The sequence below is a fragment of the Serinus canaria genome, chromosome 5 (assembly GCF_022539315.1).
Source record: "Serinus canaria isolate serCan28SL12 chromosome 5, serCan2020, whole genome shotgun sequence".
NCBI classification, from domain to species: domain Eukaryota; kingdom Metazoa; phylum Chordata; class Aves; order Passeriformes; family Fringillidae; genus Serinus; species Serinus canaria.
Window position 1 is genome coordinate 12,098,153 of NC_066319.1, and position 121,896 is coordinate 12,220,048.

The following is a 121,896-nucleotide window of genomic DNA, read 5'->3' on the forward strand; positions in this document are numbered from 1 at the left end:
ACAAGCAATGAAATAACCAAGAGGCTACCTTTCTGTATGCATCACACACGAGGATCATTTCCTGCAGGAGCCTGCCATCTGGAGTGGTCTTTGGCACGATCTCCCAAAAGACAAGCAGCAGCTTTTTGATGGTATGGTCTTGGAGAGGCAGCACAAAACGTATGATGGTCATCAGGAGCCCAGGCAGCTTCTCACCATTCAGAATCATAATGATCACCTTCTTCAAGGCCTCTGTCTTCAACTTGACATCTCCTTTTTCTAGAGAAGGAAATGAAGTGAGGAAGGCTGACATGTCACAATTACTTTAACAGGAATATTGATCCTCAGTGTCAGATGAGACAAACTCCTCTGAAGGAGTGAAATACAGCACATCAATAAAATCTATGCCTTTACTTCTATTAAAGGATAAACAGAAAGCAATAGATATTTAAAAATAAGGATGGAATTCATGGAATAATCAGAAGATCTATATATTGGAATTGAAAAAGTTCAAATCCCAAGGCTGTTTAAATGCTTTAATTTGTACTAGGATACTACAATGTGCTCTGGTGTCACACATATATCAGATGCCAACACTGCTGCTTTGGCCAGCACATTCCACAGTGCATTGAACAAGTGACAACAAAATTTGTTGCTTGTTCCAAAAAAATCTGCTCAGATCTGCCTTAGCCCAAGCAGGTATTACTTAAAACACTCAAAAAAAAAAAAAATTCAGATTTTCACAGACTGCGGAGTACACTGAAGCACATAAAATAATATGAAGTTTCTCAAAACACATCAAACAGAGGAACACACATCATCCAGAACCCAACAGAAAATAAACATGAAACTGACTTGGTTTAGCTTACAAAATGTAAACGATACTCTAGGAAAGGCACAATGAGAGAATAATTCAGGTAAGATGGAGTATTCTTCAGTCACTGCCAATACTTGCCTAGGTCATTTTTTAAGCTGATTTCAGAAGGTGGCTCTGAGTCAATGGGAACATTGATTAATGTGTAACACACATTCTCTGCCGCAGTCATGGCTCTTGGTTACAGCAATTCTCTCAAGGGAAGAATTATTTTCACACAAATGTCAGACAACCTAAAACCAGGCAAACAAAACCATCCCAAAGTTAAAAGATTTTATTAACAAACACAAAAGCATTATTATAACTGACTTAATGGCTTGGAGGGATTGCTGGGTTTCTTGAGAAGCTGCATGAAAAAGCTTTCTTGCTTTGCTGTTACCCTAAAATATTCCTGTGAGCACCATAAAGATGAAGAGCATGGCATTTTTCAGAGACAACAAAAAAAACCCCAAAATTTTTCCAATATTTTGGCACAGTCAGGGATAACAGAAGTGTACAGGACACCTGACTGAAGCCAAATGGATGCAGCAGCTTCTCCCTCCTGCAGTCATTCCCTGATCCCAGCTGTATATCCCCACTATCTTCCCTGCACTCCTGTGCCCCTCCAGGTGAATGACCCAAGCTGCAGAATCAGCTGAAAAACTTCACAGAAAAAAAGAAAAAAAAGAAAATATAAAGTTCTGCACTCAAATAACAAGTTGAATAAGTCTATGCAGGAGGCTTTGAAGATGAGCATGAGATCCAAGAGAGCAGAAACCAAGGATAGGAGAGAAGACAATGTGACTGAGAGAGAAGCATTTTACCTGCCAGGGATCATCAGATCAGCTCAACTCTACTGTCTCCACTAGACACTAATGAGGAAACCAAGTATTTTTATGGTGAAAAAGGACAAGAAGGCTAGAGATCTATCAAAGCTGCTGCATGCCTGGCAGCCCAGGTAATGAAATCTGCTATTAGGCTCAATTCTCATTCTCATGTTTGGTTTTTTTTTGTATAATAGATATCTAGGATCAAATCAACCCTTTTGTTGTATCAATCCTCATTCTCATGTTTATTCTTTATATAATAGACATCTAGGATCAAATCAACCTTTTATTCTATTTCTTAAGTAATGAAAAATGCTCAAGCTTGAGCTTGCTTGGCTAATGTTGTGATACCACACTGACAAGCACAGCAAAGAAAACTGTTACTGTTTATTACATGAGCAATTTCGTACTTTCTACAGAAATTGTGTCAAAAATAAATCAGCTTTTATTGATACTAACTGTCTGGAAGTCTGAGACTCCCTTTTCTCATCAAATGGGCACCCAGAGAACCTCACCCTGAACAGGGAGCAGGGAAGTTGTGCTGGGCTGGGCTGCTGTCTCTTTCTCCACACAAGGAAACAACTCACATTATCAGCACCACGACAACAACCCCAAAAAATACTTGCAATAAAAATTTTTAAGGAAACACTCCTCTTTCCATTATGAATTCTGTATTTTAAGGCTTAGATCCCTTGACTTTGTTGCTTACAAGTATCTACATAAACCACTCATTCATGAAATGACTGGATGTAGCACTTAGTGCCATGCTCCAGTTCACAAAGGTGGTGATCAGTCAAAGGTTGGATTTGATGATCTCAGAGGGCTTTCCCAACTGTTTTCCTGCCTCAGCAGCAGCTTTTTTGCTTACATTTCCTATGCTGTTACCCAGAATTCCTGCCTCAAAGCCCTGCAGCCAGCACCTTCACCTACAAGAACAGCTCACACAGACCATAAAGGAAATTCTTGTGAAAGCAGGGCAGGTATCTTTACACGTACAGAGACCTCAGCTGCAGAAATCTCCGAAATCACAGTCAAACATATCTCTGAAGTGTGATGAATGAATGTACTTATGGCTCTGAAAAGCAGCAATGAAAAACAGCTCCCCTAAAACACAGAGCTGGGAGATCTGGCAGGGAGAACCACCACCCAGTTTTCCTCCTTGCAAAGCACAAAGATTTGAAACCAGAGACATTGAGAGCCCACACGGACAGAGACATGGTGCTGCTTTAACTCTCCAGCAGTAATATCTGTCCCCTGTGGTGAGTCACTGAAGGGCTGGGGTCGGAAGGGACTTGAAAGATGAATTCATTCCAAGCTCCTGCCCACTACCAGACTAGCTTGCTCAGAGCCCCATCCACCCTGGCCTCGAACACGTCCATGGATGGAGCACCACAACCAGACCCCACAGGAATCGTAAGTTACGGAGTTTACAGAGCCCAGGAAGACAAAAAGCCACGCCTGCTCGCCACCTCCATCCCCGGGGAGCCTGAGGAACGGGGGCACCTAATGAACCAACAACCTTGAGAATGCACCGCTTTACTGATGCACAGCTACAACACAGAGTGTTCAAAATGTTTGCCAAAAAAACCCCGACAGATTTCCAGCCAGCTGAGGGCTATTTCTCCCATCATGTCCTACTTCCACTCCAAACCCGGGCATTTTAAGCTACGAGGCAAAACTTCCTCAATGTCCGCGTCCGCCTGCCGTTCCCCTGAGCGAACCCCGAGCCCCGCAGCTCTCTCGGCGCCACAAACCCTCCCACAGCCGCCCGCGCCCCGGGGCCCTGCCGGGGCCACCGGCAAGATGCCGGCAGGGCCCTAAGGCCTCGGGCCTTGCGGCGCCCAGCGGAGAAGCGGAGCCCGCCTCCCCCCCCCGGCCCCGCGAGGCGCCGCGGGCCGGCCGTGCGGCTCCGTACTGGGCGGTGGGGTCGGGCCGGTCCCGGTGCGGAGCTGAGCCCGCGGCGCTGCCGCTCCGGCGATGGCTGACGTGGAGCCGCGCCCGCCCCGGCCACATCGCGCGTACGGCGGCCGCGGCGGGACACGCCTCCCGCCAGCGCGAAATGGGCGGCGCCGCCGCGCGGGAAAAGGCGGTGCCAGGAGGGGCTGCGCATGTGACGTCACGGCCCCGCGCGGGGGAACCCGGGACTCTCGGGATGCAGGAAAACAGCAGAAAACAGCGGCGGAAACTAAGATTAAACCCTCCTCCTCCCCGGATGATTAGATAGATTAGATAGATAGATAGATAGATAGATAGATAGATAGATAGATAGATAGATAGATAGATAGATAGATAGATAGATAGATAGATAGCAATTAGATAAATAACAACAACAATAAAACAAAAAGACAGTGAAAGAGGGGTAGGAAATGGCAAAGGGAAAAATAAATAAGAAAACAAATGGGTGAGGAAAAAGGTAATGGGGGAATTAGTAAGGAACTGGAAAATAGATTATGGGAAATGAATAAAGAAGAGGGTGCATAAATAAATAAGGGAAAAGCAAAGAGGGAAAATGGGAGAGAGAGAAAAACAATGGGAGGAGAAACAAAGGGAGAGAAAAAAACCAATGGGAGGTGGAAAAACAATGTGGGGGAATCAAGGGGAAGGAAAAAACAATGGGAAAAATAAATGAAGGGGAAATCATAAATAATGGTGAAAAATTAATTAGGGAGGAAAATGAAAATGAGTAAGAGGGGCAAAAATGTGTAAAGGGGGAAATAAATAAGGTAGGAAATAAATAGAAAAATAGAAAAACGAAAATAAAATTTAGGAAAAATAAAAGCAGCTTTTTCTAGTGCTTAAAAACCAAATACGCAGCCCTGGCACTACAGCACTACTGTTTTGCTATTTTCATGACTGAACTATTTCTGTGGATTGAAGAGAGTATTTAAAGCCTGTTGAAGACAGCACCATCATTTATTAATTTTTGTTTAACCAATGAATATTAATAAGTTATTAATCTGCAAGTTCCAGGTCTTTTTTTTTTTTTTTTTTTTTAATACTACACTGAGCAGGCTATCAGGTCCTATGTGGACCCACCCCAGAAGGTTGTTCTTGGTAATTTTCAATGCAATCATTGGGGAGAATAATTATCTTAGAATGATCCAACATAGAAAAGACTGAACACATTCTTGCTTAAAATACAGCATCCCACCCAGGAAGCACCAATTCATTGGGTTTCCCTGGCACATGACCCTGAGGAAGTCACTGATAGTCCCAAATTTTGTGGTGTTCAGCTTAAATCCAAAGAGCACCAGGTGCAGACCAAGCTGAAGGGACAAAGCCCTGCAGAACCTCTTGGTTCAGCAGCAATGCAGAGACTCCATAGCTCAGCTCAGGAGACCTCTAATGGGAACTTGGAGTGGTTTTTTGTTCCTCCAACTCAGCCATCAGTGGGCTAAAAGCCCTGTTCTGCCCCAAGGCTGCCTGATGGCTCTAAAATACACTGACGTTGTAAAAGAGCTGGGGTTGAGTAAATGCCCCCAGAAAACCTGACCACTATTGGTTGTCAGCTTCATGCTTCTTCAGCCTCACAACCACACATGCCTTCTCAGCTGGGACAGACTGACACAGGAAATTGCTGTTCCCTGTTTGCTCCATGACTATTTTATGGTTTCATAGGCATTTTAAGATTCTCTCAATTCTACAGAGCGAGCAAGCACTCTAACAAGTGCTCAAACACAGAATGGCACCTTGATATGAGACTGCTATTTGTGAATAGCTGTTTTTTCAGACTAAAAAAAAACCAAACACAGCAGAGTCCGAGAAAGTAATTTATTTCCACTTGTCCTTATGAGTTAAAGACAGTATCTTTTCTTTATAAAACAGTATCATGTACTATTTAGAAAATGATTACACCTTTCTTGTCCAAGTTACACCCAGATATGTCCTCCTGTCTTTTAAGGATAGGTGGGTTGGTTGGTTCCTTTCTTTACGAGCAATCCTCAGAACGTAGCATCAGAAAACATATATAGGTGAGGATAAAGTTACCAGCAAATGGATGAATGTTCCTGCATAATTATACATTAACAGAGGAACTCATCCACCAACTAGTGCTCCATTGGCTCATCTGCCTTCTCCACGGTTTCTTCAACAGGTGGAACCGGCTTAGAGAGAGGGAAAAGAAATATTTTAGGAAGGAAGAAGACAACACATGACAAGACAAATCAGCTTTATCCCCACTGGAGGACCATGAGGGGTAAATGCAGATTGTGTCAGCCAACAGCTCACAAATTACTGTTATCCAAATTAAGCACAGTTGGTAATTAGGAGACTAGAGGTGTCTCATGCTAAGGGCATGAGAAACATAAGCAACCACTTCTGCTGTAAAAGAGTGAAAACTCATACTTGATCAGAGATGAGGAAAGAAGATGATATTGGAATAGCCTGGCATAAATTGATTTAATAAGCATCTGAGTTAAGATTATACAGTGTTCATATATCAACTACGTATTTTAAAAATCACCTTCCTAAATCTCTGCTAGAGTAGGAGACTCAAATTTATGCTAAACATAGTAGATCATATCTAATTATTGTCTTTCAACTAAGCCTATTTATTCATATCTGAACCACTCACCTTTCTCTGTGGTCTCTCCTCAAGACCTTCTAGGAATGGTGCTACATCATCATCATCATAGATGGTAAACTCCATGTCTTTGCCCACAATTCCAATTGAAACATTCTGTCAAGCACAGGGTTGGAAGCAGTGAGAAGCAATTAACTTTGGCTTTACAGCTTTCACTTATAAAAGCTATCATATTTCAAAATCTTCTAAGTAAAGCCATTCAAAGGTTTCAATTTCTTTCATTTTGTTTCTTTAACAACACACACAATTTTTTAAAGCTACCTATTTTAATTTCATTTTGATTTTCAGTACTTCAAGACTTCCAAAAAACATGGCAAGCTAAGAATAAAAAAACATGGAAAATGGTAGATAATTGGATATCCTTAGAATTTTCTTCTTCAACGGGTCCTCAATTCATTGTCAAAAGTTTGTGCAGCTTTATGATGCTGGATGCTCTATAAACTGTTGGTGCATTACCTTCACTCACTGCCCAGGTGAATTACTGAGTGTGCTTACAATGCAAAGCTGGGATTCTACAGCTGCAGGTAATGCATATTAAACACTGATTAAAGCTTAAGATAGAGTGAAGCCACCAGGAAAAAAATGTCTTATTTAGTGAAAGCATCGTTTTTGTGAAGAAACTTAAATGTGAGATGAACACAGAAGAGTAGATAAACTGGTGACATGAAGATATTATCTACCAGTATTCAGCTTCAAAGCTTCAGTGCCAGCCATACTGCACAAGAATTTTGTCACAGTTACTTGCAAGTAACAATGGCAAAGGAAACCTAGTCCTTACCTTGGTGGTCAGATCCTGTTCAGCAGGAAGAGTCTCTCTCAGTGCTCGCAGTCCATGTTTAACTAGCTCATTTAGATTACCTTAAAATGGAATAAAAAAGACATTGACAAACTATATGGTATTACCGCTACACACTCATTCCCCTTCTTCTAAATCTATTTGACAACTCCAAAATCAGCTTGGGTCAACTTGACTCCCAGACCTCCTCTCCTTTCTGAGCACAGCTGGTTATAAAAGCTTTCCTTGAGAAACCAACCTTCCCCTAGATTTGAGGTCAAGTGCATCCATTTTTGACCCTTGCCTTGATTCAAGTTTTTTTCCCCCAAGCAGGTATTCGATGGTTCCTCATCATCAACCCATACAAAAATAAATTCACCACTTTAAATGCAGCACCTAAATACTTGCCCTCACATACCAACCCTGCTCTGCTATGGAAACACTTTCCCTGGGTTAAAAAGAGCAGAGGCTTTTCATGTTTTTCACAGCTTTTCTGAGCACAGCTTTTCTTTCCATTAGATGCAATAAACATCCACATGAAAATGTCAACCATATTCTCTGAAATTTTGTCTTCGTGCAGATTTACAATTATGCCAAACTTGGCTCACAAAATTTACCTTCACCTCACTAAATACAAAAGGATGGAGTGGCAGCAGGAGATAAACTGCAGAAGTGATGGACACCAGTGGGTAGAGAGAGTTCCATTACTCACAGTCAGTGAACTCAGTCATGTGCCTCTCCAAGTAAGTTCGTGCTGACTGTGAACGAGCACCAATGGACATTGCTTTGCAGTCAAAATAGTTTGCAGAGGGACAAGTCTGGAAGATGTGAGGACCCATATCCTACAAAGAGAGAAGAAAACCCCCACAGAATGTTAAACAAATATATAAATTCACACCAACTCTGCTGCTGGAGCATGACATTTTCTAAAAGAGTTTTGCTTCATGGTACATCACACCTACATGTGTGCACAGAAACATATTTTATATTGCTGATCATATCACCGGTCTTTTATGCAAATCCTTCAAAACTGTTGTTTAAAAAAACCCAACAACTTAAAAAAAACCCCAAAAACTCTTTTTTTCCATTTCACTCATCTGCAGCTTCTAAATGGACAGGATGGCTGGCACAAAAAAATGTTTCTTCCTCTGTTCTACAAATTGCACTGTGCTTATGTATTGCATACTTAGGAGTACTGCACTCCCTACTTCATGGCTTGCAGCAGGTATTTTACACACATTCTGTCTTATCTACAAAAAAAGTAAAAACTTGCTGTAGACTAGACCACACCATCCAAAATTTCAGGCAATATCATAATTTCCTCCAACCATCATCATGTCAACAATCTTAAGGACAGAGATTCTCTGTCTGCTGCATTAAGTAAAATGTTGTTGCTAAAGAAGTGAGAGAGAGGCCAGCGGTGATTTCCACATCCATTTTCTTACTGGAAGTTTTTAAAATAATAGCTTGTAAGCATCCAAAATCAATTGCAAAATATTTATATAAACAAATCTCATCTTTGCACCTTAAAATACTCAGTAAGTGTAGGTAGGATTAGCTATTAATTAACACTTCTGAACTATGTTGTAGGGTAAGATACAGAAAAGAATTTCCTTATTCAGAGAATTTTGATGAGTTTGCCTCTTCCATCTTTCCCTCTCAACATCTATTTGTTGCATGAAGTTCCCTAAGCACATTTTCCTACAGATCAGTAGCAGCCAAAGCAGCTTACTCACATCATAGCCTGCGATGAGCAGTCCTACTCCATAGGGCCTCCTGCCGTAGCGCTGGGTTGGAATCTGGGTTTCTTAAGAAAGCTAAGGAAACAATCTCAAAATTATATGATAATTACCCAAGAGTTTTCCTAAACCAAGCAGAAATGGACCAAAACACATCCTTATGGGGTGTTCTCTGAAAGTATACACAAGCAGTGTGAACAAAGAAGAGCTGTCCAAAAACCTTTTTCAACTTTTAAGCTGTGATAGATGAGTCATTTTATGAAGTGTATAAAAAAAGGATACTGCTTCCAATTAGTGACACTAGGCGAGAAACTGGAAGAGGTCTATCGAACACAAATCTAGAATCCAAACACTCTTGGCGCATGAAATTGCTAGGAAGCAAAAACAGAAAAATAAAATTTAAAAATTCAAATCAGTGCATAGCTCAAAGACACAATGAGGTTTTTTTCTCAAGGCTTGTCTGTTAAGGTAAGCATTTTTGTTTCAGCTCTGCTCATTGAGAAAAAGGGTCAAAGGCTTTCCATGATTTCATTTCCACATGACCTATCATTGTTATTGAGAAAGTTGACCACAGGTTTGATAAAGCATAAGCTGGGCATTTCAGCCATAAAAATGCAGAGAAAGTAGAAGTTCACACAGGCAACACATGGATCCTTTGGAGAAATAGCAAGGTTAAATGGTAACATTGTTTTGTGACACTGCAGCAATTAAAACTTGTTTCAGAAATCCTTCCCACCACTTCTGAACAAAACTGCTAAAAGCAAGCCCCCCTGAAGCCCATACAAACAGCACTGTATGTCTTTAATAACTTTCTCAAATGTGCGTACACAGAAGGAGCTGCCAGAGGAAAATAAATGATGGAGTTTCTCAGACTGCTTGGAAACCCTATCACACTGAGGAAACCAGACAGGACTGTTTTACTTGTAACAAAACCAAAGAGCAAAATTTTAGGCCAAACAAATGAGATTTCTGCCAACTAGTTAAAAACTTGCCAGAATTTCATGCTGAGGTCTTTGGCATAATACAACATTAAGATGCAACTCAAGACTAATCCTTAGCAAAGCAGAAAATGTCATTTGCAATAGTCTGAATGAACTTTCCCTCATTATTGCAGCACTGTGTATGTCAACAAGCAGGATACTCACCACAAGAGTCTTGCATCGGCAGTAAGTCCAGCAATGGAGATACCAATATGGTTGTCAACATACAGGATTTTTTTCTGATGAGCTGCCAGCTCAGACTGTGCTCTCTATGCATAAAAGGAGAAAGCTATGTAGCAAACTGAACAGTCTGCCAAGCACTGTGGAGAAATCTGCTAACATTTACAGCAAGAACTGAATATGTTCATGAAACAATAAAAAAAGAGTAAATTTATAAACTTGCAACAGGACAAGAAAAACCTAATTCCACTTCAGTTCTCTCAGAAAAAAAGAAAGAATAGACACTTACTCAAGTTTTGGGAAAAGAAAGGAATAGATTTACTGCTTAATAACAAATGAAAAGAAAACAAAAATAGAGGAACACATCTGTTAAAGGAAAAAATCTATCCATTTCCTTCACCAGTTTGTGAAGATCTGCTTTGCATAGGTACTGGAAGTATTTCATTCTCCAGCAAAGGGAATCTGCAATTGCATTTACATTTCATGTCTAAGTACAGACTGCACAAAACTAATTTCCCAGACCAAAACTTTTCTATGAACATTACTGTCCCCACTGAGACCAGAATTCAGAAGTTACCTTGAGAGCCACCAGGACAGCGTGTGTTTTTGACTTCAGCCCCACAGTAGCTGAGCCTTGCTTCACCGCTTCCATGGCATATTCAATCTGATGAATTCGGCCCTGCAAAACCAAGTCAAAGGTCATCAATCACTCTCTAGTTAATCCTCTCAATCAGTTTCCAATGGGTTTGCATTCTCAGACCTCTGATTCTCCACCCCAGTGGGGACACTCACTGCACAACAGGTTAAATCAGCATGTGATTCAAAGACAGACAGAACTTCCAGCTGAAGTTGGACACTTTAAATCGGCTTTGCTGCAGAAATGAGTCTTATGCAATTGTTGTGTCTCACCAGCCATTCCCCAATAACTTCTGAACAAGTTATTGGCCAACTGCAGCCAAGCCTGAAACAGGAGGAGAGGTCTCCAAGAAAATTAAGTCCTTACAAGCTCTGCAGAGGTGGCCATGTAACAGAAGCACTGAGGGTTTTCCCAAATTCAGCACTCCAGCCCATCTCAGACAGCCAACATGGGCAGTCCTATCCTGCAAGCATGGACACCGTGGAGCTGCATCCCATCAGTTGGGAGGGAGTGAAACACAGCAGCTGTTATGGTGAATGTGCAAGGGATGATCTACAGGACACCACCTTTCCATAGGTTGTTGGGGATTTTTGGCATAAGGTTTTTCTTTAAGTCTGCTAGAGAGACCCTAATGTCAAATTTCATCCCCTGTTGTAACTGGAATTTCAATCACATAGGATATATCCTGCCCAAGAGCAGCACTGAATTGCAGTAACCTGTCCAACATGAATTTGTCAGCTGTCATGAACAAAATGCAAGACTGTAAAAATGTGAAACTGCTTCAAGTTTTTAAATCTCCTACTTCCTTTTCTTTACTATTTGAAAACATCTAACATATTTGAAAACATTTCCTAATAAAGTATGATTTGATCCTGCAATAACAGTGCCATAAGCTATTATGGCATCACATCACTGCCTCACCTGGAAGAACAGATGGAATAGCAATTGCAGCACAGTAGCAATTTTAAATGTCTTTTTTTCAGAAAAACCCCCCCAACACTGTTAATATTTTCAAAGCAATTAAAGAAAAACATAGAAATTTGTGCTCTTGATATTTTGCAGTACCTGCTAAAAGTCTTAAGAGAATGTTATAGTTTTAAAAGTAACTTTTAAAGTAACAGGTAAGACAAAAAAAATTAAGGTTGGTGATACAGAACCTGCCAGAGAAACACAACCATTAAGAAGGATTAAAACAGCTCAAAGGCACCTACACCTAACATGGTACTGACTGAAAAAAAGGGAGATATTTAAGGTTGTCTTCATGGAGAATGGAAAGGATAGAACACTCTCTGTTGCACTGCATCTCACATGCAATAATATTACATGATGAAGAATTTCAGTAGCAATACAAACCCACAAACTAATGATACATTAGCTTTATACTAATACAATTTGCTACTTGCATTTTAAATAAATCTGTAGTTTTGCTGTATATATAAATGAGTCTTCTTCCAAGGCTCTGTTTTTCTGTAAGTATCCTGTCTTAAAATATCCATAGTGAGAGAAGAGGCAATATTAAATACCTCATCTGGCTTTTAGCATCAATATTAAATACCTGACACTGGCTTTTAACATTCCAGACAAGCTGTGAAAGTTTCAGAACACACAGTGTATGTTTTCAGAAACAATACACGGTGTGAAACTGATTCAGAGGTAGTAAAATTTCAAATTCAAATGCAAATCTCACTTGAACCTCCCAATTATAAACTAAATAGTTTCTTTCCCATATTATCTAGTGGACAGATGAGAGAAAGACCCAGCCTAACTTTGGGGAGACTGAAACTGTTTCATGCTTTATGTACCTTACCTACCAACTTATTATAACTCTGTGAATGGATCATAGAGTTGTGGAATGGTTTGGGTTGGAAGGGACCTTTACCAGATCATCCTGTCCAACCACCCAAAGATGACAGCATCTCTTTTGTAGCTCACAGGTACATTTAGAAAGCAACTGCCTTAAGCACCTGGAGGAGACAAGGCCCAGGTAAGCAGCACTCAGGTTCATACACCAGCAGACAGGGATGTGCTGAGTGAGGGCTTTCTGGACACCTACAGCCTACAAAGGGAGAGGGGAGCAGCCTGCAGGAAGCTTCAGGCATCTGAGCACAACCTTTGTGACTGTAATACCACTGCTGTGAGGTGGAGAAACCCAAAAAGCAAGTTAAAACCCCAGTGAGCAAGTGTATAAAGGTTTTACCTGCGGGCTCCAAACTGTGACATCATTGTCATACTGGTTGCGAAACTGGAATGAACAAAATAAAACTCATTAGTATCCCTAATAAGCTAATAGAACGCTCCTGGAGGAAACCCTGCTTCTTTCCACAGAATCCCATCACCACGGAATCAATAAGGTTGGAAATGTTTCTGATATATCAAGTCCAATCTGTGACTGAACACCACCCTGTTAACTAGACCATGGCACTGAGTGCCACATCCAGCCTCCCTGAACACCTCCAGGGATGGTGACTCCACCACCTCCCTGGGCAGCCCATTCCAATGACCACCCTTTCTGTGAACAAGTTCTTACTTTGTTAAATTCCTTTTGTCAAACTGTTAGGTGGAAGGGACCTCTGGAAATCATCCAGTCCAACCCCCCTGCAAAGGCAGGGTCGCGGGAGCAGTGACACAGGAACACATTCAGGCCTCCCTGGGCAGCCTTTCCAGCGCTCTGACAAGCTCAGTGTAAAAAAGTTTTTCCTTATGTTGAGGTGGAACTTCTTTTGTTTCAGTTTATGACCATTGCTCCTCATCCTGGGCACTACTGAAAAGGGTCTGGCACCATGCTCTTAGCTCCCCTCTGAGATATCTGTATGCATTAATGAATCCCCTCTCAGCCTTCTCTCCCAGACTGAACAGGCCCAGCTCCTCACAACAGAGATGCTCCAGACCCCTACAGAGATATCTACGTGGATTCTCACAGGGCCTCGGAACTCTTTGTCCCAGCCCCGAAGCAGGGCCCGCTCCCATTCGTTTTCAGCCCGGCAGCGAGGCCCAGTCCCGCCCGCGGCCCCGCGTGGCCCGGGAACTGCTTACTCACGGGCCCGCTCCCCGCCGCCCGCTCTCCCGGCTGCCCCGTGCGGGCTGGGCAGGCCGGGCAGGCGGCGGGGGTGCCGTGTCCCGGGCCGTGTGCCCTGTCCCGCCCCGGCGCCCCTCACCATCGTCCTGCTTCCCGGCGGCGGCGGCGGCTCCGGGCGGCTCGGGGCAGGGAACGCTCCGGGATGGGAGCGGGCAGGCAGCGCCAGTCGCGCCCCGAGTCATCGATGGGCCGCGCCTGCGCTCTGCCTCGGAGGGCGAGGCGGCTCCTGAAACGCCGATTTAAATCACCTAATTTGTTTTGTTATTTTTAGGCTTTCTGATGAATAAAGAAGTTCATTTGGTTCGGAAACGACTTCCTTTCCTCCCCGTTTCTGCGTGGGAACAGGATGTATAAAGGTTTTATTAGGCGAGCTGAGCCCTTTCGGGAGTCCCGGCGCTGGCAGTAAATATTGCCGCAGCCTCTCCCCGAGCGGCGCTCCCCAATAACTTCCTCCGGCCGTGAGGGACTCCCTGCCCACAGCTCCGTCCCTCCGCCCGAGGAACAGAACCGCACGCAGACATTTCCTCTCATTTTGGCAAAACCGCGGTAGTTTTGATAGAGGGCTAAACCACGCCAAGGCTCCCCATTGTTCTGTGTTTGTACAGCGAGGAACGGCAGCGGCCGGGATTTTAGCGATAAAAAAGCAGGATTGTAAAACTTCGTGGAGAATATTGGTAATAGCTGCGTAAATGAAGAACTTTTGGAAGCTGTACGAACCGTTGCAGGTTTATTAAGTAACAACTGAAGTATTTTCCCGAGTAATCCTTCCCCCTTTATTAGATGGATAGGACAAGATATAGCCAAACCCGAATTCCCCAGATGTCCAGCTATTAAAAATTGATTCCAAAAGGAAGGGGTTGGGGTCCGGCGGCAGCAGGAAGGGGGCAGGGCTCGGAGTTCCTGCGGCCGCAGGGCTGCCGGCAGCACAAGCGCTCGGTATTCCCAGGGCAGCAGGGCCAGAGGATGCCGGAGGCAGGAATAATCTCTAGAACGGGGAAATGCTTACCGTGGGAGGAAGTCATTCACTTCCTTCTGGATGCTCCTTCTTGCCCTTTAGGCTCAGGACGAGACCTCTAGAGGCAGGGCTAGAGCCAGAGGGTTGGAGGTGTATTTGTGATTTCACCTCAATGTACTGGTGCTAAAGAGCACCCGGCCTATCCCTCATTTGAACCAAGGGTGTATCTGTGGATTCAGAAGATGAGAAAGGCAAAATCAAATAGCTCTTTTTTCAGATAACAAAGGCATCACACCAGAAAGGAAGTGTTTTGCATATATTAGGAATTTAATTGCAGAGTGAAAATCAGAAGCAGCAATCAATATAGTACATCGAGACATCACAATGTAAAAGAGTACAGGACTGAAAAGTAAAGCTAAAACTATCCTCACATTTAAATGAATGATTTTTAAAAAAATCTAAGTTAGGAGAAAATTATTGGTTTCTCTGGGTCTGGATTGAAGGCACTTGAGACAGTTGTTCATGTTGGGACTCAGGTGTTTATTATTTCTTACCAGTAAAACAGTCTCACTGCTGTGAGTTCAGCAGCTTTTCATTTGCAACAATGGCCAACAATTTCTTGTTACAAGGTCTTTTAAGACTAAATTATCCACTTAAGAACTGACACCTGGATTATTTTCCCTTTTAACCCAAAAACTGACCCCAAAGAGCTGCAATGCAGACTTTTCTGCCCAGTTACTAGATGCCACCCAAACCCATGGAGAAGAAGGAAGAAGCAGCATGAAGAAGAAACCCCGGATGACACCCTGTGCCATCCATCTTGCTTCCATCCACAACATACTAAAAATCCCAAAACCTAAATTTCTCACCAAGTGATGCACCTACACTACTCTCTATAATCTATTTCACACTTTTGTGCATTCTTGTCTATCTTGAAGTCTAGGAAAGTTTCTCCATGAATGAGGGTCAAAGTCAGTGCTCCCCTGGGGGTCAGGATACCCCAGAGCAAACAGACAAATATTCCTGATGCCCTGAGCTTCCACAGAAAATAACATTTTGTCCCTTTTAGTTTCACAGTTGGCAACCTGGTAACCAGGATGACTTCAGAGCAATGAATACACAATTGATAGCTGTATGAAAACAAGTTCAGTGCCCAGTAGTGTCCAAATTAAATGTAAGGAATTATTAGGAAGGAGAACAAAACATAAAGCATTGCTATGCCATTGTATAAATCCATGCTGCATCTGACACCGTTGAACATTGGTCATGACTCTTGTTTCCCACCTTGAAATGATGTGGCATTTGGAAAAGTAGAAAGAAGCATTCAAATTATGGAATAGCTTCAAATAAAGGATGACAGTAAGGAGTAGAAGTCCTCAGTGTAAATAGCAGGAAAGGCTTTGAACTTTAGCCAAGACACAGCTGGCACAGAGATGCTGAATAGATTCAATGCTTCTCTCTGTCCTGCAGTGCTGGTATGGGGTGTCATTAAAAGCAGCAGGTTCAAGCCAAAGGAGTGCTTGTGGGTCTTGTCATACCTGTGCTGTGGAAACCTCTGCATCTGAACACACCACGGGCTTTTGGCCATGTATTGAGAGATTCGCATTGGAGATATTGGACAGATTCACAGACTAAACAACTGTCCAAGCCGCCAATGCTGCTGCTGCAATGTTTGAGCTAAGTGCAGCAGTGAAAGCATAGCTAACCTAAAACATGCATATACAGTCTCAAGAGAAACTAATGAGCCTGTTTTATTCTATGCTGTGTTTCCAGCAGAGTTATAAACAGCATCTGACATCTGAGCGATGACAGGCATTGCTCTGCAGAGATTAATGTACAGCAACTGAAAGGCAAGGCCATTATGCCTCTGCTTCTGCTGATTCACGAGAGGAAACAACATTCCTGCAAGTCCCTTTTTGGGATACCACTCACCATCAGCCCACATTAACCCCTGTGTGCTATGCTCCTGTAGTGAGATGGAGTATTTTGGCAAAAGATTGGCTCCTCTGAGGTCAGTGGTGACACTCTGGGAGCACTCCCAGGGGCTGCACGTTGTGCTGCTTAGGCACAGCAGACTGCCGAAGGAGGAGGAAGAAAACTGCTGTGCCAGAGTAAGAGACAGACTGAATGAAGGCAGTGCCTCCATCCCCTTGGAGAAGGGGAATGATAGATCCCAGAGAGATCACAGAGCCACTCCTGTCAGATGGACAAGTGGTTGCCCACAAATAGCAGTGCTGTCATAATGAGCATTTTGACTAAGTTATTTTGAGAACTGTCTTACTGCCTTGACAATGTGAACAATCCATATTTGGATTTAATACAGATAAGAGATTTGCTTCATTAATAGATATATGGTGACAAGACTGCTTAATTAATTAAAAGCCTTGGTGTATGACATACGTAGTATATGATGACATTTTCATCAAGTAGGTTAAGGCTAAAAATAAAAATTTGACAGCAGCTATAAATGTGCATACTTGTCTTTAGAATAACTTAAAGACAATCTTAGAAGTTCTTACAAAGAAAAAATCTATCATTTTATATTAATACTGTAAATAGGAAAAAATAACCTCTCTATATAAATTATACCAGATTTCTTTCCTATTCTTTTGCTGGCACATTAGTTGAGATGCAGACATTTCAGGCTCTATGACAAACTTGCCTTCATGTTGCCAAAGGCTTTTTTTACCATTTTTAAACTACTGACCAATTTAAATCACTGGGATATTTTGTCACAAGATGTGTTAACTACACACATTTTAAAGTCCACTCCTTGCTTTTTATAATCCCTAGCTTTTGTGGACTGACGTCAGTTGACCTTTTCAGGACAGGTCTACAGGGCAACTAACCTTGCTTGATCATCAAAGCTGGCTAGGAAAGACCAGGCAATGCTGAAAGCAGGCTTAAATAATCCCTGTGGAAAGAGAGCTGCAGGAAAGAGTCTGGCTCTTTCTGTGCAGTTCTGGAACAAACAAGGACACAAGGTTCAACACAGCAGAGCTGTTGTAGTATATCCTGGTCACTGAAATAATTTTTATTTCTAGATTTTTTGTTTAAATAGACCAAAAATATATTTAAAGATAAATTTAGGTGGACATTACTGCTGGATATTTCTTGGACCTAAATTTATTTCTTCACTCTGAGTGAGGAAGAGTTTCTGTATAATATGCTTTTATTGTACAAGAAAAATGTATTTTGAGCTGTAAATTGCTTGCTAGCCTAAGATTTAAACAGCATACATAGAATTGTCTGAGTCAACAAAATACAGCTGAAGAATTATTATCATAATTTATGGAGCATTTTGAAAGATATTGTTGCAGTTATCAGAAAGTCTGCTAAGCTTTTCATTTCAATGAAAAAGAATGGCAGTTACTAAGTTTCTGTGGATAAGAGATTCATTTCAGCGGGCATATAGCTGCATAAGCTCTTTCAAATATATTAACTGCTCTCTTGATTCATATTGTTGGAACTATTTTTAAGTATACCTGAATCAAAACCAAAGCATCATCAAACCTTCAGCAGTGGATATTTAACATTTTGAGCCAGAATGGTGAACAGATTCTCTAATAAACACTATCTCGGGTTCAAAATTTCTCCCTATGAAAGAATCATCACAGATAGGAAATAACAGCGTGGCACAGAAATGAAGCCATGAGACCACTAATGGATCCCATTTCCTTACCACCAACATTGTTGTCATATTAAATTAATGAGCAGACAAAGTATTACCTTCTTACTTATGCATTTATATGCCATAAATATTTTACAGTGAGTGCTTATATGTAGATCACACAATAAAATGTTCACAATATTTTTGCTGCATCTACTGGTGCCAAAAATTTCTGCTTGAAAAATGGAAAGACATTTACATACAGAAACAAATTTTCTGGTGGATATTAAACTGGAAAAAAAAAAGAAAATAAAAAGGAGAGAGAGAAAAGGCCCTAGGAATGACGTGCTATCCATGGCAAAGCATTAAGGATTTATGTGACCCTTCTCTTTACAGGCATTTTCAAGTTCTGCAGGAGAGATAAACATTGTAATAGTTACTGTTTAGGCAATGGTTCTGGTATTTGTAGACCACATCTTTTTAAAAGTGACTCAGCCTATTCTTACTGTGAATTGAGTTTTTGATTAGGAAAGACATCAATAGGGAATTAATATGCAGGAAAAATAGATGTTTGAGTAGGCTTAAGCCTTAAAAATCCTGCTGTCATCAGCCAGGTTTTTTTTTTTTTTTTTTTGCATTTTGCCAAGCTCCTAATTTTGCTACATGGATTTTAACAGCTTTGCTGTCATGCATATCCCAGTTTTCATAGAACAAATTTTGTTTGGCACTGTCATCCTTATTGCATATATTCCTAAACTAACAACAATGCAAGCAGAAATTTAAGCCTGTCCTGACAAATGTGAGAGAACTTCTGGCACTGCTGTGTCCATTGTCTGCAATAATTTGGACAGATCACGGAGCTCAGACACTGTATAACACGTGCTTAAATTATGAAAAAATTCCATTGATGTAAGGATAATTCTAAATCCAGAGTATTTGGCACAACCCTTGGCTTCTCTGCCTGGTCCCTGGAAGGATTCTGTGATGGGCCAAAAAGGCTCTAAATTAATTCCAGACCACCTTGATGTAACCCTGCCTTGAATGTAGTGAGTATCTAAAAAGCTCTGCATTTGTTATTAACATATCAGCACAGAGTCACACATCTGCATGTCTGGTTTTAATTTTAAGAAGTATGTATCAAATAAATTTGTGACTACAGATGTCTCATTCACAACAGATTCCACGGCATGAAAATATTTTTAAGCTGTGTTTATCACATCATTAAGCGAATGGGAATAATGATTATTCAGACAAAAGTTGTTACCAAATGAAAGGTTTCATATTTGGAGCACAGAAATTAAAAAAAAAAAAAAAAAAGAATAGACTGTGAAATCAGAATATTCCTGCATTTATATAGACCCTTTCAACTGTTTTATAATACTCAATAAGCACAGGAAGATATTTTCCAGGTTGAAAATTGAATACATGCCTTAAGATTAAGATTTTGAAGGGACCAGTGATAGAGGCTATTAATTTTTTGTTATGGAGTTCAAAATGCATTACATCAATACAATTACCAAAAAGCCCTGGACACCTTCTTGCCTCACAGTGAGCAGTGAATATGAATGGAATTGTATTTCTCTCTGTATTGCAGAAAATCACATTGGTGAAAGTTACAAAATAATTTTCTCTCAAACAGAATGCTCCTTTTATCAAATTCTGTATTCTCACTATTACCTTTGCACAATACTCAGCATGTTATTTAGATTAGTTTCAGACAAAAATACTCTTCCTACCACTAAAGCTAAACATTAAGTTAATTTGTGTAGGATCTTATCCAAAAAATCACTTATACAATGTAATTTGAAGTATTCCCTGGTGCTGCTTCCCTATCAATAATAACCAAGCCTCACTCGCGTATGTAGCTTGCCCTTTCATATTGTAACTTTCTTCTAAAGTGACATCAGTATCTGTTGCTAATGCAAATGAGACTTATTAATAATTTCTTCAGAATATATTCAACCTGGATTTTAAAATCCAGTTTCTGTGTTACAACCTTTAGATCACTTCCAGTAGGTTTTTTGACTGACTTACTTCAGTATAGCCACAGTTTTACTTAGATCTTGAACATGTAGTTGGTACTGCCAAATTTAAAACAAATTAGGAAAGCATATAAAATATATTGTATTTCTGTTTTTATTTAAAGCTGACAGTTACATGATTAAATCTCCAAATTCCATATCATAACATCTGCCTGGTGAGTTTAAAAGATTAATCTAGTATCACCCTCCAGCAACACATTTGTGAATGGTCGTCTGGGTTTTGGCCTAATTCTGATTAGCCACAAAGAAGGAAAGAAATTGAAAAATAGGTCAGGAATTGACACTATAACAACTTCATTATGCACATTTGTGTTTTTACCAAGTTTTTAGTAACAGCATTGTGCAAGTGTAGTATACCAGTAAAACAACAGCAGTGCTTCATTCTTGGGAGGGGTTTACCTCTCCTTTAGCAGACTTTTGAGCATTGGTTAGAAGTTGACCAACTTTCGCTGGTTTCTAGCCAGGGATGAACTCGCTATACACTCACTTCTGCAAAGTGAAGTGAATCTGAATTTCAGAGAAGGTTTCTCAGCTCATGAAAAGCCATTTCTTAACCTGCACTGCTGCATTTTAAGATCTTTTCTTGAAATAGTTGATTACTTTTTAAACATATATCTATCTTTGCATGTGTTCTTCCATGCTTTTTCTTTCTTAATGAATAGTCTTCTAAGATTAGGCTGGATTATGAAGGATCTGTGATGAGCATTCACAAGTACTTCAAAGTTCAAGTGACATTTCTCCACTCCATATTGTTGAGAAGCAGAAGAAACAACTACAATACTCAAAACCTACTTGAAAACTAGCAGATAAAGGAGAAAAATAAATTAACAAACCTTTCAAGATAGAATTACTGTTGTAGCAACAAAACCAAGGAGGGTACTGGTCTGGAAGTGCAGTGCTAAAAGAGCAGTCAAGTAGATGGAGCTGTTAGAGGAATCCAGCACCATCCAGGAAATAGAGCAGAATTCCTGACAAGGAAAAGGAAAAGAAAGTAGTCTTTTCTGTGTGTCACATGGAAAATTAAGCTCATTTGGCCAAATACATTTGGCTTTTACTTGCTCTTCTATTAATTATGGTATTTCTCTGAAGAGAAAAAAAAATCATTCTGGGAAGTTAAAAAATGAAAAGGGAAATGAATGCATCTGTGTCCTTTAACAATTGATTACAAAAGAGTCTGGAAGCCACTCTGGAGTAAAAAGACTGGCATTTCCTACTCACATCCATGGGAAAAGTGGTCTTGGTTAACCACATTCCTTGTAGAAAAGTCTCAAAAACATTGGCATGGACTTCCTGCATGTGATATGGATGCTTGACTGACCTAATCTGTTTCCCAGCTCATTCAAGAACCCGGGCAGATTGCTAGCAAATGTGTCTGATACCTGATATATTTACTTCTGGAGAGGACAGCATGCCTCCTTCCCATCTCAAGTCTCTCAGGCACAACTTCTAGCCAAGGAAGTCAGAGTCTGCTACAAAGACCTGGGAGAATGGGTAGTTAGATGAACATTCAAATAACAAAGTTCCTCAGACTCATCCATGAAAAAGTCTATACTTTAAAAAAAGACAAAACTTGACTAAACAACCAGTAGAGGAGTAAGTAATTTCCTATCACTTCTGCTTACTTCTGGTATGATATTCAGCTCACCCCACTTTGTAATGCTCCTTTGGAAAGGATGCTCAGGAATCTCTTTTTTCATAATGGCTTTATTCTTCCTGGAAACACAGAAGCCAAGAAAATTGTCTAAGCTATAATCGAGCAGTGAAAGCCCAGACTGCTGTCCCTGCTGTGTCAAGTGAGGCTTGCAGGATTGTTCTAGATGATATATGACCCTCAATAATTGGAGTGTCAAACTTCTGGCAAAAATCTTTAGGCAGTAATCTGATAAAGGTCACCAGATGGTCAAAGATCGTGTGGATATAGTTTGAGAAGCACACAAGGTAGTTCCAAATGTGGAACTGAAATGAGGCTGAAGAGTCCAGTGTTTTATGGAGCACAAGTAACTCCTGAGTTTTTAGAGAAGTAGCCTTGGAAAGTACTTCTGATGTTCTGAGGGGAGCTGAAGATATTGATCACAGGGAGATCTTTTCCTTAAACTATATGATAACAGGCAATAGCCTGTTTTAGGGCTCTCTGGAAAACAAAGAATGTGCTGTTGCAGGTCTGAAAAGCTTCTCCAGTTGTCACAATGGTCATGGAGCTGACACGCTTCTAAGGTCTCATTCAGAAATCAGAGTCCCAGGTATGGGGTTTTGTCTTTGGAATGCTGCTCTTTCCCAATCTGATTGAAACAATGCTCAGAAGCAATTCTCTAGTTGTGTTGGTGGGATAATAAGGTGTTTTGATATTTGGTCCTGAAGAGCCCAAAAACCTAATTAACAAATGCTCCTGACACTAGTGCTAATGATCTCAGTGGGTATAAAGAGAAAGTTGCCAAAGAGTATTGGCTATCAATGTAAAGGGAATGATCATCTGAGTTTAGGAAACAATTGCCAAGATCAATGCACCTCTCAAGAGCCCAGAGCAGAACCCAAAAAATGTAGACTAAAAATTCCAGCAGTAGCCAAAACCCTCTTAGCTGTAAGGAAACAGAAAAAGTTTCCAGGTTGGCAGCCAGCATTCCACAATGTATGAAATGGGCAATCATTTTGATTTAGGGGACATTTCAACTCAATTAGTAGAAATAGGTTTGTGCTTACTGTCCCGTTGTCATCATGCAGGGGGCTGATACTTGTGCCCTCCCCTGCTGACATCAGTAAGATCATCTGGCCTGAAGCACTGGTACAGATAAGGCCCTCAGGGTGAACAGAAACAGATCAGCTGATAAAGAGTGTGGAACCCTTGCTTTATTCAAAGAGTCTTTAGCTTACTCCTAGTCATCAAGAAAGCTTTCTAAGAAGTGAGTCCTTCAAGTCCTATAGCCTGAGCTCTTAGAGTCCTGTAGCCTGTCCTATGGAAAAATGAGGTGAAAAGCCGGGAGAAAAAAGTTGGGGAAGGAAGAAAAACAGATGGCAGGTTTCTTATTGGAAGAAAGAGATTTTGACTCTTTTGACTTTTGCATTCCATAGCTAAAAATTTTACATTTGCATTTGTGAATGATTCTTGCTGATTAAGCAATTAAAAATTCATGGGAAGTACCCCATTCTACTGGTTAAGGTTTACATAAGTTCAACTTCTGCAGGTCATTTTGTCACTTGATACCACATAACAATCAATTATATACTCATTTCACTTACATCTCAGGTCAATATATTCCTGTATCTACTATAAAAACAAAGGCTTTTAGCTAGACCTCTCAGAAGTATGTTTCTAGATAATTATTGTCCAAAGCCTGAGGATAAGATATATATATATATATTAAAGCAGTACTCCTGCCTATCCTCTCTAAGGCCTGTTTACTCAGCTAGGCAGTAAAGAATCAGGCCTCTCAACTGAAAAGCTGAAAATTACCTAGTTATTTCATTTACATGTCAGATTATTATATTTTACAGCAATTTAAGGTTTTTCTGTTCAGAAATATGCTAATTTCACCATTAGATTTGGTACAGACCTGTTTGTGGAGGAGACCTGACTCAGGAGGGTAACTGGATAGGACACATCTCAGGGTTTCAATTAACACCACAACTGTCTCATATACCTTTTAACAACTAAACTATTGAGTCTGGAAAAATACCCTTCTTCTTCTAATATATCAGAAAGCACTGAAAATTTAACTAAACTTTTCCTTAAAACTAGAATGCTGTTTTCCTTTTTCCCTCCAATCCTTTCAGAACTCACATAAAAAAATACATCAATCAAGGGAAGGGGACATGGCAATAAATAAAAGCAAAATTTAATTTATGTGCAGCTGATGTATTCCTCACTTTCAGCATTAAAGAAAGTAAATATGCCAAGTATGTAATATTTTAATGATCAGGACTACTTAAACAACTTCACAGTAAGAAATCAAGGCAAAAACTCAAGATCATAAAATCTTGTTTACACCCGAACATTAACAGTACCACCTGACATGTAATGATCATTTTTTAATACAAAAGCGCCTCAGAATTAACAGCGGCAATTTGAATATATGATGTAAAGAACTTCAGCTAAAGTGTGTCTCCTGCTTTGGTATCTGGGTAACCTACTGGTACATAGATATTTTGTAATTTTCAGACATCAAATAATAAAAGTAGTGTGTAGTATTTAAAATCCCAAAGATTGCATACATCTAATATTTTAAATCCCAAACATTGCATACATCCCCTACATTTAGGGAACTGCTACTTTGCAATAAACCCTACAGTAGTTAAGTACTAAATACCAAAGTGGCCAGGAATCACAAACTTTCAAACAGTTACCAAGCACACACTGGTACTGGGCAGTAATTATTATGAATTTTAGAATCTTTGTAATTAGCAGCAGTCACAGAGGAACAGATTACAAACCAGCAACTTTTACAAATCAGTAAGTAAACAATAATAAAGGGTAATACAGGTTCATGTTCACTTCATTTACTAATTGTATTGTTTGTTCACTATGCTTGACTCAAGCAATATATTGGCAAAATACAGTATTAATGTTTAATAAACATTCTAATTGTAGTAAATACAACATTTTTAATGTAGCAGTAAAAAACTACTCCAATAAACAGCACTGCAGTTTGTTGTAGGTCAGTGCTAGTGAATACTGTAGCAGTGAAATTTGCTATGCAATGTCTGTTGCTCTAGAAAAATATTTGAATGTTGACTAAATAAAAACATCTGTAACTCATTTTATGGTCAGTGTTACGCTAGTAGTTATAAGAAAATAAGCTATATGTGTTTCATATGACTTGCAATCGATATAGTATTTTTTTCCAAATGTAAACAAAATTCCATCATGTTTGAAGCAGACAGATTTTCAGGTTACAAAAAACCCTTGAGATAGTTTTTTCCATGCTTTCATAAAATCTTACATAGTCACAGAATCATTTAGATTGGAAAGGACCTCTAAGACCTTGTAATCCAGCCTTTGACTTATCACCTCTGTGTCCACCAGACCATGGCACTGAGTGCCACGTCCAGTTGTTCCTTGAACACCTCCAGGGATGGTGACTCCACCATCTTCCTGGACAGCTCAAATTTAGGTCCAGCCTGAACCTCTCCTAGCACAGTTTAAGACTGTGTCCTCTCATCTTGTCACTGGTTGCCTGGGAGAAGAGGCTGACCCCCACCTGGCCACAACCTCCCTTCAGGGAGTTGTAGAGAGCGATTAGATGTCACATAATTTAACAATCACAACAGGAAACATAATGGAATGGCATAAATGATATTGCAAGTGCATGACAAATAGGAACTGAGTTAATGATGTAAACTGAAACACAGTTCTTGGCTCATACAGTGTTTGAGTTTCTTATGTTAAGCATCAGTCATTGCTAGCTTGTTACTACTAATTGAGCATAAGTGAAAAGATATCATAATGTCAACTTCTGGGTTTCCCTAATCAACTCTGGTAAAAACCTATTGCTGTGTCCAGTTTGTTTCCTTTCAAGGTCCTTTCCTCAAAGGTTGTTGTAAATTCAAATGCAAAAAACCCCAAAGCAATGGAAGAACCCTTCTAAACGTGTTGCTTCTGCTGTTGCAGGTCAATTGTTATCCTTTCATTGCAAGGTCCAGCAGGTGCACATGGCTGATTGTTTCTACACCTTGACTTTGTATACCAGCATGCTGGGCTCCTTTTGGCTATAAATAAGCACATAAAATTTAATCAACAGAAGTTAATAACTTGCATTATCTAGATTTTGAATTGTAAAATTTCCACAGCATACCCTTATTTTTACTTATGTAGTCAGTTCAGACATTCTGTTAACAATTTTCTAAAAGTTCCTACTTATTAAAAATATCAACTAACAAAAATACACATTTTGGAAATATTTAAACACGTTTCCACATCTAACTCTTCCTCCTTCCATGATGTTACAGTAAAGGAACATCTTCCTGATGTTCCTTTACTGTAACACCATACATTAGGATGATAAGCACTAGTTTTGAGTACAAAACCAGCTGAGTTAAATGATCCAGTCACTTATGTGTTACTTGATCTTGTGACACTGCTTTACCTCCGTTTGTTTGCCTTTGACAACTAAATACATTTGGATTATTTATAAATGTTGAGGGTTGTATCATTGTGCTTTACAGAGGTGACAAAAGCAGCAACCCCATCAGAACTACAAAAACATTTCACTTCACTCGGTGTGCAGCTTCTTATGTGGTTAGTTCTGAGCTGTATTAATGGGTACTGCTTTCAATAAACTGTGGTTCACAGAACTGGAAGGACCCACAAGGATTAAAGTCCAGCTGCTGGCCCTGCACAGAACACGCCAGGAGTCCCACCCTGTGCCTGAGAGCATTGTCCAAACCCTTCTTGAGCTCTGTCAGGCTGGTGCTGTGAGCACTGCCCTGGGGAACTGTTCCAGTGCCCAAACACCCTCTAGGTGAGGAACCTTTTCCAGATATCCCCTGACACAACTTCATGAATGGATGGCCAACAGGACTTTCAGCTAAGATGCTAAGAGCAGGCTGATAAATTACTGCAATTTTACACAGTATTGTGTACAAATGCTAAGCAATCCTCTTGTATTATATGAGGAACAAAAGTGACTTTTAGCTACAAAAGTAGACTTAAATAGGAAAAATTATTGAGCCAAGTTGTTTGAAACTGGAACGCTCTCACTGCCTGTGATGGCTTCCTGAACAACACAGAAGGCTCAGGTTATGTGTGATCAGCAACTTGCCCTTAACAAGTAATAAAAATAAAATTAACAAAGAAATGCAGGTGCTTAGGTTTTAGAGGATAGACATAAACCACATAAATTTATCATTTTTAAACCAGACAGTTCCTGTCTCCTACCATAATTTATTCCTGTCTGCTTTTTTACTCAGATGAATTCCTTCTGTGATTAGAATGACAAAATACTTCCACATTAATGAGCTAATTAGCTTAATTGCATAATTTTGCTGTATTTTTAATCTCATGTGGAATCTCTAGCAGATATAATTACTAAGTCACAATTACAGGATTCTGTTATATTTTTTCCTTCTTTGGAACATGTTTTTGTTCTGGAGATTTGCTTGCATAGACTGTCTTTGTTGCTTTGAATGCTAAAAAATAAAATTAATCCCCAAACAATAGAGAAGACCAGAAGACTTAAAAGTCCAGATTTTTTTATTCAAGAGGTAGGATACTGTACATATTTCCACTGTTTGTCAGACATCTGCAGCCTAATACTTCAAGTTGAAGGTTCCAGTTTTATTGAACTATGAACAAAACAATTAGTGACTCTGTTTATGCTGTTTTCTTCAAGGTCCAAGCTTGTTCAGTACTTACCATAAGAAAGCATTAAAGTCTGATGATTTTCTAAATACATTAAGGTCTATAAGATTTTCATGTACAAAACTGAATGGAATAATACAGCCAAGCAAAACAGTTGAGATTATCTTCAAGCATGTGCTGAAACAGGCCAAATCCTGAAGAGGTATAATTCAACAAATTTCTTTACTGGGTTATTTTATGCCTGCTGACAGTATAATGCAATTTTAGCAATTTAACAGAATTTAAAAGAATGTTAATTAACAAGGACCTGTCTTCCTGATTTAAGGTCAATAAAATGGGTATCTGAAAGACCTGGAAATGAGAGAAACTCACTGAAAGACTCAGCTCATTTTTTTCTCCCCCCTCCCTCCCAATAAATGACCTGATTCAGACTGATTTTGATCTTTCTCAGAATATATTTATGCATCTGATGCTCATGCATTAAGTCAGACTTCTCTGGAAAATCAAACCAGCTCCCTAGTTAGATTTAATCTTTAACTCTATTAATAAGCAGAGTCCATAAAATGCCTCTATTTCAATTCAAGGCAGAAATTTCAATTAGCAAGTTAAGGACTGAATTGACATTGAAATATTAGAATGTATTTTTAAGTTTAATGCTATTTCATTCAAAGTGCAGATTTCATAATAAAACACGATTCAGCATAAAATCAACTTTTTATAGAAATGCTACATATGAAGAAAGTCACCTTCTGTTTTATTATTAACCTCCAATTTCACTTATAATATAGGGTGACAAATTGTACTTGAATAATTGGGTGAAAAAGTGAAATCTGGTAATGTTTGGTGAATTCCTACATTTTTATTATTAACCCCCCCAAACTATACCACTATTCTCTAAATAAGCTTATGTAAATAATTAGTACCATATACAATTACACAGTTCTCAAGTATCTTAAAGCCAGAACTTTGACAACTATTTGTTGAATGTGATAGCCCATTATCTTTATTTTTGCTAGGATGTGAACATTCAAATTCATGCTGCCTTGGAAAAAACAATTGCCAAAGACATACAAGTTTATTTAAATGTGTACTCTCTGAACAACTTCTCAATTTTTTTTTCATTTATTCTTTATATATAGCATAAAAATGTTGTTTTTAAAAGTTATGCAATCTCATGAAAATTTTCCATAAATTCAATATGAAGTGTTAGACAATTAATTTTATTTGAAAGGACATGTAGATTATACATGACCTAACTGCTGAAATCACATCAGCATCAACAGATTCTGTTTGTAAACATTAAAAATAATTTTTGATGTTTTCACCCTGAAAGTGAGAGCCTGGCTATGATTGAAACATTTTTCAGCTCTAAGGGTGCACATCATTAAGTTCTTATCTGGGGTTGCACATGTTGGTTCATTTCCAAAGAGTCCCAGTTTGTTCAGATGAGGAGAAGGATCCCTTAGATTTAAAAAAATAAAATAGTGGAAGCATCTGGATTTAGTACCAAAATACAACACGCTGTTGCTTCTTCTCATAAAAATAAAAATATGGACATAGGAAAGATTTTTCTCCTTGTAGTTTCTAAAGAGAGTTCTTGTTTAATTAACTTGACACAATATTTCTGCTATTCACCACTAGTTTTTCAAAGATCATCTCATGGATATTTTCCTTCACTAGAAATGGAAATCTCATCTAACAATGGCCTTCCACAGCAACCCCATCTTTCCAGTGCATTGCCCATGCTTTTTAAACTGACATGCACAACAACCATTAAATACACCTTATCATACAAGGAACAATTTACTTTTTATTACTCTTTTCCAGTCTTCTTTCCCTTGGGCCTGTTTTTTGAGAAATGCAACCAGAAGATGTAATTTTTAGTAACTCGGTCTTAGCTGCCACATGATGAAGATCACAGTGTTGTAACTTTGAAAGTGAGTGCTTTGCTTGGTGTGGAATGCAACTGAATCTTTCTTTGCCACCCTTAGACAGAATAGACTAACAACAACTAATTGCAAGAATACTGACACCATGCTTAGTGAGTACACTTGCACAAGAAGCCTCTTTCACCAATATATTTTGAATTCCTCCAATAACTGCATTTTGCCATCTCCTTCAAGAGCTTGTTCCCATTATGTCTGGTGGCCTACAAACCACCACAGCTCTCTCTCAGTCTTCAGCACTGGAGATGAACAAACACCTTACAGCTGATACAGGCTGCATTTAAGAGAGAGCATGCAGCACATGGAAAACCAGGAGGTGATCCAGACAGCTCCAGTTGCTGGCTGCAGCACATGTTTCTACAGAATAACCACAGTGACTGCCACCACATGAACTTAGAAAGATAAGGCACAATGCTGGTGTTTCTCCCAGCATTGAACTTTGGTCAAAACGTTTGACTTCCCTAAGTGAGCCACACTTGCATGGGTTTTCTGGAGGCAAAATGTTTCTTTAGTTTGTTGTTTGCTTGGGTTTGTTTTGTTTTGTTTTGTTTTGGTTTTTTGGGTTTTTTTTTTTTTTTTGCTAACTGCTAATGTTGTAATGCCATTTCTCTGTTTATTCAAGCATTGATGCACAGCTGATAAAAACGTTGAGGCAGACACAATTACTGCCTATGTAATCCTGACTGTCATTAAATTAATTGAAAAATTAATTTCTCAAAACCTAGTATTCAAAGAAAGCCAATTCAAAACATGGTATTTGGCCATCAAATTCCTAATGGATATGAACGAAAAAAAAAGCAGCAAAAGCAGTAACTTAATTCAGAACTTGCTCACAAAGTAAGTCCTCTCTTCCCACCTTTTCTTTCCTATGCTCTGCATCTCACCAGTAGTCAGGTAGTACAATACTATTCCCTGAACATCAATTTACTGATTCTTTGATGATACACAGGGCACTTTACACAAATGATTCCAGATTAGGATGAGAAAGCCAAAAAGGAGGCTCTAGAAAGCACTGTTGTGTCTCATAATTTCCTGAAGTATTACTCTGTGAAAGTTTCCAAATTAGGTACCAAATTGATAATTTCTTTTCCCATGAATAAAAGGGCAAGGACAACAGTCAGGGCAGGTTTACATGCAATAACAATCAGATCTGATTGTTATTAATTTGATGCTGAACAGTATGAAGTGCTTGAAGAGAAACTTTTAAAGAGGACTTTCTAGAATTTACCTAATATTTCTGTGCTGATTCAAAGGAAAGCACAAAAACATTTTATGAAGAGCTGGGCAACTATGTTGAAAGTTAGTAAACAGATGGAAAAGTTGTCCACACAGTGAGAAACTGATAGGAATGGCAGCACTACATTAGAAAGGAATAATAAAATTTCTGTATTTCATGTGTCTGAAGAATAGGAGAAAAAGGTGCTTTGAGGAGAAAACAAAATCTCTGTGCATACCAAGATTATCGGGCATTGGCAAAAAAGAAATAAAATTGGGCAGTAAAAACAGAAGGTAATGATTAAAACTAAGAAATATTAAAATGGATGTGGTAAGATTTAGACAGGTTCTGGATGTGTGGGTCAAAACCAATAGGCTGAATAGGATGCCAGGATTACAGACTTAAGTGAAAAGAGTCATTGTTATGTTGTCAGCTCTTTCTAGTTATTCTACACTAGAACAGAGAACAGACAATGCAAAAATAAGTTAGTATTTTATATATAGACAAATTTTCATTTAGAAATTACAAAATAGAAAATTAAGATATTTGTCTGTATATGGAGGTCATACTATCACTAGTCACTGTTACACAGGTGCAGGTATTCTATCATATGGTGCTTTAAGTATCAACCAGTTCCAGGACAGGCAGGAGGTTCAACAGGAACAAGGGCTGGGTCCTGCTCTTCTACCACAAGAATCCCCTGCAGTTCCAGGCCTCTCCATCCTTCCTGCAGGGCTCTGTGTGAGGCTCCAACTCCCTACTGTGCCAGGGGCTCTTGCTGCAGCTGGTGCTGCCATCCAAGGCCTGGAGCACATCCCTGCCATTCCTGGGCAGCCTCAAGCAGGGCCCCCTTCACTGAGCACCATTGCTGTCTCCGGGCCCGCACTGTGCTCCAGCTCCCAAGATCACAGGGACATCAAAGAAAAAGGAGCCCCTTGGCATGTTGAGCAAAAAATGTTGAGCAGCACTCATGAGCAAAGCCTCTTCTCCTGCCTAAAGGCAACTTACTGATAAGGCAGTGCCAGCCTTCTCAGAGAAGGGAAGGACATGAGAGCAAATGCCAACAAGGATTTAAAGCTGTGCCAAGGAACACTTGGGTTGGACATTAGGAAGGACTTTTTCCCAAAGAGGGGCAAAATACATTGGAATGGGCTGCATGAAGCAGTCGTGTTCTTCCCTTTGCGGGAGGAGTTCAAGGAAAGAGAGGGCGTGGCACTCAGGGCTCTGCTGGAGCTGCCATGCTGGGCATTCCATGATTGCTCAGGGCTCTCCCAAGCCAATTGATTCTGCTATTCTGTGACATCACAGCCTCTGGGGCCAGCATGGTGGCTGGGAGCTGTCCCCAGCCTGTCACTGTGCCCAGAGCGCGAGCAGAAGTTGCTGCGGAGAGACGGCCAGAGCATGTGCTGAGGTGGCAGCTCAACCTGCAGCAGCACCATGGCTGGCCACGGCTCCCAGTGGCTTCTGAGAGCCTACGTGCTACTACTGATTCTGGCCCATCTGTCCTGAGGGGGACATGGGCACCTTGGGCCAGCTTCCCGAGGTCATGGAGCCAGAGACTGTGGGCCCTGAGATGTCCCCCTGGTGGGTCATGGCAGCAGTTTCTTTGTTAGATTTAGTCCTGGAGCTGCTGCTGATGGACGTTGTGCTCAGGTGCTGCCTTGGCAGAAGCCTCTGGAGTTGCTGCGTAGAGGTGAGGGAGGAGGGTCAGGCCGGTGGGATGGGGGCAGGGGTGAGGAGGAAACAAGGCCTTGGGTCAAGCTGAGGTCAGGCAAGGTATGAGAGCCTCATGGAGGAGAGAAGCTGGTCAGATCCCAAGGGTCCTGGACCTCTTGGGAGCACTCGGCCCAAGGCCCCAAGGCAGAGGGGGATTTCAGGCCCTGGGTGAGGAATCAGGGCCAGGGGCTGAGCCCCAGGGACACCAGGCTGAGCTGGCCAGGGCCCGTATTCCTGCAGCCTCAGCTCGGGAAAGCCCAGCCAGGCCAGAGTGTCTGCAAGGGTGTCCCAAGGCATCCCAAGAGGGCTCAGCCCCACGCTCTCCCCATTCTGTGTCTTGCAGGAGAAGCGCCAGAGCCGCTCGGTCTCCGCAGGGCCGTGCTGCAGGCGGGGACGCGGCTGCTGCCAGGAGCTGCTGCAGCTGCTGAGGCACAACCGTGCCCTGATGTGGCTGTGCCTGTGCCACCGCTCTCTGCAGAGGCCCAGGCAGAAGAGAGCAGCAAAAGGGAGCTTTTGGAAGAGGAGGAGACTGCACTTCTCCCCTCAGCTCTGAGGCGCCCAGCTCCAACTCGTCTCCGCTGGCACAGCAATGGAAGGGGATGTGTGAGCAGTGCTCAACTCGGGCACTGTGACATCCCCCACCATAAGTTTTAGTGAAAATTCTGTTTGTTAGCCATCGCTTAGTCATAGGTTCCCAGCAATGTTTTCATTTAGAAGATCAAGTTTTTTTAGAGTTCTGGTTGTAAGACATTGACCCTTTTTTAGGTATAAGGTAGTCCCCATGTAGATTTCTCACCCCCTAGCTTTCAATTGTTAGAATAGTCTACTTGAATAAATTTCAGCTTTTCTACACCTCTCTGTGTTATTGGCTTGATATTCTATGCTTTATGAATATAAAGGTCCTTCACTGGATGAAGGAGTATGTTGCTGTTTTCTGAGAAATGCTAATATTGATGGATTACCATTCCTACATATCTAACAGGACAAAGACTAAAAATCAGCTTTAATTTAAAAAACTACTCCTTCAAGTTTTACACATCAATTTTATTATTGCCAATGTTCTGAAGTGATACCAAGCCCGTACAGAAAACAAGGAGGGACATAATTAGCAGTTGACATCACCTGCCAAACTACATTTCAAATTCAGTTTAAGGTCTCTTGGTGCAAGTTTGAGTGTGTAAATGGGGACATTCACACAGAGGCACTACCAGTTGGTAGCCTTGGCCTTTCCAGGGAGTTTCATTTTTATTTTTTTCTTTCACCAAATTAAGGAAAAAACAAACATTTCTCTTTTTAGGCAGAGAAAAGATATGGTCAGTTTTTAAGATTCTTCCTGCACAATAACCTATTGGGGAAAATGTAAGCTTTTAGCAGAATGCAACTGTGCTGTTGCAGTTGTTCTCCCACTGTGATGAATTAGAGGCAGGTCTGTAAGACTCCTGTAGTTCATCCTATGTGAGGGTCATTGACCACTTATCACTGTAGGGATCACTAGGAATAATGACACTGGAAGATGTGGAGGTAGCTGGTTAAATAAATACTTGCAATTTCCTTAGCCAGAAAAAACCCAAACTAAACCTTCAAAACAATGCTATAAAAATAGTTATCCCCTGAATTAGGAGAATTTAAATTAACTGTTTTATGACTGCTTTTGGTTTATATTCTTATGTTAAATATTATCATTTCTATCTGAAATATTCATCATTATGCTTTTCTGGAGTTACAAAGGAATATACACCCATCTTCCCAAAATCTGATTTTAAGTGTTTGCAAGTTTAATCACTTAGGAAGCAAAAGGAACTTCACATGTCTCAGGATCAACAGAAACTAACAAACACAACTCGACAACATATATTAAATTGTCAATAAAGTCAGTAAGTATTTTCCACTGTAGAGGTGGAACCACCAGTTTATGAATTTTGCTAGTATAGATTTAATGAAGAAAAAGTAAGTCTCTACTGCCAAATCAGTTATGAGTTGTTCTATTCTACTGCCAGTATGCTGTGGGTATAAACACCATATTTTCATAGTCTCATCCACGAAGAATTCCACTTTAAAATTAGGTCTGGTTTTGAGTTTGACCAAACAAATGAAAATTCTCTATTAAAACACAGTGATGGCAGCAGGGTCAGTCTTTGCAATGAAAATTCAAGATTTAACAGTATTTTCCTGATCAGATCTCCAGGGCTGAGTATACATGGTTATTGTGGTGGCTTGGCCCTTGCTGGCAGCCAAACTTCACCCAGACATTGGCTCATTCCCTCTGCTCAGGAGGAAAAGGAGAAAATAAGAAAAGCAGGAACAAGAAAGCTGCCTCAGCATAAAGACAGGGAGGCCATTGATCTAACAGACTTAACTTGGAAAATCTTATTTATCACCATTTAAAAATAATATTTAATTATATTAGTATTTATTGTTATTAGATAGTCAGAGACGGCCAACCTGACTCAAGTCACTGAGCCACCCATCTTGTTTTGGCACTTAAACTGGAGGATGATGAAAAAAATTACATTCCCCTGACATAAATGTCATCAATTTTAATAAAACAATATGTTTTTCTGTATTTGTTTAAGAAATAGCTAATAAGAAAGTTATTTCCTTATTCTAAAAATTATTATGTTACAAGGAGCAATTTAGTTAATGCTATTCTAATTTACAACAGACATTAAAGTACTCAAACCAAGTTTTCTTTATACTGAAATTCTTTATTAGATTGGAAACTCCTCAAGACAGGGTCCTGTAATGTGGTAGGAAGAGTGTTGTTAGGCAACAGAGACATTAAAGACCAACTATATTCCCATTACATTTTGGAATGTATACATTTCTTCAGCACACATATCACTGAAATTAAAGCTAATTAATTAATGATAAATGATTTGAAAAAAGAGGGGAAGGTGGTAAAATATACTGTTATTACCAATATACTGACTGAGAGAATGTGCTTACAGCCTCACAGTGCTGACTTCATAGGCAGGTGAAATTTACTGTAGATAACTGTAATGTAAACACAGAAAAAACCCTAATCTTACCTATAAAATTATCTAGTGGATGTAGATGTTAACAATCAGAACACAGAGCCTGGGATCTATATACTTAACACTGTGAAAACAGTGTTCAATGTTCAACAGAACCACTTTCAACAATGCTTAGTTTATCTGCTGTATCACTTCCCCAGCAAAGCATAACAAATGAGAGACAGGAATTACAAGGGAAGAAACCATTATTTGGACTGTGCTTCTGTCTTGAATACTGGGTATAACTCCTGGTCTTCTCTGCTCCAAAAGCATACAGTGGTGCTCAAAAAAACCCCAAAACAAACAAAAAAACCAATAACATGAAAAGAATCTGAAAAAATATGCCCGAACTCTTCAGCTTAGAAAATAAATGCAAGACTGAGGAAAGATATAAAATCATGAATTGAAGAGACAAAGTGAGAAGAGAGCAACTGTTCATTGTTTCTATCAAAATGAGAAGAATATCAATTAAGACAGGTAGGAAACTTTAAAAAACAACCATATTTCACATTTGTGCAGTCAAGTTGCATTGAGTAGAGACCTTTTCTAGTACTACTCTGCAGACGCTAAAAACCTATGTGGACTTCAAAAAAGAAAAAAGAAGACTGGCCAAATTTGTGGATTAAAAACCTACTAAGAACTATCAAGAATAAGACACCACTTCTGATTCAGAAAATGCTGAAGCCACAGATGGTTGCATCCATGGTATTTAGGGATCATGTGAGGTCCTGTCTCTGTAGTCTTCCTTAAGCACTTCCAGTCTCCACTGCTGCAACTATACCCAAAGGTGTTTAAATGAAGATTACACCAGTGAATTATTTCGGGAATGAATTTATTTATAGCTGAATTCAAGGGAATAAAAAAAAAATATGCATAAAAGCAAGGTATTTCTCAGCCTTAAAAGCATTTACAAGTATACTTGATTGTGTGGTCTAATTGATATCACTAACGTATGAATACAAGAAAATGTAAGAATATAATCCCAAAGGAACTACACATTTTCCTTTTTCAAAAACTTTTTAGAACCAATATGATAGCACAGAATCTTTGTTAAGTGTACTGAGTCAGGAGAGAATTTTTTTCTTTTTTTTTTTGGAAAAAAGAGTGAAGAGGTATTTCTAACAGAGGTAGATGTGCTATAGTTTTAAAATTCCACTAGATTGATCTGCCTTTTAAAAAATAAATCATTACGTATTTCCCTCCCACGTACAGGAGTTACTCTATTTGCCATTGCATACTGCATTTTCTGTCAGGCATCACACTTGGTGATTTCTGTTCATGGCCAACTTTCAGGCCTCTGTCCTGTAAGGGCAGCACTTCCTGCCACCCCACAGCTTCCACAAACCAGCTGCTACACGGGGGCTGCTCAAAAGGAGGGAATTACAAGCAATGGCACCAAATAATTTTCAAGAGTTCCTTATTTCAATTAAAAAAAGCAAAAATTGCAACTACTGACTTAGCCGAACTGATTTCTGAACCAGCTTAAGTAGAGCAGTACAATATTATGTGGAAATATGGCTCAAAGGACCTTTGTTCTAAGTAACAAGGTAAACATGCACAATTATAATAAATTTAGAAGTGCTCAGCAGTTACTTTTCCAGAAAGAAACAAACAGAATAAATGAGCAAAGGCAATACTAAAAATCCCATTAACTGCCTGTTTTCCCTTACAGCAGTCTAAACACTTCCAATGATCCCTTCCAAAATTATTATTTTGATCCATTCCAAAGGTATTAGCTGTGCAAATAAACCTGGTCGTGCAATGAGGTCTAGTCTGTAACTTAGTTAACGGGGGCGGGAAAAAGAAGTAGATAATTACTCCAATTCATACTTACATCTCGGGTGCTTAAAAAAAAAAAAAAAAAAAAAGGTAATAAAAAGGAAAAAGTGATACTCCTCAGAGGGAAAACACTTCGATACTCAGCGTGTGCTTTATAGCCCGTACGAACAACTTTTCCGCGGCACCTCGAACTAGATGACAAGATCAAGCACAAAGTCGCGCCAGTTCAGCGTTCCTGCCCCTCCATCGCTTCCTCATCGTCCCTCGCTGCGGCTGCGGCGCTGGGCGGGGGCCGGCCCGAGCCCCGCACGGGGGGCGGCTGGGTACAGACATACAGATTTATATTTTAAAAAAGATCGCGGGAAGTGCGACTCCCGGGGCCCGGGGAAGGAGGGTAGGCGGGCGGGGAGGCGGGCGGCAGGGAGGGGAGGCAAGGGTGAGGGGGGCTGTTCCCCGCCTCACTCCCACCCCCGCTGGCTCCGCCGCGGCCGCTGCCGCCGCTGGGCGCTGGGAGGCGGCAGCGAGTGCCCGCCGCCGGAGCCGTTTGAGGAACGCGAGCGGGCGAGCCAGACTTTTACCTTTTCTCTCTTTTTCCCGTCCTCACCCACCATGCCGCGGACGCCGCTGCCCGCGGGGGACGAGCGGCGGCTCAGCCCGGCTCCCTTCTCTTGAGGGGATGCGGGAGGCGCGGCCGGGACGCAGCTAGCGCGACCCGCGCCTCTCCGCCGTCCTCCCCCTGCCGCGTCCCCGACCACCATGAGGGAAGAGCGAGAAGCTGCGGCGGCGGCCGCCTCCCCCCCGGGGCCGGCCGAGCCCCGCAGCACTGCCCGCAGCCGGACGGCGGCGGGGCGGCCGCCCCCGCGGCGCTGCCCGGCAGCGCGGAGAGCCTGCGGAACGGATACGTGAAGAGCTGCGCGACCCCGCTGCGGCAGGACCCCCCGAAGAGCTTCCTCTCCTTGCTGCTCTTTCCTACCGCCTCCTCCTCCCGGGCTCGGCTCGCCCTGGGCGTCCTGGCTGCCGCTGCCCTCTCGCTTCTGGCCTTTCCCGGCCGGGGCAGCGCCCGGGAGCAGCAGGACGGGAGCAGCTGGCGGAGCCCGCGGCCGCTGCACGCCTTGCTGTGCCTGACCCGCTTCCTCAGCCCCCTCTTCAGCATCGCCTGTGCCTTCTTCTTCCTCACCTGCTACCTGGTCGGCGGCCGGCGCGGGGAGCACGGCGGCGGCACGACCCGCTGGTGGCTGCTGGCGCTGCCCCTGTGCTGCTACTCGGGAGACTTCGTGGCGCTGCAGTGGCTGCTGCCCGCGGAGGAGCACGAAGAGGAGCCGCAGATGTTCCTAGGAAGGCTCCTGACGGTGCTGGTCTCGGTGGCAGCGCTGACCCTGCCGCAGAGCTCCCTGAAGTTGCGCCGGAGCCTCCTCGTCTTGGTGTTCTGCAGCCTGGTGTGGCTGGTGTCGCTCAGCAGCCTCCAGGCGCTGCCCCCAGCGCTCGGCCCGCTGCTGGCCGGCACGGTCGGGGTGGCAGGCTGCCTCCTGGCACTCTGGGGCGGGGAGCACGGCATCTTCTCGGCGCAGAGCCGAGGAGCGCACCACCAGCATCACCGCCACCCACGGCTCCCCAGCGTGGAGGAAAAAGTGCCTGTGATAAGACCCAGGAGGAGATCTAGCTGCGTGTCCCTAGGGGAAACTTCGGTCAGCTACTACGGCAGCTGCAAAATGTTTAGGAGACCCTCGTTGCCTTGCATTTCCAGAGAGCAGGTAGGTTTCTCCGAAACTTGAAGGAGAAACTTTCGGAGGAATGAGCGCCACTCCATAGCTTTTCCTGACTGCTGTGTGTGTCTGTGCTGGATGTCTGCTCACTAACAAACTCCTGCTAGAGGAATGGAGGAGAATGTTAGTCCCTTAGCGGGTTTCTCAGCTCGGTTCTGCAGAATCGATATAACCCTTTATTTCTGCGTGGGTGCTAAATCATAATAATGTATTTGCTGTAGGACAGAAGGCTCGCTCGCATTTTTATGCAATCTCAATTATTAAACAGCCGTCCCTATTGATTAGAGCAAAACCTCAAGCCAGTCAGCTTCAGCTTTCAGTTACCGTGTTATTTTGGTTTTTTTTTTTTCCGAAGCCCCCCACCGTCTGGCAGTCTTTCCGAGAGAAAGAAACCGCAGCTTTCTAAGCTGCCCGGCACTTCTGGTTCTTCCCGCTTTCTATCGACAAAACCATTACCAAGTGCAAAAGAAATATCAGGTTTTGAGGGATATTATTTATCGAGTGTTGGCGTTGTTTGAGTGGCAGCTGTCCTTCTGCCCTGCAGATTACTGTCGTTTGTTCCCCTCTCTCCCTCTCTCTCTCCCCTGCTCCTCGCTCCACCTAAGTTAACGTTAGTTTTGGGTTGATGGGTTTTAAGAAACTTCTTTTTACTGAAGAGAGAGCTGTTCAGTAGGGGCTGGAGGGATGCCCGAAACGCTCAGTTTTCTTGAATGGAACTCTGTTGGTTTCTACCTCCCGGAAAACTTTTCAATGAGTCTTGTTTTTTGTAGCGTAAACCCCCGTGCGTGTGGGGGAGTTTGTTTTTATTTGGGCACTTGCACGTCAACTGCAGGAACATCGAGTTGTGTTGGAACTGGCCCGAGGCTGCTGCAAGTGGATTATCAGCCCGTTGTAGGAGGGAGAATGAGGGGAGTGCATTTAATAAACGCGCAAGTGAGCAGTTTCTGCGAAGTGATTGTTGCTGCAGAATCCCCCGTCTGTTACTGTCGTGGCTGAAGCTCATCGGTGCCAAATAAAATTTTCTAGTTTTTCCTTGACATTTGCTCTATAATGCAGGTCTTGTGATTGACTGTGAATTAGGTCTGATGAAATACGAAGTGAATCTGAAACGGTGGAGTAGTTTTCGAGCATTTCCCCCCCTGAGTTTGCCCAACAGAATTAATACAGTAATTGTTTACAGTCATTAATGCAGTAATTGTTTCTGCATAAAAGGTTAAAATGCAAGTATGCTGTGACAGTCTTCAGAAATAACTCATTCAGTACGTTGCAGATTATCTAATGCATACAATGAAAGAAACATTAAAATATTTTACTAGCAGTTAAGATATGTAGGGACTATCATATAATAATTTACTTTCTCTGTTCCCTTCTGGATAGTAAATGCTCTCTTTTGCTGTCACATTCGTCTATAGTGCAGAAATCTCAGAAAATGTGATTTCATTAACCTTTCTAGATGATAGAAGGTATTTGTTCATATGCAAGTTACTAAAAGCTTCCTTTGACGTTCAGCTCACTTTTTAAAGGCATGTGCATATTTCAAGTTAGGGCATTCATTATTCTTCAAGTAACATCATAAATGTCAGCTATAACTAAATACATAGAATTTATTGGCAATGCTTAAATCATACGTGTTCATAATAAAATGTAACTTTTTGGTAGACTTCCAGAATTTGATATCTTTGTTATCACTAGATGTGAACAACAAAGAGATATGAAGTTCTTCATTTTCCTAATGATCTATTATGCTTCACAATAAATATTTGTGTTTTGTTAAGCACAGTTTAAATGAGAACCACAGATACATGTTCTCTGCTGTATTTTATATGCAATTTTACAAGGATAACACAGGTTAAATCCTCTGATCTCCTGTCTGACTTGGAGAGAGATCAGACGTTGCAGAGCTGATAAAACATCAATTGTTTGTGCAGGGGTAGGGAGAAGTAAACCCATAATGTGTGACTTTATATGAATAAACAGTACAAGGTTTTTATATTGCTTCCTTGAAACCAAAGGAATGTGTACACTTTATGCTTTTCAGAGAGCATCTATTGCGTGGCTTTTCTTTAAGGGCTGATTACACATTTTGCAGGTCTTTATAAAGCAGTACTGTGGGGTTTTTTTCCAATATTAGTATTTCAAGGAGTTGAATGAACATTGTTAGGAAGATGCTGCTAGTCCACCATGACAGAAATACTTTAATGAATGAGAGATAAGTTATTATTGTGATTCTATTAGATGTATTTTGTGTCACAAGCCTCTTATATGTAGAAGAAGTTATGTCAAGTATAGAATAGCAGGTCAGTAGGGTACTCCAAGGATCATCTGGTCATACCTTTCTTGGCAAAATCACTGTCTAGACAAGTTGGCCCAGCACCCTGTCCTGCTAAATCTTAAACTTGTCTAATGTTGGGGAATCCATTACTTCTCTGGGGAGATTAGTCCAGTGGCTGATTTTTTTTATTTCTTTCTATTTTTTTTTATAATAAGAACAATCTCATTTTGTGTAGATTTTAGTTATTATTTGATAAAACTAGAGAATGTTAGTATTGACCTTAAATTTTCAGTAACATGTTGATTTGAAGTTATATTTGCTCTTTATCTACCAAAGTATACAAGAAGATAATGATATTTATTTGATTGGGTTTTTTTCTTTTTTTTTTTTTTTAAGCCAACAGTTCCAAGGGGTCTGTGTGCATGGAGGGGTGGGAGCAGGATGGAATACTAACACACAGGGAATGTACAACCAGCAGCACATGCACACAGAAATTGGATGGAATTTTTTTTCTGGGGTACAGGTGGAAAGAAGCCTTGTAAGCATGATCCTGTAAAAGCTTGCAAATTTGAGTAATCCTCATGACAAATACTTAGGTATTGCTTTCTGGACTTCAATAGGTGCAGTAACTATAAAGCTGGAAAGTTGATAAAATTAGATTATTCTTGCTATTTATATGAATATCTATATCTACTTTAGCAATCAAAGTGTCTCAATTCGTGCTGTGTGTGTCTCTTCTGCAGTGTATATGTCTAGCAATATATTTTGAGGTGGGAGGAAAGAAACTTGAACAGATTATGTCTTTATGTTTTTGTGTAAGTATACTTAAATGCCAATATCAAAATATATAAATACACGTTGTAGAAAACAATATGACTCAAATTACAGCAAAAAATTTTGCAAAGGCAATGCCTTTTCTGAATTCTACTACATTAACACTTCTGCCAATAGAAATTGATATGATTTTAGCAGTAAACAGGCTGTTTATATTGTTACTTCAATATTCATCCTGGACCCAGAGAAGAATTGCAGTAAGACTGCAGTATTGATTGGTATTTCAAACTTTGTGTAGGTCATATTTTGACTGCATGTATTAATTGGGTGGTAATCTGTTAGCTCCACCTATTGCTACTGATATCAAAGGGTTTATCTTTATTGACTGTTGCACATTTAGCACTTAATTTTTTTTTTTTTTTTTTTTTTTTTTTTTTTTGTCTGAAAGCCAAATCAGGGAATCTAAAAGGTGCTTGTCAATATTGCAGATCTTGTAAACACTATGTCCTGAAAAATATGGTAGTAAGATTTTTTTTTCTTTAACTTGGTAGTGGACATGTATATGAGAGCAAACACCTATGTGTAGGAAATCTTAAATAGGAACTTCTCAGAATCCAGAAAAAATATTCATATTTTTCCTTGAGTAAAGAATAGGCCTTCCTATTCAAATACACATGATACATGTCCAAAACAGTCTGCAAACAGAGCTGAAACACACTTTTTCTGGTTATCTGACTGGGTTCAAGCACATAGGAAAGCTGGGATATTTAATGAACAAATACTGCTTTCATGTTGCACTCTGTTAATTACAGGAAGAATTGTCTTGTGGTTAGGGTTGGATTGACCACCACCTCTCCCCAGTTTCTGTTCCAAGCTATCTCATACCTTTGATGTATTACCTTAGGAACATCAGGACTTGATTTCAGGAGTCTGAAATATTTGTGTAGCTTGAAATTAATGCAGTTCCTTATTTGCTCATGAAATTTACATCTGCGTCTGTTACCTATTTGTGAAACAAATTACACCTTGTCCTTAAGTTTTCAGGGCATAAACTTCCTAGTGCAGAAGCTGTCTGTTAATGTGTATTTTATAATCTGATACTGAAACAGATTTTTAGTATCTGCTACACTCAGATGCTGTTTGCAACCCAGAAACAGGTGAACCTTTACCTGTTGAGTGCAGCCAGTAACAAAATACAATTCTCCTTGCTGCGTGTTTGACAAACCAGCTCTTTGCTGTTTGTAGTTTCTCCCTCATGATTCCAATGACTGTTACCACAGCTGTACCTGCATGGCCAGATGTATTTCTGTTGTTCACCAAATCTTCCTGTTCCTGGGGTTTATCTCACAGGGAAAAAATCAAGGTAGCAGTGTGTGTTGAGCTGTGGATGGAATCAATTCCAATGGGATGCAGCTGAATGTGAGGAATATGCAAAGAGAATGCTTGCATGGTGAAAGTAACAGACTTGGAAAACTGTTTCTGCAACCATATTTTGAATGGGTAGGATTCTGTTGTTTCTGTCTGGTTCTCTCTGACGTTGGCAAATTATATTGAGCTAGATGAAATGTGAAATGAGAAGTAAAAGTTGGTCAAAGTTCTCTCTGTCTCTCTCTCTGTCTCTCTCTCTTGTCTTCTCTCTGTCTTCTATCTCTCGTTTCTCTGTATCTATCTCTGTCTATCTCTCTGTCCTCTTCATGGTCGTCTATCTCTCTCTGTCTCTCTCTCTGTGCTTCTATATGTCTCTCTCTCTGTCTCTTCTCTTCTCTCATCTCTGTCTATCTCTCTGTCTATCTCTCTGTTCTCTCTCTATCTGTCTCTCTCTCTGTCTCTCTCTATGTCTCTCTCTCTGTCTCTCTCTCTGTCTCTCTATCTGTTCTCTCCTGGTCTCTCTTCTCTGTCTATCTCTCTGTCTCTCTCTCTGTCTCTCTCTCTGTCTCTCTCTCTGTCTCTCTCTCTGTCTCCTCTCGGTCTCTATCTCGTCTCTCTCATCTCGCTATCTCTCTGTCTATCTCTACTGTCTCTCTCTGTCTCTCTCTCTGTCTCTATCTCTCGTCTCTCTCTCTCTGTCTCTACTCAGTGTCTCATATCTCTGTCTCTCTCTCTGTCTCTCTCTCTGTCTCTCTCTCTGTCTCTTCTCTCTGGTCTCTCTCTCTGTCTCGTCTCTATGTCTCCTCTATGTCTCTCTCTCTGTCTCTCTCTCTGTCTCTCTCTCTCGTATCTCTCTCTCTGTCTCTCTCTCTGTCTCTCTCCCTGTCTCCTCTCTGTCTCTTCTCTCTCTGTCTTATATTGTCTCTCTCTCCGTCTCTCTCTCTGTCTCTCTCTCTGTCTCTCTCTCTGTCTCTCTCTCTGTCTCTCTCTCTGTCTCTCTTTCTCCCTCTTCTTTTTCTCTCTCTCTGTCTCTCTTTCTCCCTCTCTCTTTTTCTCTCTCTCTTTCTCTCTTGTAGTAATATACCACAAAGAAAGGCTGATTGAATCATGGTTTGACAGTAGAGAGGTCAGAGTTTAAGATGTTATCCCCTGGCACAATTTCACCTGGGACCACTGAGAATGACAAAGAAGGGTTTTAGGAAGACTGAGTGTACTTAAGAGTTCTGTTGGCTAAGTTTAGCTTAAGCTGGCTTTTAGATATCCAAGACTTGGTGGCAGTTTATACTCTGCATAAGTAAAAGCAGGCAAGAGTGTCTCTGAGCTGTCTGTGTAGCAAAGGAGTTTGTTGCTTCAGGTGTGTTTTCCTGGAAAGAAAATATAAGTGGAGAAAGGAAGGAGATCAAAGACCCCTGCTGTGGAAATGCTGCAGAAATTTGTTGGAAGGTGAGGGAAGCATGTTACAGAGCACCAGTAGGAAAGAAATAAAAGAAGCTGTGAGAGACAGTTCCAACAACTGTATGATTGACTATGTTGAAGAAAAATAGCAGAATAAATTGCATAAACTACTAATATTCAGCTTGGACCGGGAAGATGTTTTAAATTTAGGAAAGAAACTTGTCGAGATGAGAAACAAAAGGTGCTCAGAAGAGTCTCTGGAATGAAAAAGAGGGGCAGCTTCCATGCTGGGCTTTGTGAACAGTGTATTCTGGGAGGTTAAATATGAAAGGGAAGAGAATGGCAAGAAATTTGGTATATTTTCCTGAGAAAAACTCTTATTTTGACACTGTATGTCTGTGCGTGTATATGCCTGACAGTACTATTCTAATAATTGAACTTGAGCAGTGGAACTGATTGTAGTATATTGGCCTTACAGGATCAAATCCCAGCAGATTTTATGAAAAGAACATGAATGGGAAGGGAAGAAACTCTATGGAATGGGCAGGGCAAGTCTGCAGTGTGAGCTGAGCTCTCAGAATCCCCGTGACAGTCTCATGTCACGAGTGAGCACCAGAATGATGCAGGTGGGGTGGGGAGTCTGTCACAGCCTGGGCCCTATGTGACATTTGGTTGGAAACTTATATTTCTAAAAAAAGCTTTTTTATTCCTGTTTTGCTTTTCTGATACTTTAAAATGAAGACTTGATGCAGTCTTACCACCCTCAAAAGAAATCACTGAACAAAGGCAAATACCACTATTAGATTATACCAGTTGCTGAAGATGGGAAAGGGTAAATCTTGTGCTTTTGTGCAAAGATTGGAGATCACAGGCAGGGAAAATGAGGGGATGTACTGTTCTATTGTTGATGCAAAAAGTTCTGGAGGAAAACAGATGCAAAACTTGTGTCTGCCAAATGAGAAAAGAGAGGACAGACCACAGAAGGCTACAGACATAGAATATTTTGCTGGAATCTCACTGATTTTCCAGGATAAAAACTATGTGGAGAGCAAGCTGAAAGAATAGTTGAAGATGAGAGTAAAAGAGAGTGAAAGGAAATGTTGAATTTCAGCATGTCCTTTCCAGTGGCTGAAAACAATGCTTTACAAGATGCAATGACACTACAGAATAAATTTTAATGGTGAAAAAAAAAAAAAGGGGACTTTCCTGCAACTCAATAGCAGAAATGAAAATTTAAGGTTACAGCTAGAGCTTGGATTGGTCAGGGCAAACTGTGCAATGTCTGAGTGATTGTTGCTGAAGCAGAAAAAGGATCAATAACTTTAAGAAGCTAGTGGCAGTAAAATTGTGCTAGAGCCTTCAAAGCAGACAGGAGCCATGGATGTTAATAAATGAGAGTTCCCAGGGTAACAAGCAAACTGGCAGATGATGATATTTGGGGAAGGGAAGTGTTACCGATATTTGTGAAAGAAATAGGTCAGGGAACTCTGTGCTTAAGGAAGAGCAGAGAAGTGAATGGCCTTATTGATGAGTGTGGCAAAACAAACTGTTCTAGGACCTGGAAGGGCCATAACAAGGCATGACTGCTGAAACAAAATGTCAGCTTCCAGAGCAGTTTTGTATTTGAAAATGGTTCATTCAGCTGGAGAAGGACATCATCGATATCAATACAGGCAGCTGGTGAGGAGTAAGTTTTGATGTGTTGGGCCATCCTCACTTTTTCACACAGAGCTTTTGTATGTAGCACATTCCTTTGAAACAACTGCAAATTTATTGGGAGAGGGCCAGACCAGGGCACAGATAACCAAGCAGTTCTTTATATCCCCCTATTTGTTTGATAGTTCAATATTTATGAAAAGCAGTGCTGTTATGCAGAACATTCGTGACCACCAGTGTTCACTCCAGTTTGTACAGGGGTGTGTGAAAAAACCTGGCATATTTCCAGTTCAATGTCTGATCAAATGGTAATGTTGACAAGTTTTGTTACCTAGTATGGAGTTGCCACCTTAATGTCCCTTTATGTAAACCCAAATCCCTTCACTAAGTTATTAGTGCTGCATACTCTAAGGCATGTATGCAGCAAATGTTCCATTTGTTGTTCATTTGATAAATAAAAGTTTGTTTTACGGACTATGAAAATGATATTTTCCCTCTATAATTTACTATTTTTAAGGTTTTCAAGATACTGTAGAAAAGGTACCATATAAGGCTGTATTTGAGTGCTTTGGATTTGGTTTTGAGAGGTCTTCCCTTTTTTATGAGGAAAATCTCAGGCTTTTTGGTGTGAATTATCATGACAGGTGAGTTGGTTTAGCTGTATCCATGCTGCTGATGGTCACAGAAGTAGGAATGGGGTTTAATTTGGGGTGAGTTCACTCATTATGCCCAAAGCAGCCAGTGCTGCTCCCCCACCCCAGAGGAACTGTACCTCTGAGGAGTGGTGATACAGCAAGCCTGTGTCACACCTGCCTGTTAATATCTACTGTCAGGATGCTTTTGTCACCAAAGCTCAGAATATAGAATGAACTTTTCTAAAAGTGGGTAAAAGCTAGAGTTACCAGAGGGAAATTTCATCATTTTTATTGAAATAAAAGCTTCATTATGACTCCCTGCATAGGCACCATGGTATTAGTGTGTCTCTTTAACCTTCATTACTGGTCATGCTTCATTTGTTTTTGATTAATTAATGCCCTTTTACAAGATAGGAGCTAAATTAAAGGGTAAAAAAGACATTCTTTTACTAGCCTTAATGTCTGCATGACTTTTTTTCTACTGTGACTTAAAACTAAAGGCCTGTGTTTCCATTTAGGGTCTTTTTATTTTTCATAGAGTCAGTTGATATTGCATGTTCAATCACAACATATTTATTTTTTTCCTCCTAAGTATTATTGTGTGATACCTATTTGCCACTTCAAGAATATAATTTCTTTCTTTCTGCCTAGTAGATTCTTTTAAAAGAATTCTAAGTTTCTGAGTATTCTACAGTTACTAATTTAAGAAATACAGGGTTTTTAAAGGAGATTTTTCTAGTACCTTCTGGCTGTCCAGAAGAGTTTCCATCCTTTCACAGAGGTTGTTGATACACCTCCTGTTTTTCAAAATGTGATGACTGCTCAACAGTGGCTCTCAGATCCCTCATTATCTCCTGTGTGAGGGCTGTGGGGTGGCCAAGGAACCTCACACCCTGTGCTTTACAGGCAGGGATGGCCTCTCAGCTGGGCTTGTACCTCTCAACTGAGCTGACTTTTTGTGAGCTTTCTCCGAGGCAGGGCAAGATCTCTGTGTTCATAGGATGTAGTTAGTAGTTAAAAAAACTCAGTGTCATGGGTGGTTTAATGATGCTGACTTGGGAAAAAAAAAAAGAGTGTTTTGAGAGAGCTCTTAAGTGATTATTATGTTGATTACTGTTCACAGTGGCCTTCATTTCATTTGATTTGCCACCTAGACAGTGTCATGTATAAATTCACTCACAGGCTCTTGCATAGCTGCTCTTGCAATTCCGTAGTTTCCTACAAATTCTCCCTCCCTCATTACATAGTATGAAATTAAATCTCAGTTTATTTAAGCTGCGTTTCTGCAGATACAAGCAGATGTGTGAGTAGAAAGGGAGGGAAGTTTGTGTTGAAACCTGAAGGTGTGATTAGCAGGCTGAAAAAGTTTAGATCCTGCTGTGCCTGTGAAACACCATCTGCTCTGGCAGCAAGTGCCCTGAAGGAATTGGCTGAGGCTGGAAGGAGCAAAGGCACGCTAGCACAGCTTTCCTCTTGGCCAGTCGGATCTGCAAGAAGCAGACTTTATTTTGCTCAGGGAAAGATGAATATTGGTCCAGGTTTTACTGTTTCCACTGAGATTGTCCGTACAAAAGGGCAGTGAGACACAGATGTAAAGAAATCATTAATGATGATTATTCCTAACATGTTAGTATAGAATAGAGCAGTACATTTCATGTCTTAACTAAAAAACACAAACAGGATTGTCTTGTCCACCCTGCATGCATCCTCCTTCTGTCCTTGTTTCAGCTAACTGCATTTTTGGGGCAGCAGAGTATTCTTTTGGGAATCAGTTTTGGAAAATGCTCACAAAGCAGATTTCAAACAAACCTTGCAGTGAGAGAATTTCCATAGATTATTCACACAGATGTTTAGTCATCTTCTAGGTTTTTTTTTTCTTTTTGTTTAAATAGTAAAAAATCTGTGGAATGCTACTTAGGATCTTTCTAACGATTAAAGAACTGTAATTTGTCTGTCTGAAGTCAAAATGAGTTATTACCATGATGTAAATGACAGCATTTTGCTGTTATGGCAAAGCACAGTTGAAAGTATTTTGATTATAAGCATCTCTTAGCTTATTTTTAGGCAGTTATAGAAAGCATTAATTAGAATTTTATCAGCATTTATTGCTGGTTTTTATTCAGCACAGCATGCCCTCATAATACAGAAAGTCTAATTTTTCCTTCTATTTGGAGTGCTTGAACAAGTTGGATTGAGAAGGAAGAGTTTGGAACAGCTTTTATGTTAATGACCAGTCCTTCTTTTTGTCATTGCTGTTACTTCATTTATTTTTCATAACTGGCAGCCTGTTCATTATATGCCAGAGAATTTCAAAGAAGTTTGAAAATAATAAGCTTGCAAGTGATCTTCTATGATGTCAAGATGAAAATAAGAAAATGGGAGTAGATGAGCAGAGGCAGATGCAATGCTGGCTATTGCTTTAAGTGTGGCCTGTGTTTTCAAATCCTCTGAGGCAATGACTGCCGGAGACATCTGCAGAATGGTCTGATGAAAAGAAGCAGTACTTTATCCTATGTGTGATGGATAAGAATTTTTTATGAAGAGCAAAAATAAAAATTAGATAAGACACCCTAAGCTTCAAACAGTCTTATTAAAACTGAGTACAACTCAGTGCTTATGTGTAAAATTTACATAACTCATTATTGGGCATAACATTTCAGGACAAATCAAGTTAGAAACTGATATTACACCTGTAAACATGAAATTGATATATTTTTTTGGGAAGGTGTCTCACAACATTAGAAAATATTTAAACTGTGTTTCATCTAATAGATGCCATTTCAGGTATCTGCAAAAGTCAGTACAGCTTCAATAATGGACCTCTAAAGGTACATTTAGTCCTATGTAATTTGTCTTTTATGAGAGTAGTTGCTGTTAAAATCTCCTTTCTAAAGATTTGTAAGTCTTCCATGCTTGCCTTAACACTTGTTCTCGTAGGAAGCTCCCTAGAGTCAGCAGAGCACTTAAGCTTTCAAGTGGAAAAGAACATGTGTTTTGCAGTGTTTAAGGATTGAGATTATAGTCCTTACTTGTTTAAAAATTCACAGAGCTTAATGTAATTTATAACTTTAACAAGTGTTAACAGTCTTGAACACACTCCTAGAGCTATGTTTCTTTCACCTGTCTGGTGATGGATAGGTTTGGTGTGCCTTTAGAAGCCACATTTTTATTCTTAATTATTTGGGCCTCGAAAGTACAAGGAAATAATTTTCCAGGAGATTAACGTTCAAAAGTAAATTCCTTATTTGCTTGTCTTTTTTGGAGATATCATTTTTCTTTCTTTGTCCTTGTTTTTACCTTTTCTTCATTTACGATAATTTGAACACCTCTTCCTACCAGTGTGTTCTTTCTTTGTTGTAAGATCAGTACCATAATTTGGTCCAAAATTACAAGTGTCTGTTTCAGCAGAGATATTAAAATGTTCTGACACAAAACACTTTACTGTTTAGAAACCTAGCAATCAAATTAGTGTTTAAAAATTATAGAACATTTTGTAAGTTATAACTTATAACACAGAAGAATTAAATATTTATTTGTAGTTACAGCATTAAAATGTTTCTAGAATCTGTTACTTGTAACTGGCCATTGTGGAAAAGTTGTACACAATTCAGCTACATTGAAGATGCTGCATACATTTATTTTTTACAGTCATGCATACCTTCTCTTTTACCTTGATACTGTATTTTATTGTGAAGTTCTTTGTTCATTTTGCTTTTTTAGTTCTGCAGGTTAGATGCAGGGCACTCCCCCATCTGCTTCCTTCTCTGTAAGTGCACCTGCAAATTTATTTGTCACATCTGAGCTCTTAGGATGTGGGCTTTGGTGGCTCAGAGCTTATTTTTTGCTGCCCAAAGAGTATCTGCATGTCTTCAGTAGTTTCAAAACTCAAAACAACCCCCTGTTTGTTTATTTCCTGGATGATGGGGACAAAGGATTTCTAGGTTGGTTTGGGGTTTGGTGTTTTTGGGTGATTTTTTTTTTTTAACAAGATGTCTCTTTAGACATCTTGTTTATGTTTTGCCTTGCTCTCTCCTATTGTAAGCAAGTGAGGAGGGAGAAATAGGAGTAGTATTGGCTCAAGGGTTGCAATTGTAGCAAGAGGAGCTGGCTGACTAATGATAGATAGTATGGAATGAGCTGTGCCTCAAAAAATAAATGCTGAACATCTTCCTCCCTTCACTACACCGTTAAACATGGAGATAAAGACTCAGAGGATTTGTATTTGTCATTGTACTTTCCTGCAGTGTTTGAGAGCTACAGGAAAGCTTTGCCTGATCTGTACAGTACTGACAATGAATTTGGTTGGGTTGTTTCATTCTGATTACAGCTTGGGCTGTAACAGGATCAGCAGGGGCATAGGAATACTTTTTGTTCTGATACCTTGAGCTTTATTTACCTCCCTTAGGTTTGCACATTTTAGTGGATTTTCACAGAACTTTTCTTTCTTTTAAAAGAAATTTTGAACTTTATCTCCAATATCTGAGTAATACATTGATTCAGCATATCTGTTAGATTCCCAGCTGTGTTCCAGGTCTGTCTTGTTCTTCCCATCAGCTGTGATTCACTCTCTGAGATGTTCTGCAGTGGTACCCCTGCAGATTTCAGTAAGATGGGTAAGCCAAGAAAAAAGCAGATTTAAAGAGGACAGCTAGTTCCCTGCCTTGCTCTTGTCATGAGCGTCATTTGGGATGTCACCTAGCTTGGTGACTTGAAAATACACCTAGCTGTATTTTCTTTCTTGTGTCCCAGAGTGTAGCAGGAGACAGAGCTGGAGAAAACAACACTGTGATGGTGGATTCCATAGTCAGTGGATTGTTATGAGGCAGACAACAATTCTGAGGATTATAAAAGTGCTAAGCCAGTGGTATTTGGATAGATTTCCAACCCTTGCAGAGGCTTTTGTTCATATTGGTATATAAATATCTTTTAGTGCCCTCTGACAGAACTTCTATGTGGGTCTTCTTCCACCTGGTTCTAATCCACTCACCTAAAAACTCATTTTATCAAAGATATCCTTGGCAACCATTTTATGTTTTAGTTTTGGAGAAATTGTCTGAACCTTGAATCCCATAAGCCAGAGCCATCATGTGGCTCATCACTTTCCTCAGGGCTCCCTAATCCACTGCTGAATACAGTCAGGGTGGGGATCTTCAGTATCCTGCTAGCCTGTGCTGGTTTGCTTCCCTCCCCTATAGGGACATTAGGGTTCCTCAACATGCATTGTGCCATCCCTGGTTTTCTGCTCCTCATCCCTGAAACTGCTTGATCTCATTCTGGAATTTCCATAATCACATACCAGACTTCTTCCTTTGTTTTGTTTCTTGAGCTTTCCATTCAGTTGAGGAAAATTATCTATGGGTGAAGAAAACATTTACTTCTGTTTTTCTTCTGCCTTCCTGCAAACTCTATGGGTACTGTAGCACACAGGAATAACATAAGAGGAATGCAGGTGAATGGGGAGAAGCTAAGAAGTAATGCAGAGAAAAATCTATATTAATAGAGTAGAAAAGCCTACTGATGGAAACATCTGTATTTTGAGAAATACACCACTGAGATGCTAGCAAATAGTTGATTGCTGACTAAGCTAGAGCATTGATCCTGTTGTGTTATCTTTCTGGTTTCTTCTTTCTTTACAGAAGTACTGGTGACCATGCAAAACTGCTCTCAAGAGCTTTATTTCAGCCTGCTCCTTTCTCTGTACCCCTGGGCTTTTCAGCATAAAACTTGTTATTTTATGCTTTGGGATATTGTTACAGTATGATGCTAGATTTGAGCAGGAAGGCTTCCCAAGAAAAAGGAGAAACACGGTGTATTAGAAAGAATGAGAGTGCCAGTTAGTGGAAAATCAGGATGTTTTCTTGCAGAGCAGTTCTGGCATGATGCAGACTGGCCCCTGAGTGAGTAAGCTTTGGGGAAAGGAATTCTGAAAAGTCCCTGCCACTGCCTCCTGCCTGCACCTTCACATTTTCAGTACCCAGTTCTCTTTGGTGGTCAGGAAGCTGCTGTGACAGGTTGTTCTGGCTGGCTGTCATCCATTTCAGAATGCTTGAGGGGGTTTCCCATTTGAAAGTGCACTCAGGAGATCACTCTGTGAAGGGGGGGGAGCCTTTTTCACCTTAAATTTCATGAGCGTTTTTCCATGGTGAAGAATTGCCCAGAATTTTTTAACAACAGCAACAACAAATAATTACTTTTATCTCACCTTTCTGCTTTCTTTGTGGCCCACAGCTATTCCCATAGTACAGAAAAACAGTCATGTTTTACACCGGATAAGCACTGATGTCAGCACAGAAAAGCTCTGTGCTGAAAATAGTTTGTTTCATGTTTATTCATGTCCTGAAATGACCAAATTCAAATTCACATATAAGAAGTAAACTGTAAAATAATCTATTTTTTTGTGTGTTCAATATATTGCCAGAAAAGCCAGCATTTGTTGTTTTTTATATTTTTTTTTTCTCCAGGATCTGCAGTTTCCCTGCACACTGATGAGATCTGTCCTCTCTACATTTTTTTAGATCAAAATGTGATTTTTGTTTTATTCCTTGGTGTCTGTCTGTTTTTTGATACATTTTAAAAATATGTTTGCTACTTACGAATGAGCCTACGGCTACTTAGAAACGAGTCTTTTTGAATTGAATGAGAAGCAGTTTGATAGATAATCTTGATATTTATATTTAATTTAAGTATAGGATAAAATCAGGAAGATTAAAACTTGTAAAGTTAAGATCAGAAATACATGTAACTCATTGTTTTATGAAAAGTCTGCGGGCGACTAATATTTTTAAATTTAATTTGTGGCTGAAACTTTCACTAGTGCAAATAGAAAAATTACAAATTAAAAGATGCTGTAAAAAAATAATTTAAATTGATTTTTTTTCTCATCTTTTCCTTCCCAATTAAAAGTAGAAAAGGCAGCTGCTGCCAAGTTGTGAGACAAGGCAAAAGCCCGTGCAAAGCCTGGCTGTAAAAAGTGAGTTTGAGCAGGGCTAAGTGGGGAGCTGTAACTGAAGGGTTAAGCGGAGCGTTTCTCTGGCTGCTGAGTGAAACAGGATGCAGTGACTACATTGTCAGACTGCTGGTGTGAGTGCAAACAGATGAGGAAATGCTGGATCAGGCACTTCAGCAACTTGGGCTGTTCCCTAGGAAACCGCTTGCGTCATACTTGCCAGCAATTAGCTTACAGTTCTTTTATTTTTGATAGTGTTGCAAGCTGAACTCGCCTGTTACAAAGGGAAAGACTGGCTCCATCTCAAGCCCTCTGCTTGTGACTGCGAGAGAATTTGTGAAGCGCTGCTTAGGAAAAAAATTCAATTTATTTAAACTTTCCGTGCTGCTTCTGTGAAGAGAGTTGTAGCTGTGCTTGGTTCTCAAAAATGTACAATCATATTTTTGTGATCTGTACGAAAATAAATTTCCCTAGTTGCCAAAATTAAATTCACCAACGTTTTGGATATCTCCACCTATTCCAGCAATTAATCTGAAGTTTTTTTGTGTGTGCTACATATTAAAACATAGTTTTCAAAATTAATGTTACCTGAGGCTTAACCTCTAAAGCAAGGGATTTTTTTTTTCTAAATCCTTTTTTTCTTTGTTGATTAAAATTCAGTTATTTCCAGTAGTTACCTAGCCACTAATATAAACCAGTTAGTGTTGAAAGCAGTGTGTGTTTTATCTCAGAAAATGATCATATCTTCTGTATTTCACTTAAAAACTGTAAACAAATTTACACTAACTGGCTTAATATTGATGTATATTGTTAGTATGGGTATTGTCTCGTGGCTAGCTATGGCTGGATTTTTTAGGGAAAAATCACACAGTGACCAACAGATTAAACCCCTAATGTTTGGGATTTTTATTTTTTCAATGGATTTGTTACATAGGCAAACACACAAATAAATTTAAGGTTTAACAAACTAGAATTACAGTACATAGCTGAAGGCCAGAGTTGTTAAAACATCAGTGTTAATACAGAATGCACATGTTCCTCAGTTTGTGCAATGCTTAAAAAGTCAATATAATTTAAGTGCTTGAATACTTGGGTTTTCAAATATTTTAATTCTTATTAAAAGCATAAAGGGAAAAAGACAACCAAACAAATCACCCAACCTTCCTAATTTCAAACCCTACTTTCCCCTCCTCTTCCCCCCAAAACCCTTGGATACAAGGCTTAGAAAGACTGAGTACCCTCATTTCTGCACACTGATGATAAATTGCCTTGGCTGTAGGAGTTTGGCAGCCCATATTCTTAGGGGCATTTTCTGGACTGCAGGCCAGTGTCATTTATGGTTAGCTGGTCACTGGGGTTGCATTCCAAATGGTGATCACTGTCTGTGTGGCCTGGGACCTTGGTGCAGGCTTCTCTCCACTTGTATTTTACTTAAACTGAAAAAAAAAAAAAAAAAGAAAAAAAAAAAAAATTAGTGTGGAGGTGGCTAAAACACCAGGGGTTTATTGGCCATTAAAAAGGAAGAGCACCAGGTTTTGCTGGTATTTCAGAGTCATTTGGCTGCCTTGCTCAGCCTCTCTGTGACATTGCATGTGGCCATGGCTTGGTGAGGGCTGTATTTGGTGTGGGTTTGTGTTGGCTCAGCTGCAAGACATGAAATTTTACTGTTGAAGTCAGTGGGTAATGGGATTAAATCTGGGTGATCAGTAAAGAGCTAGTCTAGATGTTAACAAAGCAAGATGTGGAAATCACAATTTTGAGTTTTGTCCTTCATTTTTGTTGCCACTTTGATTCTGGACAGTAAAATCCAGGCTGTGGTGTCATCAGGTCCGTGTTGGGATTGATTATGTCCTGTAATTCTGCCAATTTTTTAGGGCAATTCCTGCAAGTTATGCAGTACGTGAGGCATACTGGATAGTTTGTTTTATCCTTGCTTAGTATTTTAGTCCTGTAAGCCTTGTCAGTTTTCTTTCGATGAAGGAAATGGGAGTTACATGATCACATACTTATGTTTCTGCGTAACTTTTATTTAATTCTCTGTATTTGATCTTCATTCTGGCACTTTGTTAGCTATTTTCCAAGTGCTTTTATGAGCTGACAATACTCAGTTGTTGTTTTGTGGATTCTCAGCCAGATTGTTTGGTATACATGCATGTTTCAAAAGACAAGTCTGTAATAACAGATGGAGCTGGATGCTACTTGGCTGTTGCATCTTTCAGGCATTACAGTAAGGGACTGCATGTTTTTCAGCAAAATCAGTGATGTTTTGTCCAATTCCTGGGGAAACATTTGGTTTGTATCTGTCAGTGTCATGACAAGTCATCTTGTCTCATAATGTTTATTCTATAACAGAACCAGTCAAATAGGTGGGTGCTATGAAAGAAAAGGGATTGAGGTCTCTATCATCTCCTTCTGATTGAGATTTTTACAAGTCAGCAAAATGTTTTTGCAGCCCTTATGAACTGTTTTGTAGAAAATTCCACTGAAAACATGAAGGAAGTGACTGACAATCTTTTTTTTTTTTTTTTTTTTAAGTGTGTGAAGCTGAAATGACCAGCTGTCAGACTACCTTGCATGGAAAGTTTTGTGCATCAGGAATGTTTGCATGCTTTTCTGAGCAGCACAAGGGGGTGTTTTCTTTTTTTTGTATCCTTATCATATTCCTAAATGACAATTAGAATCCCTTAAATGGGCAGCTTTTTAGAAATTATTATTATTATTCCCATTGTCTAATTGGAATAACTTTCTTCCACATCTTCTTATTTTCAAACTATCTTTGCTGGGAATGTTTTTTTTTTTATTTCCATGTAACCATTTAGATCAACAGAGGAAATGATGTAGATATATTTCTGTTCTCCAGCCCCTTTCTCTTGATAATAAAATCTTCCTCTTTCTTATGAATAGGAAGTTTCTCTCCATCTCCACCCTAAAACATCACAGCTTCAGCCTGTGGTAAACCTGTCATTGGGCTTCTTTGTTTGTTTTGGATTTTCAGAGGATGAAAGCTGGGGAGAATAACAGAGAGGCATGCCATAGCCATCTCTAAATTTTCCTGGCATGTCACAAGTTTTCCTTTACTATTTTGTGATTTTCATAGTTTATTTATTTGCTGTGTCCAAGTAACTAACTTGTTCCCAGTTTCTTTAGTGTTAGGCTTCGTCCCAAAATGTTTGGTGTCCACACAGAATTTGAGTCCTTACAAATCAATAGATTGTAACAGTTTGCTAAAATCCTGTGGAGCAGAGAGCTCCTTTCACCTTCTCATTGCTGTAGATTACACTTACAGATGATTTTCCTCAGTCTTCATATTCCACTACATTTTCCCTCTGGGATAATAATTTTATAAGCATTTGTGACTTAAAGTGTTATCCTCTGTACATTGTACCTATTTAGAGGGAATGTTTTTGTTAAGATGCACACTGGAGGCTAAGACTTCAATGACTTTTAAAATCAAGTGATTTAATGCTATCAGTTACTTTTCAGTACCTCCTTCCTTTCTTCCCACCCTCCTTTATTTATTTACTTTTTAGAAATTGGAATGCTGACCTCTTGTATTTGTCTCTGCTATATTCTATTTTTCCCCTCAGTCTTCCTCATTGTTCCTTCACATACTGGTGGGTTTTTTCTTTAGGTGGTTTTTTTTTTACCTCTTTTTTTTCCTCGTAATACCAGCAGCAGAACCAAGTAAAATGCGTGGTGCAGCAGCAGGTTTTGTTGGCTGGGAGGTACAATTGCAGTGCAAATCTTGATTAAAAGTATGAGTTCTGAGGTCAGAGCATAATTTTTTGATGCTAAGAACTATGTCCGATTTAAATTAGTTTTTATATAGTCACAAAAACTGATTTTTTTTTTTTTCATATTGACCTTTGGACATAAAGTTTCTAATCTGAACACCTCTACTTAAATATTCCAGTCCCCTGAATGCTTTCTGGCACTAACACTGAGAGGAGTGGTCCTCCCCAGCCCTGTCTGCTCATTCCTGCCTTGGCACCATCCCCCATTGTGCTGACACAAGCATTCATGAGACTACACAGTGAACTAAATTGGGGAACTAATCCGTGTTAAAAGTAATCAGTTCTTTTTTGTAGCTCCTTGCCACGTGTCTGTGTAAAGGCTTTTGCTGCAGAAGGGGGGAGTCACCCAGGGGTGGGAATGAGCAGCAGAGGGAGGGCAGGGCTGCAGCTTTATTGTGGCCCTGCCAAGTTGTGCTGATTTAAGAGAACTAATGGCAGTGCTGTGTAAAGAATGGATGTGTTTAGTACTTCCCAATAAATCAGTCAAAAGAGCATCCTCTCATGCCCAAAAGCCTCTATATATTTTTTTCCATGTCCTGAGTGAGCCATATATTCTGCATTGTCTTTTTGATGTAAAGGAACAGAACGCTTTGGCATTGGGTGGTTGAAATATGGCAAACAGGTAGTTAAAATTAAGCAGTTGCAGGCAAATGTGGTGCTATGCTTGCAACATATAATGTTTTACACAAAGTTTTCACAAAGGCTTTGAATGGAAAGGTGCAATTTAGATATCTAAGTGAGACTTGTACATAAATGGAGCAGAGGGTTTGTTTGAAGAACAATTTGAGATCGTGTGGTCACAGACAGAATCATACTGCATTGATATGTCTGTATTGAATGAACTGGGAAAGGGCACATGTGAATTAGGCTCTTCCACACACCAGAATATTTGGCACTCTTTGAAAACAGTGCTTTAATACTGCTCTGTTTATGTGAAAATTCTTCATAATTCTTGGAGCAAAATCAAACAAAAACTTGATGAAACTGTAACAACACTTCTGTGAGTCACCTTCTGAGTCTTGGACTCTCATCAATTCATCATGCTTCCATCTACAGGACTGAATGTGTAATGTAATAGTAAAGAAAAGCTATTACCTGGGAGTGCAGAAGTGGAAATCCTCTCATACTGAGTCAGCAAGTGTCTGTCCCTCTGATGCTTCTATGTGATGATTTTTCTGAATTTTGTGGGTACCTTAAGTTCCAGATAAGTAAGTTGCTACAGTCAGGAAGCTTCTATCCAGCTCATTGTAGTAATCCTGCTTGGCTCTTAATTTAAGTATTGCCAAAAATTCGCATATGTGACAATAAGGAATAGGAAAATATGATGAAAATTTCAGTTTCTCATTAATATTTCAAGCCCAGGCTGCATTTCATGGGATGAATAGGTCCTATGACTTTGTGCCTCTGAGTTCCTTTTCCATCCACTTTGCAATTTTCTATAATGTGGAACTGAGCAATCCAATTGTGCATTGCTTACTGCTTTTATAATAACTCCTAGTCTGTGGTATGTTAATTTTGTAGAGTTATCTGCTTATCTATTGTGTCTGTCACCCCTTCAGCAGAATCACCAGTGTAAGATGCATTCAGTCACCAGGACAATTTTTTTTTGCAGAAGGGATTGGGAGTGGAGATAGAAGCAGGAGCACCGTGTGTCTCATTTCAGCTTTTGAACAAATTCAGCTGCTGAGGAATAGACAGAAATGGCTTTAGGTATCTGTTTCTTTTGTGAGCTTTTTGTGTTTTCTTCTACTGTCTCAAGGTCTGTGATCAAAGAGAGAATTGTGTGAAAACAACTGTGGCCCTACTGTTTGGAATTGTCAGCTCTATTCCTTTATGAAATCTGAAATGTTAAATCTTGCATTGTGCAACTAATGATGCTTTCCTATCACAAGGACAGTTACTTATCACCTAATTATTATTATTATCTTTTAAAATCATGTGCAGGAAGATAAGGAGGAAATTTGCTCGTGATTAAATAGACATTTTTTTAAACCAAAACATTAACAAAAATGTTGATTACATACATTACATTACATTACCTTGAAGAAAAGGACCAAACTCAAACCTGGGAGAACTGAGAGGGAAGTGAGAAGTAAGCTGGAGAGAAAGCTTTAATCACATAAAGAGGAAACTTTAGAAGCCTGAAGTTTGTAAGTAAAGCCTAATGTCAAGCTGAATTCACTCGATCACTTTTGATTTTCCATATCAATTATTCCTAGCCAGAAGATGGAGTTAGAACACTTTAATTTTATAATGTCCAATAAGCAGTTTTTAGGGCTTTATCTATTTGGTAGCGATTGTACATGGTAATGTGTTCTAGCCAATGTGGTGTGAAGTATGAAGGATGTGCAGGGTTCCTCTGTCACCAGAATCCCCAGAATATCAGAGAATTATGGAATGGAATGGAATGGAATGGAATGGAATGGAATGGAATGGAATGGAATGGAATGGAATGGAATGGAATGGAATGGAATGGAATGGAATGGAATGGAAGATGATCTCCTTCTACTGCCCCTGCCATGGGCAGGGACACCTTCCACTAGACCAGGGTACTCAGAGCCCCATCCAACCTGGCCTTGAACACTGCCAGGGATGTGCTGTGTAAGGTCTTCAGTAAGTATGGCTTGTTGGCAGAAATACACTGAGGAGCTGAAATAGAAGAAAGACTTTTCAACTGAAAACATGATTAGAAAGATTTTGCAAGAAATAGTTGAGAATTATTCATTGACTGGGGCAGTTTGGCCAGCACTCTGAAGAGTGTGGCCCTTAGCAGTCAGTCACTATAATGACTGTAAAGAGCTATAAATGACCCTATAATATCTCAAGAGAAGGGGCACAGTGACTCCTCTTTGTATGGCCCTAAACCAGCTGTATGTAATGCTGCTAATGGTACAGCATACTGTGAAATCTGCTCAGGAAATTGGGCATGGGGGCATATTTTGTGCTGAATTCCATTCTGCCATTAATCTTTCTGATAAATTAAATATTTGGAAAAGTTGCCCACAAGACTTTAAATATTTTGCCAGATCTCCTTGTTGTGGCTGACAAACTGTCAAAAGTTGAATGCTCTGTGAATTTAGCCAATGTTTCCTGTAAATGCTCAGTGCCATCAGGGATAAAGCCCCAGGCCAGACCAGGCAATTCTAATCTGATTTCCCTGCTTTATTTTTTAAACCTCACTGTCTGGCAGCCTCCAGTCAAAAATCTGTCTTTCTTATATATCACAGGCTTGGTTCTCAATGCAAATGTCCTGTGTGCAGATTTTAATTAATTAATTAGCTTGGTTACAGCCCTGTGTGAGCTGAGGAACAGGAAAGGTCACGTTTTCATCTATTGGTCAGAAACATGCACCAAACAGAAGTGACTTCAGAATCTCTAAAGTGTTTGCTTTGGTATTTAATATATATCTTGATTCATGATAACCTTACAGATTTTTGTTGCTTTGTTAAAATGCTAAAAAAACTTATCATAGATTTGTATTTTTTAGGTTTCATTATGTAAAAGAGAGTATAGTATTAGTCTCTTTTCTTGGAACACTTGTAAAGGATTCTTTTATTGACAAAATAAGACAGTACTTTCAGAAGACAATATTTTATCAGAAAATTTAAACTAAGTATTCAAAATATTTCAAATTTTCAATATGAAAATTAGGAATATTGATGTGATAATTAATGCCATTCATTCTACAGCTTCTTGTAAGTTCTTTGTGTAGCTTTATTGGTTCTATTTGTCTGAAGAATTGCTGCATTCTGCTGTGCTGGTTACTTGGTAATGATTGTTAGAACATTTACTTTGAATTAAAAAAAAACTCCTTATGCCTCAAAATTTAAAAATTTTATAAAAGGAAAAAAAAAAAATTAGAATGTCCAGCATTCACAGAAGATACCTGCCTTCCCTACCCCATTTTCAGATTTGTTTATTTAATTACTGAACCATTTTGATGATTAAATACCATAAAGTTCTCTGTATATTCACACTGAGGTCTTGTTAACTTCAAAAGATCTACACAAGCTTATATTATTAAAATTGCCAATGTCAAAAATATAACCCAAAATTATTGAAATCAAATACCAGCTTTTGCATTTTGACATTTAAACCATACTGCTTTGTATTCTCACTAGTTTGATAACTGATGTGAACTGTACAGAATATCTTTGTTTAAGCAGTTGTAATAATTTTTAATAACCATTTATACACACTGGGAAGCTGCATTTTCTAGTTTGCCAAGTAGTAGCTCATTTTCTGTGGCCTGAGGCAATTAATTAAAATAGTTTCAGTGTGAAAATGGGAGTCAACATTGTTTAAACAGGGTAATGTGACTCAGTCTTATGGTGTTAGTAAGTTTGAAGTTTCTACATCAGTGTTTCCAAGTACCAATATAGATTTTTTTCATTGAAGAGAAATTAATTGAGCTGGTTGATTCAGCATTTCTTTTATAAGTAGCTTTTTCTAGTCTAACCAGCTTGTTTTTGCGAACTCTCAAGTTGAGTTTCCTCTGAACATCTTTCGTGATTGGAGCTTTAGTTCTGAACTTGCACTGATTCTTGAAATCATAGCCCTTTCAAGAATCTAAAGCATAAATATATCCCTAAGGTTTATGATACAGGACAAAAAGTCTTGAAAAAATAATTTCCTGTTTCCTATTTTATTTTCCTGTTAAATTCTAATGCAAGACATTGTCCTGTCAGGTCACAACCCCCTCTGCAGTACTACAGGCTGGGGAAAGAGGGGCTGGAAAAGTGTCAGAAAAGCACCTGGAAGTGCTGGTTGACAGCAGCTGGACATGAGCCAGCAGTGCCCAGGTGGCCAAGAAGGCCAAGGGCAACCTGGCTTGTATCAACAACAGTGTGGCCAGCAGGAGCAGGGCAGGGATTGTCCCCTGCACTGGGCACTGGTGAGGCCGCACCTTGAGTGCTGTGCCTGGTTCTGGACCTCTCTGTTCAGGAAGGACATTGAGGGGCTGGAGTGAGTCCAGAGAACAGAGCTGGGGAAGGGTCTGGAGCACAAGTCCTGTGAGGAGCAGCTGAGGGAGCTGGGGGCATTCAGCCTGGAGAAAAGGAGGATCAGGGGAGGCCTGATCACTCTCTACATCTGCCTAAGAGGAGGTGGTAACCAGGTGGGGGTCCACCTCTTCTTCCAGGCAGCCAGCAATGAGAGGAGATGGCCTCAGGCTGCCCCAGGAGAGGTCTACATTGGATATTAGGAAAAAAATTGTCATGGAGAGGGTTGTAAAGCATTGGAACAGGAGAGCAGTGTAGTCATCATCCCTGGAAGTGTTCAAAAAGCATGTGGTTAGGGTACTTGGACATGGTTTAATGGTGAATGTGGTAGTGCTAAACCTAGCTGGACTTGATGATCCTTGAGTTCTTTCCCAATCTTAAAAATTCTATGGTTCTATAAATGTATCTGAACTTGGTAAAGAATTTTTGTTCCCTTACTACAGATGTCTGTTTTCCAGGTTGTCTCCGAAGTGGCTGTTCTGACCTTCTTTTTGGACATACTTCTCTAGGGTAATTTATTTGGGATATAACCCTCTATTTAATGAAGACATTATTGTAAATATAGACAAGTTTATATATCAACAGTGTGCATGCATTGTAGTTTAATTCAAATACCTTTCTGTCATGCAATCACTCCTAAAATCATAGAATGGTTTGGGTTGGAAGGGACCTTAATGTTCTAGTTTCACCACCCCCCTGCCATGGGCAGGGACACCTTCCACTGGACCAGGTTCTTCAGGGCCCCATCCAGTGTGGCCTTGAACACTTCCATCTTTTCTGTTCCACTGCTTCATCACCTCCTAGTAAAGAATTTCTTCTAAATATCTAATCTAAACCTGCTCTCTCTCAGTTTGAAGCCATTTTTCCCTGTCCTGTCACTGCAGTGCCTGATGGAGTCCCTCCCTGGTTTTCCTGTAGGCCCCTTGCAGATACTGGAAGGTTGCTATGAAGTCTCCATGCAGCCTCTCCATGCAACAAGAGCTGTTGTTCAGCTCTTCTCCAGGCTGAACAACCTCAGCCTTGTCAGCCTGAAGTATTCATCCTTGGTACCTCTGAAATCCTTATTTCAGTGAAATTTGACAGAGGATAAACATCCAGCTCCAAGCTGTCAGGTAATCCAGTCATAAGAGAGAAAATTTCTAAGGATTTTATCATTTGTGCTCCTTACAGAGGCACTTACCCTTTTACTGAAAAAGTGTATTTATTGTCCTAATACTCCTTGTTGAGAAGTTTATTCAAATTTTGGGAAGATGCTCTTCTATGTAGTGAGACATGACAGTGTATTTCCTGAGATGTTATAAGGACTTCATTTGTTGCTCCTCAGTCTTTACCAGTTATGGAAATGAGCTGTCTAGCAATGACAGCACCAATATAAATGAAATACTGACTTATTTATTGGCTGGGGTTTTGGTTTTGGTTTTTTTTTTTTTTGTTTTTTGGTGCTCTGTGCATTTGTTGCAGAGTCTACAACTTCTTTTCCAGTGTAGGAATGGCAATGGCTATTCTTTGGAGGACGAGCTTGAACAAGTTTTGATCTGGCATGAGCCCTGATTCACTGCTGCTGCTGGGATGGAAAAGAAAGTTGTCTCACTGGTATTTTATTTTGTGTTGTATCTATCCAGAAATAAAAGATCAGTCTATTCTTGTGGAGCCCTGAGTAGTAAAATGGACAGCAGATAAAAGGATGAAGCAAAGCTTGCATTTCAAGCAAAATATGAGTTTTCATAGAATTTCTTTTCACTAAATGACCAGAAAGCTTGAAGATTTATTAATATTGCTTACCACTCGTTTTCTTCAGTCTTTTCTGATGCTCAGAATTACTTTTGCCCCACTCTAAGAAATGGAACTTATGTTGGTGAAGAATGTTTCTCATTGTATCTCCAAGTTCACATTTTGCTTGCAGATGAGATGGGTTTTATGTTTATAGTTTATTACATTGCTCATAGGCATGTGTCATATGGTTAGGCAGTGAGGTGATGTTTTTGTTTGTTTTAAAATTAATTAGCTAAAATTGCAAAGGAGAGGGTCAAGAAGGGAAAAGATACTTACTTAAAACTTGGCCACTTCCCAGACCAGTTATTAGAACAACAAAATAATTCCCCCAGTAAGTCTTACCTCTTTGTGGGTCACAAAGCTGTCATTGTGGGAGCATAATTCTGACTAGAATTCTGTGTAGTGTGTGCTTAGTGCACAGGCACAGTTGGTTTTTGGTAACAACTGGACATTTGTTTCTTGCTCTATCCTTCCTATCCCAAGTCTTATTGAAAAGATGATTCAGGTGGCTTCTGAAAGTCTTGATTTGGGAGGTTTGCCAGCAGTGGGACCTGGGAGAAGAGAGTCTCCTGCTGCTGCTGTCCATGGAAACAGAGTTGAACTGTGCTCTAGCCCTTCAAAATTCTCAATTTGAACAGCAAGTTGTTCCCTTCAGCACCTTGATTGGTTCCAGATACAGCAGCAGAAAAGTAATGCTTTGTTTTCCAAGGATGGTAGAAGATTGGCAACTCAGTTTTCAGCTGTCATGATGAGAGCTGTGATGGGAAGTAAATTCAGAATTCTGGAGAAGTTGACTTAGAGCCCAGGTACAGGCATATAAATCAGAAATCAAGCTGAGGCGATTTCAGAACTCTATCTCAATCAATAACTAAGACATTGCTGAGTTTAGCAGAGCCATTTTTTTTCCTTCAGATAACTCTGCTTCATTTCCAGATAAACTACTTAGACCTTTGGGTGGTGTTGAAATGTTTGTTTGGGATCATATAGCTATTCTTGGCCCAAATTACCTCTGGGCTTTATCCAGAGACAATATTCTTTAGGGGCACATTGGAATCACCCCTAAATTGGAATCAGAGCTTTCTCCCACTCCTGATAGAAGACCAAAAATACTGAGATGAATAAAATCAGTCATTATCTGCTTCAGATTAAGTTGATTTTACTTGCTACTTTTGCTTGTTTTGGTTTTAGAGAATTAGTAAAATTCTTTGCATGTCAGGAACTAGGTATTTAAAAAGAGAGGTTTACCCCTGTTTACTGCCTTTTCTGTAGTTTTTCCACTTTGCACATGCATGGTGGGGATTTTTGGTCAAGTGAAGGGGGCTTACTCCTGATTTTGATCACTTCCATTTGGTATAACATATATTCCAGTTAGCCTTCCTAAATTTATGGTAATGCTTATATTAGGCAGACTTTTCTCTTTCTGTGCAGTTTTTGTTTGTGGTTTTTTGGTTGTTTTTTATTTTGTTTTTTGATTGGAGATGTGTGCAGCAAAAAACTGATAAATGCACACACCACCTCTCAGGTCTGAGTAAATAATTACAGTTCAGGGGTTGAGAGGGACTGTTGAATGTGGGGTTTCATGTTGGATATCTGTCAAAAGAATACGAAAATAAGCATTCTGGGTTTTGTAATATTGACTCAAATTATTCTGTGTTCTTCTCTGCAGTGTCCTTTTTTTGGCCACTTGAGCTTTAGCTTCTTCCTTCATGTTTTCTCAGAGCCAGCAGGAGGAATGTGAGCACACAGGATACAGACTCCCTCTGTTATGATGTCTAACATTACAGTCCATTCCTATTAGGGCCAGCTCTGATGAGAAAACTGCTTCATTTCCATAGACTGGAGCTGGGAGTGCTTACTAGAAGTATAATACTTGTATTTAGCACTTTAAATGCCATTTTTAAAACCTTGTGCAATTTTTTTTTCTCATTCAATAGATTTCTAGAAGTGATTAGAAACTTTATAGAATGGAAGGTATCAGGCTATTTAGAATTTAGGCTTTACTTGTATATTACACTGGACTAATAAGGAAGCCTGTGCATTGAGTTTTCACACACATTTTTTCAAAATTAAAATTCTGTCATTGTAAATTCAGGTTATTTGGGAAGTTGTCTCAAACAACTTGGCATCTGTGTAGTTTTATGTGGTTTATTCTTCAGGGTCTTATTTAAAATACAATACCTCTAAGTTCCTAAATACTAGACTTCCTAAACAGTTGACTACTTAGAAAATAGTGATGGGATGATTATTTCTATTGGTGCGGGTTGTTTTGTGGCATCTTTTGTTTTCTCACTGTGGGAACAACAGGGCTTTGTCCCTGTAAACAGTTACTCAATAAAATTGTTACTGGATTTGAATTTTCATTTACAGATTATACAGAAGTGAAAGAAGCTCAAAGCTTATATTCCAAACTGACAAAACTGACAATTACTTTTTTTTTTTTTCTGGGCAGGGTGAACATTTTTCCATTGCATATATAAAAAATAAATCTATTGCTCTAGGTATTCACCAAAAGGTACTTAAGCAGATAAAATATCTCTGAAAGCCCAGTGAATTTTTCAAGAAGCCCTTTTGCAGTTTACATTTATAAATTTGTGTCTCTTTTCCCAAGGCTCTGGTGAGCCCTGCATACTTCATTCTTTTTCAATTGTAAACATAGTTTCGGTACTACCACTTTTGCACCAAACGCGGTTCCTAAGCGACTGCTGACGTCAGTTGGTGCAGCACAAGAAGGTTTGTGTGTTTATCTGCTGTGGGCAGACTCTTAGAAAAGACGAAAGTATGTAACTAGATTAGACCAAAGAGATTACTGCTTTAAATAAGCATACGTTCTGTTTGCAATGCCTTGCTCTTTTTTTTTTTTTTTTTTAATATATTTTATTTTGATTAGCAGTTGTATCTTCTGTTGCATATGCCACAGTATCTCGTTTGCAGGGGATGATAAGGAGGGGGTATATATTCTCTTTTCCCTTGCTTTAAAGGGGCAGCTGCTTTGCTTCTTTTCTGCAGAACAGCTAGAATGAGAATTTGAAAGAAGCGTGTGTCATGGCGTGAGGCTTTCACATACCTGATCTCAAGGTTGGAAATAGAACTGTTAAAAACAAAAGCAGGCTTACAATTTCCAGTTTAAGTGAAAGATATTTACTTAGAGATTTTTGGCCAGAGTCTATGCATTTGGAAAAACTGGAATGATACTCTTGGAATATTTTACTGCATGCCTTTGTGTCAAATAGAGTTGGAGTGGAGCTGGCTAAAATACCTTTGCAAATTTTTTTTTGTGCTTGAATATACTTGCAGCACACCCACAATGAATAGAAATTACCTGTAGCAAAACCTCTTTGTATGAAAATCTTTTCATTAAAGTAGTGGGACTGCAGTCGTGGTAGGCCAAAAAGTGAAGCTTTTGTAGTAGCAGTACTGAATGGCATAATAGGGCAGGGAGAAAAACAGCAGGCATAGAATCTCCTCTTCAGGTTGAAGAATGGAAGCAGCAGCTTTCAGAACAAAATAAAAGCCAAGAGCAAGTGCTCCAAATAAACTTAAATCAGATTAAAACAAAAAAAAGTGCCTGTGGGACATAAGAGGATATTAGGAAGCATAAAGGTGAAAAGGTCAAGCTAAAAAAGGTCCAGTTCCAATGTGGCTGTGGTGGTGGTCTTGCCAATCTTGAAGTCCCCACCCACCTTTTATGAATCCTGTGCTGTTATATTGTGCTATCCACTCTTGCCTTGAGGACCTGCATGGCTGGAGACAGCACAGCTTCTCAGGGCATTCTGCTTCACCTTGTCTCCCTGCTTGTGTGCCCTCACAGTAAGATATTTTTTCCTTGCCTCTGGACTGAACTCCTTGTTTCAGCATTGCCTCACATCTTCACACTCTGCACCACAGAGTACAGCCTGGCTTTGTTGCTGTGATGGCCTCCTGTTAGACACTAGCAGGACTTTTACCCCCAAAGCTAAAAATCCATTGCTTCTCCAGCCTGGATGAATCCAGCTCCCCCAGCCTCTCCTCACAGGGTAGCTTCTCCACTCCCTTTAACCACATTCTTACTACAAGATATTTTTTCAGCTTCATAGCAGTGGCAGACTTAGAAAATGACATTTAATCCAGTAAACTGCTCTTAAACAAATGGTGAAGTTACTTTTAAGTTTTAGTAGTATTAAAACATAAAAATAGCTCAGATTAAGAGTTCATTTATTTTACTATTCTGTCTCTAATCTCTGATCTTTGTCTAAGGTCAAGTTCAACATCTGTTCATAAGAGTTAAATATCTTCTACCTCCTTGGCTTGAATATGTCATATTAAAGACTTTTGGGGCCAAAGGGTGTGTTAGAACTTTTTCTGTCTGTCCAATGCATCTGCCTGCTACTGCAATGTCTCTAGAAGCAGCACACCAAGGGAAAAATCAATAAAAACTAGAATCACAAGTTGCTGCTTATCATCTTCCCGTCCATTGCAAGGGCTAATGTGCAATTAGGTGCATTAAAGGTCATGGGGGAAAAGAAAATAGCTGTAATCAGAAGCCAATGGAGGGATAAAAATATGATCACATATGATACTCTTCTTTCTTTTCTCCCATACCACCTTCCCACACTCTCCCAACTTCCACCTGTTTTCACCTTGGGGGACTTTCTGATGTGGTTTAGTTCTTTAGTTGTGAGTGCTGTTCAGTCTCCTTTACAATCTATGGACCTTTCCTCCTTTGTCCTGTTTTCCCTTGAACACGTCTGAACTCCTTGCATCCTTTGATAAAGCAGGTTGCTTCCTACTTATTGGGGGAGAACTGTCTCTTTCTGCTTTGGACTGGCTTGTTCCTAGCCCATGCTGAGGGCGCCTGGTTTTTGTGCTGTAAAAAAGTACTCTATTGTGTTTAACTTTCTGCTGATCAGTTCCTGGGGCAGAATTTGCAACAATCATGAGTTCACTGTAGCCATGTGCATGGCGTCTTCCAATGATAATAAATGATTGATTTTAAAATTATTTTAAGGTGCTTCAGAAACCCTCTTGGCACAGCAAACTTCATGAGATTTTTATATTCTGAATATATTGCACCAATACACAGGTTTTCTGTTTTCTGAAGGTTGGATTAGGATTAGGATTTTTTTGTTGCAGGCTGATGCAAATCAAAATTCTGCCCAATGATAGCAGATGTTCCTGTCAAAAAACTCTGGAAACAAAAGAAAAGCAAAAAAATCCACCCACTGTGCTAAGATACATTGGTTCTTTTTGCAGGGGAATGTTGTTGATTTGGTCTTGTGAGATCACCTGGATTTACCTCAACTGTCTTTACATAATTCCAGAGAAATGGGTGCACCTTGGACATACAGTTTGGGTTTTTGCAAGTATTTGTTCTGCTACAGTTCACAGAGAAGAAGCTTTTAAAGATTTTGTGAAGAAATGTATTATTCCAAAAGTTATTCTTTCATTGTCACTGAGTTCAAAAAGCAGATCCCAAAACACGGGTCTAGAGACAGAAAAGGAAACTGTTTCCTCCTTCATTTTTTATGACTTGTGATCTTATAACAGTCCAATTTCAAAATGCTGCTCTGGGATACTGTACAAAATTAATTTAAATTCTATAATAATTTTTTAAAATGAAGCTCTTTAATTTGTTAAAGAGTTCAGGCAGTTACTGTAACCTGTTCTTGAATTAAGGGTATAAAATAGTAAAATAAAATTTTTAAGAACCCTTGTGACTTAACCATAATTATTTTATATTGAGACAAAGCAACAGGCTTTTATTATATTTCTTAATTACAGTACAACCTATAACAACCACTCTGGTCTCAGGTTTCTTAGTTACCATCCTGTATGTTGTGTTAGTTTGTGAAACTGTAACTGGGCTTTGATCCATAACCTCTGTAGATTTATAATAGACAAACTGAGAATTATTTGTCCCTAGATTTGCAGGAATACACATGCTGACTCTTTATAACTTTTTGATGACTTATTTGCTGGATTTTTTAAATAAGGAAATATAAAAATTTGTGAAGATGTGTATATTAGAATGAGATGCTGGAACTTAAATAATCTCCCACTAATAATTGGCTATCAGTGAGATTTTATTTTTGTTGATACAAAGATTAGGAAAATATATATTTGATCTTTGATCCTCTAAATGTCTTCTTCCTAAATTTCATATGACTTTTGCTTTTATTCCAGATATAAAGTTGGGCAGCTTTTGTCTTCAGAAACACCTTGAAAGGTTAGGAGACTTCAACAGATGGGTTTGGTTAGCATGTGTTAGGCCATTAACAGAAAAGCTGGCTAATAGCATGCATTTATAAAGGTACTAATCAAATATATTTGTAAATAAGTGCTGAAGATGATTTTTGTCTCTGTAGCCCAGAATAAACACTTCTGTGAGGAATAGTTAACATATGGCTGCCAAAAATAGGGAAAGGTTTGTACCTAAGCTAGGTATGACTGAAAGAATTAGTTTCAGCTCAGTAGGTTAATGCATAGTGCAGTTTTTGGGGGCAATCTGGACATGTAGGCTTTATTTTGTGATTTCCTTTTGCTGTGTTCTTTTTTGGATCCAGCTGTTTTACGTGGTGTTTCTAGAGTGGATTGGCAGCTTATTTTTTGAAATATTTGTTATTCTCTCTCTGCTCTTGGTAGCTTTGCCTTTGTTCATCTTGGCCAAAAATTATTGGTTTTCTTATGTGGTGTGCATCATTTGTTCCTGAATGGGAACTTGGGATCACATCCTACTTGGTTGTCATCCTACTTTGGGTAACAACAGTTGCAAAGGGAATTCCATCCCTGGTGTAAAAGCTTAACTGCTCATTAACATTTGGAGTTCTAACCCTGAGAGAAATGAGGCTTGAAATGGAACTTATCACAAGGGAAATAAAATTGGCAACTGCTCCAAGGTGAGATGGGGATACAGGATAATGTTTATTCTTTCATAGAAAACATCTGCTGTTGACACACTGTGACTCTGTGACCCCTTGAGGCTCCTTTCAAGCAGAATTATCCTGGAAGACTGTACCTGTTGGTGTGAAGTTTTGTGTAGACACAGCTAACTAGTGCAGGTACTGCTGAGGGCATGTTTGCAGTAGCACATAATTCTTCTCAGGCTGTGAATCCTGGGAAAGGAGCTGAGCAAATATTTAAGTATTGAGTCAATGTTGAACTCCAGCCACTCAGTGGCTACTGAGCTAGTGCTGCCTGAACTTTTGAGTTTATAGTTCTCTAGTTTTCTAGCATGCTCCTTGCTAGCTTTATGAATGAACTGGAAACATCTCAGCACCTTTGATGACTGCTCATAACTCTCCTGTCATTGTAGAAATAGGCCACATTTCATTACATTTCCCATCTTTATGTTCATGGGATTAAACTTGCAAAAAGCCAGACCCTTATTGCTATAACCAGGAACCTGGAACAGTCTGTTACCTCATGGTGTTAGTGTAAACTTATCAGCACGTATTAAATCTGTGTTTCAGAAGGTGGTGGGAGCAGAATTAATGTTTAGTGTTCTGAAAGAGGCATTTAAGATGCCTTTAACATTTTCTCATTCTGTAGCACAGCAGTCAGAACAACTTTGTGTTAAAGTCACATTGTGCCTTTAAATATCATTGGAACCTGAATGCTGCTGATAACACAGCACAAACTTCTAGTTGCTCTGGTGTTTACTTCAGCATCTTGATTAAATCATGTGAATTTTGGAGGAAAATGTTAATATGCTTTAACTCTGTGTTGCAATGCCCTCTCACTGCAGTATTAGTTGCCTTCAATGTCAGTGACTGAATTCTTCAAAAATTAAATGTCTTGGGGATACTTTTAATTTAGTTCTCTTATCCCTATCCTGGTGTGAAAATTTTGTTGATTTTGGATTCTTAACGTTGCTGAAGGAAGTCATGATAGAATGAGATTTGAAGAATATTTTTCTGAGCAGCATAAATCTGTGCCTTCCTTTAAATGTTCCATATAGAACTGTCAGAAATTTGCACCTCTTAAACTGGAGAAAGAAGTGAGGCCATATGATTCTTGTCCTTCACTACAGATTATGTAATCTAGAATGAATAAACTGCACACATGCAGCTTTTCACAGAAACCACCCCTGTGGCCCCCTGTTACCAAAACCTTGGCACACAAACAAAGGTCCTGGCTAGATGTCATTCTCCTCCATCAGAGGAGGATACTGACCTCTCTTCTGGGGCTTGGATTTTTTGATGCTTGTTAACATCTTCATTATTATAAGGGTTGAGGCAGCTGTTTGATGGACTGGACCACTAAGAGATTGTTACTAAACATTCTGTAATACAAAAATATACTTCTAAGGTCTGTAACAATTCCTCATTGCATCAGTAGTACACTAGATTTATGTTATAGGAGTTAAGAAGTTGGATAGTCTCTTACACCAGGCTTTATTTAGAAAGTTAGAAATTAAGAGTGATATTATGGGTAGAAATAACACACTAGCATAGTTTGAGTCTGAACAAAATAAAGAACACTGTGGCCATTTTTTACAAGTTGGCTTTCATGTTGAATTAGGAATAGTGAAAATCTCACAAATCTGAAGAATCCAGATAATTAGAAATTGTTGGAGGTTGAATGAGTTGGAGATAATATCAATATTAGTTTTAATTGAAGATTTTTCTCCCCTCCGAGGTCTTGTATTTTATGGTACCTTAAAAATTCTAAAACTACATAAATTAGGCATATCTTTACATAGATTGTGCAGATTTTGCATGAAGGTGGGGTGCTGGGATGAAATGTTTAGATAACATCAAGGATTGTTTATTGGAGCAGCCAACTGGAAAAGGAAACACAAGTGTTAACTTCTTCCTGAGGAAGATATTTAGGCTCTCCTTCAAAATAGCAATCAGAGAACATTTCTATAACAGTGATGGCAATGTCACTGATCATTCAGAATTCATGTTGGAGCAGTGGAAGGCAAAATATCTGCTACACCTGGGCTCAGAAAAACTTTTAAAATAAAAGGGGAAAGTAAATAAAGTAGAATCCCTGCAGGCAAGATCGAGACTGTTCCAAGACATCACACTAGAAACTTGAGGCAAATGCATGCCATTTATCAGAACAAGATGCAAAGATAAAAAGAAAAATGCCATGATTAAAGAGGATGCTAAAAAAGGCTCCTAGGAAAAGTAAGTATTCTTAAAATAATTGTATTTAAAAGAGAATAAATGTAATAATTCAAAGCAGATAAAAATAATCTATCTGCTTGTAGAAAATATACTAAAAAATTAATAGTATTTGTACAAATTCATTAGGAGCTTGAAGCCTCCTAGAATGCCTATAGAACTAGCAGGCTCTCAGAAACAGAAGGAACCATCCATACAAGATGAGGCCACAGCAGGTAAAGAAAATATTGTTTTTGAGGAAATTAATTGTTGGAGAATCTGGAGAAGGTTTACAAGCAATGTTTCAGAGGCTTTAAGTCAAATTTAAGTGTTGCAAAATACATTTGTTAGCAGGAGAGCAGCAAACTCTCAGGACCAGATAATGCACGCCCAAGGTTCTCAAGACACTTGAGGAAAAACCACCCAAACTGATGAATGCCATGTTCAGCTTTTTACTTAAATTTGATTAGGTCCCTGCTGACTGCGAGTTGGCCAATGCAAGTCATTTAATGAAAGTTTCCAAGAAAGCTCTAAAGAATTGTTGGCCAATAATTGCGACTTTCATAGCAGCAAATTGGTAGAAATCATAACAAATGTGAAATGACTCATTTCAGAGAAAGATGTTTTGGGGAGGAATCAACACTGCTTCTTTGTGAGTCTTACATCAAACCAGCTTGAGAGAATTTTTGGGAGGAACTGCAAGTTTGTAGATGGTAAAGATCTACTACAGTCTGCTTGGATTTCTAAAAGATTGTGCTCCCTCCACTTGTCACCTGAATTACCACTTATCAGGAATTTGAGGAGCTGGAAGAATGTGGTTTGATTGGAATGCCAAAGACAGGAGCAGCTGGTGTGTGACAGCAAGCATTACAGTATACACAGTAGGTCCACAAGTTGCTTTTACTTTATGTGTTTTTTAGTATGAATGCATGGAGTCCCTCTTGAGCAACTCAAAATACAAGCATGTAAAGCTCATTTTTACATAATGCCATGGATCAGGAAAATGTGAAGCCTGGCCTGAACATAGATGTATTTGAGTTAATGTTTGTATGGTTTCTTTTTTAGCTCTCCACATAGGAGATCACATTTGTTAGGTTAGATAAAGGATTCTGAAGGGAAGTCAAGCTTCTGTTAAGCCTGTCTAGCCAAAATTGATTAGTAAATTGATTTCTAAATTATAATCTAATTTGTCTTTGCCTCCCTTTTCCCAACTGAAAGCTACTAAATTGGCACATAGACTAAACTTACCTTTTTATTTCTTACTTTTTCCTTCATTGTGGTTTGAATATTGTCTCAAAGTCCTCTGTTGCAGGACAAGACTGGAAGTTGAATAGAAATGGCCTTTATGGCAAGGAAGTGTGGGGTGTTATCTTTCTGAAGTTCTGCTCTCTGAGTAGCTGTATTTTTAAAAATGTTTTTTTTTTTTTTGCACATGCTCCTTTTTCTTTCATCTTTATAACAGAGCACTTGGGGACTTAATCACAATGTGTATGATCTGATCTGAAGTGGACTTGGCCTGGAGTTTCTTCTCTGAGCTTGGGCTGTGCCCCAGAACTGAACAGGAGAACAGTTTCCTCTGTGCTTTGTCTCTCCCTTGCCTTGTCTTGCCTGATTTGATTGCAGTAGGGATAAGAATGGGATGTGGGTGTGGAGAAGAAAATAAGTCCAATGTTTTGGCAAGCAGAGGGGAAGAACTTGGGACTGAAGGAGAGGAGGCTCAAATGGTGGTTTGAGCTTGAATGAGGGTGGGATAATTTTATGTCTGGAGTAATGAGATTGACATGCTAGACAAGGAGGTTTTGGTGAGTAAACATAGCTGGAGATTGCTGAAGAATGAAACTGGAATAAGGAGGGATGGGGTGGGTCTGGATTAATGCTGAATGGATGAGGCTGTAAATCTTGTATTTGAGAGAACATGCTGAAGTTTGGGCCTCTTGAGGAACATCAGGAACCTGGATGGCACCATCTCCTTCTGCAGCAAGAGCTCCTGAGGAAGGCTCTTGGTGCTATCTAATAGTCACCAGAAAAAGAAACCCTAACCTGACTTTTGCTATTCCCTGCTCCAAGGGCTTGGATCTGTTGGCTTGTCACTCCGTCAGTGTGCTGACAAATGCTGGTATTTGGGAGTTTTGGTCTGCCTTGAGAGCAACTAGGAAGTAGCAACTAGAAAGTTAAAATGGGCTGTGTTTCTGAAAGATATAAAAAATTAAATAATAAAAGTGCCTATGATTTTGCCACTTCTAAATATATAATTCCACACACCTCTTCTGTCCCCCTTTTCCCTCCAAATCCTGACATTTGAACATCACAGTGAGCAATGAGGGATTTGTTTTGTTTTGTTTCCTCAATGTAGTTCCCAGTTCTGTGACCACAAGTAAGTGTAAAGAATTGAGTTGGAGATTAGAAAAAAAAAAAACAAACAAACAAAACCCAGTGATGTACTTAGGCTTGAGACAGTTAAACATTACACTGGAGAACTGAATTTTATTCTGACTTTGTCGCCAAAATTTCTTTGTGTGTGTGAGATCCTTGGCATTTCACTAAAATCTTGTTGTTCCCAAGTGGTTCCTGACTGCCTGTGTGTGTTTCAGTTTTGTTATTTGTTAGCTTTGTGTTTTGTGAGTGTGGATCTGTTTTGCAGTAACAGGAACCATCAGCTGTGACTGAAGTCCATCAACCCTACTTTGAGTGGCTGAAGTCTAAGTTGTGGTGAAAGAAACTGAACATTCAGTTAGGCATCCAAATTAAGCAAGATAATTTAATTTTTTTTAATCTGAGGTACTGATCAGTAAAGTACTGCAATATTTTGCAAGCATTTTGCTACAAATTTCTTACATTTCTTAAAAATTTTGTAAGAATGAGTGTGAATATTCAGGTGTTATCATGGGAGGCGCTACACCAAAAGCAGAGGAAGTGAAAAGAAAAATGTTTGAGCAGTTTTCAACTGTAGTCAGCAATTTTGGGGCTGTACCCTGAACCATAAAGCAGCAGAGCACTCTGTTCTTTCTGTGGGCCTGCTCTGTTGTTTTTCAAGTGTGACAGCTCACACTTGCTATAATCCTTGCTGGCAGACAAAATTTCTACCTCATTTGCCCATCTGCAAGTCCCTTTGTGTTTTGACAGGGGGAGTGTTGGTTTCTTTTCCTGTTCAGACACAGACATTAGCATGATGTTTCCCAAACATAACCATTGCATCAAACTGGAGGCTACCTTGTGTGGCTGAGAGCCCCAGAGATGCCTTGTCTGGGTGGAATTTTGACAAACGCTTTCCGGTTGCTGGAGTGAGTGATGACGAAGGGCTCGAACACATCACCCAAAAGGAATGTGACAGCTCATCAATTGTTCTGCTGCAACAGAACCAGTTCTGCCAGTCATGAATCAAAATCTTTGTTAATAGCACAGCAGCACGTGGCAGGGGTACTGTGGTTCTAAAATGCTAACTGTAATGTTTTTAGTGTCTAGAGCAATGTGAGTGCTGCTTATATACTATACAACTTCATTAAATATGAAGTTGTATAGTATATAGTATATAGTATATTGCATAAAATACATATATATAGTATATGTATTTTATGCAATCTAGATTATACTGTATACTGTATATTTTTATATATTTCAATTCAAATATTGGAGTTTTAAGTGCAGTAAAGCATGTGATGCATTTGAGTGAGAAACCTGCTTTTATGGTTTGCAGCTCTGCCTGAAATGTTACCAAACTATAACAGCCCTCAAATCTCTTCCATTGCAAAGGATTATCATAAAACCTTTCCTTTTCTAGCTATCATTTTTCTTTTTTCCTGGTACAACCCAGATGTGTTCAGTGAAAATAGTCAGTGTTGGTAATTAGAGACATGCAATAAATTCTATAGTTGATGAGACTTTAAGAGCTATGCCCTATTTTGTTTCAGAGTTGAAAATATGGTGACAGAGGGTCATTTTGTGGTTGTAAGAACTGAGTGACAAAGAATCTTTGCCTTATACAGCATTGTTATGCTGCTAACCAGTCTATGTCAATTGTCTTTCTGAATTTGTCTTTAAAGTATTTATCATAATGCTTTCATCTGTCTTGGAGAAGATGTTGCTTTAAACATCATCATAAAAAACACATTAGAAAATTAATCTGCATCACAGCTTGGAAGGTTTACAGTAAGGAACATATGAGATCACACTGAAAGTGTGGAATAGAAAGAAATACTAAATTGTTTCCTTACTCCAAAATGGTCTAAGTTAACCTTTTATCCCATGATCGTGTAGCTGTGTGGGTGGGTGTGTTGCCATGGCTTGGCTGGTTTATGGTACATCAGCTGTTCTGCAGTAATTGCCCGTGGATTTGCTTTCATTTCCAGTGCAGTTAGACATTCCCTGTGTATTCTCTCTGAGGGGTGATAACTTGAAGTATTTTGGTTTTAAAAAGACTAAGATGCTTCTGCTGGAGCATTTGTAAAGCAGCAGCTCCAGCTACTCTAATTGTCTAATGGTTGTGTCTGAGGGGCCCTAATGCTTAGGAAAATGTCCCAGAGAGCTGGGGCAGAGTCACCTCCATGTGAAACTGCAGCAATCTTGAGTCAGGCTCTGTTACTCTGCTTCTACCATTGGAGAAACCTAGTAACTCCCATTTCCTAGAGTTAAGGGGGATGTATATTGAGGGTTTGGGATTCATCCTGTTGCTTCAAAAGTTTATTTTAATTTTAGAGCTTTTATTACTTTATTCATGACTTCTGAGTGTTTGCTTCGCATTTTCTTTACAATACTTCAAAAAAATTTGGACTACTGCTTGCACAGCATATATAAGAAAGTTAAATGGGTTGATTGAATTTATTACAACATTAATGTGAGGAAACTCAGCTTTTCTCTTTGTTTTGATTAAAGGTTGAGTTAACAGTTTCTATCCAGTAGTCTCACAGTGTCACAGGTGACTGACAGTTTTACAGAGATGATAAAAGTCTCTTGAGATATGTATATTTTTTAAGATTTCATCATTTGACATATATTCTGAAGATTTAGGTTTAAACCAATGAAGTCCAATGAATATCTAGTTGAAAAGCTGTCTCTTCTTCTGTGGCAGGCAATTTCTGTCATTTACTCCACCGTCCTCTTAAATTTTTTAAACTGTGAGAAACCATCTCACAGCTTTTCCTGCCTACATCAGTGCAAACTCTGCACTTCAGAGTGGAAGTTTGTGTCTGCTCACTATGTATGATGCTGATTTCTCAGCAGTTTGACTTCTTTTCCTTTCCTACCAGCGTTCAACATTTGTGTGTTAATAATATCAGAAAAGTCAAATTTGCATCTTTTGCCCCCAGTAATTGTTTTGTGTACAGACTGAGGATGGAGTGATGAACCAGTTCTGAGAGGGCAGCTCATGAATATAAATAGTCCCATTTTACAAGTATTTTGCCAAGGTCAGTGGGAGAGAGGAGGGGGGTCATAAGTAGCTCCTTAGTCACAATCACATCTGGAGCTGAAACAGACTCTTTCTTTGTCTGTAGAAATTTGGCAATGTCTTAGGGTTGCCAGAGTTTAGATGCTAAAATCTTGGACTGTGTCAGAGAACTAAAGTGTGCATATGTAGATTAATTGTGCATGGAAAGTACAATTTATCTGCATAATAAGCACTTCTTCTGGATGCCTTGATTCTTGTGTGCTTGGAAAAACAGTAGTTACTTCACAAATGCAGGAAAAGCCATACTATAAAGGCTTTTCATAAGGCTATAGATTTGGCCACTAGAACACAACTTCTTAATTATACAGGACATCTGGCAATCCTATGAGGTTCAATCTGCATTTTCCCTTCATCACAGAAGAAATATTAATGCAGCAGCAAAGGCATTCTTTGGATACAGTGATTATTGTTCAAGATAGCAATACTGGCACTAGGTTTTGACCTCTAAACTTGTTTCTGCTTGGCAGAGGCTTTTGCTATTGTCCAAGTGCAGACTGGTGTCTTCTCAAATGAAAAATATTTTTGTTTTCTCTTATCTGTCAATCTGTCCACTTAAGTAGGCTTTGCTATCCTAACATTATAAAATGCAACTCACAAGTTGTCTCTGAGTGGAAAAAAAAAAAAAGCCTGTCTGAAAGTTCCAGAAAGGATGGTGCTTATGTGATTCTTTTTGCACTTTCTCAGTTTAATCCTGAATTTTAAGGAAGATATTTTGGGAATTTAAGCTCTTCAGGGGAAGGCAGAACAGGTTGTCTTAAAAAAAAAATAAAATTAGCAAATCAAGATGACCATAAGTTTATATTAATTCCACAAAAACCACTACAGTCAAGGGGCATAGTGGATGTGTCTTGGTTTGGAAAGACAGGTGCCTGCTAAAGAAGGCAGGAGCCTCCCCTGAAATGGAGAATGCAAACCCTCCCCACCCCTCCGAATTGCTATGAATTTTAAATTAAAGGGCTCTCAGGCAAAAAATATGGGAACAGGAAATAACAGCTCTTTAATAGGGAAGGAAAAAAAATTAAAAGGATAAAATAAAACAATGCAATATACTAGAACAACACTGACAGAGTCAGAACTCAACCTGACACCCTGTTGGTCAGGGTGTTGGTAGCAGTCCAGTGGAAAAGTGGCTGCAGCCCTCCTGGAGTGTCAGGTGTGGTTCTGTTGGAGCAGAGGTCCTGTAGAGAAAGGGTGTATCCTTCCTCTGCAGATCCATGGAAGTAGAGGCAGCTGCTGTTCCTCTGGAGAATCCAGTGGGAAGCCGTGCTGGTGTGTCAGAATCTCCAGATTATATCTGGGTAGGAATGCTTGGCTCCTCCCTCTGGGTGGAGCATCTCCCAATGGGAAGTTATAGTTCTTATCAGTCATGCAGTGACATTCAATAGTCTGTTATCAGCAGATGTCCCCTGCCAGGGAGGAGTGATTATCATCACTCAGGGAGAGAGATAAGGGGAAATTGCCCACTTGACACAAGACAACTGCCATACAGATGGTAATAGAAAATGCATCTTGCCTTGTAATCTGGAACAGGGTGGTACTCCATAGAAAGTATTTTCCAGACAAAATAGTCTCCTTTTAAATTTTTTTTTTTTCTCTATGCAATGTGCCAGCCTGATGGAGTGCATAAACTTTTTCTGTAATTACTGACCAATCCTGTAGTTTCACTGAGCACATATTTTGTGTTTGACAGTCATTGTACATAAACAGCCTGCGGTGATGCCATAAAGAGGAATCACTGAACACATGCTTGAGAAATGAGATCATCAGCCCATTGGTTATCAGGTGCTCAATAATCCAAGCAGTCATACCCCCTGAAACATCTGCACAGGTTGTGTTGGTCTGGGGCTTACTGCTTTCAAATTCAGGGCCTTTTATGCCACAGCTCAGCACAAAACTATGGCACCGTGTGGATTTGGGCAACTTGAAGCACTCTGAAATTCCCTAATGGCCATGATGACGTGTGTCTGGAATGACAGAGCTGTGGTAAAAGGTTTTAAATGAGTTTAGTCCTCTCTGCTGCAGCAGGGCTGTTACCTGAGCTCCTGAAGGCAGGAGCTGCTGTAGCATCTTCTGCCCAGTGCCCCAGCACCCTGCTGGGGAGCCCAGAGAGACCATTAAGCCTCTTGAGTTATTTGATTTATGGTGTCTGATATAGTTTTTCAGAGTGGTAACTTGAAAAAAAGCTGCATCCTTAGACCTTTCAAAGTTTCAAATGACACTGTTTGAATGCACAGTAGTTGTGTATAAAATTATGACCAGCATGGTGTTATCTGTGCTATTATCAGAAGCTCTGACTGTTTTGAAATAAGAAAGTTTTTCAGGAGCTTTTTTGGGAAAGACATTTTTTAGCCTGCTTCCAGAAAGTTTCACTGAAGGATGAGAAAACCATATAGATCTAATAATTATAAGCCATCAAGTAGTTTTTTAAATCCCTCCTACTTTATATCAATGTCACAAAGGAAGAGGGGTGGTGGCAGGAGGTACTGGAATTTTAAATTAAAATTAGGAAATTGATGATGCAGAAATCAACCTGGAGGAATTTTCTGTTTACTTTCTTACCCCTGGAAATATCTAGTGATTGTATTTGGTTTGTGTTTTGACAGTGAATATTAATATACTCTCATTTTTTGTTTCAAAAAGTAATAACTAGTATAGAAAAGCAAACAAGGCAAAAAGCTCCAATTTGAGCATAATTAGGAAATCAACTTCTACCCCAATTCTAAAGTTATTCAGTGTGTCTAGACATGGGCATACAAGCAAATTTTTACATTTTCTTTCACAAAGTGATACGATGATAGGAAAAAATATTAGAATTTTGTTGAAATGTTAGAAATCTGATTGATCTCATCTGGGACTCTAGACTTGCTGTGTGCCCATCACAGTGGTTGAGGTTGAAGAGGACCCTGGAGATCTGTAGGTTTTTAAAAGCTATCAGGTATTACACTGACAAAGGAACTGGTAAAATATATTCAACCACCTGTGTGTTGAAATGTGATAGTGAGGTGTAAAAGGTGTCATTGTAAAGTTCAGTTCTGACCTCACACTTTTGACCTTCCTTGGTTTGTAGCACTTTGATTTTCCTGCAAATGTCTTTGTTGTTGTTTTAACTTTAAACACACAAGAGCTTATGGCAGAGGAGGGGGAGTAAAGAAAAAAAAAAGAATTGTTTGGTATTATTATGGATAAAAAAAATTAGGAAAACAATTCTTTGGCCATTTTATATATTTTAGCCTTATTGTTATGTGGGAATCATGTAACTTTTGTTTCACTTTTCAAGTTAAACTTGATCCATGCTCAAAAGGGCTGCATTACAAAAACTGAAATCTTAACTCTTTTTACAGATTACACAAACCACATTTATATTGCACAAAGATGCATTTTCTTTTCTTTACTTACTCTGCAAAATGATTATTTATGGGTTTAAACTTCCCATAAAATCAGGAGTATTGTGAAGTGGAATGGAAAATTTCACAACTGTGCCCTGGTATGGCTGACTAGAGATGCTTGTAAGGCCCTTGGAGCACTTGCAGGATGTTGGTGTGTGACAGATGGCTCCTGGTTTTTAGAAGTGGTCAATCCTTGGCTTGTACCTCATGCCATGACTTTATTAAGTAAATGGCAGGCCCCAAATAGGCATTTCTGTCCTGTCAGCTTTATCCTCTGTGTATAAATAGTGAGGCAATAGGAAGCCTTTTTTTCTAAAGCCAGTTATTAGTTGGGTAAATGCTGTGTCATAGAAGTTTGTGGAGTTATTATCTATCTAAATATTTTTGTAAGGGTTTTGATTGGTTTTGTTTCACTCCTTAAAGGTGACAAAGGCATTTGTGAGTATTGACAGTGCACTTTGTATCGAGGCTTACAAAGCTAAATTTAGGGTGGTGCAAGCAGCAAAACTGTGCCAGGGCTGAGGTCAGAGATAAATATTGACCTTCTCTGAGTCTGAGGGGCAACCCCATGGCCTCAGCATTTCTGTGTGATGTGGGAATGGAGAGACTGTGCAGTGTCAGGAGAGAGACACAGCTCCTTTGCATCCTTCAATGTTCTGGGGAAGTTGCTTTGCATTTTTTCATGCCCTTCACAATTCTGTCATTCTAGATTTGTGCAACCGATAGATTTGAGCTATTATATTTCCTTTTTTAGAAGTTAGTAGAGCAGAAAGAGCAATTCCTTTGGAGGAAGAGGTATGTTGATTCAGTAAATAGTATTGTGGGTATAATATGTATTTTAGCTCAGTTCCCAAAGGAAGTGAAGCTCATGTGATTGTGCCTGGCAGGCAGAAGGGTGCAGGACAGTGTCTGTGCTGTACTTACCTGTACATCTGTCCCCTCTTGCTTGCTAGTTTTTGGACATGTTGCATCATTTAAAGAAACTGATGAAGGGGTAGATATTTGACTGATAATCCAGTTCCCTTAAGTTTTGGGGTTGCAGGTATTAATTATTTCATGGCAAGATCCTGTCTGTGCTCTACCAAATAGAGATTGCTGTGGAAGAAAGACCTCACAAACATTGTGAATGCATGGCAGCCATAATTTCATTTCAATAGTTTGCTGTTTTGTTTTTGATTGTCCCCTTTTGCTCTTTTTCCATGCAATATTTCATTCCATGAATTTTGAGACATCAGTCTTGAATTTTTGATTCTTGATTTTCTCCCTTGAAGTGAAACCTTTCCAAGAGATTTGCTAAAACTACAAGGAACAGAGTTCCTTTCAGTGAATCTTTAACTACAATGCAGGTGTCAAATAATCAAGCAGGAGTTTCCCTGTTGTTGTTATCCTGGGGTTTCTAAAAAGGTGAAGTTCATTATGGTTCTGTCTTCCTCCAGCTGCTCCCTGTCTACTCTAAAAGTGTCTTGTTGAACCAAGTAGCTTGGTTGAGTAAGCACCTGACTGTTATGTACCTCTTAGAAGATGCTTACAATTTTGGAGTTAAAATTTGCCAACTTGATTTTGACCTTATGAATTTCTAATGTCCTATTTAATTGAATATAATGGATAATTTTTTATTTTTGCACAAGTGTGAACAATTTGCTATGTTTTATGATTAATTTAACATGTTTTTCAGGGGGAGAGAGAAAGTAAGAGAGGTGGCTATTTCAGGCATCCTCTCAGTTTGTCTACATTTGAAACTAAAATACTTTATACTTTTATTTGGGGAAGTAATGTTGGGATAGGGCTTGTAACAGAGGTATAGTTGTATTCCTCATTTTAGCATATCTCCTTTTGTAATGATGGTGGCTAAACAGTGGTACTGTAACAATATTTTGACAAACAAGTATCCCTCCTATGTGAGGAAACAAAACAGGGAACTGCTACCAAACAAGGCATATTTACATGTTTAATCACGTTTCTGGTTTGATTTTTATATTTTGCATATGGTTCTGTCTGTGTTCTTTTTAATGAACCTGGAGACTGTATCATAATACACAGCTCCTCCAGTTAATCTGACAAAACACAAAGTGTAGACTGATCTTTTTAGCTTTAACATAGCCTGACTTCTTCCTGATGAAGGCCCCAGAGACTAAAACACGTGTAGACCTTAATTTTCTTATATTTTTACAATTAGTGAAACTTGCTGTGAACAAAAGAGCATTGAAAAATTAATTTGAAGTGACACAACTGTCAAAACTTACTCAGATGTGCTCAGCTTGAATCCTGCTTTCTACCTGCCAAAAAATAACCCTGGCTGCATTTCAGTTTGTGTCTGGAAAGGATTTCTTTATTAAATTTTAAATTATTAATTCTTTTAAAAAACAAATTATACAAAACTCAGATGGTGATATTTAGAAGAAGACAATAGAAAAAATGTTCTAATTTGCTCACATGAGTAGGGTAAAATAATGTCACTTGTGTAAATCATTATTGACTCATTTTTCATGAATAAGTACCCTGTGCTTTTTGAATGAAAAGTAGCATTATGCGAGTCTTGGGGCTTAAGCAATTATTTAAGATATTTCCTGCAATTTAAATATTGGCATCTGGGTTCATTTTTTTGAAGAAACCCACTAGGAAGAGAAGATCAGGTGGTGCTGGAGCATCCATACAGTGGTGTTGAACGCTGAGAGTTCCTTCAGGCTGTCTCATGCTCTCTCGACCCTGTTTTGAGCCCCAAGATTCAGAAATTCTTGCAGAATTGGGCACTGTTTTGTGACTTATTAATTGCTCTGTTGGGTATATAGTTGCACGTGAGCCAGGTTGGCCACTCTCCCAGCTTGCATCACTGGCAGCTGTTTTGCTTGAGGCAGATGGCTTGTGAGAGAAGCACCCATAAATTAGGGCATTGCTCCTTTTTTCAAACTATTCTGTGAGAGCAAACCTGATGAGATGATTTTTCAAAGTGGGATTTCCACACCCTGCTGAATTTTTTTGGAAGTATCTAAATAGCACGTTTAACAGTCACCTCTGTTTTTGAAAAAGAATCGTAGGACAGTGCAGGCACTACAATATAAGCAGCATGAAAATGTTAAATTATATTAAAAGACCATTGGTGATGCTGTCTATGTGAAAGAAGGTGGTGAAAAAAAAGTTATGTCAGAAAGAGGAGATAGCCTTTATAGAATGAGAGTAAGAGCACTTTTAAGAGCTGTAGCAAGAGAAGAAATGGAATAGCATGCAATAATAAAGCTTCAATGGTCTACTCAAGTGTTTTAGACATTTTTGTAACATTTTTCTTCTGGAGTTCATGCTCACAGGTAGAATTTTAATAGCCAGAATCCTAGAAAACTCCTTCTAAAGAGTAGTTTGAGACTTGTGCAGCTTCTTTCGAGTTAAGAATTCTGTTATTGTGCTTCTTCATCCACAGTTAAATTCCATAGGTGTACACATACTACTGCTTTGGAGACTGCAAAAATTCTTCCCCTGACAGAACCCATGGGCAGTCACACAAACCTTGCCTTTCTAGGTGTCCTCTCACTGCCATAAACCATGGTAATCCTAAAAATGTAGTCCTAGAATCACCATTTCTTAAAACTACACACCAATTTTAACTCTGAGCAACTTACTCCTTTTGCTGTTTGATTAGTCTTTTGTTCCCATACTGTAACATCTGTTAAAACAAATTGCTTCTGGTCTTTATTACTTTGTGCCTCAAAGATTCTCATTTATACTTAACCATGCCTTAGAACCACATTTATTATGGAGGCTGCTTCAGAGTCGGATGTCTCTGAGCACACCTTTGCAATTAGGCTTGTGTTTGAGAAATGTGATATTTGATCTGGACTCATCCCCAGGAAAGAAAGGATTTTTTTGGGAAACACCAATAATTTACTGCAGTGAAATCCTAAACTTTCATGCTCTGGTGGCAAGTTGGAAAGGTTTCTAAATCTACTTCAGGCTCAGTTAGGACCTGTTACAAATGGGAGGGAAATACTTTTTGAGAAAGAATTGGTCTCTAACCAAATTTATCTTGGAGAAAATAGTGCTTGCTTCTTCCTTGAAGAAGCAATTCTCTTTAAGTTGAGCTGTGTCAGAGCTTTTGATCTGTGATATTGGTCCAGTCTGCCTTTGTACATGGCCTGCTGTTAAATCTGTGCTTTACTGCCTGACTTGGGAGCAGTTGTGATTGCAAACTGCCCACAGAACCAAACCCTGTCTGTCTTTATCATGATGTTTTTTATAAATGTCTTTTTAGTTGTTAAAGCATTTAAATAGTTTCTTTTTTGTGGTTGTGGCAGATGTTGATCCCTCAGCCCCCCAGTACTTGTGATGAAATGCAAGATTTGTTTATTTTACTCCTGAGAGGAAAAGCTGAAGTGTAACTGTGATCATCCTGCTCTGCTGAACTTGTCACAGGACTCCTCCTTGGGCATGCAAAAGATACTGTAGGAGGTTGGAATCTGAAGAGAGGTATAAACTCCCTCTTGCTGTAATTGTTCAACACAGAATTAGTTTTTAAAATACCATTAATTTTTGGAGAATGATTTTTCTGTGCTCCCATGTAATCTGGAGAGGTGAGGTGATTTAGTGCAATAATGCTGCATATGACATAATCTAGAGTAAATATTTAAAGCATTCATTCACACATTCTCTCTTTCAACTAAAGTTAACTTCTGTGATAAGAGCCAGGCATTACCATTAAAAATAGGTTCTAGAGCAAAGCAGTTGGTACTTATGGGATGGGTGCAGAAATTACTATGTTCTGCTCTGTTTTATGTAATTAAAGAATAAAATTAGTCCCTCTGGGCTTAATATTTCATAAGTGTTTGTGTATCCTGCTTTGTTTCCTCCGTGTTAAAAGATACTTTCAGCAATCAGTGGCACAATTGAAGCACAAGGGAGCAGAGGCAGCTGCCAGCACAGAGCTCCAAAGGAAGAAGGGTGTCCTCCCTGTCCAATTTAACCTGGAATTAGTAATGGGCCTTTAATGAGCATTTCTGGCTGATAGCTGTGGAACAGAGAAGAGGAAACAGGGCAGACCTTGTTGAAATCTGCAGCTTCCTCACGAGGGCAAGCACAGGAGCAGGCACTGATCTCTCCTCTGGGGTGACCAGTGACAGGACCCAGGCAATGACATGAAGCTCTGCCAGGGGACATTTAGGCTGGATAGCTGGAAAAGGTTTGGATTTCACCCAGAAGGTGTTTGGGCACTGGAGCAGCTCCCCAGGGCAGTGCTCACAGCACCAGCCTGACAGAGCTCAAGAAGGGTTTGGACAATGCTCTCAGGCACAGGGTGGGACTCCTGGGGTGTTCTGTGCAGGGCCAGCAGCTGGACTTTAATCCTTGTGGGTCCCTCCAGTTTAGGGTGTTCTGTGATTCCATGGTAACTCTTCTCTGACCAAGAAAGAATCACTGCCCATGTGGGTCTGGAAAGATTGAAGTCTTAATGGCCTGATGGAGAGAAGGGGTTGAAATAAGGGCAAACTCTAATGGGGTTTTATTGTAAAACTATGAAAACAGAAGCAGCAAATGAAGTGGGTAATTTTCAGGTGAATTGGGTTTAGGGGTTTTTGTTTGTTTTTTTTTTTTTGTTTCTTTTTTATGAAGTCTGTCTTCCTCAAAATTTGAGAGCTTTTTGGTTGTTTGTTTTGTTTTCTTTTGTTTTTCCCATCAACTTCCTCCTGAATAATATTTGGGTCAAAATCCCTGGCAATATGCATGGCAATTATGTGATGTCTTGCTGATCTAATTGCCCTTATTGGCCAGCTGACTGTCCTTGGCAGAAACAAATACAAAAAGTTAGGCAGCATAAAAAGGCAGTTTGCAAAGAAAGGATTAAAAAAAAAGTAAAGGAAAAAAGGTACCATAGAATAAATAATTCTGTGTTTCCATGTATTTCAGATAATGTTTTGTCCATCTGTTTTTACTTTTCTGCGTTTATGGCAGCCTAGTTTTAACCTTTTGTCTGCAAAATATCTTTATTTAATGGTATCTGTGGTGTATAATGTTATATGTCAGTGATTTTTGTGATTTTTCTTTCAAATTTCATTAGCATAAATAGAACGTTTTCTTTATACAGTTTGTTTATTTCTTTATTCTTTCTTATGGATCATGTGATCATCAGCCACCACCATCAAATTAAAAATAAGCTCTGGTGAAGATAGAGCAGATCTTTGTATTAGAATCTGAGAAGTCTGTAAAATACTTTTAAAATATTAAATAATCCTTCTGAAAGAAAATAGAGAGTTGAGGAATAGTAATATAGGATCTCACAATAATATTTTCCTTGTTTCTCTTTTGCCCTCCTTTTCTCCTTTTGCTGCTGCTCATCTAATTTATTTCCAATCAGTAATAGCAAAATTATTAGAGGATGAAGAATGGGGAAAGAACTAAACTTCTTCTCATTTAGAAAGGTAATTATAATGAACACAATCAAATTTCAAATGCAGCTTCCAAAGGTGTCTAGCTAGTTTAAGGAAAATGCTAATCTCCTCCAGAATTCTTACACATCTTTTCTGAATTTAGGTTCTTTTAAGCTGCTCAGTGATGATGTTCAGAGATGTGCACCCTGTGCCTTTCACAGCAGTTAGAGTTACAGTTATGACAGTGCCTGTCATCTTTGGATTAGACTTGCAATTTCCTCTGATCTCCAAAATTGGATTCTAATTGGATGTGTGATAACAGATTGATCAATGTCTTGGATTAGTTCAGAATCATTGTGAGCAAGTTCTCAGCTCTATTCTCTTGGTTCAGTGCTGTGTTTAATATTTGGTGCTGCATTTTGTTACTTGAGATCTCTGCTGCTCCAAGTGCTGCTCTTCCCCCTCTTTGTCTCTACTGGACCTTCCTGATTATTTTTACTTGCCTGCCAGGTGTTCACATTTTGAAAGTGTAATGAAAAATAAAAGAGATGAGATGCATTGCCTGAAAAGCAAAAGTTCTGTAGCTTACTTTCCCCATGCACTTTCTGACCATTATGCAAGGTAATGTTTCAGTATTTCTTCATTTGTGTTCCTTAGTTTGCTGATGCTCTAGCATGACAGAGATGATAATAGTGCAATGATATGTTTTAAAGAGCTTTTATAATTTGATTAGATACTTTATATACCCTTTTCTGTAGCTTTGTGTGTATATACATGTGTACATATACAGATGTGAATGCATATGTGTATATAAAAATATAGACAGCCTGAAAAGGAATGTAATTAGGCTTTCCCAAGCTTGATCTGTTTTGTATTTAAGTTTTGAAGAACCCACAAACTTATTTATTGCTGGAGGAGGTCTAGATCTTTAATGTCACTTATTCTGCAAAAGGAGCCACTTGATGAAGTAATATCTGAGCCATAATATAAACAAATCAAGTGGATAATATATATTTTATAAAAGTATATTTCTCTTAAACTGAATGACAGGGTTATGTGGAACTCTTTGGGTGGAGCAGGAGGCTGCTGCTGCCCTTGGCAGTGCACTGGGCAGGGAGAAGGGAAGAATATTCCAGACTACAAGAGTGGAGGAAGAATTCTGTGCCTATTTAGTCAAGAGAAGGGAATACTGAGAGGGGATCACATCAATGCATGCAAATATCTCTGAGGTGGATGTCAAGAGGATGGTGCCAGACTCTTTTAGTGGTGCCCAGGGACAGAACAAGGAGCAATGGCCATAAACTGAAACACAAGAAGTTGCACCTCAAAATGAAGAACTTTACAGAGAGGGGGGAGAGCACTGGAACAGCTGTTCCAGGGAGGCCATGGAGTCTCCCTCTCTGGAGCCAATCAAACCCAGCTCAATGTGTTCCTGTGTCACTGCTCCTGCCACCCTGCCTTGGTAGGGGGTCTGGACTGGACCAGCTCCAGAGGTCCCTTCCAACCTGAACAGTTCTGTGAGGTTTACAGAAGGATATAAAGAGCAGGATAGTTTCATGCAGCTAGGAAGATTTCTAAGATGGGCCCATTTTTATAATTAAGTTCTTTACATTAATTGGAGGTAATCTCAAACAGGCCCACTCAGCCCAGGCTCTGTATCTTTAGCAATAGTCAGTAGTGGCATTTCTTTCAGAAGTGGCTCTTTCCCTTCTGGGGTTCTCTGCCATGTTTTTTCATCCTTAGCTAGAGGATGGCTCTGGGTTGTGCTGGGTAGCCATGGATTGATGAGTCTGTGTGAAGTTTTTTAACATCTTTGGTTACTTTTTTTTTTTTTTCCTGTAAAAACCAGCAGCAATTACTGCAATAATTTATTTATGCAGTGTGTGAGAAAAACCTCCTTAGGCTTGTTTTAAACCTGCTGCCAGATGGTCTAATTACATGGCCCCCATTCTAGTGAACAGCACACACCAACCATTCCATGACACTGGTGGCTACAGAGCACTGTAATAATCCCTGTTTTCCTCACGCTCGAGGGATCCCAGCCTGTGCAGCTCCTCACAGTAGGAACTGCTCCATCCCTTTGATTTCTCTCATTAGCCTGCCCTTTTTTATTTCTTCAGTACTTCTGTCTCTCTGCAGTTTGGACTGTGGGTGTTGCTCAGATCTATGCAGTGACGTTGTTTGGTCTGTCTTGTTTGATGTTCCTTTTCTAATATTTCATTTAGCATCTTTGAGAATTGGGCTGAGGCAATTGACTCCAAGATCTCTTTTCTGGTTGTTATTGCTGTAATGTAAGCCCAGCTTTCTATATAAATATTTTAAAGTTAATTTTTTCTCAGCATTTACTCGTTAGTGCAGAATTTCAGCAATGTTTTATTCTTATTTAATCACTATATTAAGGCCTGTTGCTGTTTTTTTCACAGCTCTATTTCTGAATATCCTCAGGAATTTTGTGTTGTCAATCCATGTTGACACTTTAGACTTCTACTGATCTTTAAATTCATTTTGATTAGGATAGATCTCAGCTTGAATCTTTGAGAAAGTACCTATTGGGATTTTTTTTTTATTTTCTGTAAACATTCTACTCTCTTTCTTTATTTTTTATGTGTTAACAAATCGCTCATCCTGAGGAGAGCCATTCCTTTCTTCCCGTGTAAATGCAATTTCTTCAGCATCATTAAAGGCAGACCATATCAAAATTGTTCATTGTGTTCTGCTTGTGTTTGGTTTTTAAATCAAAGCACACTGACTGGCTGGTCCCCTTTTATTGCTGTGTGAAGTCTGTTTCAGAAAGTCCAGTAGATTTGTTTAGCAAGGTATTAGTGTAGAAAATCCTACTGATTTTTGTCAATATTACATTTACATGGTGTAGCTATAAATTAATGTTGTAGGGTTCTGTCCCTACCTCATCCCCCCAATTTCTATCCAATTTTTCTGATGCTTTCCTCACATTTTTTCGGGATCAGTTTAAAAGCTGATAGTGTAGCTGTCATTTTCTGGTCCTATGGTACAAGATTGGTGTGTGATTGAATTTAACACAATGTACAGATTTTATTCCGTTGAAGGTTCCTAGAATAAAACCTTATCTTACATGAATCACTAAATACCTGACTATTTGTTTTGTCCAGATAGTCTCCAACATTGATTTGTATCTGCTTTGCAAGGTATTTGATGAATATACATATTTTGGACATCATCATAAGTTAACTCATATGTTAAAAACACTCAAATAGAGAAAAAAATTCTAATTGCTTCATATCAGTTTAAATTTAGTAATGAAATATCAGTTTAAATTTAGTAATGAAATGGTAAAGAGGATATTTCTTTTATGTATTCATTTGAGAGTGAAATTATAATTCCTGAATTGGAAAAAACATTTGTTTATAAATAATGAGGTGCATAGCTTTCAGTTAAAAACCCCCAAGCTATATAAATATTTGCCTTTTTAATAAAAATTATGAGGTTTTGGGGACTTTTTTTTGTGGAATGGCAAATTAAAATGGTCTGATAAGTTTTGCAAAGCTTTCCTGCTTTTCTCACTGGGACAGTATTTTTCTAGTCAGATATTGCTGGGAGTCTTGGCTTCCCATTGTTTTTCTATGGTTAAAATTCTTGGTATTTTCCCCTTTTCTGCTTTACAGAAAATAAATCAAAACATATGCAAGTTCTATGAGATGCTGGTTGGGAGATGAATTTGTTGATAAGAACATAGAATTAGTCACAGATGAGTGTAAGCTTCTTTCTTTTAGGTTCATCTTATTAGTAACTGTTTTGAAAACACAGACTGAAAGAGATTTCATAGCAAACGCATTAAACACTGTTAAAAAAAGGCTGAGAAAGTAAAAAATTAGTGTTGTTCCCCAAGGAAAAGTTCCTTTGCATGCATTTATAAAATTTGATGGATTTATTGGGCATGCTACACTGCAACTTTATTGTAAGTAATACTTGTCCCAAATGGCAAATTATATTTTCACTGCCAATGTTGTTCTCTGTAGATGTTTATGTAACTTTCACTATTGTGATGATTTTGCTAAAATTGTCTTGCAGTTCAGAAGAAGATTCCAATGCTTTTCTGCTTGTATAGGAAAAACTGGCAAGCTATCCTTATTATCTTGCAGTCACTGGAAGACACTTGACCCATCTTGACCTCTTTCTTTCATATTAGTTTCTCCATCTGAGTCATGCTACCAAAATGAAAGGAAAAAAAAAAAGATTTTGTTGAATCTGGGCATTTATAAGATGTTTATTCTTTTGGAGGGGAGTGGGAGCTTTGGGTAATGATTTTTACTCTTCAAAATCCTAAGTAAGATATGTTATAGAAACAAAAGTTTAATTTTTTAATAAGAAATATTTTTTTTAGTGCAGGGGGAGATTGGATTAGGATTTCACTCATCAAAATTGTGGGAAAACATAGAAACAAAACTAGGGAACAAGTCAGGACTTTTTTTTTTCCTTTTTTTTTTTTTGTGTTAGGCTTTGATTCGATGTTATTTAGAAAGCTTTGCAATGAGAATGCTGTAGGTAACTGTAACTTGTGCTCTACAAATAGGGCAGCAAAGTAGCTTAGAGTGTAAATCAAAACACTGGAATGGAAATAGGCTTTTGGATGCAATTTTCCACTCGGTTGCACAGTTGTGTCTTTAAGTGTCTGAGAGTCCTGTGATAGTTGAAACAGCAGAATGGAACACAATATGTGGAAAGCCAGTGAAAAAAAGAAATCTGATTTAGGAAATGATGATTGTGAAGGCACCTTTAGTTACCACATTAGCAGAATGTGAAATTCAGTTTACACCTACATAATGGGTATCACGTTAGAAGGATGTGCTCCTAAACCTTATTGAACCCACAGCATTGCACAATGACTTCTGGAGTTTGAGGCTGCTTGGGATTCTTTTTCCCTCTTTTAGCTGAAATCTGAGCCCATTCATCCCTCAGTATTTTCACAGAGAACTCTTTCACCATATTAGTAAATGGTAGCCACTGCCAGAGCTGTCTGACTGCATAATTTCTTTGATGAATTGACCATGAGGCAAGGTGCAATGATGATCCTCCCATACTGGTGGTGGTAATTCCTTTGTTCACTTTGCACATGCAAGATAAACAAATATCCATGCAAAACTTGCATTTTGGGCACAAAGTGGATCTTCCCAAGTCATTTTGTTTAAGTTAGTCATCACTCAATTCTTGAACAAGTGGGAAGGCATCATTGTTGGGTTTTTTTTTTCATTTAGAACAGCATCACAGTGTTACTATGTGGGGAAAAGGAATCTGCTTTCTTTCAAATCTGCTGTCATTTGATTCTTTTCTCAGCTGCTTACGAAGCTGCCAACTAAAGTACTACTTACCATGAATACATTAGAGAAAAGTAAATTGGCACTTTCTGTAGAATGCAGCAATTTGCATTCCCCTCTCTTACTGAGAGCAATCTGTATTACATTCTTCAGAGTTTCAATATTTTTCTCCCCCTAAGAGATATCATCTTGTATTTCCTGGCACTTCAACCAGAAACTTGTCCATTAAGATAAATTTTCTTAATACTGATTTAACTTTCACTAACGTATTTGCTCTTGTAATCAGCCTCATAATTATATTCTCATCTGGCTTTAAATTATTGCTTTTAAGTCTTTAGCTTCAGCAACTGAGGATGGAGTCAGTTCAGCCCCAGTGTATAACTTCCAACCAAAGCACTGCAGCAATATTTGCTTTCCTTTATGGCATAATATCTTCTTTGGCACCTTGACCAGCTTCTTTCATCTTACTTCTCTAACTCTAATCCCTGTAATATTTCTTTTTGGGTCATCCTCAAGTCATTGAAAGAAAACAACACTCATTTGTGTAAAGCCTGTACCCTATGGCAATTTTGCCAAAAAAACCCCCCTAAGATGGCAATTAACAGAATAGAATGAAAAGTGTCGGTGTTCAGTGATTTAGAGGTTTATTCTGCTGAAGGTGTTGTGTCTCTGAAGTAGCCTGAGGGATATGAAAATGCAGCCTCATAGTCTGAAAAAATTTGTCTTGTGCCTGAAGTCAGCTGGAGAACAACTCGGAGCTTTTGCAAAAACAAATTGTTCAGTGGGTGAACTGCATGAAAGTGCTGCTGGTTGTTTGCTTCCTCACTGTGCAACGGATCCACAGTGAAAGGGAACTTTGCAAAATCTGCATTGAACTTCTGAAATGCCTTTGTGTGTGATGTTGGAACAGTATGTTAGGTCTGAGAAAGACAAAGGTGAAAAATCCACTGACTTCTGTAATATACATGAAATATATGTTCTAACATACAGCTTCTTGGGCTTTGTTGCTGTTTGCTTAAAAATACCTTTATCTTCAGGTGACTGCTGTTGCTAATGACAAGATGCTGAACTAGATGATCATTTGGTTTAATTCATTTGATGCTAACCAGTCTCAGATCCATGGTCATTTTTCACTAAGAGACTTGTACAGTTTAATTTTATGCTTCTTGTTTTAGAGAGGGAATGGGGAGAGAGGAAAATATAAGTAGTTTTATACATATGTGTGAGATTTTAAAGAGAGAATTTGTGAGAAAACTCTGGGTGAAAAATTCAGTATCCCCCTTTTTCAGCTCATTTCTGAAAAACCCACTTGTGTTCATGTGGAATAGTTTCTCTTTGCTGATAAGAAAAAATCCAAGATCCATACCTGTATTTCAGGGTACTAGCTGGAAAAACACCAATTGGTTAAAAATGTAAGTCATAAAAAGGAGAATTGGTTCATCTCTAACTGTTTTCAGTTACTGCATTAAGAATACATCTGCATGCAGTGAAATATTTCAGCATAAGATTTTTGCACATCCTTCTATTGAAGGAAGATAAAATGAGAGGTTGTTCCCTCTGTCTGTTCCAACATGATGCATTAACAGTGTGTCAACACAGCAGTAAAGGCTTTTACTGTGTATAATTGTAAAATAATGCCAATAGGTAAATGGGAAAAGGATGTTTGGGGAGCAATTTCTAGATCTTGCTTTCTGCAAAATAAACATCCCTTTAAAAAAAAAAAAAAAAAAAAAAAAAAGGCTTTGGGTTTTGGATGACAGTAAAAGTGGTGCAGAATGCCAGAACACCAAAGCAACTGCACCGGAGCAGAGCAGTAATCCACCTAGCACTATTGCTTTCCTTTGATGGTGATTAGAACCACATGCTCCAAAGGAAAATGCTTATAATGGGCAATTAAAGGATCTGCACATAGCAGGCTTTTTTTCCCCCCCTCTGCCCTCCCTCCCCCAGTTGTCATAAATTACTGGTTGGCCTTTACTCTGACGTGCAAGTCTGACAAAACCTAGAAGGAACAGGAAATGATCTAAGTGTGGTTTTAGACAGTTTTTTTTTCATTACCTACATAATAAGAAAAAAACCCTCTACTTTCTACCTTTTAGAACCTTTTGGAAACATTTAAAGATCTTAAAAATTATATCTAAAAAAGAAGATCAGATCAAATAAAACAGAGAACAATAGGAACTGAGAACTTTCTACAGCAGACAAAGTAGATGCTGCCCTGCTGATACTCCTGGGTACAAAAGCAGAAGTAGCATGTCTTTTTAAAAACAACCAAATGAAACAAACATGTAAAAAAAGAAACAAAACCCCAGCCAAACAAAAAAAAAAAAATTCTGCTTGCAGGGAGTAGTATTAGCTGCAAGAATGAGCTTGGTGAAGGCTTCTTTGAAACTTTAGCATACACTGGAGCATTTTTGCTCTGTTTTTGTATCTCTGCTGAGGGCACAGTTACTGAAAATAGTAACTAAGCTTGTGAAAACTCTAAAGTGAGTTATTAAAGCTTACTTAGGTGCAGCTCTAGTCAAAGATTTATATTTGCAAGGGAGATCAGGATACTTGGAGTCTGCTGGAAACATTGTGGTGGCGAGACACCTGCGCGATCCTGTGCTGTTCTTACGTGTCCAGCCAAATATATTGCAGGTACTACTTAGCAGAAAAGAGTGTTAATTAAAGCAATTAAGAAGAAGTGAATCTCTTTTCACTAAGGAAGAATTTAGGGCTCTTAAAAAAAGCAAAAGTAATGTCTTTCATAAAAGAGTGCAGCAGAGTCAACAACTGAGTCGTTGGACAGGGGATGTGACTGTTTCCGTCAGGATATGTGTCCAAACCTCAGAACCATGAAAGCACACACAGCTTCTGTTCAAAGATTGTGGCTATCTGCAGACTTCACAACCCATTGGCCATTTTACACCCTTGGATAAATAAATTGTGTATAGAGTCAGGAAGTGATAAGTATTAGGGTTCCAAAAATACCGTCGGTTTTTTTTTGCCTCTTCCGTTTATTTTCATGGGAAGGTTTAGGGAGTGGAGAAATACCATGATGATTCTAAATGCCCAGGGTATGATACTGAGGGCTGTATTCTGTCTTGATCACAGCAATCTACACAAGTGAATGCTGTTTTGGCCTGCAAGATTTCACAACAGAACCTTGTCTTTGTTATCTAAATGATGCTGCCTCTACTTTGAGACTCATTCTTTGGTTGCATCACCTTTAGTTCGTACTGTATAAAATTTAACTACTTATTAACATACTTTTTTTCAACATCTACCTTTTCTACAGAGAGGGAAAAGACCTCTAATAATAAATAAGACCCCTAAGACTTCAAGATTTCTGAAGGTTTCAGAAACCTTGCTCTGGGGGTTTTTTTGCATTATTAAATTACATGGATAAAAAACGGTAATTGATTGTAAGCTGCTACAAAAGACTAATCTGGAAATAAAAGCAATGGATCAATCTTGTTGGAAAGGCAATCATGAAAAGAAATGGGTATGTAACACAACCTTTTTCATATTTTACAATAAATTTATTTCTTATCTAGTGGTAGAATTTGGCTTTTGAATGAGGTGATTTTTCACAGAGTTGATTTCTGAATCAAGTTGCTGTGGTGTTGGTTTCATTGTTTGGTTAATTCTATGCTTGGTTGCTATGGAAATACTTATTTACGGAGCTAATGCCTAATGGTGTCAAACAGATGCTACTGGCAACTAGGAATCCTTTATATTTGATCAATGAAAGACTCAGTCAGAAGTAGAAACTCAATTTTGTGCTCGTTTTTCTCCGTTAAAATTTTGCAACATGGATTGGAATGGATGTTCTCAAATAGGACAAGTTTTCTTTTTGTTATAAGCATTAAAGCACACATTGAATCTCCTAAAAAGTATGATGAAAGTGAAATGAAATCCTATTTTAGGTGTAGGGAACCATACAGCAATGATATAAATTTTAACATTGTGTGTGGCCTTAGATAGTGTGCACGTTTCAGCTTGGGAAAAGGAGAATAGTGTTGGTTTTATTCAGCTTTCAAAATTGATTTTTAGATTTCTAAAGCTCTGATTTTTTTTTTTTTTGTAGCTGTGTATTTTAAATCTCTGCATAAGCATTAGTATTGCTCTTACTGTAACTTGTCAAAAACAAATAATTCTAGGGTAAGTAAGCTGATATGATTTTGTATTTTATAAGTTAAATTTTTAAGAAAACATCATTGCACAGTTGTCTAGTCAAATATATTTTAAGGTTAATTTTTTTAAAAAAGGTTTAAAAATGCTTAGTGTACTTTTATAGTAATTTCAGTCATTTATAGCTTGACAAAAGTAAAATCCTTGCTGTTTTATCATGCTAAGCCTTTGGAAGTTGAAAATGCTCCTCCAACAGATCTTTAGACAAAATGGAGTTGTGGTATTTGTATAAAGAAGATCTAAACAGCCTCCACCCTCCATGGCATCAACTCTTCTGCAAGACACATCTATTCCTGGCCCTGGAACCATGGGTACACTGCCACAGGAAAGATAACCTTTCCTATGGAACAGGAATTAAAAACCAAACCAACCCCCTGAAGCCCTGCTGGTTTGCCTTGATTGTCTTCTCCCATTTCTCATCTGTTTTTAGTTTGCTTAGGCTATAAACTTCTCAGAGGAGCACTTATTGCCTTTTATTTTGTGAAAAACAGCGTTGCCTTGCTGCTGCTGTTGGAGCTTGGAGCTGGTTTAGGGAAGGCCTCTGTTACCCTTACCTTGTAATTTTTTTAACAAGATTCTGAGGTTGCTAATGATGTGTGCTTTGCCAAAGTGCTGTCCTTTAGCTTTGGTGATGGCTAGGTTGATATTCTTATGTTCAACTAGCATGGGGTCTCTTCTGAAGTACATGGAAATACTGTTTTTATTGTTTGAGAAAACATAGGCCTGATGCCTTCTGTAATTTTTATTTTTTTTTTACTGCATATATCCACTCAGTGACAGGTATTTACAATATCCTGAGATCTGACTCAGTGCCCATAGTACTGAATACAGTGTTCATTGTTCAGAACAGCAACTTTGGGGAGAATTTGTTGAGCTTTAAGAACTTTTTTAGCCTTTAAAAACTTATTTTCAGAGATGCAAATTCATTCTCTTGAGGCTCTTAGGCTGTTTTGAGTGACAGGTTTCAGTTTGACCTACACTGGCTGATGATGGCCAAATAGGGAAAAGTCACTTGTACCTAAAGGGGTTCTCTAAGCTGGCTTGTCTTCTTTTAACCACATTGAAATTTATTTCAGAGACTAAATAGATTCAATTATTATAGTTGAAAGTAATACAGACCCTGACTGTTACAGAACAAGGCGTGGTGTATGTGTGGGTTTTTGTTTTGGTTAGTTTTTTTTCCTATTTGAAGCTATTTTCAATTGAAGCTGTCCTTCCAAGCCCTGATCAGCTTGTCAGGCAATTCTACAAAACCAGGAAAGAGTGTTCAGTGAGAACTTCTCTTCCAATCTGACTGGTCATGTCCTATACCCATTTCTGGGGGGATGGCTGTAGATTTGCCACCTTTCAGAAGTTCATCTGCAGGATCAGAGCCCACTGAGGTTGGATTGTCAGAGGGGCTCCCATGCCTGCGATTGCTGTGATGTTGCCACTGACCACGGATGCTCAAAGCCGAAGTGTGCGAGTTACTAAGCAGAGGTCTAAGTTGCAGCTTGGAACTTTTATGACTCAAGTCCATCCTAGATAAGGTGTTTCTTGATGGAGGAGGTGAGGGAAGAACGTTATGTGCAATGGATTACAAAATCTTAGTATTACAGAGTACAGATCTTTCTGCAACAAGTCTCGTGGTTGCAAAATCAGAAATTGCTGAGGCTCTGCCTAAGACCTATTTTAAGGTCTCTTGGTCTGCTCACAGTAGGTCAAAATAAAGGTTGTCTTTTCACTCCTGCTGTAAGATTAGTGTGACTCTGGGAATACTTTGTAACTTTTGTTGATGCACAGTAATGAAATTTAACTTAGACTGCTAAGCTCTCAAGAAAAAATAATGCCAGAAATACTGCTTGTTTAGTTTTCCAGACTTAACTAGTAATGCAAGGACTTAGGCTACTTAAACTAAGTCTGTATGTAGTGAGAGAAGGAATAAAATTTTCTTAGTGCAAAGGAGAAAATTCTTCTTTAAACGGAGAAATAGAATTTATCAGCTGTTAGCCTTTAAAATCGTCACCCTCCTTGTCTTTCAAACCCTGGCAATTCTGCAGGAGGTGTATAAAGGAATATCCTGCTGCTTTCTGCTACTTTCTCCAGAAATTGTTTTTGTGGGGGAGGCTTTCTGGATTTTGAGTGCCATCTTGTGGTGCCTTCTAAGCTCCTAAGGAAAGGTAACCCCCCTTTCCTTGCTAACCTGGGAGGATTTGCTTAGTGCAGAGATGTACCCGGTTGGATTTACCATGGAAAAATATTCATTATTTATAAAGATCTGCATTTTTTTCCAGTCGTGTTTAGCAGCAGAGATTGCTACTTGGTACCTCTACTTCTCATCAGTTTAATTTTAATTACTTTGATATGTAGCATGTGGAATGACCCCTGAAAATGTGACAGGCTGTGGTAGCTTGCTGGCTGTGTTAATATTCTGCCTTGTCTTCTCTCAGGAGATATGGCTTCAAGTTAATGGTGACATATAATGAATTAAAGAAAAATCTGATAGAAAAATACATGTAGACTGAAGTTGTATTAATTTCAAATCTGTTTCAGTTTCTTTGCTGTAAAATTGGTGAAGAAGCTTAAATCTTCTGGTTTAAATGACAACATAAAATTTTCAGTGATAAATCCAAGCTGTGAAATTTTTCATTTAAAATAAAAATCTGCATAAAATGATGCCCCACCATTTAAAATATCAAACAGTTATTTGCATTGAAAGTAGACTGGAAGATTTTTCTGCCTTGTGTTTACTGGGTGAGCGTGGGTCATTAGAACCTATTTATTTACTATAGCAGGGCTTAAGCCAAAAGGAAGGCTTTGAACCTTTTTAGTCACAAAGATTGACCCCAAAAATTATAGCTTATGTGAACGTGTGTATGTGTACATGTTGTTTAAAGGATGAATAAAGGAGTTGCAATAAATTATTTGGTTCAGAAAAATTCTGGAGTAAGCAAGATGTTTATTGTTAGGTATTTTGTTTGTTAGTTAGGAGGCTTTTTTTATTATTATTGTGAGCTCATTTGTAGCAAACAAATAAAATAGCAAACAAATAAAATCAGCTAACAAATAAAATAAAATAGCAAACAAATAAAATCAGCTAACATACCACATATTCAAAAGAAAAATAAAATACTCTGAGAGGAAAACCTCTTTTGTGTCCCCTAATGGAGGCTGCACGATTACGAGCGAGCTGACGCAACTCTGTGGCCCATTAGTATCAAAGGTTACTAATACAACTAACAAAACCCATGTGGACAGCTGATCTCTGCTGCTGATTGAGGCAAAAGTTAATGAAGCAGATTAATGCAGTCTCTGTGTGCGGGGACAGAATGAAACCAAAAGATTTGCTCGTGTTCAATACAGTAAGGAAATGTCCGTCTAGAAAGAGAGGCTTCGCAATGAAGAAAATGGAATAAAACCACTCAAACAAACAAACAAACAAATGAAAAGAAACAACTCAGCCTGGCGAGATGTTGCTAAAACCAAAAGCATCGTGGCAAAATGGGTATGGCCACAGAATGTTGGTCATTATCTTACTGTTTGTCAGTGACAGTTAAAAAAAAAAAAAAAAGAAAAATACATGGTAGCTAGATTACTCACTTAAAAAAATCCCCCAAACTCTCAAATACCTAAATTCTTAATTCTTGATTTTGATCTGCTTGCTTTACCCAGTATTACCCAGTATGATTTTCTGATGGAGCACAACTTACTCCCAGTTCAAGCACATGCTTCATGGTAGATCTCTTCAGTTTTCCTAGCAAGCAGATGTCATAACTATTTACTTTAAACACAGTTTAGTGGCATCTCTGTGAAGACAGCTGAAGAGAAGAAGAGCCTTTAAGTGCCTCCCTTGCCTGGGCACTGCTGACACGTCCCCACCTGTGGGGTTTTTCTTGACACTTTCTGCACCTTCCTCTGGACAAGCACCAGAATGGAACATTGTGCTTTCTCCATGGAAGTGTTGTTAGTGCCAGCGGAACAGAAACATACCTAGTTCTCACCTGTAAAAATAAGCAGAAGAGCTCCCAGGATTGCAAAATGTTAATTACCAAGTTGGGTATTGGCATGTTATTTGTGCTCTGTAGCGATGTAAAAGAGTGAAAAGCTATGTTTAATTTGTGAATACACATTTTGCAAATGGATTAATTTATCAAAGAATAATTAGAATCTGTCGAGAAGTCATGAAGACTGAAAGCTTTTGAAACAGAACAGACATCTGAATTTCATTTCTTGTATGTTGTTTTCATTTTTTGTCAGTATAAAAGACAAATTAAGTGAGTGCTGTTGACGTACTTGAAGCTGATAGCATCTTCAGATTGTGTTGCTGACGTTCTTTTGTGGGTTTGGTGGGTTTAGTGAGATTATTCAGAGCATGGGGTTTTGTAGCCATGTTCAAGCAAAGCCTAAGAAAACCTCCTGCAAGAAAATCTTTTTAAAAATACCAATTTTTAACCTCTCTTTGGCGAGATTTTTGCCCTCTTTAAAAGTACATGATCTGATGTAATGCTTTCTTCATTGTATTTACAAAAAATTGCTTCTGTTTGAATGATTCTGAAAGAAAAAATATTTTGGAGGTTTTAGGCTAGATTTGTTTTTGTATGTTGAAGTGAATAGGAGCAGGAAAGCAGCATCACCATCGAATTTAATGTTTATGTTGAATGATTTATAAGCAATCCAAAAAAACTGAAATAAGGCCATATTATTCTGTCATCACGATATCTCTGTTGCATGCAATTTCTTTAAACTCTTCTTTAGGGCTCTTGCTGGGTAGCATTAGCTGAAGATATGGCCCAAATTAAATATGAAAAAAACAAAGGGGGAAACATTTCCCATTGTATCACACAACTAAAATTTATGTTAAACAACCATTGTTGTTTCTCCACGTTAACACATCATGTTTTATTAATTACCTTTAACCATTAATTACCATTAACACATTACCTTTTTATTAATCTTTTCTTTTCTCCTTTTTTTTTATCTTTGCAGATGATACTTTGGGATTGGGATTTGAAGCAATGGTACAAGCCCTATTACCAGGTCTGTAAATTATGAATTTAATTGTATTTTTTTTTTGTGAAATGTGATTGAGTACAGATTTCAAAACTGTTCAAACTGTCAAATTTCAGTTCTTCTGTTGATGCTGGATTTGCCTATTGTTTCCCTCTGTCTCTTATATTGTAGTAAGCTCTTCTTGTTCCTGTTCGGAGAATTATGCAAAATTAAAAGGAATCACTTTTGTTTGGATAAATTTTTTATAACTTCTTTCAGTAGAATCAGGGTTAATAAAAATTATGAGGTTGTGGAAATTGTACCTCTGTCAGTTTGACTGCCAAAATTTGTTGATATTGTTGGAAGAGAAAGAATAGTAAGCTTAATGCTGAGACAAAGTAATGAAAATAGAGATTTAAAAATTGCCAACAGATTTCAAACAGACAAAAGAAAGCTGGAAGCTAATGTTGAATTGTGAATTACTTTTTAGTGTGTGACACAAACCTGCAGACACTGCTGTCTGAATGTCTGTTTTCTCTAAAAGAAATTACGTTGCATTGATTTTTAAAAAAATTTATTTTTGCAATGCACAAGATACTTTAAACAAAGAATACCATGAAGTGTTTGGGCATGGTACCAGTTTGCAGCATTTCCATCTATTCCAGAGCGCTGGCAGTGGGAGCGGAGCCGATCTCTCGGTGCTGAACGAGGCTCGGAACCTGCTCGCGGAGCTCCTGGCTGACCCATGCCTCCCCCCACATGTCATCTCTTCCCTTCGAAGCATTCACAGCCTCATTGGTGCTTTCTCAGGAGCATGCAGGCCAAAGGCCAGCCCATTCACCCCCTTCCCTGGTTTCTTCCCCTGTCCTGAAATAGAAGATCCTGCTGAAAAAGACCGGAAGCTGCTCAAGGTCTGACAGCTTTTATTTTCATTCATGTGTGTGTTGCAATTAAAGAAAAGAATAGACAAAGGAAAGTTCTTCTAGAGGCAATGCTCCTGTATGCACAGCAGGTCTCTAGTGAGTACCTGGGGACAATGTTTGAGGTCAAAAGGGAGCAGCTGTGAAAACACATTGAATGAAGTGGAGAGAAGTACTAAAATGCAAATTCAAGTGGCTGATGGGCAGACAGTACCAGCACTGGTCTGCACCCTGACCACAACATTCCTCAAAAGAACAGCAAATATAAACTGAAGGTGTTATAGTCTCATGATATGGGACAAACAGGGCTGTTCTTGATTCTTCTACATTCTTTATCTAACCATTGCTGTCAGTGTGGCTTTTTCATTGGCCTTTTTTCCCCGAGAAATTTACTCTTGTGGACAGCCAACCAGCCATCACACAGAAGCAAATCAGCTATGTAAGATGAAAAGTATCCCTTCTTTTTCTTCAGCAAATCCCTTTATGAGACCAGTATAAAATCTACTGTCACTTCTCCATTACTCAGGGTTAATAAGTGAAAGCAAGAGTGTAGTTACTATATGGAATGCTAAAGAATGTGGTGGGAAAAAAACTCAGCTGCAGAGCACCAGAGCTAATATTTCCAGCCCAGGATTGACAGCTTGAGGCTCTTTGTTGTGGAGGCTGCTCTGGGACATGCCCTGTAGTTATTTACATTTCCAAAAAGTGGGAAACTTGGTCCAAACTGATCATCTGGTTGGCTTAGTATTTTGCAGCCTGATTCAGCCTGTGAAGTATCTGCTGGGAACCATATTTTTGGGAGAAAAACTCAGTGTCTACAGGTTACTCTGTGGCAGGTCCTGCAGAACTACTGCAGTTTGAAATTCCTTGTACTGTCACATGGATGCCTGCAGAAACCAGTTGGGCAGGGATCACAGTCATTCAGCATGTTTTTCTTGTGGATTTCTTTAAAAGCAGCTAAGGATTGGCACACATTTTGATTTTTAAAATTTCTTTGTAGCTAGTCAAAATAGTGTGAGATGAAAAATATTCATTTCTGGAGACCAGTTATAAAGAGTATGTGAGATTGAAATATTATGGTGTTTTGCAGCTGCTCTCTTTTTCTCCTTCCTAAAAAGGAACTTTTCCTTCAAGTTCTGGGGATTTTCTGTATAGAAATTTTCCTAGTGCTTGCCACAATCATTCAGTAATTCTTTGGCTTTGGTATGTCTAAGAGTAAGCCCAAATATTGGGCTATGTATGTTACTGCAAGAGAAGGATTCCTTTTGCTTTCAAAAAACAGATATATGAGAAAAAATTCCAGGCTAAAACACAGCTAAGAAAATATTATGAAAGTATTTCTTCAAAATGGATGATTTTGAAAAGTTCCCACTCTTGGAATAAGAGTAACTTGGAATATAAAAGGTCTCCTCCATATTTTTTTGCTGTGGATTATGTACATCTTTATTCCTCTTCCCTGAGTAGCTTCCAAAGTGTGTTCAGTTATAATTTTCAAGCTGATTAGGGGGTCATCAAGTTGATTAGAGGGTTGAAGCACCTCTCCTCCAAGGAATGTTTGAGAGAACTGTGATTGTTCAGCCTGGAGAAGAGAAGGCTTTGGGGTGACCTAATTGTGGCTTTCCAGTACCTGAAGGGAGCCTGTAGGAAAGGTGGAGAGGGAATTTACACAAGCATGTAGTGACAGGACAGGGAGAGTGGCTCCAAACTGGAAGAGGGCAGGGTTAGGTTGGGTATTAGGCCAGGCTGGGTGGGGCTGTCAGCAATCTGGTCTAGGGAAAGGTGTCCTTGTTCATGGCATGGTGGGTTGGAAATTCAGGATCTTTAAGGTCCCTTCCAACACAGACCATTCCATGATTCAGTGGTGAGCTGCCTGTTCTCCTCTCTAGGAAAGGAATTAAAAACAGGGAAAAGAGTGTGACTGGGCTTCAGATCTTGGGCTAGTCATAACTGCTTAGCTAATGCTAACCCTTCCCCTTGGGTTTCTTGGAAGTGTGACCTGCCCAGTGTTCAGAAAAAAAAAATTAAATATGAGACAAAAAACATTGCAAGGCTGCTCTGCAACAAAAACACTTTCCACTTCCATCAGGACTGTCCCTAGAACTGTCCCCAGCTCTCCCAGTGTGTGACAGTAGAATGTTTTCCAGATGGGTGTGTTTCTGCTGTTATTAGCAGTCATGATTTTAACAGATTTCACAGGCAAGGCAAGTAAAAGTTGTCTAGGCAAACCCCAGAGTGTGCACTTCTCTTACCTCCTGGCCTTGCTGCCCTTGGGAGACCCCCACCTGGAGTAAGAGACCATACCTGTGGTAAGGTACCACATCAGCTGTTTGGCTATAAATATTAGCAATAAATAGCCCTTACAAACAATAAATAAAAATTTAACATCTGCTTTTACTTCCATGGATTTTAACCACAGTCAAATTACTCAACAGGGATTAAGTAGCAGGAGCAGCCTGCCAACCCCACAGCTGAGACGATCCTCAGGAGTTTCTGGCTTGTCATCTATGGAATCAACATCATCCAGATGGGAAAGGAGTAGCATTAGCAAGAGATCCCATCAGGAATATAACACACCCAGGTAAGCACTGAACAGCATTTCCAGGGCAATGATAATGCTGGAACCTGGCAGCAGAAGAATTGGATGTAAAGTCTTGTGAATTAAGATCCAAATTCTGCCAGCATAAACTGGAAAAGTTAGTGGTGTACTATGCTGTGTAACTCAGGTTGATCTTAAGCAGGAATCAGATTGTTCTGAGGTTAAATAGTGTGCTCTGTCATAGTAGGTAGGCCTTGATATAAGCTTCAGTAGGAAATGAAAGAAAAGTCCAGCATACATGATTGCAAAACAAACTAGCCTCTAACTAGTCTCTGCCTCCTTCTTCTTGTTTAATATTTGTATCACTTGCCAACTTCAATATACCCGTGCAGAATTTAAAAGGTGAGACAATTTTCTAGTGGTTGGTAGCTGCTGTTGTGGGCATTATAATGTTTATTATTCCTCCAGTCATCAAGCAAGGTGTAAGATACATTAAGGTAGTAATCTCTTCTCTACTTGTTGGAAAATATGCTGCAAATAGAGCTTTTATTTCCAGAATTAAGATAACATTCTGAATTAGGATTAAGATGAATGGTTTTTTTTCCTTTTTGTATAATGTTGTATATTAGTGAAAATTCACACATTTAATTTTATTTGAATGTATAAATGAGTATGCCTTTGCTTCTGAAAGCTGTAAAAGTGTGTGTGGTTTTGCTTTTCTTGTTTTCTGGGTTTTGTTTTTTTTGTTTGGATGTTTATTTGGGTTTTTTACTTGGTTAGGTTTTTTTATTTGTTTTTTTCCTTTAAATGGTTCTATATAGGTCATAAGGAAAGTATAACATGCATTTTTAAAAAAGAAAATGTGAATTATGCAGATAACTGGTAGTTATTAGTAGTAGATGGGAATTTATATAAACATGTCCAAGAATTTACTTATCAGCATTATATTTAATATTCAAGTGAACCACTTGAATAATTTGTCCCTTTCAGTGTTTTTTCCCCCCCTTGAATAAAAGATGATCTTCAAGTTTTTACATTGTTGAACTCAATTTTGGTTTGTGTATGAAGTACAATTGAAGATTCTAATAGTGGTAGAAGTGGTCATTAAAAGATTGAATTTTCATGCTGACCTGGTTGCTGGTGTCCGGATGAACCTCCCCAGTTGTATCCCCTGGAAATAACCAGGGACCAGAGAAATTCCTTTAACCTTAGCAACCATGAGGTTTCAATTTGAGGCTCAGCCCTCCTGCTGCAGTCTCAGTGTGTGTTTATAGAGGGCTTCCTCACTTTGCTTACTATTCAAAAGCAGCTCTTCTCTTTTATTTGTATGCAGATTTTTGACTTGGTTTCTCTTTCAAACACAAGCTCAAAATGTGAAGTTCTTCCTCATGTTGAGGTGAAGCTTCTCTTGTTTTAGTTTATGGCCATTGCTCCTCCCCCTCTTGCTGGGCAGCACTGAGAAGTGTCTGGCACCATCCTCTTAGCCCTCCCGTGAGATATTTATATACATTAATGAAATCCCCTCTCAGCCTTCTCTCAACTAACCAGGCCCAGCTCCTGCAGCCTCTCCTTATATGGGAGATGCTCCAGATCCCTCATCATCTTATGGCCTCCACTGGACCCTTTCCAGTAGTTGGAGATACACAGAAATACATCCATGTTTATTCTTGCACTCATTTTTCATATTCATGTATTTAAACTAGTGGTGGGAGATCAAGTATTATTTCTGTATTGGACTTTTTTTGCCATCAGCTTAAGAAAGATTAAATCTGTTGTGGTAAATACTATATTCCCCTCCTGAAGAAAAAGAGTTTTACATTAACTGTTTTCACTTTGAAGTAAACACATGCAGTTATTTTTAATTGCACTTTTGTTCCCTGAAGGAAATAAAATTTTAAATCATGGAGTGAAGTTTCTGTATGGAACAGAAGATGGCAGGGTTGAGCAATTGAGTTTAAGGACTTGGCCAGTGAAGCAAAACACACTTTGATGTCAAAAACAGCTTCAGTTCTAAGTTTATAATAAATAAAACACCTAAATGAATATGCAAAATATGCGTGGCTGTGTAAGGTTTTAATTGTGTTTCCAAGTGATCCTTTTAGGAAATAGCCTGCTTCAAATGTTCAAGGGAAGTAGCATGTTAGAAACTAAAACCTGTCACACATAATCTGAGTATATTTACTGCATCATTTTAGGATGTGTAAAGTTTTTTGTTGCTTTCTGTCAGCACAAAGCAGTTTTTATTTCATGTAATTGACATATATTTTCTAGCTGGTATTGAATTTGACAGCTTTGTAGTATTCTTGAATGGTGGGGGACCTGTCACAGGGCAGTATAGCTATTTTAGAATCATTTTATTTAATAAAAGCAGAAGAGAAGATAAGAAACAAAGCTAAAAACCAATCCTTACTGTTTTCTTCTCAGCCAAGGATCTCACTCAAACGGGTCTTTTGGTGCAAACTTGCTGACAATACCAAAGCAAAGATCATCCTCTGTGACCTTGGCTCATCACATGGCTCCCAGACGAGCAGGTAGGATCATGCCATTTATACAGTAACAGGATGGCACATGTAAACAAAGCACTAAAATAACTTCAGCGTGTCCCTGGTTGTTTAAACCCTCTCTTTGTAAACAGCAATGACTTTATTGTCATCTGGACCCCATGTCATGTTTGTTTTGGAAGGTGCTTCTCCTGGCCTGAGTCCCGTGGGCTCACCGAGCCATGGATCTGTCTCCGGTGGAGCTTTCAGCAACTGGTCACCTGTGGAGTTCCCTGACACTGCTGATTTCCTCACAAAACCAAGCATTAATATCCACAAGCCCCCAGGACACACACCCAGCTCTCCAGATTTTCAGCAGCCAGTTAAAACACCTGTAGGTTATATGTGTAGCAGGTACTGTAAACTCTGTTATAATTTCAGTCGCTTCATATGGGTTGAAAAGAATGCAGTTAAAATAAAAACAAACAAACAAAATCAAGACCTGTGCCCCTACTAGGATTAAAAAAGGGCATAAATATCATCATAATCTGTAACTGTGTTATCCAGGGGAGAATAAAGGATGCTGGATGTATGTTGCTGCTTTGACATGGCCCATCCTTCTCAGCAGCTGTTATTGCAGAGGAACAATATTCTGTGGAATTTTAGAAAAGGATGGTTTCTTACCTGGGAATTGGATTCTGTGTTTCTGAATACTTCCTTAGTTATGAGCTCTACTTTAATAATTCAGGGGTCTAAGTCTGGGGGAGATGATTGATTATTATCCAAGGACAGACTAAATCTATGTGTGCCAAATTTAGGAGAAAATACTCAGGTCAGTTATTGAAGGAACCTTTACAAGCCTTCTTAAAAAAAGTAATCTGCAGATATTTTTCAGTAGAAGACAGCAGTAGCAAAAGAAGAAAGTTACTGAATGTTGTAAATATTTTTCATGTATTCTGTAAGCTGTGGACGTCAGATACTCAAGCCTGTTCCAATACCAGAACCAGACTTTGTGGAATACAGAGACAGAAAATCAGGTGGGATTTCAAAATTGACAAATACTTGATATCAACTCGCTGCTTTTTTTTCCCAAGGCAGTTAAATTAAAATTTTACTATTTCTACATAATTTTTCCTGTATTTTAGCCTATGTATGCATTTTACTTTGTTTTGTGTTTTAGAAAAATCAAAATAAGATGAAATATTGCCTGCTTCATAATAAAGATTTTAAAAGAGGCTTCCACTAATACCTTTATAGTTCTGTACTCCATGTATCAAACAAGTGCTTTACTAACTAAACTAAACTAACCACTTTTTTTTTTTTAATAGAAGCTATGCTTATAGCTTTTCTTAATCTTCAGATAGGTTTTGTCTAATTTTGTCCTCAATGACTTTTTTGCATATTTCCTAAATAAAATGGTTTAGAAACAAGCTATTACTTCTATTTCTGTGACAAATCCATAAAAAAATGAGTTAAAATCAGTTAAAATCAGTTTAAAAATTTACAAATCAGTTACTGCTAAAGTATTTCTCTGTGTGTTTTCTTTAAGGTGAAATTGCAAGTGCTAATGTCTCCAAAGAATCTTTCCACCATACAGAGAAGAGGAAAGATGAAAGGAAGGAAATGATCGATCAAACACAAAATACACTGCTTGTAAGCATGTAATTGCCAAAAAACCCCCCTGCAATAACTTTTCTCAATTCACTATTTCTTTAGCATTTCCAACTTGCTGTGAAGAGGCCTTTATGTTGCTAAAATAGCAATTTCTGATGGGTTATGGTGCATGGTCGGAATTCAAATTTTTGTTTAACAATTGTTTATCTTGCATAAATGTCACTAGCAAATGACAAGAAAGCTTGTGGTTGGATTGATTTTGTTGATCAATATTGATTTGTGTAGATTTAATGTTGAGAGAGTGTGCTCAAACACTGGCTAATATTTTCTTTTGGAACTTTGTGAAAGATGCAGCAGTGGCAGCGAGACACCCAAATGAATGTCCAATACAGTGCTATTAACATTTTGGGTTTATGCATCAAGTGTTTTTACAACTTTAAAATAGGTCCAATTAACCTATTCTTAAAGCTCAGTAAATCTTTGGTTTTAGCCCATGCATATTTTTGCTTTCTTTATTAACTCATCTTGTCTAAAATTAAATAAGAAGGAAAATTTAGCACCATCTCAGACAGCCCCAGAATCTGCTGCCCAAAACAGGAAAACTCAAGCCTTTAAGTGTGCTATTTGTGATATTGATTTATGATTTTCTCATAGCCATAGTTGCAGCTCCATTCAATAAATTCAGTAATGATTTATCCTTTTCAAGGCTTTTTTTGCCAACACAACTGATAAATTAGTTTTCATTGTTATTTTAGAGATGATAAAGTATCTTAATCTCATACAGGTGGAACAGAGTTCTACATTAGAAACAATGTTATTAGACCATGATTCACTAATGGAGAAGATGAGCAATTGGAATTTCCAAGTTTTTGACCTTGTAAAAGAAATGGGAGATCAGTCTGGAAGGATCCTCAGCCAGGTTTGTTGTCCTTTATTATATGAGGGAGGGTAGGTAAAGCTGTCCTTTGTTTAAACCATGAAGAAGTTTTGCAGTCAACTTTCATGTGAATACTTGAAATTACATTTATGTGAATACCTTCAAAAGCAGGAATATGGCTTCTCATGTACTCCATGTCATTGTAAACCATAAATCTCTAGAGAACATGCTCCAGATTTTCTGAATTTTATTCTCAAAGTAAATAGGTTAAACTCACACTGACGAGGTTTTGCCATAGCCTGCCATTTCCTGTGCAGAATTATCTCCTGCTTTCAGAATTACTACTCTGTTTGGCAACCATTGCTTTTTTCTCTATTTCAGTAAAATATTTCTGCCCCACCTGTGGGGGAAGAAAAGTGATCTTTTCAGCAGCCTTTTTCCTCTTGATCCTATAAACAATGGAGTTTTTTTTCCATTCTGCTTTCTGCACTTAGTATCCCTTTTATCTCTTTCTGATTTATTTCTGTGCATTTTCATGTTTGCTGAAGCCAACCCTGCTGGCAGGTGCAAGAACAGGATCCTGTTTGCTCTTCCCCACTTTTCCCATTCATCAAGGTCATCTGGAAGCTTCTGCCTCTTTCTTTAGAGTGGATTTAGCAACCATGGAGCTTCTGATCTGACCACTGAACAGTTTTATTTCCAGGATCTTAGTTTTCCATCCTGGAGTGATGTCCCCTAATTTTGCAGCTCCTGTTCCTCTGAGCACCTCCCACACTTCAGAACTTCTTGTTCCTCTCCTGTGTCTAGGAAAAAAAAGTTACAAAAATGAGTGGCAGTGACTTGTTTTAAACATTTTTTTAAAGTATTTGCAGCCTTGGGTGTGGGGGGGAAATCAGCCTTTGAAGTACACTAAGTTCTACATGTAAATAATGATATATGGTCTATATACATGTATGGAAGTTCTGAGTACCTTTTTGAAATACTTCTTCATTTACCAGCTAGTTTTGTTAAAAACACTCAAGAGAAATCATAATAAATACAGGAAATAGGCTCTCTTTGCCAAAGTATCAAAAAAACCCCACAGGTTTTGAATGTATTGGGGGGCTGGTGTTGTTTGTTTCTCTTTGTTTTCTTTTATTATTAATGAGTTTGCTGTTATAATTAAATAATTTGAAGCTTTGAATAATAAGTCTGAATAAAAATTTCTTCTTTTTAGGTCACTAATGGAATAAAGCATGGCTTATTTAGCCTTCTGAAAAATGCTGGGGTATATTATTAGAAACCAGTTGTGCATAGAATTATCAGTAATGAAATAATAGCTTTTATTAGTATTTATTGAGAGGATCATAAAAATACACATTTTTGTGCTAAAAATGTATTAAATATATCTCTATGACAATAGCATTCCAATAACTCTTTAGTGGAATTTCAGTGATTTCCGTGTCTGTCAACAAGTACAATTTTAAAAACAAGAATATTTTTAAAGCTATTTTTTAAAGCTATTTTTATATTTTTTAAATATTTTTAAAACATTTTAATCTTTGTTTAGGTTACATATACCTTGTTTCAAGACACTGGCTTGTTTGAAATTTTCAAAATCCCCACTCAAGAATTTATGAATTACTTCTGTGCGCTGGAAAATGGCTACCGGGATATTCCCTGTGAGTGCTCCCTGGTTTCACATGGAATTTTGATATCAGTGGCTCTCCTTTGGTGTGGGAGTTTGTATTTCTGGGCTGCTTAGTGTGTTTTTGGTGAATGCACTTGACAGAGATTAGAACTGGTCTAGAGAATTGCAGGACAAAGTGGGTGGATGCCACAACTGAATTTGTTCGTTTGGAGTTTGAAGATAATCTTGGAGAATTTGAATTAGTGGTTGAATCAAACACACTGAAGTCAATGGGAGAACAGTTGCTGATTTAACAGAAATTTGGGTGAGGTCCTTAACAAAATGAAAATAAAATAGCGAATTTTGGTGGTAGTTATTCACCTTGCTGTGCAGGGCAGCAAAATGTATTGGAAAACAAAACAAAAACCACACTTCCCCACTCCACAGATGTTTGCCCAGCCCGGGTGCTTGTAGGTATCAGACTGCAGGCCACGCTTATTTCTCACCATTATTGATTTAAAAGGCCATTTAATCCCTTCCTGAGGCCCAGGTAGGATGAATTGTACATAGACACTGTTTGTTTATCTAACTGCCTTCCTAAAAATGTTCAGTGATCCATCTATCTACCACTAACATTTAAAATTCAATTTTTCCTTTTAGAATTAACCAAAATCTCACCTGTAATACATTTTGTACCTTTCTTTTTTGTTGTTGTTTTTATTATTCCATGTGATGCCGTTTTAGATAGCAATTTTTAAATTGTATCTTGCTGATTTCCAGATCACAATCGTATCCATGCCACGGATGTTCTCCATGCAGTGTGGTACCTGACCACACGGCCCATTCCTGGATTCCAGCAAATCCAAAATGAGCACATCATGGAGACTGAAATAGGTGTGTATTCACACAGGCTGTTTTTGTTTTGCTGAAGAATGTTAGAATGAACCTACAGCAGGTAAACCAAATTGCTCTGGAAGAAAATATCAAATTATTCTTATGACTCACTATTTCTTTTTTTTGTACTTTAATAAAAGGCAGTAGAAAAAAAAAATCACAAAGCACACACCGTTCAGAAACATCATGCAATTGACTTTTAGAAAAATTAGTAGATGAGTAATGGTTAGTTTGTTAGCCAAGAAAACTGGTTCACTTAATAAATTTTCTATGCTGAATGAAACCTCTGTATTCTGCCACAGTCAGGGTATTTTTAGCATTTGAAATACATTAGGCTAATATTTCTTAACTTTATTGGAAAGTTAAATTGACCAAAGAAAAAATACCAAAGTATTTAACTTAATTGAAGTTCTCCTTAATGGCTTTAGTATAAAAATTAATATTTTAGAATTTTCAGTTAGGTATCACATGCAGACTTTCAAACTCTGAAGTGACCAGCCCAAAAATAACTGCATAAGAGCATCCCTGAAATGGAAATAATATCTCCAAATTCAAATGTTGGGTGAAGGTACCTCCAGTGAAGCTTGCTTTTGTGGTCTGTGACTTCATAGAACAAACTTTTAAATTTAGAACTTGTAATTTTTACCTAATTGTATCCTATAAGTAAAGGATAAAAAAGAGATTGTAAACATAGACTTAGATGCTAAATGTTCTGTATTTCAGAAAAATGAAAATCAAGCATTCCCCAAGAACTCTGTTTTATATGTGTAGTAGAAAAAGACAAGACACAAGTCATGTGGCTTTTAAAGGGCTGGGATTTTCTCTTTTTATCCAAGTTTGTCTCTGTCTATTGCTTGAACCCTCCTGCCTTTACTTTCTCCAAGTGTTAAATGGGCTGGGACTGGAGACTTAACTGGAGAAAAGTGATAACAATAATTTTATTCTCCTCTACGAAAAAAGAAAAATTAAAATAAGAAACTATAATCATATTGCTTGGAAACTCTTCCAGTATAAATATTTTCAGGCTTTTAATCCTTGCTTATTCTATTAAAGCAAGGGAGTTTCTTTGATACTATGCATTGATAAGATAAGTGCTATTTATTTTCCTTTTTGTTTTTTTTTTTTTTTAGTAGTGACTTTGTCCATGGGAAAGATGATAATAAAACTGTGAATCTTCTTATCATGCAAATATTTCTGAATTAATGGGGTTAATTCCTTTTGCAGTAGTTTCCACTGCCCTCCTCCAAGTTTTCCTGTAGGTTTGCAAGTTCAAGAAATGGGAAAATTATAGAAATACTAAGGAAAGTGCTGATTAATTTTTTTCTTGGACAAATTCAGGTTGGAGACAAACAATAGAATGCTCTGTTAGTGCTACAAATTTGCAACTCAATGGCACTTCAAGTGTTCTTCAAAATTGTTAATCTATAAAAATTATCATTAATATTTTAAAAAAGAAAATTAGTCCAACAATTATTCAGCTTCATGGCAGCAAGGATAATTATACTGTGTTTGCAACAGTGTCTGGCTGTTATACACATTGATAATGTATTACAAATATGTATTAAATACTGTTCTAAAAAAATATTCTGGTTTTGTACTTTGAATCTTTTTTTTAATAGATGAAGCCAGTGGTATTGCCCCAGTTCAAGTCAGCTACACTTCTTCAAAAAGCTGTCCTATTACTGATGACAGTTATGGCTGCCTGGCATCAAACATTCCTGCTTTGGAATTGATGGCTTTGTATGTAGCAGCTGCCATGCACGACTATGATCATCCTGGACGGACAAATGCTTTTCTGGTGGCCACAAATGCACCTCAGGTAGGAACCTCTTCACACAGAAAATCACTTCTTTCTGTCTGAAATCATTATAAAGAATTTTTTTCTATTCTATATCTCTAAAGTAAGTTGTTTAGGATTGAAGGATTTAAGGCCTGATTTAAGAAAATTAACGTGTACTACACTTGTGTAATATTTTTATTTTTCTTTCCTATTAAATTCTGATGTGTTTTGTGTGTACTGGTTGTGTATGCATGCAGAAACAACTTTCAGTTTGCAAAATTGAAAATAACAACACAAACCAGTGCAGGATAAAGGGTTATTTCATAGAGAGCTGGCCCTAGGTCTGCCTAATCAGCTATGATGGCTACTTCCATCTCTTAGTAAGCTACAGACAAGAAACTTAAATAATAGTAACAACACCAAATGGTACAGCTTGTTAGGAGATAAAGACTTTGAAAATGAGCTTTCTAATCAGTTTTCAACAACTCCTTATTACAAAGGGAGTTTAGGAGGTAGGCACTTCTGTATTTCTGCTGAAAACAGCATACAAGGAGAAACAACACCAAACTACACAGACATCCATCACCAAGTCTCAAAAATACAAGCATTCTTTGAAAAATTGCAAAAAAGCATTGGCAAAATGAAGTTTTTTATCAGGTTCTCTTTAATCTATATTGAATTAATGATTTTATAGGGTGTTTTTTATAAACATGGAAGCTGTGAGTAAAATCTGCTACTGTTTTTATATTTTAGTAAGCTCATTTACAGTTGAAATTTCTGCATTAGTAATAAACATAGCCCTTTGAAAACTAGTGATAATTTGCACCATTTTCCATTAGGACAGTTCTTATGTGTTTTGGAGGTTTTTTTCTAGTGGGGTTTTTTATTTGTTATGGGTTTTTTGTTCATTTCTTTGTTTTTGTTGGGTTGGGGGTTTTGTCGCTTTTGATTTTGCAACACAATTAAGAGGAATTAAAAGCAAATACTTAGATTTATTTTATTTTCTTGTTTTCTTTTTTACATCACTGTGTGACATAAAACACACGCTGCTCCACACACACACTGTGCAAAGTCTTAAATTATTTTGGTATGTGTGCCTACAGTCTCAATGTAGCTGTCACCAAGACATCATTAAGGACTTTTAAAGAAAAAAAGAACATTGCTAATTGTTAAGTTGGGGGGGGGGGTTCCCTCATCTGTAATTTTTGTGTCAGTTTAACCCCAAAACTAGATGACAAAACATATTTTTTTCTTTTATTATTTTTACCTAGTGTTGTTTCTGGCTAGCCCTGAAACTCCAGAATATTTAATGATAACTTTAAAACTTCCCTGTGTAATTTACAATTCTTCACTTGTTTTTTTTTCTCCCTGTAGGCTGTTCTCTACAATGACAGATCAGTCCTAGAAAATCACCATGCTGCATCTGCCTGGAATCTTTTCTTGTCACGACCAGAATACAACTTTTTATCGAACCTTGATCACGTGGAGTTCAAGCGCTTTCGTTTCTTAGTGATTGAAGCAATCCTTGCCACAGACCTCAAGAAGCATTTTGATTTCCTTGCAGAGTTTAATGCCAAGGTTTGTTCCACTTTAGTGCCTGCACTAATCTGGTCTTGATATCCAGATTTCATCACTGCTTCTCAGTAATTGTTAGTTTTAATTACTGGCATTGAAAGTTTTATATTATTTAAGTTTAAGCTATTAAAATGCAAGTAGAGTATTTCCTTTGTACAAAGCAGCTGTAGATGGTTTGTAGGTTGCCTAATAAACCCCTGGCTGAATAGTTTGAACTGGATGTCTGTGCCTGCCCCAGGTCAATGACATGAACAGCAGTGGCATAGAATGGAGCAATGAGAACGATCGCCTGCTGGCCTGTCAAATATGCATCAAGCTGGCTGACATCAATGGCCCAGCCAAAATCAGAGACCTGCATCTGAAATGGACTGAAGGCATTGTCAATGAATTTTATGAGCAGGTGGGTATGGAAAGAGTAATTTTTCTCTTTTTAATGAAGGGCAGATAATACTTTGTTTTACCAGTGGTTTAAGCTTTATTCTTTGTTTTAAATCTTTAAGTGAGGTATTTCCATCTTCTCATTTTGAATACTAAAATTGATTTTCACAGGTAGCTTACTAGCATGATCTTTTAGTTTCTAACCATGGTGTTAGAAAACAAGCTCCCAGCCAGTATTCTCCATTTTTCAGATATCAGGGGATTTTTGACAGGGAGAGCTTCTTTCTTTAGGATGGTGCTAATAAATCAAAATAACTTCTTCCACTTTCATAAGTTGAGTTCACAGATGTGTTTCTAGGTGAAAGAATATGTTCAAACTTCACAAGACTGAAAGTGTATGTTCAGCTCTAAAGCTCTCATGGAAGTGCTGAGATAAGTAATTATAGCTCAGATTTTTTGATGAGCAACTGCTCAATGTTTTTCTTCTCCAATTTATAAAATGGTGGGAAAGAAAATCCCCAACAAAACAGCAAAACAAACCACTTTACTCTGGATGTTACAGCTCATTTAATTCTCCTGTGGCTTTGCAGGGGATGCCATTACCAACATGTCTTGCTGTGGCTGATTACTCTGCCAGTTTCTCTGTTCATCAGCTCAGCAATTGAAGTTGAGTCTCTGCCTGCTCTGAAGCCATCCTGTAAAGGCAGAGGAATAGCAGCTCCAGTAGAACTAGTTCTCCATCCAGACACAAGCAGAGCTGGAGAGAGGATTATGGACTGTGCATGTCTGTGCCATAATGTGTCTTTATCTTAAACTGGCCTAATTACATTTTCATTCACTTAGTCTGTACAGTTTTTCTCCCCAGTAAAAACATACAATCCATGTGGTGGTTCATGGAACCACAGAATATCCTGAGTTGGAAGGGACCACAGGGCTCATCAAAGCCTAACTCCTGCCCCTTCACAGGACATCCCAAAAATCACACCATGTGCCTCAGAGCATTGTCCAAAAGCTTCTTGAGCTCTGTCAGGCTGGTGCTGTGAGCACTGCCCTGGGGAGCTGTTCAGTGCCCAACCACTCTCTGGGTGAAGAACCTTCTCCTGATATCCAGCCTAATCCTCCCCTGACAGAGTTTTATGGCATTCCCTCGAGCCCTGCCACTGCTCACTGGAGAGAAGAGATCGGTGCCTTTCCTTGTGCTTCCCCTCGTGGGGAAGCTGGAGATTACTGGGTTCATTAAAAGTAGTTTTTAAAAATTAATTTTGTGAGAAATTCTGATAAGTTTTTTCATTTCTTTCTCAGGGTGATGAGGAAGCAAGTCTTGGATTACCTATAAGCCCCTTCATGGATCGTTCTTCTCCCCAGCTGGCAAAACTGCAGGAATCTTTCATCACTCACATAGTTGGCCCCCTTTGTAATTCCTACAACGCAGCTGGGTTGCTTCCAGGGCAGTGGGTTGATGAAGAGGAGGAGGATGCAGAAAGCACTGAAGATGATGATGGTGCACAGTTAGAGAGTGATGATGAAGAAATGGAAGATGATCTTATTTTGAGTAAGTTTCTGTGTTTCAGGTGGTGCTTAGCTGTCCTTCAGTAGCTTCAGACCTAGCAGTGACAGCTGAAATTGTGCAGTACAAAGCTTGTAGATTTTGCTATTATGCTGCTTCATAAATTTTCCTCTTTTAACAACAAATTTGTTGCTACCAGGAGACTTGCAATATAAAACAGAGACTTTTTGATAACCTTTGCAGTGCCATTGTTTAAATATTCAGAATAATCATCCATGTGCCTTGCTGAAATTTACATCTTGCTAGCAATGTGCCATTGGTTTTGTTTGTGTAGAATGCAATTACTCAGAATGTCAAACAATCCACTATGCTTGTAATTTTGCAGAAGCTCAAAGGAAAAAAGGTAGACGAATATTTTGCCAGCTAATACACCACCTCAGTGAAAATCACAAAATATGGAAGAAAGTGATCGAAGAGGAAGAGAAAAACAAAACAGAAGGAGCCAAACTGCTGACTGAAATCTCATCTTTACCTCAAGCAGATGACATTCAGGTTATTGAGGAAGCTGATGAAGATGATGAACGACAGCTGGGAGAAGAGAAGACGTGCTAAGGGAGCTCCAGTGGTGCCCAGTGTGATGACAGCCCATGCTCTTTCCACTGTGCTGACTTCAGCTCATGACACAGCTCACATAAAATCGAAAGGCCTTAATACTGTGAGAGGATTCTCTTTGCTCTGGTGGAATCCCACTCCTATGCACTTTCGCCACACGCAGAATACGGAAGAACATTCAGAGATTGAGTATTGTATACCCTGATGCAAAGTTCTTTATGCCTTAGTTGGTATAAAATATCCTGATATAATGCTGCCTTGCTGAGTATGGAACTCTTCTTTTCCTTGAGGTACCTGCAGTTTTTAAAAAAAATAAACATTCAGTGACTTTGATTACCAAAGTGGCAAGAACTTTTCGCTAACAAGGAACCGCGGGATGAATCCTAATGTTGTCTTGAGTTGCTTCTTTCATGTTGTTTTTGAACATGAATGAGAAAAAGAGTCTGTGCCTACATGAAAACTATGTTACTGCTGCAGTGCAAGCCTGTTGTGGGGTGTCTACTTAGTGCAGTAGTGTGCTTCATGTAGTCATCTCAGAGCAACTGTTCAAGGACTGTGACACAAGTGCTGAATTCTGATATTTGTGGTTTAAAAAGAGGAAAGAAAATCCAGGTGCATCTATTTCTGATGCTTTTTATTATTGTGCATAATCTGATGTTTTATTTTTGCAGAAAATATTCAGGTTTGCAGTGGATGTTCATGATAATTCATTGAATACAAGGCCATTCTCATCTGTTGCCTTGCTGTTTTGTGGTAGAACATTAAAAACCTGTTCAGCTACTTAAATTATGAAGGAATTTTATTCTTTTACTCATAAGTAATGTTGTATTTCCTGCCCTTACTCAGGTTCACTTTGAAAACAAGTCAACCACATCACAGATTTTTATCTTGCACCCATTTCCCATATTAAATTTTAAGGAAATAAGATCGTATCTCATTTATTCTTTGTATGTAAAGCTTTAGGAGGATTAAAGATTTTTTTTTTAAAGACATATCTACTGTTGCAAAATGGGTATTTTAATTTGCCCCACACATTTTTTCCATCACAGACACAGCTTTTATTGCTTTCAAGTTTGATGTACATCCTGAAATACACATATGGAAACCAGAAGGTGGAAACTTTGTGTAAAGCCTGATACAAGATAAAAATCACTGTACTGTACCACATTTTAGATTGCTGAGTTTTAAAATAACAAACTTACACATTCCTCCCCAATGTATTTTTAGAAACACTACCATTGTAGGTCTAATTTGTAAACAAACAAACAAACAAAAAAGTTAAAAATTAGGCTACAGGTAAGCAAGCCAGAGGTATAAGCCTGGTTTTAAAAGTGCTCCTTTTAGTACTGAACCTTTAAATGCTGTGTAGTTGAACTGAATAAAACCCAGATGCACGTGTGCTATTTCTAAATGTGTCTCAGCATATTTGTGTTTGCATCAATTGACTTGGAAAAAGAAAAAGATAATCTTGTGTGAACTGTATTACACTAATTTACACAGATTTTCCTTCTGCTGTTTCATTGGCCAGTTTAAATAACTGAAAGGTTTGGGTTTTTTTTTCTTTTTGCTCTTTTCACTAATAAGCCTTTTGTTGATGCACTTAAAAGACCACTGAAATGTGCTTTTGCTATATCTTCAGTGCCAAATTCCCCTTTGCTGCCATTATCACTGTCACTGCAGTTTTTTTGTAACATGAGCAGTGTTAAACCAGATATTTCTGTCATTAATAAAATGTTGCACTATTGAAGCTGGCACTTACTGATCATACACCTGGTATTTGACATTTCTTTGGTCATATATTCTTACAGTTCATGTGAAGACTAGAAAAATTCTGATTCTTTCAT

The 121,896-nt window shown here is 38.8% G+C and overlaps 3 protein-coding genes across 3 annotated transcripts in view; 1 reads left to right on the plus strand and 2 right to left on the minus strand.

Annotated features, from left to right (window-relative positions):
• The window catches only part of COPB1 (COPI coat complex subunit beta 1), an 18,455-nt gene extending 14,747 nt beyond the window's left edge, over window positions 1–3,708 (minus strand). The window contains exons 1-3 of the mRNA XM_050975362.1: window positions 3,575–3,708; window positions 935–1,086; window positions 29–258 (exon numbers count right to left, since the gene is read on the minus strand). Of these exons, the coding sequence (XP_050831319.1) occupies window positions 29–258; window positions 935–1,025 (321 nt within the window). The 5' untranslated portion in view covers window positions 1,026–1,086; window positions 3,575–3,708. The remainder of the gene's footprint in view (window positions 1–28; window positions 259–934; window positions 1,087–3,574) is intronic.
• Window positions 3,709–5,416: 1,708 nt separating this feature from the next.
• On the minus strand, window positions 5,417–13,845 carry PSMA1 (proteasome 20S subunit alpha 1). Its single transcript, XM_009102240.4, has 10 exons — window positions 13,708–13,845; window positions 12,750–12,794; window positions 10,493–10,594; window positions 9,901–10,004; window positions 9,038–9,126; window positions 8,753–8,823; window positions 7,729–7,858; window positions 7,020–7,099; window positions 6,233–6,337; window positions 5,417–5,762 (listed from the first exon to the last, which is right to left on the minus strand). The coding sequence occupies exons 1-10, from the start codon at window positions 13,708–13,710 to the stop codon at window positions 5,706–5,708; spliced, it is 786 nt and encodes a 261-aa protein (XP_009100488.1). The 5' UTR covers window positions 13,711–13,845; the 3' UTR covers window positions 5,417–5,705.
• Window positions 13,846–37,545: 23,700 nt separating this feature from the next.
• Window positions 37,546–121,451, plus strand: PDE3B (phosphodiesterase 3B). Its single transcript, XM_030240367.2, is given in 17 exon segments — window positions 37,546–38,008; window positions 38,011–38,948; window positions 103,268–103,318; window positions 103,936–104,181; window positions 106,623–106,768; window positions 109,151–109,257; window positions 109,410–109,620; window positions 110,170–110,243; window positions 110,756–110,859; window positions 111,605–111,739; window positions 113,247–113,358; window positions 114,087–114,200; window positions 115,820–116,019; window positions 117,355–117,558; window positions 117,794–117,955; window positions 119,236–119,485; window positions 119,826–121,451. Coding segments are annotated over 17 exon segments (3,336 nt in total). The 5' UTR covers window positions 37,546–37,953; the 3' UTR covers window positions 120,053–121,451.
• Window positions 121,452–121,896: the final 445 nt, after the last annotated feature.

Coding starts and splice junctions, on each gene's coding strand:
- PSMA1 (XM_009102240.4), bottom strand. Junction 8,824..9,037: donor AGTGTCACTAATTGGAAGCA/GTATCCTTTTTT, acceptor AGCTTTCTTAAG/AAACCCAGATTCCAACCCAG. Junction 6,338..7,019: donor AACAGGATCTGACCACCAAG/GTAAGGACTAGG, acceptor TGTGCTTGACAG/AATGTTTCAATTGGAATTGT.